Source organism: Chiloscyllium punctatum, chromosome 4 (genome assembly GCF_047496795.1).
Source record: "Chiloscyllium punctatum isolate Juve2018m chromosome 4, sChiPun1.3, whole genome shotgun sequence".
NCBI lineage: Eukaryota > Metazoa > Chordata > Chondrichthyes > Orectolobiformes > Hemiscylliidae > Chiloscyllium > Chiloscyllium punctatum.
Genome location: NC_092742.1, coordinates 50,006,079 through 50,119,114, shown reverse-complemented (window position 1 = coordinate 50,119,114; position 113,036 = coordinate 50,006,079). Strand labels below are relative to the sequence as shown.

The window sequence follows — 113,036 nt, the reverse complement described above, 5'->3', positions numbered from 1 at the left end:
AGCTCCAGTAACCAGGGTCAGACTGTAGCTCAGAGCCCCAGTAACCAGGGTCAGACTGTAGCTCAGAACCCAGGTAATCAGGCTCCAACTGTAGCTCTGAGCCCCAGTAATCAGGCTCCGACTGGAGCTCAGAGCCCCAGTAACCAGGCTCCGACTGTAGCTCAGAGCCCGGGTAACCAGGCTCAGACTGATGCTAACATCGCCGGTAATCAGGCTCAGACTGTAGGTGATCCTCCCTCTTGCCGTACACTTCAAGTTCTGTTTCGCCCGTCAGGATCAGTGGCGGTGTCCCCACCTCCCCCTGTCGGCGAATCGCGGCATTGAAGCTGCTTGTTCCCTGAGCATTGAGCTGCAAGCAATGTCAGAGAGACAGTGTCAGTTATCCCTTCAGCTTGCTGACTCCAGTTGCTGACACACTTTCCGAGTGTTTCCACCATTTACTGTTTCTGATTTCCAGCTGTCGCAGGGTTTTGCTTTGCTGATTTTGAAGAGGGTGCATATTGAGTCACAAGTGCAAGGTCAAAATGCAAATCTGTGCAGAGTGTGTTTAACGTTTCTCGGGTACGGCCTGAAATGCTACATATTTCCAACTTTGCATAATGATACTTGTTGCATCAAAGTGCACACAAGTTCAGCGGCTGTCTCACCCTGAGGTTGTTGCTCATCTCGGGAGGGCGTAGCTTTGTGAGCACTAGCTGATCTATTGGGCAATTCGACTGTTGTGTGTCTTCATATTACCAACCTGCAAAAACAGTCAGGCCGGAACCTTAAATGTAGGACCTACACAACAGGTTAGTCAACATCTCGGAAGGAAAAGACGAATATAGGTGAATGTATGATGCCTCCCACCAGTGTGTTGTAATGGATTACATTAGTTATACCTGTATTTTGATTTATTTTTCCACAAGTATCTATTTGATTGTTAAAAAGGTGAAAGTTAAAAATCCAGACTATGTAGTTATGTAAATAACTACAAAAGTATGATTCTCTCTGCAATTCTTGTGACTTCATTAACCCTAGTATAGATACATTTGTGTATTTACACTTCAAAACTGTTAAGGCAAACAGCCTACGTCTTACGTGCACAGGTTATGCAGCTGATGACAACTAAGGGTGATGTAAAAGCATTAAGGGAAAATGATTTTACACATGATGATTTTACACATCATATGCAATATGTAATATGCATTACCATTGAGACTAAAGTCTTAGAGTTTATTTGCATGTCTTAGGCCTACAAGGCACCACCAGTGACTAACTTCAGAATTGTATCACAAGAGACAATGGCTACTTTGTTCGACGTAATAAGTATAGTATACGGAGGTGTGTGTCCTCTATACATCTGAAGTTGTGGCATGTGCATGACCAACTTGTCATTGATGTCAATGGGTTTATACCATAGATGCCAATCTTCACCAAATTTGCTTCAGTCCCTGTGATATCAATAAACAGCTGAAGGCACTATGTAGTGTAAAGGTTACAGGCCCCAACAACAACCTGGCAATAATACTGAAGAGTTATCCTCCAAAACCTGCCATTCCCCCAGCCAATTTATTCTAGCGACATTGACTTGACAGTGGGGAAAAATGTCTAGGTATGACTGATATTCAAAAAGCAGGACAAATTCAGCTCGGCCAATTACGTTCCTAACAGTCAATTCTTGAACATTGCATGTTGTTGGAAGAGATATCAGTGCTATCAAGCTGGATTTAGAAAGAAATAACCTGCTTACTGATACTCATGGGAAGGATCTTCGAAACAAAACCTTTCTTCCCCTGCATCCTCACAGAAGTTGCCATCTCTGCTTCCTCCTTTTCATGCTTTGCTCATGACACCAAGTTGAACTACAAATACTGCTCTTTTACCACTGCAATGCGGTGTTATTTTTTGTCTTTCTGTGGTTCATATCCAAAGTCTTCAAGCAACTTAAACACTGCTTCTTCAAACCCACATAAACAAGCCAAAAACATTGTGTTTAGTCGGCCTATAAATAATCCCAGACCAGAGCATTTTTACAAATCCTTATCACTGGCTGGCAAACAATTATTGCCCATCCCTAGTTGCCCTTGAGAAGGTGGTGGTGAGCTACCTTCTTGCATTGCTGCAGTTCACATGCTGTCAGTAGACCCACAATGCTGATAGGGAAAGAATTCCAGGATCCTGACACAGCAGTAGTGAAGGAACAATGATATATTTCCAAGTCAGGATGGTGAGTGGCTTGGAGAGGAACTTGCAGGTAGTGGTGTTCCCATGTATTTGCTGCCCTTGTCCTTCAGATGGAAGTGGTTTTGGGTTTGAAAGGTGCTGTTTAAGAATCTTTGGTGAATTTCTACAGTGCATCTTGTAGATGCTGCTACTGAGCATCAGTGGTTGAGGGAGTGGATGTGTCACTAATCAAGTGGGCTGCTTTGTCATGGATTATGTCAAGCTTCTTGAGTGTTGATGGAGTTGCACCCTTTATTTTGTCTAAGCTATGAACTTGGTGGCTGGTGTCAGTTATTCATAAAGTCTGGTATTGGTTATTCAAACAAGATCGATAAAGGACCAGTGGGGCAACTTTGAGTGTCATTATGTATTTTCATTCTACTGTGTTGCAAATATGGCTAATATGATCTAGCTGTCTGTCTTCATGTCATAATACTGGAGCATTATAAAGCCACAGAGTGAACAAGCTGCTCAGTTTGCACAGTGAGTTCATTGTCGATTAAACATATTAGTTGGAAGAAAGGGCTGACTATTGAGTGAAAATATCAGCATAGCTAAGAAGGTCTCTGAAGGAGAAGTAGGATGACACATTTCCATACCAGATTACAAAACAGAGGTCTAAGTTATCAGGCCTTCATAATACAAAAGGGTTCAAGCCGCATACTTCTGTATTGCAAGTAACGCGGAGTGAATGCTTATCAATAAGTGCAATTATCTCAGCGTTCAGTGTCCTTGAAACCACATTCCTGAAACACATCCTTGTAGTTTCAGCACATGAGGTAGTTTATATCAGACTCTTCTGACTGTACCATTGCTGACAATGTAGAGCTTCACCCGATGAAGGAGCAGCGCTCCGAAAGCTTGTAATTTTAGATAAATCGGTTGGACTATAACTTGGTGTTGTGTGACTTCTGACTGTCCACCCCAGTCCAATACTGGCATCTTGATGTTATGGTAACAATATAGTGCTTTGTTATTTCAGAAGTGAATATGGAGGATATTCTCTGCACAGTGCTGGCCAGTTTTTAAAAATGTGTTCATCATATGTAGACTTTGGTGGCTGGGCCAACATTTCTTACCCATCTTTAACTAACCTGGAAATGGTAGGGGTGAGCTGCCATTGGGATATATGGACACCAACAGTGCTATTAAAATATCCAGGATTTTGATTCAGTGACGGAGAAAGAACAGGGGTATATTGGGATAGATTTCCAAGGCAGGGTAGTGTAGAGCTTGCAGCAGAGTTTGCAGGTGGTGGTGTTCCCTTGTATCTGCTGCCCTTGTCCTTCAAGATGGTAGAGGTCATACGTTTGGAAGCTACTGTCTAAGGAGCCTTGGTGAAGAATTGCAGTACGACTTGTTGATGGTACACACTGGTGGTATGAGTGTTGGAAGTGGTGGATGTGGTGTCAATTTAGCAGACTGCTTTGTCCTATATGGTATTGAGCTTCTTGAGTGCTGTTGGTGCTGCACTCATCCAGGTAAGAGTATTCTGCCACACTCTTGAGTTGTGCCTTGTAGATAATGAGAGACTAGCAGAAAGTGAGAACTGTAGATTCTGGAGATCAGAGTTGAAGAGTGTGATGCTGGAAAAGCACAGCAGGTCAGGCAGCATCCTTTTCCTGCTCCTCGGATGCTGTCTGACCTGCTGTGCTTTTCCAGCACCACTCTAATTTTGACTCAGATCTCCAACATCTGCAGTTCCCACTTGGCTAGTTCAGTTTCTGGTCCATGATAATCCTTGGGATGTTGATAATGGGTGGACTGCACAATGTTAATACCATTGAATGTCAAGGGATGATGATTGGATTCTTTTTCAGTGAAAATGGTCATTGCCTGGCATTTGTGTGTCAGAAAATGAGTCCAAGCCAGGATATTGCCCAGGTCTTGTTGCATATTGATGTGGATTGCTTCAGTATCTGAGGAAATATAAATTGTGTTGAACAGTGTGCAATCATTAACAAATGATTGGATGGCAAATGGAAGGAAGGTCATTGAAAAGAAGATTGAGAATGCAACACTACTGAGGATTTCTGTAGTAATAGGTTGGAGCTGAGATGATTGAGCTCCAAGAGCCAGAACCATTTTGTATTGCTAGATATGACTTCAACCAGTGGAAAGTTTCCCCCTATTTTCCATTGAGTGCAGTTTTGCCAGAGCAAAATGATGCTACAGTCAGTCAAATGCTGCCTTGGTATCAAGGACCGTCACTCTCACATTCGCGTTTGAATTCAGCTCTTTGTCCATATTTGGACCAAAGTTATGATGAGTTCAGGAGCCGGATAGCCTGGCAGAATGAAAATTGAGTGTCAGTGAGCAAGTCTAAAGGAATCAGAATAGCAGAATCTCAACGAATCTGTAAAATGAAGAATCTTGACATCAGCTATTCAACTACCAATTTCAACATTACTGTTAACCTCCACTGTAACGTTTGTCTACTGTCTGTGAGCAATGGGCTTGGAACTTCCTCAGGCCCAGATCCCTGATATTTTGAAGCAGCAGTGCGAACCATGAAGCCACCATGGCACTTTTACTGTCAGTCAAGAATCCCATTCTCAGGATATCAGTTACCTCCAGCATATTGGATTGAATAAGATAAGATGTTTAATTGACCTGTACCTAACCTAACTGAAAGATCCCAGTGGTAGCAATGACATCACGCATCCAAACTAAACATGTCTCATTCTTGTCTTGCATGAGGTGCACATAAGCAGGTCACCACTCAATTCCTAACAGAGCTGTGGGATGTGCCTATATCAGATGGGCCGCAGTAGTTCAAAACTGCAGCTTGTCATTTTCTCAATGGCATTTAGGTACAGGCAACAAATGCTGGCTGTGCAAACATGCATCCTGAATTTCATAAAAAGAAGTCCAAATACATTAAAAAATCCATTGTAGCTATGTTTTTATTTGGTCTTGTGTTAAATTTGCCTTTTTAATTTAGGCAAGTTGATTTAACGTGTACCTCCTTTCCTATTGTGTGCAACATTTTATCGAGCAAAATATTGAAGATCATTAATGTATTTGCGTCAGTTTGTGGTGTTGTTTGTAACCTTACACTCTGAAGTAACTTCAGAAATTATTTGCTCATTAATTTGTTGCTTTATATTGCTGGCATGTTATCTTGTACTTAGGAATTCTTGCTGTTCACTTTGGGATAATATACTGGAAACAATAATTTAATTCACATAAATTTCAAAACAATGTAGCAGATTGTAGGCTCCTGTTGCGTGTCTTCAAAGTTCAATGTCATTTCGCATTGCTTATCAACTGAGTCAAGTATAAAATTGTCCTTTGAACTTGTTAGCTTCAGGTAGTTAAGATTGTAGTTTAAGTTAGTAAATAACTGCTGTCTACTGGAGGTACTTCCAGTTTGGTTGTATTGAAATACTTGGTGAAAATAGTATGGTTGTTCTCGCATTTTTTAAAATTCCTGTGCAGGTTTGCTTTTAATACATTAAATGTTAAACTAGTATCCACGTTTTGGAAATTAAAAGTTGAGAACATTCAAATTACGAGCACATATGCTATTTGGCCCCTTGGCCTGATCATTCATTCTGTAAGGTTATGGTGATCCGATTGTGATCTTATCTTCACTTCTCTGCCTGTTCCCTCTAAAATTTGATTCGCTTGTTAATCAAAAATCTTCCTAACGCATCCTTCAAGTGATTCAATGATCAAGCCTCCCCTGGTTGTAAGGGAAGAGAATTCCAAACCCTGATGATCCTCTGAGAGAAGAAATTTCAACTCTATCTTAAATGTGAAACTCCTTATCTTAAAACTCTGCGCACTAGTCCCAGGTTTTTCCCCATGAAGGGAAACATTGTCTCAGCATCGACATTGTCAAGACCCTTTGGAATCTTATATGTTTCTTGAATTGCCACTTATTCTTCTAAATTCCAATGCTCAATCTCTCCACATAAGACTAAAATCCAATTCAAGGGAACCTTTCTGAATTGCTTCCAATTCTGTCTGTCTGATGAATAAGGTGATCAAAACTATACACAGTACTGCAGGTGTGGTCTCACTAATGTTAATTGTTACAGTAAGACTTCCCTAATTATATTTTTGACTTTAAAACACATACACAAAAATGTATTTGTAATTATAAGTGTTAGTATTAATGAAATTCATTTTGACAGTATACAATACAATATCAATGTTGAACCTTAATATGGCCCATAACACACTAATGATTAATTATCATGAGTTTTTAGCTGTGGATTTCCCTTCATTTCATGTCAATTTTAAGTATGTGTACCAAGATTTTTTCCTTTTTATTGTCAATGCAGGAGAACCTGCACTGGGAATTATATTTGTCAATTGTTTGTGAATTTGAAAATTACAGGTGAAAACCAGGTAAAGCCTTTGAAATCAATCTTGCACCTACTCATAAAGCCTTTGCTTTAACAATGGGGTTGCTTGGCTGTCACTTCAAGTTCTCAGTGATGCAACGATAGCTCATTATGCTCTTGAAAACTATGAAAACAATGGCATTTTGTAACATTTCCCAAGAGGATATTGACCTATTTCATTAATTTAAAGAGCAAATTAAGCACCTCATTTCTGTTGTTATTTCTCAATACCACAACAATGGTTGTTCATAAATGAGTACAATGATATTAGCTCGATTGTGTAATAGACAATAGATAATGAAGCAGAAGGATATTTTAACATAAAAATCTAATGTGTACTGATTTATGAAATGTAAGTTAGAGAAAACTTTACTAGAAGAGTAAGCTGGGTTGCAAAATGTTAAAGATGAGAAATCCGCACAAGCTTTCAGTAGTAAATATGGATCTGTTTTACAACTGCTTTACCAACCCCCACCAATACCTCTCCACTCATGCAATCCTGGTCTCTTGAACATCTTCAATTTCAATTGCACCAACCTTGGTGATTGGGGTGGGTGAGTAGGTGATGGTGTTGGCGGCAGATCTGTCTATCCCCTGAATGTCATGGGCATTATAGAAAAAGTTGAAAAAAATCAAGTGAGATTGGCAGTAATGAGATTCCCGATGTCAAGAACAAAAAGTCCCACTCTCCAACCAAATGTTGAACAGTGAGATGTGACTCTTGCTATTAAGTAGCAGAAGCCTATTTACATCCGTTTACATGCATTAACATCACATTATTAGTTGACCTCGCCTCCATGATGTGTAGTTTCCCTCCTTCCAGTCACCAGATAGAAAGTAGATGGCGACAGTTCCCAAAGTAAAAGTCCAAGCAGCTACCTGGTGACTCCAGATCCCCACTTGCTCCTCTAGTTTTCCATCTTGGATAGAAGTCTCCAACCTCTTAGGGCAGGGACCATCCGCATCCCCATCAAACATGGATCAGGATGTGTCTTTGGGATACTTGTTAGTGCTCACTAGTATCACCTACTTCAATTCTCACACCATCTCTGCCAATATCCTGTCTCCCCTGCCTTGTCTTACCTTGCCTATTTGCCATTTACACTTTGCTCCCTCAGTCAGAGCTTGATGATTCACAGTTTCCTGTCTTCACTTGCCTTATATTTCAGGTGCATATCCAGGCAACTTGTTGAGATTGTCAACAGTGACCAGTCAGGAAGGTAAACATGTTGCTGTACATCACTGCGCTACATCAATTTCACACCTACATCCTGTACTAGCAGCAAATGAGGGAAACACATTGTATGTGTATCCATCAAATGGCCACATCTCAAACTCTAAGGGGTAAAGTGCTCAGTCAATTCAGAGACACACCTTTTAGTCATTGTCTCCCAGTGCAATAAGTCAATGGCAATTTTCAGTATTGATCCAGGAGCTTTGGCTGTTTGGAACCACTAGAAGTCAAAGGAGGGTGTGATCAGAGACCACTGCTGCAGAAGGGAAGCTGGGGAACCCAATTGTTGGAATTGAAGGTAGCATGTTTGGATGCAGAGGGGATTCACAAGCACTGTACTGCAGGCTGGAAAGATCCTCTTTAATAGTCAGAGTAGCAAACACCTTCTAAAATTCCATAGCCATCACATGGTGCAGAAGCTGCTCACTTTACACCTTGGATCTTAAGATATCGTGTGGTGCTAAGGACAGCTAGCCTCTGTATCGTCATTTTTGTAATTACAGCTAGAAGGATGATTTTAGACACAGCTGATGATGAAAAGTGAATATTAAGTTCCAAATGTGAGAACATATTTACAACAAAGTATCATCATGACACCTATGTATCTTCAGAAGATCTTCTTCTTCTTCTCCTTCCCATTATGCCTCAGCCCAACTCTTGGCTCTGCAGCTGGCTGGATGGAGCATATTTTTTGTTCCTAACCCTAATCTAGTAAAGAAGCCACCATGGTGTCAGTATCTGAGCTGGTAGAGATTGCATGAGACAGATTTTCTGGTATTTCCTCTAAGGCATGCATGCTGTTCTTCCTCCGAGATGGTGGAGGGGCTGCCTAATGAGGATGAGTTTCAAGAGCGAATGTATCGTGGAAATGGGGCAAAGATTTGGACATGTTAAGAGTACATTCACAGAAGCAGAAATGGGAGAGCAGCATAGCAGTGGCAATGATTTGTAATTGATTTATGAGCCATTGAGGCATTACCACAGAAATGGTCACGGGGGTGGCATGTAGTAGTACTGTAGTTAGCACTGATGCCTCACATTACTGGTGACCCAGGTTCGATTCTGGCCTTGGGCAACTGTCTGTGTGGAGTTTGCACACTCCCCCCATGTCTGTATGGGTTTCCTCTGGGTGCTCCAGTTTCCTCCCACAATCCAAAAGATGAGCAGGTTAGGTGAATTGGCCATGCTAAGTTGCCCATAGTATTCAAGGATGTGTAGGTTAAGTGCATTAGTCTGGGGTAAATGTCGAGTGATTAGGTAGAAAAATGGGTTTGGGTGGGGTAATGTTTGGAGGGTTGGTGTGAACTTGTTGGGCCGAAGGGCCTGTTTCCACACTCTAGCAATTCTATTAAAAAAAAAGGATTCTAGATGTCACAGGCTAGGCCAGCAGCTTCTCTCCATGGAGGGTGAGGAGCTGAACATTGGGCATCCTCCATTCATCTTGGCTCTCTCTCCCCTATTGAGCGCTGTTTTCTCTCAGAGTGCGACAAAGCAAAGGATTGAGTGATATGGAAGTAGTTAGCACAGCAGCTGACAGTGGGTGCAGTGTCAGTGTGCTGTTGCAGGTAGGCAAAAGATGGTGGGCTGTCCCAACTGAGTGAGTAGGCAGCACAGAGAGCATGCAGTCGGGGGGAATTGTAAAGTGTAGGAGCGAGTAAGAAAGCTGTTGCAAGCAATAGTGAGAATGATCGACAATGTGCCTTGGTATGGGGTGTGTGCAGAAGAGATAGACTGACTGAGAGAGAGCAGCGAAGATTATTGACTTTTCTCCTACACTTCCGGTCATTCCTCTGGACTGTGGAAGGAACATTGAACTGAGTGGCAACATTGGACCAAGGTGTCAGGATCTGGTGTTATGGCCTCTTCAGATCCTGAGGGAAAAGAGGCCCTTGTCTGGTTCCACTCTCCCCACCAGAAACTCCAGGTTGCTGTAGGTAAAGCAAGGTACCAACTTTACTTTGTCAGCCAGGTCCTGGCAAACTGACATGAACTATACAGGCAGCTCCGGACTGACAGGACTTGACCTGGTGGACAACTGCATTTTAATTGTGGTCCTGTCGTTGGTGGTTATTTCCAGCATTTCCAGTTGTAGTGAGAGGGAATATAGGATGAGTCAGGAGCCATGGGGCGTGGTACATAGTTATTGAGATGGGTTTCATAAATTAGCATGGGAAATCTCACTAGGCTTCACAAAAAGAACCCCTTCAAGATACTTGACAAAATTACGACTTAGCCCATTTCTGTTAAAATTAAGCCAAATGTCTTCAACTGGCTAGGCCTTCAGCACTGGAGCTCTATTGTTAAACTTCCCGAACACTCCACCTCACTTTCCTCCTTTTACAACGCAACTCAAAACTTACCTCATTGATCGAGCTTTAAGACATGTCTTAGCATTTCCTTATGTGTCCAAATAAATTTGATACCATTCCTGTGAAGTGCCTTGGAATGTATATCAACTTTAGAGATGTTATATTAAAGGAAATTGCATTCATGTGTATATATTATATATGTCTTTTTCAATGCAAAGCCCTAATGCAGAACAAAAAGAAATAACTGAGGACTATCAAAGCAAAGCAATTGTAACCCTATTGCATTGTGCTTCTGGGTTTATTTCTATGACATTTATTTCTTAAGAAAAGTCTACATTATATATAATTTGAAATGCAATCCAGTTTGTAGATGCGAACAGACAATTGATTGTGATATTAATTAAGTATGTTGATGTGAGAAAATATGTACATACATGTCTGTTACATTTACTCTACTTTTAATTGGAAAATAGCTGCAGGCTCAGGAAACCTTACAGTGTGCTTCTGAGTGATTCACAAATAAATTATTTTAATAGGTTTGCAGTGAATTTAAGCATAATATGCAGTTTATGGTTTCTGTCCTTTCAAGAAGTTTGCTGAAGTTTTCTTACCACCAGCGTTCTTCAGATTGATAGTTGGCAGTATTGAAATTTATTTCTCAAGTTCCTGTTTCTGTTTTTCATTAGATCTGATGAGTTTATCTGTAAGCACCACACCAACGTTGAGAACAAACAGGAAATCTCTCACTGCAGCATTTCCCAATTGACCTGAGTTTAGGATTGTCTTCTACATAATCTTTGAACATACAATAGAGAGTTTGTCATTATTTTCAGAAATACAAAAGGAGCTCACTCGATGAATAATTGATGAACAAAGATGCAATAAGATTGACACAACACAAAATGCTTATCCATGAACCTAACTCCTGGCTTGACTCCTTCATCATGTTTCCATCTAGCTTTTGGAGATTATTTCATATTAGGTTTTATGAGATGAATAACTTCTCTGATAAGTGATTTCTCTCTGACCTGTTTTGATTTATTTAAGTATTTAATTACATCCTCTTAACTTGCATGGCTTACTGAGAATATGACGAGATGCAATGGTGTTACTCTATTGTGATTGTGATTGTGACTCCACTGGCCATGAATTCTGACCTGATGATCATAAAAATACGGTTGAGAAGAAGACCATTCTACTCATTTGGTGGCATTAGATGTTTCGAACTATAACCCATATAGCTCCATACAACAGCACTTTCCATTTATGACTCCAATTCTTATTCCAGTAAGTATGTATCTGATTCCTTTTGAATGCTGCAATTGAACTTGTTTCCTTCAGGTGATGGAGCCTGAGTCCGAAGCCCTTCATTGTATTAGAGGTCCTTCCACTGTCAAATCTACTTCTTCATGTGAAATCTTAACTCTGCCCATTTGTTATTAACTAGTGGAAACAGTTTTTATTTAGTCTATCAAGCCGTTCATAGTATTAAAACTCTATAAAAATCTTGTCTTAGTCACCTTTATTCTAAAGAGAAATCCAGTTTCTCCAGTTTATCCATGCATGTTTAATTCTTCAACCCTGCAATAATTCTTGCAAATCTCCTATATACTCTTCCTAAGTGCAGTTCCTAGAACTGGGCACAGTAATGTAATGAGAAACAAAATCAGACAGCCATGTAATTGATAACAATATGTTTTGTTGGTACACATTTCACAAAGCAAAGTCAGGGGTTTATTCACATGGTAGTGCCCTGTGAAACCATTAAACTTTGTTCCAACAGTGATTGGATAAATGGAGTTTGGATCTGAAATTACCTGTCACAAGGGTTAGAGTGAAACTCTTTGGAAATGCTGTACTTTGGTTTAGACCTTAACATTCATTTCACATTTTATATTTAGAATTGGTACAAAGCCATCCTCCACTGTCATCCAGCTGCAACCTGTAATTCAACTGGTTCCATTCCAATCTGTCTGGTCATAGTCAGGGAATCAGCTGCAATGGTTTCTCTTCCTGTTCTTGCACCATGACCTCTGGAGTTCTCAGGTGATTTTCATTTACTGCTGCTCCTCAGCGACCAGCAGAAAATGCATTGGTTTTGTACTGACAATACGCAGAATTGAATAGAATAGAATCAAAATTTATTGTCATGCGTATTTCTAAGTGAAAAATACAGTGGAAAGTATTAAAAGTTTTTTAAAAACCTATGTTAATGACAGAAGTTAATTAAGAAATGATGGAATAACCTGTAGATGTAGCTGGTACTAGACCGCCATTCCGGGATGAGACCATGAGAGGCCACTAGAATACTGGCCCACAGGGCTCTGCTGATGAAGACTACCATGCTGAGCCAAGCTGCCATACTGGACCACTGGAAGCTACCTCATTAGCTAGATGAAAGAAGCCTCTTGTTCCCCATGTGACACTCTTTCTGATAATGTAATCGACCCGCCATCCATCCCTTTCACCAATGCCTCCACTCCTTCAGCCACCTGGGCCTAGCTCTGGGCTTGGAGCCTTGGCCCAGCCTATGAGTCCAGGTCCTATCATCAGCTCTCTTGATGCATCTATATGTTACAATGCCTGTTCAACATCCATTTTGGTGAGATGATTGAGTTGACTCTTCAGAGGAAGAATAGCCATATCTTCCTCCAACCGGGCAGTTCAGAGGGCCACAGTGGGCCTTTAACTGAAATCACGTATCCAGGGGTGCAAGTCCCACTCAGTGAGAGCTGTCAGTCAGAGGCTGGAAGCACTCACACTTAGCAGCACTGAGAAGGCTATGGAATAACAACCAACATTATTATGAGGACCAAGAAAGGGCCTTGTTGGGTGGAGAGAGAGGGTTGGTCTTTGGGGTTAAAGGTCACTAGGAGAAGGAGCAGTGGGTTGGAAACAGGGCCCGAAGCCTAGCCCCCCAGTGGCCAGTCTAATCCCTCAATCATGTACAAGTTGGTGCAGATTGACCAAATGAGTCAATGTGAGTCAGCTAACTTTTATCCATCCATTAGCCACAACAAAGATTTTTAATTCCTTACAGTGTGCAGTTCCATCACACTTCATTTTTATTGAAGTATAAGTCAAAATTAAGGAGACACATATAACTCTTTTTTGAGTGAAAGGAAGTGATTTTCTTCCTTTGTTTATTACTTTATTGATTTGTAGATCACCTTTAAGTTTTCAGTGTATGGATATTTCTCTAACTCACTTTATCACTGGGACTGTTTTTCTAGAGACTGAGAGAATTAAAGAAAAAGAGAGCAAGGGAAAGCAAGCCAGTTCTGTTGTTACAAATCCATTTTCTTTTTCTCCCTCTGTTCAAAAGTTGTCATCTGAAATATAGATCCTCGTGTGTTCTCTGTCTGGCCTCATTGTTTTTTGCAAAGTGAATAATTTGAAGGTGACTCTTATCCACGTGTGAAACTTTCATAAAGATATACATAAAATAGGAGATATGGATTTGAGAGATTGGTTTCAGGCATTGTGATGATATGATAATTTCTGTTTGGACTGGGTGTTTTTATTAATAGTTTCATGAATTTAGCTCAATCTGGTCAGATGTCAACTGTGGCCACTTTAGGTCAGTGTTTTTCCAAATTAAAAAACTACTTTAGTCCATTAAAAGTTCCATGTCATAAAATTAGATGATATTGTACCACTATATCATAACAAGTTTGGCCACCTCTCAGCCTCTGATGATTCAGGGAAAATAGCCCCAGTCTATTTAGCCCTTCCCTCCACCTCAAACCCTCCAATCCTGGCAATATCCTTGTAAATCTTTTCTATGACCTTTCAAGTTTAACAGCATCTTTTCTATGGCAAGGGAAACCAGAATTTAATGTAGTATTCCAAAAGTGACCTAAACAATGTCCTGTACAGCTGAAACATGACATCCCACCTCCTATACTCAATGCACTGACCAGTAAAGGCAAGTGTACCAAGCGTCTTCTTCACTGCCCTATCTACCTGTGATTCCATTTCCAAGAAGCTATGAACCTGCACCCCAAAGTCTCTTTCTTCAATAACACTCCCCAGGACCCCATCATTAAGTGTATGAGTGCTCCTCTGATTTGACTTAACAAAATGCAACACCGCACATTTGTCTAAATTAAACTCCTTCTGCCACTCCTATTTCATATATGTGCCCAGTGATGTTATCACATATAACTGAAAAGGTTGTCAGTTTAAAGAAGTGTTTTATTCCACATTATTACAGAATTTCTAACTGTTCAGCTGATAGACATACATTTGTGACAATACATTGCCACCTAGTGCTGAGACTTCAATTTTACAAATGTTTGCTTTAGAACTTTCTGTAGGACCTATTTTGCAATGTAAAATCCTGAGAAATTATGGTGCCATTAAGATATTTTTGTCTTCACCAGAACTGCACCATGGTTAGATCTATTAATTTATACTGGTCAGAAAGCTTTGTGTGAAAGAGTTCAAGTAAACAACTCACTCATTTTAGTTCCCACATAATCTGTCACAGGTCTTATTTGGCAGATTATATCTTTCATGGTTTGGCCAGTTCAGAGCAATGATACTATTGTCAAGATTAGAGTGGTGCTGTAAAAGCACAGCAGGTCAGGCAGCATCGGAGAAGCAGGATAATCGATGTTTCGGGCAAGAGCCCTTTATCAAGAATGACCTCATTCCTGATGAAGGGCTCTTGCCTGAAACATCAATTTTCCTGCTCCTTGGATGCTGTCTGACCTGCTGTGTTTTTACAGCACCACTCTAATCTTGACTCTGATCTCCAGCATCTGCAGTCCTCACTTTTGCCCAGTGATACTATTGACCCTGTCTTGATGATGCATGTTAAAGCCATCCGTCAAGTGTACAGTCTATGTTCTTCTTTCCCTTGACCATTTTCTAAGTGGTATTCAACATCGGATTCATCTGAAACGGGGCATAGATGTTGATCAGCAAGTTTTAAAAAACATCTCATGGGGTAGAAACATCAATATGGAGAACTCCGAGGAAGTGAACACTCGCACCCAATTTCATAACATTGCTCTCCAGGTCTTTATTTCACATTCCATATGTTCTCAATTTGAATGTTTACTAAAAACTGTACAGTTGAAAATTATTGCAGATTGGTGCAGCAATTAAGTTAAGCTATCAAGTGAGCACCACACATTGACATCTTCAAATCATCCAAACAAATTTTTAATCACTGAATTCTGTACCTTGTAATCTTGCTCAATTCAGTCAACTGCAGCCAAAATGTTCTCGAGGTCATGGCTGCAGAATCAGCCTTATGGTTCTGATTTTATCATGATCTTGTGACTAGAACTGACTCTTTATTTTTAAGTAGGCGAAAGTGAGGACTGCAGATGCTGGAGGTTAGAGTCAAGAGTGTGGTGCTGGAAAAGCACAGCAGGTCAGGCAGCTTCTGAGGGGCAGGAAAATTGATGTTTTGGGCAAAAGCCCTTCATCAGAAATGAGGCTGTGAGCCTTGGGGGTGGAGAGATAAATGGGAGGGGGTGGGGCTGGGGGAAAGATAGCTGAGAGTGCGATAGGTGGACAGAGGTGGGGATAAAGGTGATAGGTTGGAGAGGAGGGTGGAGCAGATAGGTGGGAAGGAAGATGGACAGATGGGACAGGTCATGAGGACGATGCTGAGCTGGAAGTTGGAACTGGGGTAAGGTGGGAGGACGGGAAATGATGAAACTGGAGGGTATTCCCAATTCCTCCGCCTCTGCTGCATCTGTTCCCTGGAGGACCAGTTCCACCACAGAACAGACTAGATGGCCTCCTTCTTTAAAGACCGCAATTTCCCCTCCCACGTGGTTGATGATGCCCTCCAGCACATCTCATCCACTCCTGCACCTCTGCCCCTCAAACCCCACCCCTCCAACCGCAACAAGGACAGACCCCTGTCACCCCCCCCATTCCTCACCTACCATCTCACCAACCTCCAAATACATCACATCATCCTCTACCGTTTCAGCCACCTACAAACGGACCCTACCACTAGAAATATATTTCCCTCCCCTATCTGCTTTCCGTAAAGACCGTTCCCTCCGCCACTACCTGGTCAGGTCCATGCCCCCTAACAACCCACCCTCCCTTCCTGGCACCTTCCCAGCCACTGCAGGAATTGCAAAACCTGCACCCACACCTCCTCCTCCGCCCCCCCCCCCCCCCCCCCACTCCATCCAAGGCCCCAAAGGCCTTCCACATCCATCAAAGTTTCACCTGCACTTCCTCATATGTCATTTACTGTATCCATTGCTCCCAATGCGGTCTCTGCGGAGACAGGACACCTACTCATAGAGTGCTTCAGAGAACATCTCTGGGACACCCACACCAGTGAAGCCCACTGCTCTGTAGCCGAACACTTTAACTTCCCCTCCCACTCTGCTGAAGACAGGCAGGTCCTGGGCCTCCTCCATCGCCACTCCCTGACCACCCGACACCTGGAGGAAGAACGCCTCATCTTCCATCTCGGGACCCTCCAACCCCATGGCATCAATGTGGATTTCACCAGTTTCCTCATTTTCCCTCCCCCCACCTCATCTCAGCTCCAATCTTCTAGCTCAGCACCGCCCTCATGACCCGTCCCATCTGTTCATCTTCTTTCCCACATATCTGAAGAAAAGTTCATACTCAAAAAGTTAACTTTGTTTCTCTCTCCATTGATGCTGCCGAAAAGAGTTTCTCTAATATTCTCAGTGTTTGTTTTTGATTTCCAGCATCTGCAGTATTTTGCTTCTATAGGAGGAGAGTGCTGATTTGATTGTGAGACCATTTTAATACTCATTTAATGTTTGATGCTTGTGAGGAACAGAGAATTCCCACACTGTTTAAGTGAAACAGTTATTGGATGTTGGTTGAGTGGGGCTTTCTGGTTATTTCCTGTCTCTACCCCTAACCAGTATAATGGCAACTATTAAGTCCTGAGAATGGCTTCCATCACCAAGTGTATAATAATAATGATCTGCAACAAGTACAGCAGCACTAAAATATTTATTTTGTAATTCAGAAGTTCAAAAATAAAGTTCATTCTTTAACCTTGGCAATACCTGCCAGAATCCGTACAGATCAGCCATTTTGAGAACAGATTACTGCTGGTCTACATGTCGTGGTATTAAAGGCATTTGATTAGTGTATTCTGGAGATTCATTTGCACGAACCTGGCATCTGATGGAGTCATACAAAATTGTGGAAAAATCACAAATTTATTTGCAGTACATATTTGGAATAAAATAAGAGAGAAGGATTAATACCTATTCTTTCTCCATATTCAAGGCAAAGATAGATTTTTGAACAGTAAAGCAGTTAAGGGTTATCATGAGCAGGCGGGTAGTCAGAGCTGAGTCCACGAAAAGGTCAGCCATGATCTTACAGAGCAGGCTTGACAGGTCAGATGGCTCCTATTTCTTATATTCCCCACTTTGGGCAGATGATAATTGATCTTTAAAGAAGTTATCATGTGATGTTTGGGTACCAACCACTGATGGCCTGTGTTTGGGTTAGAGAACTGCCACCAATCATCCATCTTGTGCTTGTTTAAGAGGCAGTTTAATAGTCTGATGGAGGATGGACCACAAAAAAGTCTCAGTGGAAGACGTTATTGTTTGAGGTGACGAGGTAAGGTTTACAACATAACAGTAACTATATACAGTTTACAATAATTCTGAGACCACATTAACTATTACTCACTAGAGGTAGTAAGGACATTTGTAACTAACAGGAGATTGTACCAGATTCCAACTGTGTCTGTCTCATCAGCCCTTCCAAAACTCTTTCTTGTTTTTCAAGCCTATACTTTATTCATAAAAAATGTCTTTGTGTACATACATAGTCACAAATGCAGCTTGGTTCTGTATAATAGTATATCAAGGAAACAAACAAACGTTGGGGTTTGACTATGCAAACAATTCAGACATCTCTGTCTTGAGAACCAGACCAATCTCACTGCTCCACCCAGTGGCAGTGTTATATTTTGAGTGGGCGGTGCTTCATTTTAGGTCATAGATTAAACCTTTGCACATCCATTTTCTTGTATAGCAATAAGTGTCTGCTTACACCAAGCACCCAATATAAATTCTGACTGTGTATGCTCTCCTCTAATTTTTAAAAACTGGCAAACTCATTTAATTTTTATTTAATAAAGTTTTATTTAAGTTTCATTAAAAATTAAAAACCTTTGAAGCTTTTTTTCGCTTCACCGATATGTTTTTATTTTTGCTATTTTGCAGGGTTTGATCAGTTTTTACTCACTATTTCAATTTATTTCACGGATTTCTCTGCTACTTCACATGCTTCTGGGTGTCAGAAAACGCAACGAGCAGTTTAAAATCACACAATGACAACTCTATTGTCTTCATTATTCTGTCAGCTCTGCCATCTTGGATATTGAAATTACAGGGCAAAAGGGAAGGACAATGTACTGAATGTGAACAGCAATGTGTCAGGTTACTTTAAAACTTATCTTAAATCTCAAAGGATGTGCATAAACAACAATACAATTTACATGCTTTCACATTTAAGGAGGCTCCCTTTCTTGCCATAGAATCAGTACAATGTGGAAGCAGGCCATTTGGCCCATCAAGTCCAGAGCAACCCTCCAAAGACCATCACACCCAGACCCCCGCTGTAACCCTGCATTTCCCATGGCTAGTCCTCCTAACCTGCTATGGATAATTTAGCATGGCCAATCTACCTAACCTGCACATCTTTGGACTGTGGGAGGAAACCGGAGCACCCAGAAGAAACCCATGCAGATATGGGGAGAATGTGCAAATAGATGGTCACCCAAGGGTCTGGATGCACAACAGGCTTTCTATGATGGTACAGGTGGGAGGGATGCCAGTCAGTTCTGATGGCTGCTGGCAAGTTGTCCCAAGAATAACGTGTAGTAAGATGAGGTAATCGGAAGTGATTCATGCCTGTAGGGATATGAAATGTAATTAATGAGATGAGACTGGTGAGATACAGTGAGTGAACACACTAGACCTCATGATGACAATCTCTCTAAGAAACTCAGTACAAGTTGGACTTAGCCAAAAAAAACTGTAAGGTTCAGCCTCAGGGAACTTAGGCTTTTGACGTGTTTGTGTGAGGCTGGCACTGTGCTGATATGTGGAGTCAGCTTCTCAAGAAATTGAAATAGAACCTTTCTATTGATATGGCGGTTTGGGTTAGTATGGGGGACAATGAGGCAATTGTATTTGCAACATTTGGCCCTGCTGCTTCAGGATCCTTTTCTTTTCTTAAACTCTTGCTTCTCCAGATCTCTCTCTTATTTAAGCTCCTTTCAAAAGCCTCTATAGCATAGCTTTTGGTTACCTTTCCAATTGTTCCTACTAAGGCTCAGAAACACGTTTTGAATTTGTTTCTGAAGTACCTAGAAACATATTTTCTACAGTGAAACTGCTCTATCGATGTAAGTCGTTAGTTTACATAATTGTGTATGCATTTCAGAAGTCAGCTGTTGTTTCTAACTTGCTTTGGGATGTTCTGAGGTCATTAGAAGTTGCAGCTGACCATGAACACAAGTTGGTTGTTTTCTTTACATGGATTGGGAGCTGATATTTTTCTCTTTACCAGGAGGTGGCATGTTCAGAAAGCACACCGTGTTCTTGATAGAAATGATAAAAATAACAGCAGGTTGCTAAAGTAATTGTACAAATGTCAGAATTAAAAAAAACAAAATTGTTGGCAGTACACAGAAGACCATCCTGCATCTACAAAGAAAATGTACAATAAGCATTTTAGTTGTGTGCACTTCATGAGACTGAGGTCCATATGAAGCAGCTCTCACTGGCTGCGTTTTCCATCATTTACTGTCGTTTGGATAGAATTGTTGAGGAAAATGCTATCGATCATGCTTGGAACCATTGGATTCATTGGAACCATGCAGTAAATTGAAATGTGGTTCGCAGGGGGATTGAAGTGTTGACCCTGTTTCTGACTCTACCATTCATGCTAATACTTAGGAGGTATGGCCAAGTTTACTGTCGACATGTGCAAGGTGCTTTTAGAAAAAGGTCTTTTTAGGTTGGGAGTGATGTTCCCTTTAAAAGCTGTAAAGCATTTTTGAAATCCATGTGCTAGTCTGTGAATCTACTATATCATGATTTAAGTGAACGTGAATTTGCATATAACATGCAATTGAATTTTTTGAAGAAATTATTTCACTTGTGGGCAGAGGAAATGCAGTATATATGACAAAGTTGAACTTCGAAATGTGTTTGGTGAAACAACAATTTGCAAGGCTTACTTTCCGGGTACTTTTCATCTTACTTTAATGCCAATATTTGCCATTATAAATTGTAAAGTCAGTATTTCTCATTTGATTTTGCTGTTAACTTTCATGGTGTATTTACAGTATCTGTCAACATGGTGGCTCTGTGACAAAGTTTCCTCAAATGTAAGATGATTGCAACCTTGTTTCTAGGTGTTTTCCTCATCAGCCTGATCAGAGATAGAACTTGAACCTGATCTCCTGACTCTGAGGTAGGGACACTATCACTACATGACAAGAGTTTCCACACTTTGTGGCAGAATAGCAGCATTTATGTCCAGGGGTTTGTCTGCTTCCTTTCTTTTTTCTCTTTTTCTTTTACTTTTGCTTGTTCTTTTTTTGCCTTTTTGGGTGGGAGCTGTCCCCTCGCCAGAGTGTTGGCAGGGGCAGGAATGGTCCCTTCCTGGATGGTCAGCAGCAGTGGGAACGTTTCCTTCCTGGGGTTTGGCAGCGGTGGTAACTGTTCCTTCCTGAATGGTCGGCAGCAATGGGAACGGTTCCGCCCTGGATGGTCGGCAGCAATGGGAATGGTTCCTTCCTGGGGGTTTGGCAGCAATGAGAACAGTTCCTTCCTGGGTGTTTGGCAGTGGTGGGAACAGTTCCTTCCTGAATGGTCGGCAGCAGTGGGAACGGTTCCTTCCTGGGGGTTTGGCAGCGGTGGGAATGGTTCCTTCCTGGGGGTTTGGCAGTGGTGGGAACGGTTCCTTCCTGGGTGGTTGGCAGTGGTTGGAACGGTCCTTCCTGGGGGTTTGGCAGTGGTGGGAATGGTTCATTCCTGGGTGTTTGGCAGCAATGAGAGCTGTTTCTTTCTGGGCATTTGGCAGCGGTGGGAACGGTTCCTTCCTGGGTGGTTGGCAGTGGTTGGAATGGTCCTTCCTGTATTTTAAATAATTTAAAAATAGTATATTTAAAATAATTTTTAAAAATCTATAAATGTTCCTGTCTCTTATCATTCTCACCTCATCAGATGTGTACTTATCCCTAACATGAAGGCTGCACCGTGATCAGCTCACAGGCCTTATCAAATGTTAGTGGCTGTCAAACAGCCAATGAACATGCCCCCCTTTGGTCATAACTTGAGCAGACACTGAGTTGTGGGGAGGTGATGGTCTAGCGGTATTATTGCTGGACTGTTAATGTTCAGGGGACCTAGGGGCGAATCCCAGAACTACTTTTAAAAAACACACATGTGTGTGTGTATGCGAGTTGCATATAAGTATGGGGTGAATTTGCATTAGCAGAATTGTATTCGCAGGTATGTTCTATTTTTGCTCAAAAAGTGCACAACCTGCAGGCAGTCAATGCAAGCAGTCAATTCCTGTACTATATTTTATGAATTCCTACTTTGGAAATAGAACCAGTCTGTCTCAAGATTGGGATACAGACTCACTCAATGCTCACACCTTTAATACATTGTCTGAGCTGAGATGTCATCTTATTTTATAAAACCTTGTTATCTCAAAAATGTGACTTAAAAAAAGTTCTAGGATTTACATATTAATGAACCGAAACCTGTAACCCATTCTAAAAGATGAAAGACTTCACAGCTATCTAGGTTTGTTCAATATATCATTTTAGTTGCATGACACTGTGATCTTCCGTGATAAATTCTGTGTCTTGTGATCTTGCCCCACTAACACTCTGAAAGCTAGTACTTTCAAATAAACCTGTTGGACTGTAACCTGGTGTTGTGTGATTTTTAACTTTGTCCACCCCAGTCCAATACCGGCACCTCCACATTAATAAAATCTAATCAATTGTCATTAATCCCTTTCTTTTTGATTTGAAAATGCTCATGTGTGCAGCTATAATGGAGTGCATTGAGATTCATGATGGGACATAGATGGATGTTTTGAAAATGTACTTTGAGTACATTAAGACTTGTAATTCAGTACATCCATGGAATGATTTACTGGATTGTTGCAGTATGCTGTGTTTTCCACAGCACCACTACTCAGCATGACCAGCTGCAATGGGTGGGCTATCTTGTCCGCACATCTGACACAAGACTCTTGAGACAGGTGCTCTACTCTGGGCTCCATAATGGTAAGCAATCACTGCCTCCCCAAACAAAAGCAACATCCCCACCAATACATGGGATCTGCTTGCCCTGGAACACATAACCTGGGGAAGAAAAGTCCGCACAGGTGTCATCCTCTTTGGAGCACTGGAGTTACGTATAAGCATCAGAAAGAGCGTGCACAATTCAGAATATCCTACTTACCCCCACCCCAAAAAACTCTAACTACCTCAATCAAGGAGAGTCTTTGGCTACAGGGTTGGTATATTCAACTTTTGCAGAACCCATCCCCTAAGAATGAAAGCAAGTCATCTTTGACCCTAAGGGATTGCTAAACAAGGAAAAGAGAAGAACATTCAGTATGTTATGAAAGTGGGTCTTGTTAAAGGGAGCCAAGGCTGCCGATGAGTAACTGTGAATCAGATAGGTGATTGTTACTGCAGCCTAGAAACAAGACAAAATAGGTTGTGTTGAATGTCAGAGGACCAGAAAGTCTGAGTTTTCCTCCAATTGATAGGTGTGTCGTCAACACTGATGATAAATAGTGAAGGTTACCATAACAGCCACTTGATTTGAAATGTTATTGCTTTGGCTGCAAGCATATAAAACTGCTGTGAGGAAGGGAGGGTATGCACTCCAGTGGGGAATGTATGTTGCATAGGGAAATGCTATAGATTTGAAATATTTGCTTTTAAAAATAAGTTTAAGAAGTACTCTGTTTTAACAGCCCCCGGTTATAGAAGGTTTTCCACTTTTGATTGCTATTCAGTGATCCCTCCTGGAGGTGCATTAAGATTTATTATCCTGACCCCATTGTCAACCCCCTATGCTGATCCTTACAAATTTTTCCTGCAAAAATAATGTTTTCAAATTGTTTTTCTGTAGCTAGTGAAAGGAAGCAGGGTAGCGTAACACTCCTGGACAATCTTTCCTTTAAAAGATAACTACAAATTTGCTCTGGCTAGCAAAGGAGTGGTAACATCTGCAGTGAGTCTTTTCTGTTACATCTGAGGGAAGATCAGTGGGTCTGGATAAATCCAGTACCTGGTCCAAGCAATAATTCAAAATCACGCTAGAAAGAATGTCCCCTTTCCTGTATTATAACAAGGATAAGGATCTGGAAGAGATTAAAATAGGGTATTGACAACAGTTGCACACTATCTGTAGAAATCAATTCCACAGAGTTTACAGACTTTACATGTGTTGCCAAGCTTCTAAAGCCCACTTATATATGAAAAGGCTGAGTGTTCACAGAGGCTACTAAGGAATCATGACATGAAGTGATACACCTTACCTTAGAAGCATAGTAGCATTTGTTGCTGAGAGTGTGAACTCTCATGCAGCTGTTTCTTTTTAGGTAGCCTTAAATTATTTTTGTGGAAATACATAGTTGCAAGAAACATAATTAATTTTCATTTCCAGCAGACATCTCAATTTGTTAGTTTCTTCACCAAACTCTCAGAACAGTGAGAATCATCTAAATCTACAGTTTAGTTGTCGAGACAGGAGTGCAGAAAGACATTGTTGGTACATGCACTTTGAATACCTCTAGGTAAAAGCTCTGGTGGAAAATTAGAGGGATTTGGATGGCTTGTAATGCTTCACTGGGAGGAAGTGCTGCCTGTAGGTGCTGTTGTTTAATATTAGCCAGAGAGAGTAGTGGAAGCTGCTGGGATTTCAGGTCGATCCCGGAAAGGGGTCCATGGATCCAAATCCAGGTAAGTCCAGGGGTTTTGGGCTGGAGTTTTGTTGGGCAACTCAGAGAGCAGGAGAATAAGGGTCGAGTTTTAAATAATGCATGTGTGGGAATGAAGACAGGGTTTTATATTCTCAGCCAGTACCTGCACTGGGCAAGTGTCCCCCTCCAATGGTCTCATTGAGACGTACAAAATACTTAAAGGGATAATCAGGGTTGATCCAGATAAGTTGTTTCCCCTGATTGGGGAATCTAAAAACAGAGAGCACAATTTAAAAGGTTACTTAGGTTTGAGATGACCAGAAATTTCTCTATTCAAAGGGTTGTGAACCTTTGGAATTGTCTACCATAGTGAGGACTGTGAAAGCTCAGCCTTTGAGTATGTTTAAGGCAGAGATGGAGAGATTTCTGATTACCAGTGGTATACATGCTTATGGGCATAGAGTGAGTAAAAGGCAAATAAAAATGGTGCTTCATCAGTTGTGATCATATTGATCGATGGGCAGACTACACAGAATACTTGTGTTCTTATGTTCCTATGTTTCCAATGATAACACACTGTATCTTCCAGCCATTTAAAATAAAACAAAAAGTGTGCATCCGACACCATTTCGAGATTTTAGGTATTTAAATTTTACCATCTACCATGGTGTGATTCAAACCCATGAGTCCAGAACATTAGTTTTGGTTTCTGAATCACTAATCCAGTGACATCCCCTCTGCACCATCACCTCCCTACATCATGAAATGAAACTTTTAAAAAATCATGTGATTTTCATTTTTTGGATGTACAGGTATTATTATCAAATGGAAAATGTATAATGAAGAAGGCAAAAAAGGCAATTTGATTAAAAATAAATTGTGATTTGCTTGTTTCTTATTGAAGATAGTTACTTTGGCAACCCTATGTGCTCCTGGTGGGTAACTAACATCTTAATCAGTGAAGTGAGAAGATGGTATGAGAGCTGAGCAAATTTGCATTAAAGAACCATATTAACATTAAGACCTTCTGCATAATCACAGGATATAGAGAAGTTCTTTGTATTATTTCAGCCTTCACAGGTCAATCCTTTCTGCAATCTCCTCCCATCCACTATTCTTTCTTCACTGGGGTCCATATGCTATGCCATCACATGCAGCACTTTAAGAGAATCAATTTTTAAACATTAAAGCATTTAAGTTTGAAACAAAGGACTCCTGAAAATGTCAGGATATGCTGGTCTGAATGAAGAGGTATCGCAGTCAAAAAGTTCATAACCACTTTGTGGTGGGTTTGTAGATGGAGATGTGCATAAAATGTCATAGTTGGTGTGCCCACTATCTACTGATCTGGCCCTATCCCCACTGCAATTTTACCAATGGCAGGCTACTGAGTGGCCTACCTGCCAATGAGTGAACTGAGGCCAATTAATGCTCATTTAAGAGTCTCAGTCTGCCAGCCGATATTTAACCAGTGGCAGGAGAGGCCCAAGCCACTGTCCAACCCACAGGTTTTCATTTCCTAGTTCTGCAGAAGCAGCCCCTTTGCCAGGGTTGCCATGCCCCAGGCAATAACATTTCTAATTGCCTTTCACTTCCGTTCCTCGCTTTCATGGACTAGTTGCAATCTCAAAATTGGCTTGTGGCACAACTGGGACTGGCGAACTGGAGGCTATAGAAATAGGTTTTAATGTGTGTGTCTCAAAACAGAAAAGGTGAAGCAGAGGACTGGAGAGTTGTGGGGGAGTGAAGAATGGTGGTTAATTCATCCTTGTTGGGGACAGTCATTGACTGGTAATGTGTGGTTCAAATGTTACTGTATTACCAAAAACTGTTTTCATAACATAAGAAATGTAAATAGTAGATCTGTGTCCCTGAGACTTTTTGACCATTGATAAGGTAATAGTTAATCTTTGGCCCCAGCTCTGCTCTCTAATCCAATCCCATTATCCGCTCATTCCCATAGTTTCCAATCATTTATTGAGTTCACTCTTCAATGTTGTCCATAACTGAGCATCAACAATCCTTTGTGGTAGAAAATGTCAGGATATGCTGGTCTGAATGAAGAGGTATCGCAGTCAAAAATGACTGACTCATTATCCTGAAACTGTGCTTCATAAATTTAAGACTTATGACTGAGATGAACAAGATAACTGAGACAGGGTTTATTCCACTTCACTAATTGTATATTAGAAAGATGGAAACAGGAATTAAAGAGAAGTTTATGTCTAATTATTAAGAACTTGTATCCACCACTCTTGAGAAATCTGGTGTGTGCTTCAGATATACTAAATAACAATGTGCATTCATTATTTTTTGTTATAGTCTCAGTTCTTCTGTAGCAATCTGAATAATTTAGAAGTGAGTCATTGATCTTTATTGTAACACTTGTGTTCAACTTGAGTCTCGTTAACCATTTTGTTTACTTGAAATGATCTTTTGAACCTAGGAATTTCATTTTAAAATGTCCACAGGACCAGATGATTTCCAGGATAGGGTGTAAAAGAAGTGTTACGACATGGCAGTGAACCTTTCTGTTAATTAAACCAAACACCCAGAAAAGCTCGCCTCACCTCATAATCTTAAAGGTGTGAGTGACAGAGAACTCACAAATTCCACTATTTAAAGAAAAATAATATCAATGTATTCCTTAACTCTAAAAGTGAACATTAAACAACAACTATTCACAACTCTAAGCCCCCCTTTCTCTTAACTGCTTGTTATCTGCCTTCAACTCTATAACAATATACTTTTCCAATAAAAACCCATATTAAAGTTACATCAACTTAATTTCAAAACCCCCACACAGTGATTGTCCTCTCCGGTGTCCTCCTCCTTTTGGCTGAAGACCTGCCTAGGTTGTCTTCTGTCTTTTACTACAAAGGTGTTTCATATAAAAAGGATACTTTTGATCAAGAGTGTTTTTGAATGGTAGTCTTTCTTGATGGCAGTTACTCTCTGTCAATGACAGTTGCTCTGTCTGACTTTCAAAATGCACATTTTGTTATACCACAAACATCAGATCGTCTCATTGGTTCAATGTTGGCAAAAACAATAAATTCAAACTCTATTGGGTTTTAGTATCCTGGGGCATAATTTAAACTAATTGGTTAAATTCGAATTGTTGTCAAGACAGCAACCTACTCAGGTATCTATTTCACAGCCAAATGTTACATATTTTCAATTTTCCAATACAATCTGAGACTGCTAGCTAGTCTTATGATAGGTGCTTGCAAGGTGTCACTCTCTCTTAAAGATACAGTACCCATGCCTTCAACTTCATAACAGAAGTAGATAAGAACATTGCAGTGCTTTACAGAACTTTGCAGTGCTCTGAATGCTAGTGCTTCCAATTAAACCTGTTGGATTATAACCTGGTGTTGTGTGATTTTTAACTTAAGAATTACTGGGCCTCCTGATTAGTCCAATCCAAGCAGAGGAGTCACATTGTCAGCATATATCAGGGGAGGTGTGTAATGATGTCATGATGTGGTTACAGTGGGTTGCCCTTATCCTTCAGTATACAGCCTTGTAAGGCATCTGGACCCCCAAACACACCAGGTAGAGGAGAATGCACAAGGATGTAGGTGTTGTGGCAGCTGCCAGAGTAGTGGACACACATCTCCAGGAAGTCGTAACAATGATCACAGACTTACTGAAACATTAACCAAATGAATTCTGGATTAGTGGTGCTGGAAGAGCACAGCAGTTCAGGCAGCATCCAAGTAGCTTCGAAATCGATGTTTCAGGCAAAAGCCCTTCATCAGGAATAAAGGCAGTGAGCCTGAAGCGTAGAGGAGGGTGGGGGTGGGGAGAAAGTAGCATAGAGTACAATGGGTGAGTGGGGGAGGGGATGAAGGTGATAGGTTAGGGAGGAGAGGGTGGAGTGGATAGGTGGAAAAGGAGATAGGCAGGTAGGACAAGTCCGGACAAGTCATGGGGACAGTTACTGAGCTGGAAGTTTAGAACTAGGGTGAGGTGGGGGAAGGGGAAATGAGGAAACTGTTGAAGTCCACATTGATGCCCTGGGGTTGAAGTGTTCCGAGGCGCAAGATGAGGCATTCTTCCTCCAGGCGCCTGGTGGTGAGGGAGCAGCGGTGAAGGAGGCCCAGCTTTAACCACGTGGGAAGGGAAATTGCGGTTTCTAAAGAAGGAGGCCATCTGGTGTGTTCTGTGGTGGAACTGATTACACCTCTTCCCACCCTACCTCTTGCAAAAATGCCATCCCGTATTCCCAATTCCTCTGCCTCCGCCGGATCTGATCCCAGGAGGACCAGTTCCACCACAGAACACACCAGATGGCCTCCTTCTTTAGAGACCGCAATTTCCCTTCCCACGTGGTTAAAGATGCCCTCCAACGCATCTCATCTACATCCTGCACCTCCGCCCTCAGACCCCACCCCTCCAACCATAACAAGGACAGTACGCCCCTGGTGCTCACCTTCCACCCTCCAACCTTCAAATAAACCAAATCATCCGACAACATTTCCGCCACCTCCAAACAGACCCCACCACCAGGGATATATTTCCCTCGCCACCCCTTTCAGCCTTCCGCAAAGACCGTTCCCTCCGCGACTACCTGGTCAGGTCCATGCCCCCAAACAACCCACCCTCCAATCCTGGCACTTTCCCCTGCCACCGCAGGAACTGTAAAACCTGCGCCCACACCTCCTCCCTCACCTCTATCCAAGGCCCTAAAGGAGCCTTCCACATCCATCAAAGTTTTACTTGCACATCCACTAATATCATTTATTGTATCCGTTGCTCCTGATGTGGTCTCCTGTACATTGGGGAGACTGGGCACCTCCTAGCAGAGCGCTTTAGGGAACATCTCCAGGACACCCGCACCAATCAACCACACCGCCCTGTGGGCCAACATTTCAACTCCCCCTCCCACTCTGCCGAGGACATGGAGGTCCTGGGCCTCCTTCACCGCCGCTCCCTCACCACCAGACGCCTGGAGGAAGAACGCCTCATCTTGCGCCTCGGAACACTTCAACCCCAGGGCATCAATGTGGACTTCAACAGTTTCCTCATTTCCCCTTCCCCCACCTCACCCTAGTTCTAAACTTCCAGCTCAGTAACTGTCCCCATGACTTGTCCGGACTTGTCCTACCTGCCTATCTTCTTTTCCACCTATCCACTCCACCCTCTCCTCCCTGACCTATCACCTTCATCCCCTCCCCCTTTCACCCATTGTACTCTATGCTACTTTCTCCCCACCCCCCACCCTCCTCTAGCTTATCTCTCCAAGCTTCAGGCTCACTGCCTTTATTCCTGATGAAGGGCTTTTGCCCGAAACGTCGATTTCGAAGCTACTTGGATCCTGCCTGAACTGCTGTGCTCTTCCAGCACCACTAATCCAGAATCTGGTTTCCAGCATCTGCAGTCATTGTTTTTACCTCATTGATAGTAACCAAATGAAACCTCTTCCTGATGATGAATTATGCAGCATTGGTATATGGTCCTCTCATTGCCACATACAGTGAAGAAGAGCCCATTCAGCCTGTTGAATCTGCATAAACTTCTCTACATTTATCCCACTTTCCAGCACTGGATTTCATGTACTCATCCAATACTTTTTAAATGTTGTAAGTTTTCCTGCTTCAACAACCCTCCTCGGCAAGACATTCCCGACCCCCACTGGCTTCTGGGTGAAAAAAGGTTTCCTCAAATCCCTTCTAAACCTTCTGTCCTTCATTGTAAAATTATGCACCCTTGTTATAGACCCTTCAACTAAGAGGAGTAGCCAATTCCTATCATCTTGTTCATATCCCTGAAATTCTTATACATCTCAATGAGGTCTCTTTCAGCTTTTGCTACCTAGACAAAACAACCAAGCCTATCAGCTTCTCTTCAGAGCTAAACTGCTCCATCCCAGGCAACAACCTGCAAATCTCCTCTGCACCCCCTCCAGTGCAATCACATCTTTCCTATAATGTGGAGACCTGAACTGTACTCCAACAGTATAGTCAGAAGTGATATAACATGATTGTTCCATTCCCGTGTGACCCCGTGTTATAAGAAAATCGCGTAATAGCAGCACCATTTAAAATAATTGGGCCAGAATCACATTATAACCAATACAGGTAAGGAAAGTTTGCATTCCACAAATAATGATCTGAATTATTCAATTATGTTATAGCCAATTTGCGTTACAGGAGAACTGACTTACTCTAAATGTGACTCAACTAAAGTCTCCAACATAACTTCCCTGCCCTTCTAATCTATGTCATGAATGAAAAAAGCACATGTCCCATTGCTTTCTACCCTATTAACCTGTCCTCCTCTCTTCAGGGATCTGTGGATAAGCATTCCAATATCCTTCTGTTCCTCTGAGCTTCCTAGTATCTTGCCATTCATTAACTGCTCCCTTGGCTTGTTACTTCTTCCAAAGTTCATCACCTAATTTTTCCGGGTTAAATGCCATCTGCTGCTGATCTGCCCATCTGCCCAGACAGTCCATATCCACATAGGACCTTCTTCCTTACTGTTGATCATTTGGCTAATCCTCATGTCATCTGCAAACTTACTTATCAACTTCTCCCACATTTCTCATCTATGTCATTTATGAATATCAAACAATACGGAACCGAGCTCTGATCCCTCTGACCAGTGGCTTCCAGTCATACAACCAGCTTTGTACCATTGCTCTGACTCTTGCCACTAAGCTAATTTTGGATCCAACTTACCCAGTTATCCTGGATCCCATGTGCTTTTATCTTCTTTATCAGTGTGCCACATGGCACCTTGTTAAATGAAATCCATATCAACTACATCAAGTGCATCACCCTCATTTACACATCTGAACTCCTCCTCAAAATATTCTATCAAATTTGTTAGGCTTGACCTCCCTCTGACAAAGCTGAGGGCAGAGGGAAGGAGCCAGTTGCACAGAAGTTCAAAGCAGCTGTGAACTTCACCTGCACTGGGAGATGATGGCCTCTTACTCCTGCAGCCCTCAGGTCCCTCTCAGATTCTGGTAAAGCCCTGTCAGAGTGTCCTGGGACATACAGATTCAAGATGGCAGTGGAGTACCTTGGCTGCATGCGGGCTCTTTCTTTCTTTCTTTCTTTTTAGTTCTGCTCTTTATCTTTCAGTTTTTATTTTGTTTTCTTTCCTTGGGAGCCTTTTGCGGTGGGTTCGTCAGCGAAATCAGTGTGGCTGCTAGAGCAGGCCGTGCTTGGAATGGCGGCTCTCCCCAGTGATCAGAGTCAACAGTAGACACAGCTCCTTATGGCAACTAAGGTGGTGGCAGATTACAGGTTAAAGACAGGATTCTTTATTAGTCTGGAGGAACAGATGGATCTTGTGGTCCATGTCCTAGATCCCTGAAAGTTGCCACCCAAACTGATAGAGTTGTTAAGAAGGCGTATGGCATGTTGGCTTTCATTAGCAGGGGGGATTGAGTTTAAGAGCCGTGAGGTTATGCTGCAGCTCCATAGAGCCCTGGTTTGACCACACTTGGGATATTGTGTTCAGTTCTGGTTGTCTCATTACAGGAAGGATGTGGAAACTTTAGAGAGGGTGCAGAGGAGATTTACCAGGATGCTGCCTGGACCGGAGGGCATGTCATATGAAGTAGGGTTGAGGAAGCTAGGGCTTTTCTCATTGGAGTGCAGAAGGATGAGAGATGACTTGATAAAGGTGTACAAGACGATGAGAGGCATAGATAGAGTGGGTGGTCAGAGACAGAAATGGCAAACATGAGGAGGCATAATTTTAAGATGATTGGAGGAAGGTTTAGGGGAGATGTCAGGGGTAGGTTCTTTACACAAAGAGTGGTGGTTGCATGGAATGCTGGCAGTGGAAGTAGAGTCAGATACATTAGGGATATTTAAGCGACTCTTGGATAGGCACATGGAAGATAGTAAAATGTAGGGTATGTAGATTAGTTTGATCTTAGAGTAGGATAAAAGGTCAGCACAACATCGCGGGCTGAAGGACCTGTACAGTGTGTACTGTTTTATGTCCTATGTCCTCCTGGCATTTGGGGCTGGCGGTGGCAGCAGCAGCTAAGCTCCTCCAGCGCTCGGAGATGGTGGATATTTCAAGAATGGAGTGCCAACAAGGTGACATCTCAGACGATAGTGGGGCTCTTGATGTAATAGCGCAGTGGCCTCATCTTCCAGCAGAGCCTGAGACTCCTGGTTGTGGTAGGCCCAGAGCAGGAACTCCTGCCATTGGTGAGGCAGCGGCAGCATGGTATCCCCGGTGCTGGGAGTCCTGGCATCATTGAGGTGGCAGTGGTGCTGTGGACCAGTTGTGGAGTGAGTTCAGCACAGGACCTGGCATCAATCTCGGTGAGGTGGGCCCAACGGCGAAGCGATGGCGCCTAAAGAGTGGTGACTCCTACATTGGTGGGTCTGGTGAAGGCGGCTGTGAGGTGGTAGGGAGGAGTGACAGCACAAGTGTCATTAATGAGCCGACTCAGGACTCTCCATCAGTTCTATCTTTTATCCTTTTTATTCTTAAACTATTCAAAATGGCACCAGATTGTGGTGACTGTTGAAACTTTTCACTGCATTTACTGTATTATTCATGATAAAATAATTAAATCATTCACCCTTGGTTCATTCAGAGCCTGTGTTGACAATGCATCATGCTCCTGCCAGGAAATAGAGTCAGGGCTGAAAAGCACTTGGCCTCCTGTAGGCCCCATGCATTCTCAGGGCCCTGCAGCTATGACCTCTCCCTAGGCCAGATACTCCTCATGCTCTGCACCAGCCTACTGCTGCTCTCATGCTTACCATGGCACCTGGACCTTCTGGATTTGCTTCTGCCTTCTTGGACAGGCAGCCGCAGCAATCAACATCCCAACACTGGCTGGGCCCAGAGTTCTCAATGGAAATGACCTACATGGGGAGCATAAGGAGTGAAAGATGTTCTTAGATCTCAAAAGAGTCAGTGGTGATTATTGTTTTTGAGAGCTGAGGCACACTTGATTATACATTGAGACATGCTGCACCCCATGTGAGCGCCATGTGAATGAACCATGCCAGTTGTGTAACTAGCACATTTTGTCTTAACCCCTTCATGTTCCAGAGCGCCATCAACCAATCAACTTCTCACTGCATTCACAGACAATGACATGTGACACATGATCAAGCAATGGTGTGCTTCTCCCACTGCATGCTTGGAAGCTGTATGAATATTGGTTAACCTTTAGTGAGCATTGGCTTCTTTTAAAGTCATTACTGCTAACTTCAACATCATTGAGATGCCAAGTCTCAAATTGCAAGCACCATTGGCATGGTGCAATTAATCTATAACCAGTTTCTGACCTCTGAGCATCTTCTCTCTGCATACATCACAGATAGGCCATGAAATGCTTGAAAATTAAATATATTTGAGGTCTGCAAACAACTGCGTTATGTATTTGCTCCTTCAATATCCCACTGTCTCACAAACGTGGATCCCACACTCTCAACCATCAAACTGACAATCTGCCCACACTAGGTGTTGACCCAGCCAGTCACTCAGACCCCTATATGATGTTATTTTGGGATTAAAGTCTCACCTGAAAGGTGACAATCTGTGTAAAATATGCCTCAGTCATGGCAGATGATTATGAGTTATCTCATAATAGACAAGTTGGAATGAGAAGAAGGTCAATGAATAGCCAAGGTCAGACCTTACTGAGAAAGAAAGGGAACGTTCCTATGCTTTCAGGTTTTAAAGTCACCTGACTATGAAGGTTTTGCCAAAAGACTTGTTTCATCCTGTGGTTCAGAACCTGAAGTGGAATTCCTATCATTTTTCTCAAAATTATTCTTCGTAATTTCCTGAATGTAAGTGTTCAGTTTTGGCTTTATAGTTAAAATGGAAACATTTAAATCATTTTCGAATCATGTTTTATGTGAAAATAGTTACACGCCCTGTAATGTGTAATAATAACTCAAGGTTCATCTCCTATACTGACTGTGAATCATGCTGACCTATGTGTACTGCATTGTACCAACAGCAATGTGAGGTGATCACAGTATTGGAAGAAATGCCAGGTGGGTGAGCATTGATTCTTTGTGCTGCCCAAGTTGACATATCTGTCCCAGTTCTCCAGATCTTAAAATTAGAATCACAGACCTGACCAGAAGTCCTAAAATAGAAAGGAAAAAAAGGAAGGCCAACCACCAAAAAAAAACGTAGAGCTGGTAATTTGTATTGCTTACTTCCATTTTCCATAATTTTACTTATTACATTTAAATGACTCTGCTCTATGATTAGTGATTCGCATTCCTCCATAGAGATTCCTCTATGTTTCTTCCTCATCACCCGAGAAAGGCATATTAGTGAATGCTTTCTGTTCAAGGCAAGAGGAAATCAGCCTGTACAGCCAATGAGATCTTGGGATTGTCTTTGTGAATTGTGGCCCACAGCTGTCAATTTTAAAGACCCCTGTGATTACCTCTACTTCACAGAGATAACTACCTTCAATCTGTAATGAACAATGATGTAATCAAGATTGCTTTTGACCAGGATTATTCCACACAGTTGGACAGTTGCATAACTTTCACACATGGGGTACTATGATTACAGATGCCTCCAGCCTGTAATGTGTAAGTGCGTGATTAATGCAATTGCTGCCTCGCATTGCTCCCAAGTACATGTGGTCAGACAGAAAAACAAACACTCCTCCCACTCCAAGTACGGTGATTTTCCATTTTCCATTTCCATTGTGCATTTATCATTCAGTGATATTTGGAGGGCAATGTAGGTCACAGTGAGTCATACACATTGGTAATCAATGAAACTTCTCCCTATCCAACCTCCCTGCATCTTTATGTTCCTTTCATCCTTGCTTTCCCTATCAGTCTTATCAGTACTGAGCTTCCACACATGCCCACATCATGACTTCAGCTCCCAATGTTACCTCCATGTTGGCTCTGGTCCTTAGTCATTCCAACATGCTGCACCAACCTCTATTGCGGCAAGAGTGGTTATGACCATCAATGATCCCCTTCCCACAGTAACCCATGTCTTCCAATGCACTATTGCCTGCCCCGATAGGGGTTGAGTTTCCTCCCTTCACATGTAATGTCCCCTCTGTATCCAGAATGTTGCCTCTAATCCCCAGAATTGACTTCCCCAACTTCCCTACCACAGCAGTGACCCCTGTTATCTAAGCCCCTTGACTTTCAGTGGAGTGACACCTGGACTGACCATGGCCAACATCCTCTGACTGACTTAGGCAGACATCTGTGACTGATGAGTGACTGGACCCCTGACTCATCTCTGTGCAGGTCTGCACCTGACTTCTGACCTCCCATGAATCCCTGGACTGGATGCATTACATGTACTGGACTGATGGTGGCCCACTCCTGGGACTGTAGTCATTCTGATCTCTTGACCTGACTAAGCAGCCAACTGACAATATCCAAATCTGGACTGATCATGGACAATAGTCTTGACTTACTGTGCTAGGCTTTCCTGACTAAAGGCTGTCTCCCTTGGTGTGACTGAACACTCCTTCCCTTAGACTTGAGATACGGCCATTTGACTGAAGTACATATAATGTGTAGGCTACTGGCACATAGTGTAAGTTTGAGGTTATTGATCACTGCTGACAAACTTGACAAGCTGCCTGGCTTTGTGTCTCCACTAACAGGCCTGTTCCATCAAGACAGACATATTGTGAACCTTTAAGCACTGGCTGGCAAGGCAAGGCTAGGCAGAGGTAGTAAACACAAAGTGAATCAGCAGTAAGAGAATAAGTGAGGAGCTCTGAGATTCACCCTGGTTGAGTCCATAAGTTGGGTTCTTGTCCCTGCACACAATGTGTTCATACAGCAACATTGATATGTGCTGGTGTGTTCTAAAGTGCAACATTGAAGAGCAGAACTGTAGTGCAGTGGGTTGGTGATAGGTCATGACGTTGTGTTGAGGCTAGTATGTATCCGATGTCAACCTGCATGGATGAAAGGAGCAGGTGGTCACTGATCATGGAGTGTACTCTGAGACATTGGTGACTGGTGACCCAGATGGTAATGCATGGAAGCAAGTGGTAAGCTTGAGTCACCAGACTTGCACTGACTCTCGTGAAAGGGATTACCACTGTCTAGTTCCTAGCTGGACAGTGGGAGAATAGGAAACTACATATTAATGAGGCAGGATTAGGTAATAATAGCATGGAAATGCATGCAAATAGGCCTCTTGCCCCTCACTAATGAGATTTTAATCTTGCTGTTCAAAATTTAGTTGCAGAATCTGATCTGTGATTTTTAACATTGTGAATCAAATCTTTCCCAGCTCAGCATGATTTTCTAACTGACGCATCATTTCCCACATCGTTCAGGAGCTGGGGAGTTTCTACCCACTGTGTTGATAGAGTGGAAAGGAAAAGAATTTACACATACACTCCAACTCAACCTATTTTTTTCAGAAATGTGCCAAATACATCATGTTGCAAAGAACCACTGTGAATTGTCACTGTTATTGAAATGACATATAGAACTGAAGGAATTTATAATTTTGTTATTTATGTTTTGTTGTTGATAGTCTCCTGTCCTTCTGCAAGGGCTAACTATTATCAGCACTTCCCTTCCTCCTAAACGGTCTCAGATTTCTTATTTGATTTTAATGATGCCACCTAAGCCGACAGGAGTGAAGCCATCCAACTGACTTTATTGGCACAGCCTGGCACGATTACATTACATGAATCATTGAACATTGCTTGGCTTGTACTCCACTTATTGAGTCGACTAGCCTGTCTTGCATTTTATTCCCCTTCAATAAAACACAGTTGGATGAAATAAACATGATGGGAAACACAGTCCTTTGGGAACAATTACCTGATGAACTGTACGTTTTGGATCAGTACTTGGTGCTGCTGCATTCCAGCAGATGCACCTCACAATAAAAAATGAAAGAAAACACACTGTCTGTGATTATTCCTATAGGATTGTTTGATTTTTCCAATGCCAACTTAAATTGAAGGTAATGCTTTGTGTAACTCCAGCTGTGTCCCTGTTCAAATCTTCACTTTATTTGAAAAGATGACCGAACACGTGGAGGCATCCAAGTACTTGATGCCTCAGGTAGATGGTGCCACATTGTCTGAGCAAGAATTTGTTGAAATGAAGGTTCTTATGCACAGTAGGAAAAATACAAGTTTTTCACTAAGAAGGGTGTCACCCGCAACCTCTGTTGCCATATACTTGATGTGCTGCCAAGAGTCAGTATTAAACATAGAGAATGTGGAACCTATAAACTTAAAAGTTAGATATTGTTAGCAATATTTTTGATGCCCTGTCAATTCTTTAAATTCAATGTATGTTATAACGTGCAATTATAATTATTAAATATCTAATAGGAAATAAATAACAGTGAGACTACACTACCAGGATTCAAAAAGAGAGGTAATTCTATTCCAGTATAGGGTTGGGTCAATGTGCCTCTTAGTGGTTTCTGTTGCTGCTGCAGAAGTCTGCTGTTTCTTTCATAAATAATAGATCAGGCTAATTGCTGTTTCTTAAACAAAATGCCCTTTGATCAAAATTCACTGATGATCGAATACTTATCAACGAAATGTTGGACAGTGGTGGGGGGCACAAAAGAACAAAGCAATAAGTTTTAATTAATGAAGAAATATGATCATTGTATCATAGCACAAAGAAGCGATGCATGCAATAATAAAAGATAGCAAGTTTGAAGAGTGACAGCATGACCTAGGAAAGGGTGCTGAGAACATTTATTAGAATGGCATGGTGGTTGTGGGACTTTAGTTATATTTAGAGACTAAAGAGCTGGAACTGTTCTCTTTACAGCAGAAACCTTAAAGGGAATTTTAATATATGAGTTCAACTTCATGAAGAGCTATGAGGAATAAATAAAGAGAAACTATTTTCAGTGGCAAAAGGTCTATAACCAAAAGTTTAAAGTAATTGTTAAAATTATAATTGGCATGATTAGAGGGAAAATTAAGCAGATTTACAGACTATAATGCATAGCCTGAAGGGAGTGATGGAAGTAGATGTAGTAGCAGCCATTGAAGGGAATTGTTAAGTACTCATAACGTGAGCACTGACGGAGCTATGGGGAAAGATCAGGGAGTGGGATGAAGCGGATTGTTCTTTATGAGGGCTGACCCATGCACAATGGGCTGAATTGCCTCATTTTGTTCTATGTCAAGGAGGCAACTTAGGAGAATGACCATTATGATTAGGGGTGTGGAGCGGAGTGGGGGTGGGGGGGGGGAATGCGGGGGGAGGGGGGTCAAGTGCTGAGCATCAGTGTAAACTTGTAAACTGGTGGTGAAGATGATGAGTGCCAATGTGTGGCAGAGGATAGAAGTATAATTGCAAACTGAAAGATGAGGAAGGAAAGGAAGTAAACTCTCAGTTCAGAAGAAATCATATTGGACTTGAAATGTTAATTCTCTTTCTCTCTCCTCAGATGCTGCCAGACTTGCTGAGTTTCTCCAGCATTTTCTGTTTGGCAGAGGAGCATTGATTTATCAGCAGAAGGAAGGCAGTACATGATACTTAGCAGGAGGTTTTCTTGCTTATGTTTGACCTGATGCTGTGAGACTGCAATAGCACATCCCTTGTGACTATATATCTCCGTACCACCATCTCTGCTTGGTCTGTCTTGCTGGTGGTACAGGACATACTCAGGGAGGGTGATGGAGTTATCTGGGACATTGTGTACAAAATATGATTCCTTGACTCTGTTAGGTTGTTGTTTGACTACTCTGTGAGATAGCTTCCCCAATTCTGGACCTAGCTTCCAGATATCAGTCAGGAGAACTTTGCAGGTCTGACAGGGCCACAATTGCCAATTTCACTTTAATCAATGACATACAGTTACTTTCCTTTTTCCTTTTCAGTGGTTGATAAATTAAATGGCATACTGGGCAATTTCAGAGGGCAGTGGAGAGTCAATCACACTGCTGTGGTTCTTGGATCACATGTAGGCTAAACCAAGTAAAGATGCGAGGTTCCTTCTCAAAAGGATATTAGTGATTCAAATGGTATGTTTTGACAGTTGCTCATCATTAGACCTTTAATTCTAGACTTTTATTGAATTCAAATTTCACCATCTGCTGTGGTGTATTTCGAACCCAGGTCCTCAGGATATTATTGATCCAACCCAAATCTTTGGTCCGCTATGTAGATGACACCTTTATCATCACAAAATGGAACAAATTAGAAGAAACATGCAACACCCATCAACAATATCCTGAAAGGCATAAAATTCACAAAAGAGGAGAACGAGAACAAACTCCGATTCCTAGAGGCGGCAGTTGAACATACAGTTAACAGAGAGCTTCAAACCAGCGTCTACAGAAAAACAATAAACACAGATCAAAAACTTAATTTCAGAAACAATCATCTCAACGCCAACAAACAGAGCTGCATCAAGACATTATTTCAATGAGCTACATCACACTGCAATACCCAAGAACTACAAAAAGCAGAAGAAAAATATCTATTCAATGTTTTCAAGAAAAATGGGTACCCAATAAACACAATCTGCCAATTCCTCAGAAAAAAAACTCAAACAAGCAGACACAATGCAACCAAAACCTATAGCCACATTACCGTACATCAAAGACATACCAGGAATGACTTCCAGACTACTCAGACCCCTTGGCATCATGGTAGCCCACAAACCTACCAACACACTTAAACAGTGACCAATGAACCTAAAGGATCCATTAGATACTACCAGCAAAACTAACGTCATTTACAAGATACCATACAAGAATTGTAAAAAAAAACTACATTGGACAAACTAGCAGAAAACTTGCCACCAGGAAACATGATCACCAACTGGCCGCCAAAGGACATGACCCATTATCACGAATTTCTATACATTCAGACAAAAAAGGACACCACTTTGACTAGGACAACACACACATCCTAGGACAGGCATACAAAGACATACACAAGAATTCTTAGAGGTATGGCATTCTAACCAGAGCTCCATCAATAAATACGTCGATTTAGATCCTACCTACCATCCCTTAGAAGTGGGACATACCACCAGTGCTTCACAGGAGACTCTCACTGATGATGTTACCTAGTCATGGTGAAGAAATGTCTGAAAACAAACCTTCCAGCTCAGTAAGCTAACTTACATATTTATCATCAACCTGAGCTACAAATCTTCTCAAAAATTGTTAATATTATCTGAGTCGCTGGATTACTTGTCCAGAGACAATACCACTAATCAATCATTTCCCCTCAACTGTTACACAATTTTTATTATTAATTTGTTTAACTTTTAGAATAAATTATAAGAATTCAAATGGTTCAAAATGAAATAGGTTTTACTCTGTGTTGCTAGAATGGGACAGCGCCTGATCAGAGTGCACAATTGGCAAGTGGACAGATTCCCTTCTGGTTTGTGATCTCCTTATTTTTCATTTCACTGCCTGGGGGTGAGGGTGTAGAAGAAATGTACTTCAGTGCTCCAATCACATGAAAATAATGTGCAACTAGAACAAATATCTAACTGAGAACTAAATTAAATAGTCATAATCCAATCTTGCAAAAATATCATATGTGATCATGAGAAATTGCAGAAGTTAATTTTATCAGTGATCGTATAACAAATAGCATCATGCAGAAAGGCAGATAATGATAAATCATTTGAGTCACCCACTTAAGATGTTCTGTCCTGATATACTCATAAAAACATGGCAATATTTTTTAGTTTATTGCATAAGCTCTTGCAGTCATAAGACTTTTATTCTTAGCTTCCCCACCTAGTAGCCATAGCAACCAATCTAAATTGTGAAGCTGTAAATGCAGAAGAGGAGAGAATGAGCTTATATTGCATTGGAGCTTATTGATTTTGACTTATTGAAAACAAACTATGGTAATTATATTGCAATTTAAAATCTAGGATCAAAACATTTGTACAAATTTTTGTTTTATTTTAATAGTGATGCTTGGAAGTTTTTGAATTATTACCAAGATCAAATGTTGAGTCCATATTACAATCTGAGGTACATGCTTTTCCTTGATTGGTCATTACATATCATTCAGATCAGAATAATTTGCTTGATATGTACTCATGAATCTTGACTCAATATCCAGGCCTCCATCACCAGAGACTGGAGGTTGCATTACACACAACCTACCATATGCACTGCAGTTGAACACCATGTTTATGTCAACAGTACCTTGCTGTATTGCAATATCTAGCACTGAAAAGGTCAAGAAAGCAAATACCGGAAGGACGCTATCAGTCAGCAACACAGAGAGTGGACACTGGCAGAAATGTGGACTAAGTATTCATAATACTGCAGCAGACTCATGTAAGTAACACTATTCTATTAGATACTGAGGAGTTAGACACTGTTGGAAAAATGTAATTCTGCTGAGAGTACTGGCTGACTGTAGCTGTGCTGTGATCGCTAACAAAAACTGAAGTGGCTGGAAAAGCTCAGCAGGTTTGGCAGCAACTGTGGAGAGAAATCCAGAGTTAATGTTTCAGGTCTGGTGACCCTTCCTCAGAAGCTGTGATCTCTACCTCTTTTGTAAATGCCTGTCTAAGCAGTTTGTGGCAGCCCATTACACACATCAGTTGAAACATGGTGTCAGGAATGCTGCAGCTGAAAATGATCAGATTTTCAGAATTTACAGAACTAAAAGAAACAGTAATGAAGAAATAAAAAGAAAACAATCCGCAACTTTGAAATATCGGGTGAGTCAAATTGGCTGCATGTTTCCATTCTCAGCTGTTGTGGAAATGAAAGAAGATTATGAGACACAATTGAATTTTTCCACTCTCAATGGCATAACTACAAAATAGCAGCAGAATTAATTTAAAAACCTGATCATATAGGTTCCAGATATCAAGGTTCATGAAAGAGTGCCACAAACTATATTGTATTGGAAATTTCATTGAGGAGCAGAAAAACAGACTGCAGAAATTTTGAAAGTCTTGAACACATGATTTGAACCCCAAATTAATATTATATATGTTTAACATGAGAGCTTATAGAGAGATGGAGACCGTTGATGGATATGTGATATAACTGGCTGAATCTGTGAGTTTGCAAAGCTGAAAGATGATCTCATTAGAGGTAGGACTGTCTTCGACATTAGAGTTACAGATAGTAGACATTAAGCATAATCCATCCATCTCAGTTGAAGCAAGTCTAGAGCTTGGACTAGTAACTTGCAGTGTTTTATAAGTCACTAAACCATTGACTGCCAAACAGATCCTAAAAGATTATAAAGATATAGTTACTGGTCTCAGTTATCCTGAGGAATATCACCTTCAAGTAGATGAAAGACGGGTCTTGGAACAACTCTTATGCAGAGCAAGGACAACCAACAGAGTTTAGCGAAACTGAACAACTCTTCACTCAGATTGAGAAAGAATACCTGACTATTGTTTTTGCTTGAGATAGCTGTTTGGCAAAATGAAATGCGAAGGGAGTCTGACCACAGGCCCTTTAAAGCAGCTCCCTTGGACTGATTTGATCTGCTGCAAAGCATGTGTAAGAAATCTGTGTTGTTTTTAGGGATACCTGCTAGATGTGAAATGCAAATAAGGGACGTAGATGTACATATAAAATTAAGGCAATGTAGATGCTGCAAATCTGAAATAATGACAGAAATTTCTGGAGAGAAACAGTGTTAATGTTTTCAGTCTGGTATGAGTCTTCTTCAGAACTAGAATAATAGGCATACATGCCAGGTTCAAGATGAATTTGGAGTCTTGGGTTCAGTGATACATCAATCTGTTCAGGGGCTGTCACAGGAAATGTCAGGATAGGCCACTTGACCTGGGTTAGTCTGACTCCCATTGGAGGTGAGGAGCATCAGATTTAACAGTTGGATAAGACACTTGACTCCAAAATGTTCGGGCCAGTGCAGGGTGGGTTGGAGGGGGTTCCTCCTGGTAGTAGTGGGTGATGTGTTGGGTCTAGCATGGAGTGGGAGTTGGGTTGGGTCAAGGGGCAATTAAAAACCTGGTCATAGGTTTGTTGTCAGGCCTCAGTGGGTGGTATGGGGTTTGGAGGGAGCTGTAGTTGCTGGAGTCAGGAGCTCAGTTTAATAATTGCCCAGGACTCAGAGTAGGTTATTAATACTCAAATGTTTCCTCGGTTACTATTAAGTCTAACTGAAGTTTCCAACTCTTATGGGGATTTTTCAGAAGATTCCACTTGCAGGGGTGTTGTTTTCATTTCCTGGGATTCCACATCATCCAGATTACAGTTAGAGCCTACGCTGTTTCAGTTTCTCTCTGGCAATCAGAATAACTGATCATCTTGTCTCAGCTAAGTAAATGAATCGATGAAATGATATGGTTTGTTCTTTATTCTGTAACATTATGTAAAGATAAGTTGAATTAATTGAATTAAATGAGTTAAAGTATTACAATTGTTCTCTTTGTATACCACTATGAAACTAAGTCACTCAGTCATTTGAACCTGACCTCATAGAATCATAGAATCATGCAATGTAGAAGAGGCCCTTTGGCTCATCGCGTCTATACCATCATGTCACCAAGTGGTGCTCAGACTCCTTCAGAAAGATTGAAGACAGAGGATGTCAACAGATAACAAAGAGGTATTATAATTAAATTGCCAGACTACAGTATTGTGCAACCAGCTAAAAGACAGTCTGAGTCAGTTCTCATAAAATAAGGTGCTCACACCCTTTTCAGTGACTCTCGACACAAGAATGTGAATACAGCAGACTTGAATTTGAGACATTCACCGCCATTAGAGTTTCACCAACAAAGTTATTGAAAATGTATATGATCACTTGTGTAAAGAGCCAAGACAAAGTAATTTTGGAGTTTACAAATGCAGCCACTTGGAATTAACCCAGCTCGTGTCTGATTCACTGACCTATCAGGCAAACCTGTGACAGCTGTCTGCCTGAAAGTGTTAAGGAAGGATCATTGAAACAGAGTAAACGTATCATGACAGGATTTTGGCTCTTCTGTAGATACAGAGATGATGATACTATGTGGATCACAGACTGACACTGTAAACCATCTACAACCTCTTGGTTGTGATTAGGAAGGTACTGTGGTTCTTAAGCCAGCAGCAACATTTAGGTTCTTTACTGAAGCCAAATGCCGCAGGTGACCAAAGGCAATCACGTTACAGGGCAGATTCCACATTGCAGGTTCCCGGTGCAATCATTCAGGACCTTTGTTGTGCTGCAATACATATTTACATCTATGTATTCCTGACATTCACATTGACTAGCAATGGTACAAACTAATAAAAAGCATAAACTATAATAAAGAGCTGTAGATGCTGGAGTTCTGAAAACACAAGAACAGAAATTGCTGGAGAAACTTAGCAGGTCTGGCAGGATCTGTGGAGAGTAAACAGAGTTAACATTTCAAGTCCAGTGACCCTTCTTCAGAATGGGTAAAAACAAGGACTGCAGATGCTGGAAACCAGGTTCAATATTAGAGTGGTGCTGGAAAAGCACAGCAAGTCAGGCAGCATCTGAGGAGCAGGAAAATCGATATTTCAGACAAAAGCCCTTCATCAGGAATAGAGGCAGAGTGCCTGCAGGGTGGAGAGATAAATGAGAGGAGGGTGGGGGTGGGGAGAAAGTAGCATAGAGTACAGTAGGTGAATGGGGGTGGGATGAAGGTGATAGGTCAGAGAGGAGGGTGGAGTGAATAGGTGGAAAGAAAGATAGGCATGTAGGACAAGTCATGGGGACGGTGTTGAGCTGGAAGTTTGGAACTGGGGTGAGGTGGGGGGAAGGGGAAATGAGGAAACTGGTGAAGTCCACATTGATGCCCTGGGGTTGAAGTGTTCCGAGGTGGAAGATGAGGCGTTCTTCCTCCAGGCGTTGGGTGGTGAGGGAGCGGCGGTGAAGGAGGCCCAGGACCTCCATGTCCTCAGCTGAGTGGGAGGGGGAGGTGAAATGGTGGGCCACGGGGCGGTGTGGTTGATTGGTGCGGGTGTCCCAGAGATGTTCCCTAAAGCGCTCTGCTAGGAGGCGTCCAGTCTCCCCAATTTAGAGTAGACCGCATCGGGAGCAACGGATACAATAAATGATATTAGTGGATGTGCAAGTAAAACTTTGATGGATGTGGAAGGCTCCTTTGGGGCCTTGGATAGAGGTGAGGGAGGAGGTGTGGGCGCAGGTTTTACAGTTCCTGCGGTGGCAGGGGAAGATGCCAGGATGGGAGGGTGGGTTCTTAGGGGGTGTGGACCTGACCAGGTAGTCATGGAGGGAACGGTCTTTGCGGAAGGCGGAAAGGGGTGGGGAGGGAAGTATATCCCTGGTAGTGGGGTCTTTTTGGAGGTGGTGGAAATGTCGGCGGATGATTTGGTTTATGCGAAGGTTTGTAGGGTGGAAGGTGAGCACCAGAGGTGTTCTGTCCTTGTTACGGTTGGAGGGGTAGGGTCTGAGAGCGGAGGTGTGGGATGTGGACGAGATGCGTTGGAGGGCATCTTTAACCACGTGGGAAGGGAAATTGCGGTCTCGAAAGAAGGAGGCCATCTGGTGTGTTCTATGGTAGAACTGGTCCTCCTGGGAGCAGATACAGTGGAGGCGGAAGAATTGGGAATTTGGGATGGCATTTTTGCAGGAGGTAAGGTGGGAAGAGGTGTAATCCAGGTAGCTGTGGGAGTCGGTGGGTTTGTAAAAAATGTCGGTGTCAAGTCAGTCGTCATTAATGGAGATGGAGAGGTCCAGGAAGGGGAGGGAGGTGTCAGAGATGGTCCAGGTGAATTTAAGGTCAGGGTGGAATGTGTTGGTGAAGTTGATGAATTGCTCAACCTCCTCATGGGAGCACGAGGTGGCGCCAATGCAGTCATCAATGTCGCGGAGGAAGAGGTGGGAAGTGATGCCGGTGTAATTATGGAAGATGAACTGTTCTACGTAGCCAACAAAGAGACAGGCATAGTCCTACCTGCCTATCTCCTTTTCCACCTATCCACTCCACCTTCTCCTCCCTGACCTATCACCTTCATCCCCTCCCCCACTCACCTATTGTACTCTATGCTACTTTCTCTTCATCCCCACCCTCCTCTAGCTTCTCTCTCCAAGCTTCAGGCTCTCTGTCTTTATTCCTGATGAAGGGCTTTTGCCCGAAACGTCGATTTCGCTGCTTCTTGCTTTGAAGCTACTTGGATGCTGCCTGAACTGCTGTGCTCTTCCAGCACCACTAACACAGAATCTGGTTTCCAGCATCTGCAGTCATTGTTTTTACCCCATAAGGGTGCCCATGGCTACCCCTTTCATCTGGAGGAAGTGGGAGGATTCGAAGGAGAAAGTGTTAAGGGTGAGGACCAGTTCAGCCAAACAAATGAGAGTGTCTGTGGAAGGATACTGTTGGGGACGTCGGGAGAGGAAGAAACGGAGGGCTTAGAGGCCCTGGTCATGGCGGATGGAAGTGTAAAGGGATTGGATATCCATGGTGAAGATGAGGCGTTGGGGGCCGGGGAAACGAACAGTTCTGCAGACCTGCTGTTAGGGATCACACTTCGAGAGCTAGACCTCTCTCTGCTGCTGGGGAGAAGGCAGCCTCTGATGCTGTTAGTGTTTTTGCTAAGACCAGCAAGGTAGAGGTGTGTAAGCTGCACCCAGTCATGGTGGCGACTGGCAGCTGGCAAGTGCAGCTGAAGGTAATTAACATGTTGGAAAAGTGAAGTGACTTCCAATCAGTTGTCAAACCCTCAAAATACTCAATGAGATGGAGAGGTGTAAGCTTCCTCTTTCTGTCATTCTCAATAATCTGTTCTAGAATAGAATTTTTGTTCAGTAAACATCTGGACCTTTCTCCTTGGTGTGGTAAATCTGATGGCACAGAATGCCTTATGAAATAGAAAAGAGATTGCTTTCTCTCTGTAGCAGTTGCTGCTATAAAACTATCAGTCTCTGGTATCGCTGATCAGTCTGAGCTGGGTAGCTGGTTAACTGTACATTTCCCACTTCAGAAAGGCACCATTTAGCCAAGCATTTCCAACCAGTAAGAAAGTTTCTTTAAAAATCCTCTTGAAGCAGTGATCTGAATCACACCTTCTAAAAGAGGAAGTTGTGTCATTGAGATGTGTGACCTACAGTGAATCATCCACTGCAGGGATTGGTTAGCTCCATTTTGTTTTATTTCAAAAATATACTTTATTCATAAATGATTTGATGGTCTGTACATTGGATCATGCCATACATATGTCCATATTTACAAACACAGATTCGACTTTATCCTTGTCCTTTACAATCCTGTGCATTTTTCAATCTTGTATATATACATATATTTGGCTGAGGCATCAGCAGAGCCCAAAAAGACGTCTGTATGGGCCCCCTGTTCCTCTTTCGGCAGGCCGATCTTACACGGTGGTCTTTCCCCACCGCGCCTTGGCGGCAGCTGCCCCAAGCTTCAGCGCATCCCTCAACACGTAGTCTTGGACCTTGGAATGTGCCAGTCTGCAACACTCGGTCGGGGTCAACTCCTTCAGCTGGAAGATCAACAGGTTTCGGACCGCCCAGAGAGCGTCCTTCACCGAGTTGATGATCCTCCAGGCGCAGTTAATGTTCGTCTCGGTGTGAGTCCCGGGGAACAGGCCGTAGAGCACGGAGTCCCGCGTCACGGCGCTGCTCGGGACGAACCTCGACAAGCACCACTGCATTCCTCTCCAGACTTCCTCTGCATAGGCACATTCCAGAAGGAGGTGTGTGACAGTCTCGTCCCCCCCGCAGCCACTTCGAGGGCAGCGTGCGGTGCGGCAGAGAGTCCGGGCGTGCATAAAGGATCTCACAGGCAGAGCCCTTCTCACCACCAGCCAAGCCACGTCTTGGTGCTTGTTGGAAAGTTCTGGCGATGAGGCATTCTGCCAAATGGCTTTGACAGTCTGCTCAGGGAACCGCTCGACAGGATCCGCCCTCTCCTTTTCCCGAAGGGTCTCAAGGACGCTACGTGCTGACCACTTCCTGATGGACTTGTGGTCAAAGGTGTTTTTCCTCATAAATTTCTCCACGAAGGACAGGTGATACGGAATGGTCCAACTACTCAGAGCGTTCCACGGCAGCGAGGCCAGGCCCATCCTTCGCAACACCGGGGACAGGTAGAACCTCAGTACGTAGTGACACTTGGTGTTTGCGTACCGGGGATCCACGCACAGCTTGATGCAGCCACACACAAAGGTGGCCATCAGGGTGAGGGTGGCATTGGGCGTGTTTTTTCCCCCATTGCACCGGTCTTTGTACATAGAGTCTCTTCGGACCCGGTCCATCTTTGATCTCCAAATGAATTGGAAGATGGCCCGGGTGACTGCGGCGGCACAGGTCCTGGGGATAGGCCAGACCTGTGCCACATATAGCAATACTGAGAGTACCTCACACCTGATGACCAGGTTTTTTCCCGCGATGGAGAGCGACCGTTGCCCCCATCTGCCTAGTTTCTGTCTCATCTTCCTGATCCGCTCCTCCCAGGTCTTGGTGCACGCCCCAGCCCCCCCGAACCAAATACCCAGCACCTTCAGGTGGTCCGTCCTGACGGTGAAGGGGATAGAGGATTGGTCGGCCCAGTTCCCGAAGAGCATGGCCTCGCTCTTGCCTCGGTTTACCTTGGCCCCCGAGGCCCGTTCGAACTGGTCGCAGATGCACACGAGTCTGTGCACGGACAGCGGATCCGAGCAGAAAACAGCGACGTCATCCATGTACAGGGAGGCCTTAACCTGCAGGCCCCCGCTGCCAGGAATAGTCACCCCTCTCAGGCTCGCATCCTTCCTGATGGATTCGGCAAATGGCTCTATGCAACACACAAACAAGGCGGGTGAGAGGGGGCATCCCTGCCTGACTCCAGATCTTACAGGGAAGCTATCTGATTCCCACCCATTGATTGAGACTGCACTGACAATGTTGGTGTAGAGCAGTCTGATCCAATTTCCGATTCCCTCCCCAAAGCCCATTTTGGAGAGGACATCCCTCATATATGTATGCGATATCCTGTCAAAGGCTTTCTCCTGGTCCAGGCTGATGAGGCAGGTGTCCACCTCCCTGTCCTGCACGTAGGCGATCGTATCCCTGAGGAGTGCGAGACTCTCAGAGATCTTCCTGCCCGGTACAGCACAGGTTTGGTCCGGGTGGATCACCGATCCCAGAGCAGACCTGACCCGGTTGGCGATGACCTTTGACAAGATTTTGTAGTCTGCATTTAACAGTGAGATCGGTCTCCAATTTCTAATTTCCTCCCTCTCCCCCTTCTGCTTGTAGACGAGGGTGATGATGCCTTTCCTCATGGATTCACTCATGGTACCTGCCCGGAGCATACTGACATACACCTCCAGCAGGTCCTGGCCGATCAAGTCCCAAAGAGCGGAATAAACCTCGACCGGTAAGCCGTCGCTTCCGGGAGTTTTATTCTTTTCGAAGGACTCGAGGGCCTTGGTCAGTTCATCCAGAGATAGCGGCTGGTCCAGCCTCTCTCGTGTTCCGTCATCTAGGACCTCCGTGATAGAGGACAGGAACGACTGGGAGGCCGCGCTGTCGGTTGGCTTCGAGTCATACAGGCTGGCGTAGAAGGATTTGCTGATCCTCATGACGTCAGCCTGAGATGACGTTACCGAGCCATCTTCTTTCTTCAGGCTGCTGAGCACGGAGCTCTCTTTGTGCACCTTCTGGAAGAAGAAACGTGAGCACGTCTCGTCCTGCTCCACCGAGCGGACCCTGGACCGGAAGATTATCCTGGAGGCCTCCGAGGCAAAGAGCAAGGCTTGCTGGCCCTTCAACTCCTTGAGGTCCTCCGTGACATCGACCCCCATCGTCTGCAGCAGGAGCAGGTTCTGCATACTTTCCTGGAGCTGGGACAGTTTTCCCCGCCTCTCTCTCGCCTCCTGGACACCTTTGAGGATAAAGAACCTCTTGATGTTCCCTTTTACCGTTTCCCACCAGTCCGCTGGAGACTCAAAGAGGGGCTTCACGGTTCTCCAACCTGCGTAATCCCTCTTGAGCTCTTCGATGTTTCCCGGGGTCAACAGCTTAGTGTTCAGTTTCCACGTTCCCTTGCCCGCCCGCTGTTCGTCCTGTAGGTGACAGTCGGCCAGCAGGAGGCAGTGGTCAGAGAAGAACACCGGCTTGACGTCGGTGGATCTGACCGAGAGCGTTCGGGACACAAACAGGTAATCTATCCTTGAGCGGATAGACCCGTCTGCCCGTGACCAGGTGTATCTACGCTGCGCTCCATCTGCAGGGGTGCTGAAGACGTCGTGCAGCTTGGCGTCTTTGACCGTTTCCATCAGGGCCCTGGACGTAGCGTCCGGTTTACTGTCCCCCCCGCCGGATCGTCCATCTGCATCAATGATGCAGTTGAAGTCTCCGGCCAGAATGACCGGCCTGGACGTAGCCAGCAGCAGTGGAAGCTGCTGCAGGACGGCCAACCATTCACTCTTACCCACTGGGGCGTACACGTTGATTAGTCTCACGGGAGCGTTTCTGTATTTAACGTCCGCGACGAGGAGGCGCCCGCCCACCACCTCCTTAACCTCGGAGATGGTGAAGTTGCCTCCCCGCAACAGGATACCCAGGCCGGAGGCGCGGCTATCGTTGCCCCCCGACCACACTGACGGCCCGTGGGCCCACAAGCTCGACCATCTCCTGTAACTGCTGAGGTGCGGTATCCCACACTCCTGCAGAAACAGGATATCGGCTTTGACGTCGGCCAGGAAGGCCAGCGTTGAAACACATCGCGTAGCCGCTTTAATGCTACGCACATTTATGCTGGCAATTTTAAACCCCATTTTAACAGTTTACGGGGTTACCAGTGTCCATTTTCTTCTGGTCTTGCTCCAGTGGGGTAGCTGCGTGCATCCCCGTGGTGACAGCAAACTGCTGGACCTTCCCAGGGCTGAGGTAGTTGTCCGGCTCCACGCTGGAGTCATTTCCCCGCTCTGGTGTCATCGTGTCAGACCCAGGGTCCGCATCGCCCCATTCTCCACCTGACAGCAGGGCTGTCACTGGGACGCTGCTCCCAGTTCCCTGGAGCTGTGGGCCGGTGGGTACCCCTTGGTTCTCACCGGGTAGGGGGAGGCCTTCACCCACCCCCTCAGAGGGATCGTCTTTCCCTTCTTGGGCGGTGCTGCCCTCCTTTCTCTCCACGGCGCTCTGCCTCTTCCTCCGGAGGCGACCCTTCTTGCGCCCGTCCTCACCCTCGGAGGAGCTGCCTGTATCCTCCTCTTGGAGGTGTCTCTTCCCCCTTCGCTTGGTGGCTTTGGGGCCCTCGAGAGGTTTCCTTTTCCTGTTTTTAACGATAATCCACTGCTCTGCCTCCTTTGATCCCTCCTCTTCCATTTCCTCCGTCTGTCTTGCAGGAGCTTGGGTCGGCTGCTGCATCTCCCCGCTGTCTGCCGCCTGCTCCTCTACAACCTTTCCCTTCCTTCTGGGTGCCTCCAGGCACCGTTCCTTTGCTGATTCGCGGTACCTCGTTGGACTTTGTCAGTCCGCGGCTCGTGTTGCCACCTCCGGCCATCTGTGCGTAGGTGGCGGCTCCTCGTCTTGGGCAGGCCTTGTACATGTGGCCCGCCTCCCCGCACAGGTTGCAGCTCTTTTCCTCCCGACAGTCCTTAGTCAGGTGACCCTCCTGTTTGCAGTTCCTGCAGATGGTCACTTTGCAATCCACCGCCACGTGTCCCGACTTCCCGCAGGTTCGGCACACTTTGGGCTGCCCTGCATATGTCAGGTAGCCTCTGCTCCCTCCGATTGCGAAGCTCGAGGGTGGGTGGAGGATGTTCCCACTGTCATCGGCCCTCAAAGTTACCTTGACCTGCCTCTTACTGGTCCAGATCCCAAAGGGGTCGATCACATCGGTGGCTTCTCCCTCAACTTGGACATACCTTCCCAGGAAGGTCAGGACATCAGCCGCTGGAACGTAGGGGTTGTACATATGGATTGTAACAACCCGATTCCTCTGTGCAGGAAGCACACACAATGGGGTCGCCAACAAGATGGAAAACAGCGGCTCCCCTTCCTTCTCCTTGAAGACCTTCAGGAGCTGTTCGCACTGCTTCACACTCCTGAAGGTCACATCGAAGTAGCCTGCCCCAGGGAAATCCTGCAGGCAGTACACGTCTGCAGCTGCAAGGCCGCAACACTCCAGCAGAACTTTCTTCACCGTCCGATCCACCGGTGTGTGCTCCTCCACCTTCTTCACAGTCACCCTGACTGTGTTCCGAATGCCCTGGCCCGGGCGGCGAGTGGCTGCTGAGGCCATAGCTCAGAGGTTGGCTGGTCCCTGAATTGGCGTTAGGCCGAAGCCAGCATGAAGATCCACCAAGAGCAGGTCAGCACAACCAAACGATCCTCCAACGTCCAATCCCGATCCAGCGATGATCTCTTCACTAGCTCTGATGACTCGCAACTCGACACCTGTCCTGATAAGAACAGACACTTGATCTTGGCCAAGAAGCGATCGGTTAGCTCCATTGGATGGATGAAATGCAGAGTAAATACCAACAATACAGGTTCAATCCCTATACCAGCTGAGGGTCCAGTGGTCAACTTCTCCCCTCATCTGAGGCGTGGTGACTCTAAGGTTAAGCCATCACCAATCATCTATCTCTCGCTAATGACAGAGCAGGACTATAGAGAACTTACTTTACAAGCCCCTTCAATGTTGAAAGAGTAAGTTGCCAAAGTCTGGGACCTGAAAAGCCAAAGGTACAAACTCTGACCATTTACATATATGACTGTTGATTGGATTGGTCAACAACATAGATATAGCTGCAAAGAAACACATTGGAGTTATTTGGGTTGAACAGTCAAACACATATCAACCAAGGATAGCTATCATTTACAGCACAGAATCTGCCAGCTCTAAATCAACGTAAAAAGCATGCCTACATTGATTTAAAGACCCATGACAAAATCTTGCTGGAGACGGCAATGAGTTCCTTACCGACTTATGATCATGCTTTTTGGCCAGAGACCGCTAGTTTAAAATTCCAGCCTGAAAGTTGTATTAACAATCTATTCTTATTAATAGGTATTTATTCTGGATATCATTCCTTAGTCGTGATTTGAGGGACACATCACACCGTTGAAAGCTATTATTTCAGTGTATTATGTTGAGATGTTGAATTATTTGGGATTTTATCTTTCTTGGTGTGAAAGAATAAGTGGCTAGCAGAGTCAGGTACAGACTTACAGGCACCACTTACTGTAATTTGATGACACTCCAAGGCAGTGTGTGAGAGGGAAGAGAAGGGAGGTGACTCACATTTAGCTTCTGGTAATTTTTGATCAATTATAACGGGAAGGCTATTTCTATTAGGTGACACAGGGTGAGTTAAGGTTACAGAACCGTTGCTGCTGCTGGAAACATTGGCTGTGAGTTAAATGATCATTCTACCTTCTCCTTTGGCTGCCAGCCTGCTGGGTGCTCAGTTGCTCTCTCAAACTGGCTAGGACAGTTTTTGGAATTGCTCATCCACACAGCCATTGCTCAGCCATAAAGCAATCTAGTGCAACAAAAAAACAAAGTGATGGATCATATTTTCTCATGCCCAAAATATGGTTTCCTGTTGTGGAGAAGAAACAGGGAGATAATAAACCTTGTAAAACATTAACCTTTAATGATTCAGGAACGGTGGCTCAGTGGTTAGCACTGCTGCCTCACAGCATGAGGGTCCCAGATTTAATTCCTGCCTCAGGTGACTGCCTGTGTGGAGTTTGTACATTCTCCCTGTGTCAGCTTGGGTTTCCTCCCACAGTTCAAAGATGTGCGGGTCAGATGAATTGGCCATGCTAAATTGTCCATAGCGTTAGGTGCATTAATCGGAGGGAAATGGGTCTGGGTGGGTTACTCTTTGGAAGGTCGGTGTGGACTGGTTGGGCCAAAGGGCCTGTTCCCACACTGTAGAGAATCTAATCTAAATGCAAAATAATACTTTGAAAAGGACAGGCAAGGTCAGAATAGCAATGATGTACTTGTACAATAGGATGCTAAATTTTTAAAGTCCTCACTTACATTTAAAAATTGTCCACCGCGTCATTAGCTTTACAACTTTAATACAACACAATTTGTGGCATTGTCTGTGAGATAATGGAACCAAGAATAAAATAAAATCTATTTGCTAATCTCCTCTGTTTATCACACCAAATGAGGTGTGTCATTACTCTACTGTATTGTACTCTACTGAGAACTTGGAACATGTTTGTTAAAGAGAGTCAAAAGAAAAAATAGCATGAATTTCTTCATTCTCCTTCTCTGTTCTTTAATGTTCGTCCGTCTTCCTGTGTGCTTTTCTTTCCCTAAGATTTCCCTGCTGAGATATGGCAGGTGAAAATAACAAGTAACTTGGACATTAACTTGTCTTTAGCTATCTCAATGGTCTTTGCAACTTTTGCCAGGACGTAGCATACCATATTCTGGATTGGTGGTGCTGGAAAAGCACAGCAGTTCAGGCAGCATCCAAGGAGCAGTAAAATCGATGGTTCGGGCAAAAGCCCTTCATCAGGAATATAGGGAGAGTGCCTGAAGGGTGGAGAGGTCGACATTATGTCAGGTGTATTATCGCTTCAAACACTTACATTTTATGTTTGCATATGTGTGTATTTTTTCTGAAGAGAAAAGAATCTTTGAAAGTATTTGCATTGCTACCTAGACCGTTATATTTGGGTCCATAAATTAATGTTGGCAATGTTACCAGACCAATGCTAAACATTCGAATAATGGCAAAATACTGTGGATGCTGGAAATCTGAAACTAACACAGAGTATGCTGGAGAACTTCAGCCACTCTGGCAGCATCTGTAGAGAGAGAATCAGAGTTCACATTTTGAGTCCATATGACTCATCTTCAGAACTGAAAGGTGTTGGAAAATGTTTCTTTTCACTTATGACAGAGGCAGAGGCTGTGTACAAAAGGCAAAGAGGTAGTTAATGTTGAGAAAGAAGTAAACGATATAAAATGAGTGTAAGTTAAGGTGTGAAAGGGAGGGAATGGTTTCTCAAAATTAAGAGCAAAGTAAATAAGACACAAACAAGACAAGGCTGTGGGGTTGGTGAAAATGTGAAAAGAAACAGAGAACAGACATAATGAGGTCAGTTTTTGAAATTATTGAATTCAACGTTGAGACCTCAAGGCTGTTAAATGGCTAAATAGAAAATGAGGTGTTGTTTCTTTAACTTGTGCTGTGCTTCATTGGAACATTGCAGCAGGCCCAGGACAGAAATGTTAGCATGAAAGCAACGTAGTTTATTGACTTGGAAAGCAACTGGAAGATTAGGGTCATTCTTATGGAGAAAGCAGAGGTGTTCAGCAAAGTTACCACGGTGTCAGTATTCGGTCTTGTCAATGTAAAGGGGACCGCATTGTGAGCAATGAATGCAGTACACTAGATTGAGAAAAGTAATAGTAAAACACGGTTCTCCCAGAAAGTGAGTTTGGAGCTTTGGACAGTGAGGAGGGTGGCGGTGATTGGGCTTGCGTTACACCGTCTGCATTTACATGGGAGAGAGAGGAGTGTTCATAGTGGTGGAGGAGTCATAGAGTCATAGAGATGTACAGCATGGATACAGACCCTTCGGTCCAACCCGTCCATGCTGACCAGATATCCCAACCCAATCTAGTCCCACCTGCCAGCACCCGGCCCATATCCCTCCAAACCCTTCCTATTCATATACCCATCCAAATGCCTCTTAAATGTTGCAATTGTACCAGCCTCCACCACTTCCTCTGGCAGCTCATTCCATCCACGTACTACCCTCTGCGTGAAAAAGTAGCCCCTGAGGTCTCTTTTATATCTTTCCTCTCTCACCCTAAACCTATGCCCTCTAGTTCTGGACTCCCCGACCCCAGGGAAAAGACTTGGCCTATTTATCCTATCCATGCCCCTCATCATTTTGTAAACCTCTATAAGGTCACCCCTCAGCCTCCGACGCTCCAGGGAAAACAGCCCCAGCCTGTTCAGCCTCTCCCTGTAGCTCAGATCCTCCAACCCTGGCAACATCCTTGAAAATCTTTTCTGAACCCTTTCAGGTTCCACAACATCTTTCCGATAGGAAGGAGACCAGAATTGCATGCAATATTCCAACCAATGCCCTATACAGCCGCAACATGACCTCCCATGTACTCAATACTCTGACCAGTAAAGGAAAGCATACCAAACGCCTTCTTCATTATCCTATCTACCTGTGACTCCACTTTCAAGGAGCTATGAACCTGCACTCCAAGGTCTCTTTGTTCAGCAACACTCCCTAGGACCTTACCATAAAGTGTATAAGTCCTGCTAAGATTTGCTTTCCCAAAATGCAGGACCTCGCATTTATCTGAATTAAACTTCATCTCCCACTTCTCGGCCCATTGGCTCATTTGGTCCAGATCCTGTTGTAATCTGAGGTAGCCCTCTTTTCTGTCCACTACACCTCCAATTTTGGTGTCATCTGCAAACTTACTAACTGTACTTCTTATGCTCGCATCCAAATCATTTATCTAAATGACAAAACGTAGAGGACTCAGCACCGATCCTTGTGGCACTCCACTGGTCACAGACCTCCAGTCTGAAAAACAACTCTCCACCACCACCCTCTGTCTTCTACCTTTGAGGCAGTTCTGTATCCAAATGGCTAGTTCTCCCTGTATTCCGTGAGATCTAACCTTGCTAATCACTCTCCCATGGGAAACCTTGTTGAACGCCTTACTGAAGTCCATACGGATCACATCTACTGCTCTGCCCTTATCAATCTTCTTTGTTACTTCTTCAAAAAATTCAATCAAGTTTGTGAGACATGATTTCCCATGCACAAAGCTATGTTGACTATCTCTAATCAGTCCTTGCCTTTCCAAATACATGTACATCCTGTCCCTCAGGATTCCCTCCAACAACTTGCCCATCACTGAGGTCAGGCTCACCGGTCTATAGTTCCCTTGTCTTTACAGCCCTTCTTAAACAGTGGCACCACGTTTGCCAACCTCCAGTCTTCTGGCACCTCACCTGTGACTATCAATGATACAAATATCTCAGCAAGAGGCTCAGCAATCACTTCTCTAGCTTCCCACAGCGTTCTCGGGTACACCTGATCAGGTCCTGGGGATTAATCCACCTTTAATCATTTCAAGACATCCAGCACTTCCTCCTCTGTAATCTGGACATTTTGCAAGATTTCCCTACAGTCTATATCTTCGATATGTTTTTCTACAGTAAATACTGATGCAAAATATTCATTTAGTATCTCCCCCATTTTCTGTGGCTCCACACAAAGGCTGCCTTGCTGATCTTTGAGGGGCCCTATTCTCTCCCTAGTTACCCTTTTGTCCTTAATATATTTGTAAAAACCCTTTGGATTCTCCTTAATTCTATTTGCCAAAGCTATTTCATGTCCCCTTTTTGCCCTCCTGATTTCCCTCTTAAGTATACTCCTACTTCCTTTATACTCTTCTAAGGATTCACTCGATCTATCCTGTCCATACCTGACATATGCTTCCTTCTTTTTCTTAACTAAACTCTCAATTTCTTTAGTCATCCAGCATTCTCTATACCTACCAGTCTTCCCTTTCACCCTGACACGAATATACTTTCTCTTGATTCTTGTTATCTCATTTCTGAAGGCTTCCTTTTTTCCAGCCGTCCCTTTACCTGCGAAAATCTGCCTCCAATCAGCTTTCGAAAGTTCTTGCCTAATACCGTCAAAATTGGCCTTTCTCCAATTTAGAACTTCAACTTTTAGATCTGGTCTATCCTTTTCCATCACTATTTTAAAACAAATAGAATTATGGTCGCTGGCCCCAAAGTGCTCCCCCACTGATACCTCAGTCACCTGCCCTGCCTTATTTCCCAAGAGTAGGTCAAGATTTGCACCTTCTCGAGTAGGTACATCCACATACTGAATCTGAAAATTGTCTTGTACGCACTTAAGAAATTCCTCTCCGTCTAAACCTTTAACACAATGGCAGTCCCAGTCGATGTTTGGAAAGTTAAAATCCCCTACCATAACTACCCTATTATTCTCACAAATAGCTGAGATCTCCTTACAAGTTTGTTTCTCAATTTATAGGTGGTCTATAATACAATCCCAATAATGTGATCATCCCTTTCTTATTTCTCAGTTCCACCCAAATAACTTCCCTGGATGTATTTCCAGGAATATCCTCCCTCAGCACAGCTGTAATGCTATCCCTTATCAAAAATGCCACTCTCCCTCTTCTCTTGCCTCCCTTTCTATCCTTCCTGTAGCATTTATATCCTGGAACATTAAGCTGCCAGTCCTGCCCATCCCTGAGCCATGTTTCTATAATTACTATGATATCCCAGTCCCATGTTCCTAACCATGCCCTGAGTTCATCTGCCTTCCCTGTTAGGCCCCTTGCATTGGAATAAGTGCAGTTTAATTTATTAGTCCTACCTTGTCCCTGCCTGCCCTGACTGTTTGACTCTCTTCTGTTCTCAACTGTACCAGTCTCAGATTGTTCTCTTTCCTCACTATCTCCCTGGGTCCCACCCACCCCCTACCTTACTAGTTTAAATCCTCCTGAGCAGCTCTAGCAAATTTCCCTGCCAGTATATTAGTCCCCTTCCAATTTAAGTGTAATCTGTCCTTCTTGTAGAGGTCACTTCTACCCCAAAAGAGATTCCAATGATCCAAAAATGTGAATCTTTCTCTCATACACCAGCTCCTCAGCCATGCATTCATCTGCTCTGTCTTCTTATTCCTACCCTCACTAGCTCATCGCACTGGGAGTAATCCAGATATTACTACCCTTGAAGACCTCCTTTTAAAATTTCTGCCTAACTCTCTCCCTTCAGAATCTCAACATTTTCCCTTCCAATGTCGTTGGTTCCAATGTGGACAATGACCTCCTGCTGGCCCTCCTCCCCCAGTGAAAACGTTCTGCACCCTCTCTGAGACATCCTTGATCCTGGCACCAGGGAAACAACACACCATTCTGCTTTTTATCTGCTGGCCACAGAAACGTCTGTCTGTACCTTGGACTACAGAATCCCCTAACACAATTGATCTCTTGGAAGCCGATGTACCCCTCGTTGCATTAGAGCCAGTCTCAATACCAGAAACTTGGCTGTTCGTGCTATGTTCCCCGGAGAATCCATCATCCCCTACATTTTCCAAAACAACATCCCTGTTTTAAATGGGTATATCCACAAAAGACTCCTGCCCTACATGCTTACCTCTCTTACCCTTCCTGGAGTTAACCCATATATGTGACTCTATCTTAGACTTTCCCCTCTTCCTATAACTGCCATCCATCACATATTGTTGCTGTTGCAAATTCCTCATCGCTTCTATCTGTCTCTCCAACTGATCCACTCGATCTGATAAGATTCGCATTCAACAGCATTTATGGCAGATATAATCCGCAGTAACCCTTAAACTCTCTTTAAACTCCCACATCTGACAAGAAGTACATATCACTGCAAAGGCCATTTTTGCTCCTTCACAATCTACAGACTCAGAAAATAACAACATCTTATTCCTCTACAAAGCACTGCACCAGGTTAAATTAATAGCTTTGGCTTATATTTTAAGTTTAATCAAGAGACTTATCTCTAAAAAGATATAATCAAGAAAGAACCCACTGTACTCACTATTGCAGCCTTTCTCTTGGACAGACTTAAAACAACAATTAACTTATCTCATTCTGTGTTGTGAACTTCGCCCAAACCGGTTCCTCCAAGATTAGTTGTGAAATTCACTGTTTGTTAATTTTCCCAGATGCACTCCGATTTCCAGCGGCACATGTATTCAAAAACAACAAAGGCAGTAACTGTGCAGGTTCTCTCTCTCTCTCTCTCTGTCTCCTGCACTTGGACCAGGGTGTCACTGAAATGCTGACACTGGAAGAGTGGGGAAAGTGTGTTTGGTAGTGGTGGTCACTCACTTTCATTCCTTAATTTGTACCCATTTTGCATCTCTTGATTATTACCATTAACAACCCCTTTGACCTTTGCACTCAGCCTCTGTCTTTGTCAAAAGCATATTAAAAAAAAACACACTTCAATTCTGAAGAAGAACTATTATAACAGACTTGAAAGTTTAAATCTGCTTCTCTCTCTATTGATACTGCCAAACCTGCTGAGTTTCTCCAGCATTTTCTGTTTTTGTTTCAAATGCTGAACATATTCATCTAACATCTCTCAAGCATTATTCCATGTATAGTATGTAAATATTTCTTAGACAAAGTTCTCTAAATTGCATTCAGCTACATATTCTCATATTTTGTTGCACATCATATGATTCAAAGAACTATCTGGAACATTGTGACACAGGATTACAGACATTCTGCTTGAATCAGATGCTCATCTGACACCATATGGCTTTTGCTGGCATTTAGAGTCCAGCCATCCATCCACGACTGGGGTTTTCCTGTCCTGCTGAGACAGGATAATGACACGGACCACAGCCTGCATTCTACTGTTCAGTTAAGTGCCCCAATTTCCAACAATCATTGGGAGAGGGCAATTAGTTCAACTCAATGAACCAGATTAAAAATAATGTAATGTACAGCTATAATTTATTCAGTGAAAAAATCTACCATCTTCCCCACAGCTTGGAAGGGAAGTCCTGGTGATGAGCTTCTCATTCATCTGATGCCCTTACCCTTCTAGTTGGTTGAGGTTGTAGAGCTGTTGAAGGAGCCCAGATGAGTTGCTGCAAAGAAGCTCGCAGATGATACTGCTGCTGCTGCTGTAGATTGATGGTGAAGGAAGTGAATGGTGAACGTGATTAAAGAATTACTAATCAAACACATTGTTTTGTCCGAGATGGTGTTGAGATTCTTGTGCATGGAAGATGTTGAATGGATATTGTTGGGTTTTGTCACTATGTGAAAGCAATGATAATAGTAATTACAAACAGGAGTACGTTTTGGCCTTATGTAAAACTAGATGCTATTCAGTGGGCTCACCTCTGTCTATTGTTCGAGGAAGAGACTTATTCACTTGATTAAATATTGAGCAATGCTGTAAGCCTATACATACATATGAACACACACCAAAGCTCTGTAAACCAATATATTATTTATTTGTGTATTGTATCACTCACTTCTGGTAGTGTGCAATGAGATAATGTTTTGTCTCATGAATTGGCAACAAAGGAAATTGGTAGCCTATTAGAAGAACTGCACTAAGGGTATGAGAATAGGAAGACAGGATTGGTCAAGATGTATACTTTTGTCACAGTTTGTGTAGTAGTTTTTAAAAATCTAATATGAAGCTGTGTTGGAGAACTGTGTCCCATTCTTTCTGTGACCACAAGATAAGGGAACTGGAGGTGACCTCCTTCTTCAAGCATAACCTAAAAAGGCAGCTCAGGAGGAGCACATTTGTGAATAGCTTTGAATAGGACATTGATCTAATCAAAAACCAATTAAATGGATCAAAAACAAGTATTCAGAAAGAAAGTGCTGAAGAAACTCAGCAGGTTTGGCAACATCTGTAATGAGAGAAACAGCATTAATTTTTGAATATGATGTGACTCTTGAACTCAAAATATCAACACTTTCTCTTACCACAGATGTTACCAGACCAGCTGACTTTCTCCAGCACTTTCTGTTTTAATTTCAAATCTCCAATATCTATTGTATTTTGTTCTTAATTAAAATAAGTATTACAGTCACAGCAAGAGAAAGGGTATTAAAAATCCTTGAATTTAGGACTCTATGCTAAAATTGCCCCAGCAGATCTGTTGATGGATTGACCATCTATGCAGACCATTGTGTATGAGCCTTCTGAGCGACCAGTGGCATTGTGAGTATGTGCTAATGCTTAGTAATGTAATAAAGATGCATCATATAAAGTGGAATTGCTTCCAATTTGTTATGTGCCATTAGTATGTTCAGACCTAGGAATGGACATGTTTTACGATACCTAACTGAAGATTAAATTGTTTGTAGCTAATAGATATATAAGTTATCATGAAATATGATGTCATTTTTGTTCTGTAATAGTAAAATTATAGTTGCCCTCCAAGGATTAGGATAAAAGAAATTCACTAATGCATTGAATGACCTATATTAAATTAGTCAAAGTCAATTCACCACCCTAATCTGATCTAAACAACTTTCTAGATGGCTAGATGAATCACAAGATGTTTGAGAAATAACCATTTGTGAATAGAACCCAAAGAGGATTTTAAGGCAACATTTTAATTAGTTTCTCTTTGACAACCAAGTTGGCATAATCTGATTTATTATAATTATGTGGATGTAGAGAATTACTGGTGTTCTTTTGAGTGAGATTTAATTCTTCTTGGTATTTGTGGAAAATGTAACTGCTTAATTAAATCTTTATCATTTTAAAACCTTTTGGAGTGATTATTATTAGTTGTTTTTCTGCTGCCTGTTTCAAAGTTCCTTTGCAGGCCTACAATCAACCACATCCATTCAACTTCAGCTAATTTAAAAATCTGGAGACCAAGTCCTGCTCAGCCTTCATTTAAATTCTTCCTGTCCTATTTTGGTTCTGATTTTGCAAATTATCCAATTTAAAAATAATTCCTGTTTGTGCTGCAGCTTTGGTGAAGGACAGATGTTTCAGGCAGCTGCAGCAGCATTTCCTCATGGCCATTGTGGCTGCATCATCTTTGGCAGCATGGCCTAGGATTCCATTCATCTAGGTCGGTGGTGGCTTTGGCAATGAGCTGGTTTCGGACCATAATTCAACAGCATGGGATTTCTTGGGCGGCTTCTGCGACGTCTTCCGGCCCAACATCAGCCACAAAATAGGTCCTTGGAGATAGCCTCAAGATTCTGCCGAGTTGTGTGGCTCGTGATTCTAGTGGCTGGCATGGTTGGCCAGTTGCAGCGACAAGGTTGGTCCTTGGGGCGGCTTTTGCAGAATGTAGCAACCTGGTTGGTATTCCAGCAGCCCAGCATAGTCTTCTTCCGTGGAAGTTTCATTGGCTTTCTGCAGTTGTTTTGTCTTTTCCTGAACCCAGGAGCCTTGAATTGAACTAAGATGGATTTTGTCTTAATTTATTTTTTCTTATCTTTGCCTTCTGTTATTAATATAGGAATTGTGATTTGGTGACTTAAACACTTTTCACTATTCTTTTTGTGAAAAGTACAACAAATTACTATTCTATTCTAAAATGCCTGACCTTGAAACTAGATGAGTGCACTACTAGATTGAGTTGTACAGCTTTAATAATCAAAATATAATAAATAATAAGGGATTAATAATATATTTCATCTTCAAGGAAGCAAATTCTCATCCTCTTGCAATGAAGGTCAACGTTTGCTTTCCTAATTGCTTGCTGCACCAGCCTGTTACCATCTACATTTCCTAACATATTTTATACTGTCATAGAGTCTTACAGCACAAAACCAGATCCTTCAGCCCAACTTGTCCATGCCGACTAGCTTTCCAAAACTCATAGTCCCATTGCCTGCATTTGGCTCATATCCCTCTAAATCTTTCCTATCCATGTGCCTGTCGAAATGTCTTTCACATTTTGTAATTGTGCTCACCTCTACTACTTCCTCTGGCAGCTTGTTCCATAAATGCAGTACTCCAAATGTGGCCTTACCAATGTCTTGTACAGCCATAACATAATGTTCCAACTCCTGTACTCAATGCTCTGACCAATGAAGTCAAGCGTGCTAAATGCCTTTTTCACCATCCTGTCCACTTGTGATGCCACTTTCAAATCGCTATGTACCTGCACCCCTAGGTCTCTCTGTTTGACAACACTCCCCAGGGCCCTACCATTGTTTATTGAATTTAATTTCCACCATCAGTCATGGCAGGATTCAAACCCTGGTCCCCAGGACATTACTCAGGTCTTGAGATTAACAGTCCAACGATAATGACACTAGGCCATCAACTCCTCCTTCATACATCAGAGGGTAGTGAAACTGTAGATTTTATTTTATCACAGTGGTCTGAAGAGATTGTATCATTTAGTGTATTCGAGGCTGAGATAGATATTCAAAAGTAAAAGAGACATTTTTTTAAATATGGTGTTGAGATCAACCATGCTATCACTGAATGATGATACAGACCTGATGGGCAGAGTGGCCTGTTTCTGCTCCTTATGTTCTTATTGGCTGTCATCAGAAGTAAGGGGAAACAGGACCAGGAGAGCTATGTTCAGGGCCAATGTTGATGGTACCTTTCATGCCCCGATTCCTACCAACCAGAAACATGGTGGCAGCAGAGTGATGAACACCCTTATTTGTAAATTCCCTTCCAGGGTTACACATTATCCTAATTTGGAACTATGTCGCCCTTCCTGCACTATAGCTGGTCAAAATTCCCAAGATACATATTTACCTACCCCATGAATGGCAATGTTTCAAGAAGGCAATTCACAATCATCTTCTCCAGGACAATTAGGGATGAACAATTAACACTAGTATTGGCAATGATGCCCATCGAAAGAATAAAAAAAAACTGAATGATATTTAATCGACAATGAATGTAGAAGCTATTTAAAACATGGTCTATGTTTGCTAATTTATTCCAAGTGTTAATTTTATAATTTTCATTAAATTAGTCATATTCTAAAAAAGCATACAAAGGAATGTCAGAGAAGCGTTAAACAGCCATCTGTTAATATTGGTAACTAATGTCTAGGCTGTCATAACCATTGAAATTCTTAATTTCATACAAATACCATTATATTGTTCTATGAATTCCTTCATTAAGTACAACCTTATGTTTTATCCGACACTGTTCCATTTTAATTTATAGATCATATCTTTTCGAAACAAACAGCAGTGAAGGAGCCAGTGTGTTTTTACATGATGAGGCAAAGAATAGTAAATATGCATCCGATTCCATAATCATCAGTAAATATTCAAGTACTTGTTGCAAAAATTTAGATATTCCTTCTTTAAAACAGTAATGTTGCTCCTCTATGTTTAAATATTTGAGCTGTGATAGCACCAATTTGCAAGACAAAAACACATTTCAGCATTTCTCTCTGATATACATTTATGGTTTTGATTTTATTGGAATTGCACAGATGCCAAAACAACCATAAAGTAAATTTTGTTCCAGGGAGGATTAGTGAATAGACTGTCTATGTCACTTCCTCATAAATGGATGGTTTAAAATTATTAACCACTTGCCATCAAACAGTATCATTACAAGTAGGTTGTTAACTGTTTTGGATGGGGAGACATGTCAGCAGTTTTCATGAACCAGCTGTAGTGAAGCCAGGGTCCTATCTCAAAGTATAAAGTCATTTTTTGGAAAATGGCTTCCTGTCCTTGATTACCCTTGGTTGGGGAGCCCAGAAGTAGAGGGCAGAGGTTTTGGGTGAGAGGGAAAAGATTTACAAGGGACCTAAGTGTCAACTTGTTCACGCAAAGGGTGGTGTGTGTATGGAATGAGCTGCCAGAGGAAGAGGTGGAGGCTGGTACAATTACAACATTTAAAAGGCATCAGGATGGGTACACGGATGGGAGGGTTTAGAGGGATATGGGCCAAATGCTAACAAATGGGACAAGATTAATTTAGGATATCTAATTGGCATGGACGACTTAGACCAAAAGGTCTGTTTCCATGCTGTACATCTCTATGACTCTATGTACCAATAAGATAACATTTTAAAGCTACATTTGAAGAAAATTAATCCCCATAGTCTGCAAGTGCATGTCAACCTCATTCAAGGTTGGAGATTAGAGCTCTGACTATAACGAAGATGATGAAAATTGTTTTACATATTATTAAGAAATGGATTTTAATTTATCACTTCATCTGTGCCAAAGCTTATGTTAAACATCAGAATGTGCCACATTGTGCTAGCTTATAGGGCATTGCAAAATAGGAGATGTTGCCTGTCCCATGGTGGCCTGGCAGCAGCATTACAAAGAAAGGTGCCACTCGGCTTCAAGGTGTAGTATTGAGTGGTGAACTGTATTATGTGTGAACTGGAGCTGTATCATAATAACCTGATGGTGTTGATGAGTGACCAATGCCAGTCTTTGTAGAATGAGAGACGTGCGCAGCCACTTGCCATGAAGTATGCCCTAAGACATTACAGAATGCTGTCAAAGAGAGAGGTTTACAGGTGCAAGCTGGAGCCACCATGTACCTCATCAGACTTTCAGATTGAGAATTGTCACCATTTAGTTTCTCTCCACTGTCGAGAAAATAGCAAACTGCATATAAATGAGGTGAGATTAAGTACTAATGAGTTGTTAATGTGTGCAAATAGGCCTTTTGCCACTCACTAGCAAGATCTTCTCCTTTTAAATTTAGACTAGGTTAGATTCCCTTCAGTATGGAAACAGGCCATTTGGCCCAACAAGTCCACACTGACCCTCTGAAGAGTAACCCACCCAGACCCATTTCCCTCTGACTAATGCACCTAACACTATGGGCAATTTAGCATGGCCAATTCACCTAACCTACACATCTTTGGAGTGCAGGAGGAAACCGGAGTACCCAGAGGAAACCCGCGCAGACAAGGGGAGAATGTGCAAACTCCACACAGACGCCTGAGGCAGGAATCAAACATGAGGCTCTAGTATTGAGGCAGCAATGCTAACCACTGTGCCACCTTAAAACGTTGGGTGGAAAAGAAAACTTCTTTTCCGAAGGTAAAGCTCAAGATTAACTCAGTTAGCCAGGTGGCTGGTTTGCAATACAGCGTGATAGCAATAGTGTGGGCTCAGTTCCCACACCAGCTTGCCAAGAAGGGCTTTCCTTTTCAACCTCAACCTTTGCCTGCGGTCTGGTTGCTTTCAGCTTAAACCACCATTAGTTCTGTCTCTCTAATGACTGAGCAGCCCTACGGTGTTGTAGGACTATGGCAATTTAACCATGGGACTGCAAGGTGGCTCAATGGTTACCACCGCTGCCTCATAGCGCCAGGGACCTCAGTTTGATTCCACCCTCGGGCAACTGTCTGTTTGCACATTCTACCCATGTCTGCGTGTGTTTCCTCTGGGTGCTCTGGTTTCGTCCCACAGTCCAAATATATGTAGATTAGGTGGATTGGCCATGCTAAATTCCCCATAGTGTCCAAGGATGTGCATGCCTGGTTAATTAAACATGGGAAATGCAGGGTTACAGGGAAAGCGTAAGGGGTTGGGACTGGGTGGGATGCTGTTCAGAGGGTCAGTGTGAATTCAATGGGTTGAATGGTCTGCTTCCACACCATGGGGATTCTATCATTCTATGAAAGGGAGGTTAATTTTGGGATAGAACCTTCATCAGTTTTAATTTGTTTTGATTTGATTTAAACTGAAAAGATGAATGCATTAGTGAAGTTAAAAATAGAGAGAAAGAAGAGGAACACAAAAGCAGGTACTCCAAATACAGGCCAGGCTTATTTTGAGTTACCTAATGGATTTAAAACAGTCATTGAGGCACTGGAACATATTATACAACAAAATAAAGTGTAAATAGTTGAGAAAGACTGAGAGAAAGTAGATTAAGATAGGTGATTGTTGTTGTGGAACACCTAGCAGGGAGGAGGAAGATTTTTTTTGTTATTTGGCATCTTTCCCCATTTAAAAGCATGGTTTCATGACAAGCAAAAAACATGGTTGTTTGATTCTGCTGTTCCTTCACTAGTATCAGCATTGAATCAGGCAAATAAACAGATGTCCAAATATTAAGCAGTCTTTGCTATTAAAAATATAGGGTAGAATTTATTATGGGCTGAATGAGCTTTTGATGTGTTTATACTAGATTTTTGTGTATGATTTTGTTAAGCAGGTATTCATTGTGTGGAATGAAATATGAATGTGTTGATAGTTTTGACATTTACAATCAGAATTTATGTCTTTGTTTTTTAATAGGTTTTCTTATCAATGTACAAAGGAAAGTTATTATTTCTTATTTTTGTTAATAGTAGGTTGTAAATCTATCTGCAGTTTTTTATTAAAAGCTAAAGAAGAGTTCTGAGAGGTTGTGAAACCTTTAGGTTTAAACATCTCTATATCTTACAATGCCTATGTTCAGAAAAATGAGAAATAACATCAATTACTTCCCAATACAGAACTTACCTCCTTGTAGCTAGGGAAGAGAAAAAAAATGGTGCAAATTAGAACATGAGTGGTGACAAATATAATTTCCTGCTTTTTGCTTGTAAGGATGATATGGTTCCTTCAAAAAATGTACAATCATTAACTTGGAAAAATACATCAGTAATGCAGTCTTTCTGTCAAAAAACATAATTTTCTCAGTACTTGAGCTATAGGGTTGTGAGATATGGGAAACAATGGCTGAAGCACAGTGTTATTGAGATGATTGTGTACAAAAACCTTGAAATATTATTGTTGTGGATATATGTCAAAGAATAGTCCTTGAGTCCTGTGTTCAGTAACACAAATTAATCTTTATTTGGAGCTCCCTTACTGCATGTTTTGGAGAGGCCAGAGACCATTCCAAGTATGGCTTTCACATGAGCAACCATCTTGTACCACCTCTGGCCATGGGCTGCCCTCTCATGCAAACTTTTCAACAATCAATAGACTTGTTTGGATGAGTCTGGCTCCATCAACATTTGACGAACTTGACATGATGGAGGACAAGGTAGACAAGTAGGAGGCTGGGAGAACACAGCAAGCCAGGCAGCATCAGGAGGTGAAGAAGTCAACATTTTGGGCATAACCCTTCTTCAGGACTGGGGATGGGTGTAAGGGGAGCTGCAGATAAAGGGAATGTCGGGAGAAGGGTGGTGAGGTGGGGATAAGTGAGCACAGGTAGAGGGTACGACCTGGTTGGTTGATGGGAAGGGCGAACCCAGTAAGTAGCTGGAAGGAAGGTCAATGAGAGGAATGGAAGGGAGGAAGAGGGGTTCGAAGACAGTCAGGTGATGAGAAGGGAGATTATTTGAAATTAGAGAACTCAATATTGAGTCCTCCGGGTTGTAGGCTGTCTGGACGGAAGATGAGGTGTACACCTCCAATTTGCAATCTGATTCATTGTGGCAATGGAGGAGGGCCAAGGGCGAGCATACCGGAAAGGGAGTGGGAAGTGGAATTAAAATGGGTGGTAACTGGGAGGTCAGGTCAGCCCCTGTGGGCCCAACTGTTGTGCTCAGCAAAACGTTCCCTTAAGTTACGTTTGGTCTCCCCGCTGTAGAGAGGGCCACATTGGGAGCAGTGGATACAGTAAACTAGGTTGGAGCAGAGGCAGTCGAGGACAAAGCAGTCAGCTTGATTGACTTCACATCCACAAATATTCCCTCAATTAATCACCAATATACACTAGTAACAGGGGTATGTTCTACACTACACTTCATAAATTCACCAAGGTTCCTTAGCAGCACTTTCAATAGGGATTTTGTGATGCAGTAGTAGAGTCCCTACCCTGAGCCAGGATGCCCAGGTTCAAGTGCCACCTGTTTAGTGATGTCTAATATTATCTCTGAACTGGTTGATTAGGGAAAAACTGCAGCACTATCATCTCAAAGGGCAAGGGTATCATTACCACTTGCAAATTCCCCTCCAAGCTACCCACCTGACTTGGAAATATATCACTGTTCCTTTGTCACTGTCACTGGATCAAAATCCCAGACATCCCTCTGTAATGGTATTGGAGGTATACTTACACCAAATGGATGCAGGTCGAGAAGGCAGCTCACCATCATCTTCTCAAGTGCAACTAGGGATAGGTAATAAAGGCTGGCTCAGCCAAGGAAGTCCATATTTTCTGAAAGGATAAAACAAAACATAAAAGGTGTACACAAAGTATGTAATACAGGGAAAATGTTGTATTAAACCTCAGAGATATCACAAAGAGAAAAGTAAAAGATTGTTTATTTGTTGTATTTTAAAATCCTCCAAAGATTAATGCAGCTGACAATAATAACCATAGGCTTGAAATGAACAACAAGATAAGCAGTTTGGCAACTTTAAGTTGTCTAAATCTGACCTTCAAATGTAAGAAAATTATATATTCTAACAGTCATTACAGTAAATAAAGGTTCAGTAATAACAGCATGACTCCATTTCTTTGCAGATTACCGCAACTCTTTTGTAACCTGACTCTAACTTTCTTTACAGCATTATTGATTTCAGCTCTTTTGATACTTGAGCTTCATAGCCACTGTTGGTAGTAAGATAATTTCTCAAACTTCTTCCAGATGAATGAGAGCACAGCTCCAAAAGATATGGCCATTCTGTATAATTTAATTTTACCTTGAGATCCATATTTTAAAATTAAATTGTACTAATTAATTGAAAGGCAATATGAAGGCATGCCAGCTCTAAATAAATGGTGACAGATTTTTACGTTCTGTTTTTGCAGAGAACGCTCCCGGAGATAAATACAGAGTTTGTTAATAAGATACAATTCCAAAACAGAAGCAGAAAATAAAGGTCGGTGCATCTGTGAAGAGGACAGAGAAGCCAATATTTCATGTAATTTTACATAAAAATGTCCTTACAAGGATAGTTGAACAGTAATATTGTTCAACAAATAGTTGAACAGTATTAAAAAAGCAGCATGAAGGAATGGGATTTAAAAATAAATACATAAAACCAAATATATTTATAAATGTGGCAGATGAAAGGTCCTGAGTGGCCCATGATACAGACTTTCATCCAGGCTGCAAGGGTAAAACAAGAAGTCCTCTTCCCCAGAGACAGTAAGAGGAGACCAGGTCACCTGAGCAAGTGAAACTTGATCGGGATCGAACACAGCACTGTGGGGGTCAGTCTAACAGCATGGGTCAAGTGCTACAAACACACCAATGATCTTTCACAGTTTCCCAAGATGAGTATTCTGTACTTTTCATTTTGGGACATGCATGTGGAAACGTGAGAAAATCGGTGAGAACCAGTCAGGAAGTAGCATTTTGAGGCATGACCGACCCTCCAATGTCCCTTGGGAGTCGTCACATGGAGAAGGCACTTGTACGCCACCATCTTATGTATTGTGATGGTCTCCATGAGAAAACTGAACAATGCTGAAAGCCAACACAGACATGATGAATCAAACAGCTTCCTTCCATACCATATCAATTCCATGATTTCAGTTTTTGCAAAAAAAGACAACACTAGTATAAAATATGAGGGCAAGATAGAAAGGAATAGGAAACAGCAGTTGGAATGTTGCTGTATCATTGATGAAGCAGTGGTGTCAAATGAGAGTGTAAGTGAATGAGTGCAGCGGAATATGGATGTTTTGATATTCACTCGAGGCATAGTGGTCCTCTATCCACCATTAGACTCCTGGAGCTCCACAGGATCAGGGGAAGAAGATGGCTACATTGTTTAAATGTCACTGGACAATTAAATCAGAAGCTCAGGCTGATGCTGTGGGCAGAAACTTCCCAGTCCCAAACAATGTGGGCGTTAGCGAGAAAATTGTGAAAATAGGGTGAAACTGACAGTAATGAGATAATAATTAATGAATAATAATTAATGATTCTCCAAACAAGGGTTGATGGGTGAAACAAAATTCTTGTTTGTGAGTAGTGAGAGGTTTATTTTAATCCATTTGTATGAAGTAGCATGTTATTACATAATTCTGTCTAATTGATGTGCAGTTCCCATTCTCCCACTGATAGAATTCCAGACATGAAAGTCAGAGCAGGTACCCAGTGACTGCTGCTTGCTCCTCAAATCCTCCATCTTGGACAACAGTCTTCAACATCCCAAGGCAGCCTCCATGGTTCGCAACCACTATCTCCCACTGTCTGTGGACATTGACCAGCCCCTCTGAACCCTCATAACACGTCTCTGGTCCCTGGAAAATGGATGCCTTCCATGCTGCACTTTGTAGCACACCAGAACCTTTCATTGGAATGCTACTGCTGGGACTCTGTGTGCAGAGACAAGCGTCCAGCTCATGAGTTGGACTATGATATACTAAGGACTCCTATGTTGTTCTCCTACTGCTCACTCACATTACTGTGCTCACAGCCTCTCTGCCTTACCTTGCCTTTTTGCAATTTGCTGCCTCATTCAAATCTTAAAGGCCCACCGTCCTTCTGTCCTGTCTTGCTATTCAGCATAGATACAAAGCTCATGGCTTGGCACAGTTGTCAGTGGTCATCAATGTGGACGTGTTACTGCTTGGCACTGTCTATATCAGCCTCTCATCTGCAGTATGTGCCAGCAGCATACATTGCATTTGCTTCAACGAAATAGAGTCAGAGAGTCATATAGCATGGAAACAGGCCCTTCGGTCCAAATTGTCAATGCCGACCAGGTATCCTGAACTGAACTAGCCCCATTTGCTTGCGTTTAACCCTTTCCTGTTCATGTACCAGTAGTCTGCAGGCGAGTAAAAGGAGATAGTCTTCAGTCAAGGGGGTCCTTGAATTAAGGATATTGTCCTGTATCAGTTCAGGGGCTTGGACATGGTTAGCTGCTGGATGGTCAAGATTAGAGGGTCTGTATTACTATAGATCAGGAGTGGCCATTTCTGATAGATCTACTAAAGACAGGAGCAGAAGAAAGCTATTCGATCCCTTGAGCCTGCTCCATCATTCAATATGGCCATGACTGATTATTCAGCTCAATACCCTCATCCTCCCTTCCCTGATTATTCCTTGAAAGCCTTTCAGGTCCAGTGCAGCCAATCCAGGAAGTTGCAGGAAGCCAGCTGGGAAGTTTTAGAGATCTGTCAGGGATCTGCTCACTCCACAATCAAGGTGTGTTTCATTCCACACTCATATACATTGTAAGTATATACTGGAAATGGAAAATGGCTGTGACCATATCCAGATTGGGGAGAACAAGTGTTTTGCTTCTGCTTGAGGGCATGGGCTTTACTTGTGAGCAATGTAAGGCACCTCAAGGGGTATTTGCATTAATCTGGCTTTGTCATATTACACATTGAAGTTATCTGTATAATAGTCCCCTGTGTGTGAAAAGCATGCAGTGCCTTTCCCTGTATACAAATCCTGGTCACAGCAATCCTGGCCATTACAGATTGAAGGTAATCATGTCTGTGAAAACAGGTGACATAAAGAAACATCTGGGAGCCACTATTCACAAAGACAACGTAAGGTTTCATAGGCTGTCCAAAGGCACAGAGCTGATCTCCTTTCATCTTGAACTATGTATTTTCCAACATGCTGTTATATGCAATGCTGCCTTTCTTGCACGATGTTGGGGGTGGGGGAACACAATATCATTAATCATACAGCACTTACAAACTTTCACTATATTTACATGACCTGCCTTGTGCTGCATTTATCAGAACGTCCTTATGACAAATGTCCATTGAGAGGCATTCCATAGCTCTCCTTGTTGGGGTCTTTTATGTCCCATTGTATGAGTGAGTGTACCAAAGTTCCAAGGGCTGAATTCCGACAAGTATGGTTTGTGGGTGACAAGGACTACCCTCAGCATTCAAGACTGATGACTCTATTACACAACCTGTTGACTGATTCGAAGTGCAGATTCAATGCAGCCCAATATACAACCAGGACCATTGTGGAGAAGACATTAGGTTTATTGAAGATGAAGTGCTGTGACTTGGTTTGATCTGGGGAGGCCTTGTAATACAGTCGAGACAAAATGTGCCACATTGTGCTAACCTGCAGGGCTTTGCAAAATATAAACAGTCAAAAAGAGAATGTTATCAATGTTGAAGAGCTGAGAGGGCAGTAGTGGTCTTCCAAGAAGGAAGATGAGAACATTGGACATCAGGAAATATTACTTTCAAAATGATAGAGTGCTACAGTGTCAGTCGCAACAAGTCTGACAGAATTTAATTGATACCCAGTTCCAATAGATACAAACTGGGTGCAGTAATCACTCACTGAGTGTGGACTTGTTGTTGCTTGGAAGTTCCATTTGTTACCAAAGGCAAATACTTCTGTTTGTTTGATTTTTCTTCACATTTGCTGTTGTTGAATAAAACTGAAGGTTTTTCAACATTTGGAGAATTTCCAGTATGTAATCGAATAAGATATTAGTTTACATTGGGGTATTGGAGAAAGTATAGCATTCCCTTGGACAGGGCTGTAAAATAGAATAATGCTAAAGAAGGGTAACCTATGGCACTTGGTTCTTAAGAGGCAATAGAGACATGAATGCACACATTTTTGTGCAATGAAATCTTGGGCCTGCCACTTCTGCACCCTGAGAAGTGTTTCTTTTTGGTTGGCTTCCTGCTGTGTGCACAATGAAGAGCAACTCCTGCCTGGTACGAATTGACTGGGTGCATGGCTGGACTTTAAAAATGGTGCAGTGTTGGGAATCCCAGAATGCCTTTGCAGTAGTGAGTATTTCCACTTGTGGTAAGAGGGAGGATATGACAAGGGAGCCATAGAGATGTGTACAGAAGTAATGAGGTGAGTAGGGAAAATAGCCTCACTAGGGCTGATGGAACAGAACCCTCCATAAAACTTGCCAAAATTAACACGTAGCCAATTTCTGGTAAGATTCAGCTTACTGTTTCAATCCTACATGGCAGCTGATGCAATTTTAATTCAGTTAATACATGTGAAATATAATGTTGGTCTCAGAAATGGTGATCATGACAACTATCATTGACTGCAGTGAAAATTTGTCTGGTTAGCTAAAGTCCTTTGGTGAAGAAAATCTGGTGTCCTTACCTGGTCTGACCTATCTGTGAGACCAGATCCATATCAATGCAGTTGCCTCTTAACTGTCCTTTGAAATGGCCTAACAAGCTAATCAGTTAAAGGGCAATTAAGGACTGGCAATAAATGCTGGTGTTGCCAGTGATACCCACATCTCCATGAAAGATTAATTAAACAAAATAGTAGGGACAATTTGAAAGACATAATGAGAAGTCCTCAACACTTCAATCTGTCTGTTCTCTCATAAAGGTCTGGGTCAGGTTGGAAATCAGAACCAGAGAGAATGAGGGACAACAAGCTCCCTCTGAGGAGGAGCAGATTTACACTGTCACATCATTCGCTCATACCCTTCAGCAGAAAAACCCATGGTCATGGAGGTGTGCACCATGACCTAGACTCTCTCATCACCTTGTCCTTGAGCTCAATGTTGCAAGGATGCAAAAACACCGTGAGTCTTCATCAGGTCTTTAGCTTTCTAAGGTCAGCAGGGAGACACAAGTGTGCCTAATAAGGAGAAGGACCAACTGCTACAACATCTGTGGGCTCCTCTCAGGGTGATCTAAGTGTGGATAGCAGCTCCTCAGCCCCTAGTGACACCATTGCCTCACATTGCTGTAAGCACAGAGAAGGCTGTTGCACAGACAGAACAACCGCGCAGCTTGCCTGGGCCTTACAGACCTGAGACAACCTGGGGACAGCTAAATTCATTCTAAATTCATTCTAGGCTAAGCTCTATACCCAAACTCCAGTACAGAAGGCAAAGTTTGTTCTGCCGTGCAGTAAAAGGTTAATGTGACATTATTACGTCTCTTTTCAATTCTCCCTGCACTTTCGGACTTTGTTTACAACCTGGCTTAATGAAAGGATGAAATGAATGAACTTTGCTGCACCAGGTCAATCCTAAGTCTGACCAGTGTATGATGTACACTTGGGTGCTGCATGACAGGGTACAAAATGAAGGGGTCACAGTATATTGCTATGGTTGCAGCAGGTAGTAGAGGTCATGTGAAGCTTCTTTGGATAAGCATGTCCCACGTTGTCCTTATGTATACTCATAGGGTCCTGACACGAGATCTTTATCATGAACCCCCTCATCTGCAGCCTACTCTATATCTTCTTCAGAGACCATAAGATCATGAGACATAGGAGCAGGGTTAGACCATTCAGCCCATTAAATCTGCTGTGCCATTCAATGAGTTAAGAATTGATCTGATTAATCCTTAATTCATTTTCCTGTGTTCTGCTCATAACCCTTAAATCCCTTACTGATAAAACAAAAATTCTGTTTATCTCAGCCTTGAATATACTTATCAGAGGAGGAATTGCTATTCCAGATATGCTTATTGTTCAATACCTCCCCACTTTTCAGTACCAGATTGAACTGTGCCCAGCAGATCATCATAACACAAAAGTCAAGACATGCTAAAAGGCCTCACTGGATCATTTAAGAGATCTGAAAGCTTGTTGCCTGCTGATGGTCACTCAGGTTGTACCACTCCTCTGGCTGCTCACTAGGAGCCTTAATGGCCATTCAGCACCCTGCACTCAGGGTGATCCAGTGAGGAGGCCCAAACCGATGAAGCTGTAGAAGTATACATAATCACTGGTCAGTCCCTTGATGCGCAGATGCTGCACAGGATTTGGAATCCCATACATTTTCCCAACAGAATTCTGTAAGGTTGAGAGCTGTGCTGATCTTCACGTCAACTGACATTGGATGTCCACCAAATCCCTTAGATATCAATTGATCCCACCATATGATGTAACAATCAGAATTGGCTTCTCAGGTGACATTGCCCCACCTCTGAGGGTGGTTGAGCCTTGGACAGTAGGCCCTCTCATGCTTGAAGAATGGAATTGGTTTTCTCTGACATTCTTCTCTATCTGAGGCTGGCCCGCTGAGTTGGCCCTGAGTTGCTGATGTCCTGCTGCCTGTGCTTGGAACTCCCTGGCATGCTGTTGCTCCTTCTAGTCAATGGGAGCTCTGAAACCAGGCTGTATGAGACCACTCTCCTTGTGCAAGACCTTCTGCCTCTTTCTCTCACAGTTCTTTTCAATAAATGTCACTGATTCCTTGGCACATTCCTACCTCCCACCTCTGTGTTGCTCCACGTTATCAGGAAGAGCACACTGGATGTCTCAATGCCCAGAAGGTAAAACACAGTAAAACTGGTCTGATTTGTCCTGTATACTTCAAAATAGAACTCCAGTAAATCTGTATGTTCATGTCCAAACATTGTTGTGATTTTCAATTTTTAAAATTGTGTCTTTTACAGTAACTCTTCAGGGAGTGTAACACAGGAATAAGTAAAATGCAGCAAACATCTTTCTGAGAAACAATTGATAAACTACTGATCTAAACGACAGGAGCAGTGTTCCATGTATACTAGAAACTTTTGTCACCACAGTGAGAGGATGTTGTAAATTCTATTATTAGTTTGACAGCTTCCTATTCTCATTTCCTCTTCTGACTACTTATGGAAAGTGGCAACGTATGCAACTCACGTTTGTTTTTCACTACTTTGTTGAAGGATCTTAGCTTGAAAATTGCACTTCAGTGTGGAAGCATGCCAGGTCAGCAAGGAAAACGTGATTTAATTTCAATATTTGTATTTCTCAGACTGAAGTGCATACACCATTAACTCTCTTCTTTTTAGGTGTTTTCTTCTGTGAGCTGCAGCTACTGTGATGGGAGAAGGAAGAAGTGCCAGAATGCCTTGAGAGGCTGAACAGATGACAGAAATCACATGGCAACTTGACTCAATCAAGCATTTTTGATGGTCACAAAGCATTGTTAAAAGATCTTGTTGAGAAAGGACATTGATTCAAAATATCGTATTCTGACAACTCCAGTAGAGCCCTTGATATCCAACACTTACTGTTCCAGTTTTAAATTAGTCATAATGTTGTTTGACATTTCCTGACTGTATACTACTTTTCTCCCTTATATTTTATGCTGTCTTAACCTGTTGAGAGTGGGAGTTAGTGTGTAATTTTTTTTACTCTGTCATGGAAGATGTGTGCCATTAGCTAGGCCAGCATTTGTTGCCCATCGATAATTGCTTTGCCACTAAGTTAATTGCTCAGCCATTTCTGAAGTAAATTAAGAGGCAACCATATTACTGTAGATTCCAGAGTCACATATAAGCCAGTCCATAGAGTCATTGAGACATACAGTATGGAAACAGACCCTTCAGTCCAATGTGTCCATGCTGATCAGATATCCCAACCCATTCTAGTCCCACCTGCCAGCACCCGGCCCATATCCCTCCAAGCCCTTCCTATTCATATATCCACCCAGATGCCTTTTAAATGTTGCAATTGTACTAGTCTCTACCACTTCCTCTGGCAGCTCATTCCATACCAGGTAAGGATTGCAGATTCTTTCCCTTAAGGACAGTAGTGTGCCAGATGAGTTTTATTACAACAATCACTGTGGTTTCACAGTTAGCATTAACATGACAATCTTTAAATTCCAGTTTTTGTAAATTGAATTTAAATTATACCAGCTACCATCTTGATGTTTGAACCCAAGTGCCAGATCATTAACCTGCTTTCTCTAGATTACCAGTCCAGTGATGGTCTCGCTATGTCACCATTTCACAGTTTACTGAAAAGAGAGTGCTGATTGTGAATGCTGTGAAGGGAAGAAGGAAGATGCGCGTGCGTTTTTGTAATGAAAATGAGAGGTGATGTCGTCTTGTGTTGGGTGGTGAGGGTCATGTTTAGGGAGCAGGCAATTGTGAAATTGAGAAGAAGAGGGCTGTTGGCCTGTTGTCAAATGTTGTTTACAAAGACGGCAAAAGGAAGATGGCACTCGTCATCTCTAACACTGTTGAGATTATTGAAGATGATTTGGAGGTGCTGGTGTTGGACTGGGGTGTACAAAGTTACAAATCACACAAACACCAAGTTTATTGGGAAGCACTAGCTTTTGGAGCACTGCTTCTTCATCAGGTGGTTGAATTATTTCTTGCACTGCATCCAGGTCCTTGGGGTGACAAAGTGAATTACCACAGATGCTGGAGATCTGAAATGGAAACAGCAAGTGCTGGGGAAACTCAGCAGGTCTGGCAGCATTCATGGAGACAAAAACAGAGTCAATGTTTTGAGTCCAATAATTGTTCTTTGGAAAGGACAGTATTGGGAGTAATGCTCCTGAAGATGAGAATTTCTCTTTCTTTGCTTAGTGTGCTTGGTCTTTTGAAGTCTTTCTCCCATTGACTAGAGACCATCATTCCCTCTAAGCCATGTGGATTTTTAGTTACTCCGATTAGTGTATCAACAATACCTTTCTTAATGTGAATTCTGACTTCAGACAGAAGTCTACGCAGAAGAAAATCAAATTAGAGGGAATATAATTAGAGGCAGCTTCTTAAGCCACTTGGCTTTTCCAGCATTACCTACAGAAAAAACCCAGAGACATGAAAACGTTCCTGTGATTCAAATTAAATTCTCTTTTACTCAGTCCAAATGAAGCAGAAGAGAATACAATTTTACTTTAAGAGGGGAACTATTATTTTAAAACAGCCTCTGGCTGAACTGTGGGAAATTTGGAACCTTGTTAGTGGGAGGTATCCACATTGTGCTAAGGAAGAATGGAGTCATGATGTTGCAGAGATTTAAAGTATCTCGGATCTGTTTTCTGGCTCAGCACACGAATTCCTAATTCACAACACCTTTTGTTCACCATAACCTGCTCAGAGGTAAAGTCTGGGCCAACATTTCAGACAACAAGGTTCTGTTTAATTTTCAATCTCAGGAAGAAAGTTCTATTTGAGAACATATAAATGAGATAATCGTACGGCCGTTACTCCTTTGGTGAATTGTGATGATTGCTGGAAGATTCCTGGTAATACACTAACTGGTAGAAAGTCAAATGTTTGACACTCAAAAGATTCATTTGTTGAAAACTGAGAGTTCTGGATTTTCAGAATTCATTTTAATACATCGATTTTATCATGTGAAGCAGGCTAGAATTTTCACTTAAATGCATTAAATATAATGCACTATGAATGGGTTGCCAGCTATGTGTCAGAAACCATCAGCCTGGAGCAAATGAAGAATGAATCAGCGACTGCATGCCAGCGTCCAATTTAGTAATGGCTTATAAAATTGAAGATTTATCTGGAATAGAAGTCTAAGGGGAAGCTTAAATTAAAGAAAAGACTTCAGGAATGATAACAATATGACATTATCTCTGATAATCACTTTCCTTTGTTTTTCAATGGATTCCAAACAATTTTGAAGCATTTAAAGATTTCTTTAGAATTAAAATCCCTACAGTGTGGAAACAGGCCCTTCAGCCCAACAAGTCCACACCGACCCTCTAAAGAGTAACCCCAGACCCATTCCATAACCTATCCTTTAGGCAAATTAGCATGGCCAGTTCATCTAACCTGGATATTTTAGGATTGTGGGAGGAAATCAGAATATCTGGAGGAAACCCATGCAGACATGGGACAAATGTGCAAACTCCATACAGACAGTCACCTGAGGCTGGAATCAAATCTGGATTCCTGGTACTGTGAGGCAACAGCGCTAACCACTGAGCCACCTGTAAATTTAGAATCAAAGGAACTATTCAATGCAGATAGAGGCCAACTGGCCCATCCCAAATTCAGCATCCCATCCAGACCTAACCCATCTGCCTAGCCCACGTTTCCCATAGCTAATCCAACTAAGCTTGCACAACCCTGGACACTACAGGGCAATTTAGCATGGCCAATCCAGCTAATCTGCACATCTTTGCAGTGTGGATCACCTGGAGTAAACCCACAGAGCAACAGGGAGAATGTCTGTGTAGAGTTTGCACAATCGCCCCAGGCTGGAATTGAACCAAGTCTTTGGTGCTGTGAGGTATCAGTGTCAACTACTGAGCCACTGTTTGTATATGATTAATCCCATCAATTATGGGATGTTAGAAATATCAAAGAGGATTGTCTGCATGATAAAAGTAGCTAAAAGAGATGCAATTTTAACCTGTACTGGAGATGTTTGATTTTAAAACATGGTCTTGGAAACAAGCTATAAATTAAAATCCTTCAGTAGCTTGCTGTCTTTATTTTTCACTTCCTTTCCAGTGTTGCACATTAACAGAAATAACTATTGAATTTCCTCAGTTTGTTGTGTGTAATTGATTGCAAGAACTTCATACTGGATGAACTTTATCTTTGGCAGATAGAATTATAGCATCCCTGCAGTGTGTAAACAGGCCATTTGGCCCAACAAGTCCATACCGACCCTCCAAAGAGTATCCCACCCAGACCCACTCCCCTATCCTATTACTCTACATTTCTCTGACTAATGTACCTACCCTGCACATCCCTGAACACCATGGGCAACTTAGCATGGCCAATTCACCCTAACCTGCACATCTTTAGACTGTGGGAGGAAACCGGATGACCCGGAGGAGAACATGCAGACTCCACACAGACAGTTGCCCAAGGCTGGGATTGAACCCGGGTCTTTGGTGCTGTGAGCCACCTTGCCACCCCTTAATGGATGAACCTTGTTCAGCCAAATCATGTGTCATGCAACAATATGATACCTTATTTCATATACCTCTGTAATGCAACAATTAAAGGAGTTTAATAGCTGCCAAATGCATGAGGCGATCCTCAGGCTATTAAGGATTCCTTAAATGTACAATTTCTTTCTATTAGTTTTCTTATTGAAAACTCAAGGTGAAGTTCTATAAGCAAGGTGAAATTAGTGAAAGAAGAGACGAGATAATCAGAATGTTATGATTAGGTAATGGAAGGCTTGGATAGTAAATGATTTGAGCCTAGGAATTCCAAGCAAGCATTAAGTTAAATTGCCATACAATGGGTTTTAATTATTTATTGAGCATTAACTGTTGACAAAAACAACAGGAGAATTCTCCTGATTAGTTCAAATAGTCCGATGTAATTTCTTATGTCCAACTGAAGGAAATATTGCCTCTGAGCACTCAGAGGTTATTGCTCAGTGCAATAGGCATGCACCACATTGATCTCTGGTTGTGCAAGTTGCTGATGTAGTGATGGTAACAAAATCAGACAGATGATTAGATTAGATTAGATTAGATTAGATTACTTACAGTGTGGAAACAGGCCCTTCGGCCCAACAAGTCCACACCGCCCCGCCGAAGCGCAACCCACCCATACCCCTACATTTACCCCTTACCTAACACTACTGACAATTTAGCATGGCCAATTCACCTGACCTGCACATCTTTGGACTGTGGGAGGAAACCGGAGCACCCGGAGGAAACCCACGCAGACACGGGGAGAATGTGCAAACACCACACAGTCAGTCGCCTGATGAAAATACATACTTTGATTGGGATTGTTAATCTGGTCCAATCTGGGAGGGGAAGGGGAAGAGTGTTTCCCCGTCCAACTCTATTTTGATTTAATCCCTATCCTCACATTTTTGATCACACAGCATTGCCCTTTGATGTGAAGGGCCACTGCTTGTCACTACTCACTTGGGTGTTTTCCCCCCTTCTGGAGAAATTGGATCAGTGTGTGACTGTGACTCTGTGTGTGAGCACGTGCAAGGACTCTCCCTGTTGCTGCTTGGGGCCTGCCTCACTGCTGCTGCCTGGGACTTGCTTGGGGACCCTCCCCAGCAGGCCTGCCCCCACCACTGCTGTGACTGAGGAACTGCCCAGAACTTGCCAGAGGCCTGCTCTCCACTGCCACTGCCTGGGACTCGCCTTGGGGGCCCTCCCCAACAGGTCTGCCCCCCCCCACTGCTGCGACCAAGGGCCTGCCCGGGACTTGCCAGATGCCTGCCTCCACTGCTGCTGCTGCTTGAGGCCTGCCTCCACCGCCGCTGCCTGGGACTCTCCTTGGGCCCCTCCCTACAACCTCCACCAATACTGCTGCCTGGGACTTGCTTTGGGGACCCTCCCCAACAGGCCTGCCCCCACCACTGCTGCAACCAAGGAACTGCCCAGGACTTGCCAGAGGCCTGCCTCCAGTGCTGCTGTTGCCTGAGGCCTGCCTCCACCTCTGCTGCTTGGGACTCGCCTTGGGCCCCTCCCTACAACCTCCACCACCACTACTGCTACTGCTGCCTGGGACTCAATTTTGGGGCTGCCTGGGATTTGCCTTGGGGACCCTCCCCAACAGGTCTGCCCCCCACCACTGTGACCGAGGGCCCACCTGGGACTCGCCTGAGGCCTGCCTCCACCGCTGTTGTTACCTGAGGCCGGTCTCCACAGTCACTGCCTGGGACTCTCCCCACAACCTCCACCACTGCTGCTGCCAGAGGCCCAACTCCACGTCCAGCAGCAGAGTATTGCGAGCCCGAAGGTCACGGGGCCCAGCCGCACCTACGCCGGGGTAGCCGCTGCCTTAGGCTCGGCTGTCCCAGCCCTGGCTGTGACGTCCACACCCTTCAGGCACCTAACCAAATGCCTGGGGGTAAAGGCCTATCCCCACCCCAATATAACCATCGAGGCCTGCAGCAAGGCCATGGCTAGTGTAGTCGGCCCACTGGCCATCGTCGCTGCGGCCCGAATGTACCGGAAGACCGTCTTTTTCCTTAAGACCGAGCAGGCGGTCCACCTGGCCGTGGAGAGGGGGCTCACTGTGGGCGGGACACATTTGCCCGTCGACCCTTTGGAGGTTACGGCCCAGAGGGTCGGGATCTCCAACGTCCCACCCTTCATTGCCAGCGAGCTTCTTCTTCCCCACCTCACCACCTTGGGGGAAATCCGGTCAGGGATCCAATAGCTCCTGCTCGGTCTTAAGGACCCTGCCCTCCGACACGTATACTCCTTCCGACGCCAGGTGTTTATTTGCCTCGCCCGGGAGGAGGTCACAGAAGGGCTCATTCACCCTCCTCCATGAGGGCGCGGCCTACCGCACCTTCTGGACGGCGGACGGCGTGCGGTGCCACCTGTGCCACGAGTTGGGGCATATAAGAAAAAACTGCCCCACCCAGAAAGCTGCCCAGCCTACGCCAATGGCTGATGGTGGCGCCACCGCACCCACTCCCCCTCCCCCCCTCCCACTCCCCCTCCCCCCCACTCCCACTCCCCCCCACTCCCACTCCCCCCCACTCCCACTCCCCCCCACTCCCACTCCCCCCCACTCCCACTCCCACTCCCCCCCACTCCCACTCCCCCCCACTCCCACTCCCACTCCCCCCCACTCCCACTCCCCCCCACTCCCACTCCCCCCCACTCCCACTCCCACTCCCCCCCACTCCCACTCCCCCCCACTCCCACTCCCCCCCCACTCCCACTCCCCCCCCACTCCCACTCCCCCCCACTCCCACTCCCCCCCACTCCCCCACTCCCCCACTCCCCCAAAGTCAACACTACAAGCCCCTGCACTGGAGGCTAAGCCGGAGGTATCCAATACTCCAGCCTCCGGTAAGGAGGGGGGGTGAGCGTCCAGCCGGCCAGAAGGCGCTGAAGAAGACGCGATGCGTCAGGCCGGCCCATGGGGAGACCACCCTATCCCCTTCCCCGACACCTAACCTATGACATGCCCCGCCCCGGCACGACAATGCCCCTGCGGCCGTGTCAGCGTCACCCCGACGCGGGAACCCTGACCCCCAAACCCGTACCTGACCCTGACCCCACATCAACCCCACCCTGATAAAGAAACCCCTGGGGCTGCAATACCTGGCCCCAACCCAACCCAGACACACCCTGGCACGAACCTGGGGGTAGCGACCGGGCCCTGGAGAGGGAACTGGGCCCCATCCCCGCCTGCCGTCACCTGATAAACCAGGGGTGTGGCAGGAAGTGACACAGCTGACTCTCCCTACCCTGGTCACGCCCCCTGTCTTCCCCCAGCCAATCGTATTCTGTATGGGGGGAGGGCCTCAGGCCCCATGACCACCAAGGCGGACGGGGAGGGAAAGGCCCATAAACTCCCCCCTGTCTCTCTGGGGAAGAGGGGCTGGCCCTTGGAGGGGAGAGATACACCAGCAGTGTGCTGATGGCGCTGCCCCTCTCCAGGGGACGAGCCAACGGTGCTCCTCAACTGTCCTGCACTGTGGCCCGACCTGCCCAAACCCCCAGGGGCTACAGCAGGGCTTCATGCTGCCTCGACTCCTCTGGCCCCTGGGGGGGGACTTAAACAACCATGAAGGCCGCGGTGCGGGCAACGACGGAGGGCCCTTTACTGGGTCGCCGAGCGGCGGAGGGGAGGAAGGTGTTATCCTCGCTCCTCCCTCCTCCCTCCTCCCTCCCAGACTGTTTTTCCGGGGGCCTTGGCCCTGGGGGATGACCTTTTCCTGGGGAATGATCTTTTCCCTGAGGAGCCAGGCGTCCCGGTGTCGGAAGAGGAGCGGGTCCCCGAGCCTCTGCCGCCTGACGACCCGAACTCGGGGCGTTCTGGGATGGGGTGTGCCGAGGAAGGTACTGCCGGTGACCCTGGGGGTGGGGTCGCCGGGGGTTCGAGGCCGGTTGGTGGTACCAGACCAGCCCCCATCTTCTCGGTGGGGGAGGGGTTGGCGACCGAGGGTGACCTCCCGGAGGCGGGTTCGGGATCGGTGGCGGACACCGGGGACAACGCGGACTCTGTCTGCAGTGAGATTTTCGAGTCCCAGGTGCCCCCCACCGATCTCCCCCTCATTCCCCCTCGAGGAACTCTGGGAATTTGTCGAAGACACTCGGGGTCGCCGGGATAGAGCCCAACTGGCGCTCAACCGCTGGAGCTCTTTTGAGAGAGTTTATTGGGTCGGCCAACGCTGCTCGCCAGGCACCTGGGCTCGACATCAACAGGCGAAAGCGAGTCAAGAACTTCCTGGGGGCACTCCTGGTGAGGGCGAGGGACTCCTGTGCCCCTCCCTCGTCCACCCAGTAATTGGTTTTTATCTGTACTGGTGGTGGTTGCACAATGCTTCCGACATGGAGACGACTATAGCCAGCCTCAACATCAACGGCAGCAGGGAGTCACAGCGCAGATTCCAGACCCTCTCGGTCCTTCGGGACGGGAGGTATGCGGTGTGCTTCCTGCAAGAAACCCACTCTACCCCAGGAGACGAAGCCACCTGGCTCCTGGAGTGGCGAGGGGGTGGGGTCTACATGAGTCATCTCACCCGCAGATCTGGTGGGGTGGCTATCCTGTTGGCCCCGCATTTTCAGCCAGAGATCTTGGGGGTCAGGGAGCCTGTGCCAGGCCGTTTGCTTCACCTGACAGTTTGGCTGAGGGGCGCGGTGCTTCATTTGGTGATCGTCTACGCTCCCCTGGCCGGGCCGAGGCAAGCGAGCTTCTTTGAAGAAGTGTCCGCTCATCTCACTTCCATCGACTAGAACCAGTGCGTCATCCTCGGGCGATTTTAACTGCGTCCTCGAGGGCAGGGACCACGGCGGTGCCCGCACTGGCTGGGCATCGGGGAAGAGGTTGGGGGACTTGGTCAAGTCCTTCGACCTGGTGGACGTCTGGCGGAATCTCCATCCCGACTCCATCGCCTTCACCTTCGTGAGGCCTGGGGTTGGAGCGTCCAGAATCGACCGCCTGTACGTTTCGCGGGCGTACGCCTCCTGTTTTCCGAAGGCCTCCACGCGGCAGGTGTCATGCACGGACCATCACCTGGTGTGGGCGGAACTCCTTCCGTTCGGCGGCAGGCTCGGCTCCGCGTACTGGCCCTTTAACAACCTGCTGCTGGAGGACGAGCGGTTCTGGGACTCGTTTCGTCGTTTCTGGGCCGGCTGGAGAAGGAAGCGGGGAAGCTTCCCCTCCCTGAGGCTATGGTGGGACGTGGGCGAGGCTCACGTCCGCGTCTTCCGTCAGGAGTACGCGAGGGGATCGACCAAGAGGCAGAAATCCAGGATCGGGGAGTTGGAGAGGGAGATGCTCGACCTGGAGTCACGCCTCAGTCAGCCCGGTGCGGGCCCGGCCCTGCGCGGGGCGTACTAAGAGAAAAGGCCGCGCTCCGGGACCTGCAGCTCGTCGGGGCTCGGGGCACGTACGTGAGGTCGCGGATCCAGCTCCTCCAGGACCTGGACCACGGCTCCCTCCTCTTCTACTCGCTGGAAAAAAGGCTTGGCACCCGTCAGCAGCTCCTTGTGCTGCTGGCCGACGACGGGTCCCTCGTCTCGGATCCGGAGGGGATCAGGGCCCACGTCCGAAACTATTACACGGCTCTGTTTTCTCCGGATCCGTCCAGCGAGGATACTCGCAGAGTTCTGTGGAGGACCTGCCGCAGCTCGGCCCGGAGGACGCCGGAAGGCTCGACGCTCCCGTCACTTTAGAGGAGCTGACCGGTGCCCTCGACTGGCTCTCGAGGGGCAAAACCCCGGGGCTAGACGGGCTGACTGTGGAGTTCTTCAGGGCATTCTGGACGTCCTGGGGAGCGACTACGCACAGATCCTGGGGGAGTGTCTATATGCCCGACAGCTGCCCCTTTCTTGGCGCAGGGTGGTCATCGTCCTGCTGCCAAAGAAGGGGGACCTTCGTTCCTTAAAGAACTGACGTCCGGTCTCCCTCCTCAGCACGGACTACAAAATCTTCGCCAGGGTGTTGTCTTCTCGCCTGGCTTCCGTGCTGGCCCACATGATTCACCCGGACCAGTCCTACACGGTCCCGGGCCGGAGGATACACGACAACGTCCACCTAGTCTGGGACCTGATCCATTTCTGTCGACGGGCTGGTCTGCCGAGCGCCTTCCTGTCTCTCGACTAGGAGAAGGCGTTCGACAGGGTCGATCACGAGTACCTGCTTGGGACTCTGCAGGAATTAGGGTTCGGGACGCAGTTCGTCGCCCGGATCCGAATTTTGTATGCCGCCGCCGCGTGTCTGGTTAAAGTTAACGGGTCCCTGACGGCGCCCCTTCGCTTCGGGAGAGGAGTGCGTCAAGGCTGCCCCCTGTCCGGCCAGCTGTATACCCTGTGCGTGGAGCCTTTCCTGCGCCTCTTGCGGAGGAGGTTGTCGGGGCTGGTTCTGCGCGGCGCGGGCACGGGGGTGGTCCTCTCGGCCTACGTCGACGACATGCTCCTCACTTTCACCGACCCGGCTGACCTGGGGAGGATGCGCGAGTGCCAGGCCGTGTACTCTGCGGCGTCTTCCACCAGGATCAACTGGGCCAAGTGTTCCGGACTACTGGTCGGCCCGTGGCGGGTGGACTCTCTGCCGGAGGAGTTACGGGGGTTCAGCTGGAGTACCACCCATCTCCTCTACCTGGGGGTCTACCTCAGCCCGGCTGAGGAATCCTGGCCGGCCAACTGGCAGGAGCTGGAGGCCAAAGTCTCGGCTCGCCTGGGCCGCTGGACAGGACTGCTCCGAGTGCTATCTTACAGGAGTCGAGTGCTGGTCATAAACCAGCTGGTGGCCGCCATGCTGTGGTACCGGCTGGTCACTTTGGTCCCTCCTCCTGGCTTTGTCGCTGACATCCAGAGAACGTTGGTCGACTTCTTCTGGGACAAAAAGATGCACTGGGTCGCCGCGCAGGTTCTGAGTCTCCCTATCGAGGAGGGCGGTCAGTCGCTGGTGTGCGTCCGCACCCAGGTCGCGACGTTCCGCCTTCAGACCTTGCGGCGATACCTTTACGTCGAGCCTCCTCCTAGGTGGTGCGCCCTGGCGACGTATTTTTTCCGCCAGGTGCGTAACCTCAACTACGACACGCAGCTCCTGTTCGTCGACCGTGACGGCTTGGAGGTCTCCCTCAAGGTGCTGCCTGTCTTTTACCAGGACCTGATCACTGTCTGGAACATGGTCGAATCGCGTCGCGCCTACCCTCCGGCTGGAGTAGCGGCTGTCGTCAGGGAGCCGTTGCTCAGGAATCCGCACCTCCGTACTCGCGGGTTCGAGTGGCTGTCGGAGGGGAGGGCCGTGGCGGCGAGGGCGACCAGGGTCGGGGACGTGCTGGGTGCCGGGGGCCTGGGCTGGACGCTGCCGCAGGACATAGCTAGCAGGGCAGCGGTAGACATCCGGTACGTGGCCACCGCCATCCGACGCCTTAAAACGGCGGTGCTCGGACCCGACGTAGTGCACCGGTTGGAGGACGCTCAGGTGTGCGGTGGGATCCCGTCCGCGCTCACCCCGGCCCGGACGGAATTTCACATTGGCCCCAAGGTCCCGTACTTCCCGCGGGAGCCTGTGCCCCACAACCTGAGCCGCCTCCGGAATTTTAATTTTGTTGCTTTTAGGGACATAAAAAGGAGGGCCCTGTATCGACTGCTGCTGCACACCGTCCACCTCTTCTCCCTCATCCACCGTCCGGACACGCCTTGGCGTGCCCATTTGCCACCGGGCGGCGGAGATCCCCAGTGGAGGGCTCTCTACGCGGGAGTCCTCCCCCTTTCTCTCGGGGATCTGGGGTGGAGGGTGCTGCACGCAGCAGTCCCCTGCAACCGCAGGTTGCGGTGGTTCACGGACTCCCAGCCCAACTGCTTGTTCTGTGGCGCTGTGGAGTCCGTGGACCATGTATATATTGGGTGTGGGCATTTGCATTCCCTTTTTGATTTCCTCAAAAACCTTCTCCTCTGTTTCTGGCTGCACTTCAGTCCCACGCTCCTGATCTTCGGGCACCCGGTACGGAGGAGGGAGGGCAGGTCCGAGGACCTCCTCGTGGGTCTGCTCCTGGGCCTGGCCAAACTGGCCATCAACAGGTCCAGGCAGCGGGCCGTGGAGGGGGTCGTTAGGGCCGACTGCCTGCCCCTCTTCCGGGGTTACGTTAGAGCCCGGGTGTCCTTGGAGAAGGAGCACGCGGTGTCCACCGACACCCTGGAGTCGTTCAGGGAGAGGTGGGCGCCGCAGGGAGTGGAGTGCATCATTTCCCCCTCCAACTCTATTTTGATTTAGTCCCTACCCTCCCCTTCACTGTTTTGCTCACACAGCATTGCCCTTTGGTTTGAAGGGCAGTGCTTGTCACTGGCCACTCGGGTGTTTTCCTATCTTCCTGGTGGTGGAAAATTGAATAAAGATTCGTACACTTTGTGTCTTTTCACTGTGTCTCACACCTGCACACACACACACTATGGGAAAAAAAAAAGGAGTAGCGGCTGTCGTCAGGGAGCCGTTTACTCAGGAATCTGCACCTCCGTACGCATGGGTTCGAGTGGCTGTCGGAGGGGAGGGCCGTGGCAGCGAGGGTGACCTGGGTCGGGGACGTGCTGTGTGCCGAGGGCCTGGGCTGGACGCTGCCGCCGGACATAGCTAGCAGGGCAGCGGTAGACGTCCGGTATGTGGCCACCGCCATCGGACACCTTAAAATGGCGGTGCTCGGACCCGACGTAGTGCACCAGTTGGAGGACGATCAGCAATTTTAATTTGTTCCTTTCCAGGGGGTAAAAAGGCGGGCCCTATATAGATTGCTGCTGCACACCGTCCACCTCTTCTCCCTCATCCACCGTCCGGACACTCCTTGGCGTGCCCATTTGCCACCGGGCGGTGGAGATCCCCAGTGGAGGGCTCTCTACGTGGGAGTCCTCCCCCCCGTCCGTTTTCTGCCCCCCCCCTTTCTCTCTGGGATCTGGGGTGGAGGGTGCTGCACGCAGCAGTCCCCCGCAACCGCAGATTGCGATGGTTCACGAACTCCCAGCCCAAATGCTTGTTCTGTGGTGCTGTGGAGTCCGTGGATCACGTGTATATTGGGTGTGGGCGTTTGCACTCCCTTTTTTTTCTGAAAAACCTCCTCCTCTGCTTTTGGTTGCACTTCAGTCCCACGCTCCTGATCTTCGGGCACCCGGTACGGAGGAGGGAGGGCAGGTCTGAAAACCTCCTCGTGGGTCTGCTCCTGGGCCTGGCCAAACTGGCCATCAACAGGTCCAGGCAGCGGGCCGTGGAGGGGGTTGTTAGGGCCAACTGCCTGCCCCTCTTCCGGGGTTACGTTAGAGCCCGGGTGTCCTTGGAGAAGGAGCACGCGGTGTCCACCAACACCCTGGAGTTGTTCAGGGAGAGATGGGCACCACAGGGAATGGAGTGCATTATTTCCCCGTCCAACTCTATTTTGATTTAATCCCTGCCCTCCCCTTCACTGTTTGATCACACAGCATTGCCCTTAGGTTAAAAGAACAGGAGTGTCCCCTCTGAGAAGGGCACTGCTTGTCACTGGCCACTCAGGTGTTCCTTTTCTTCTTGGTAGTGGAATATAAATAAAGAATTACACCCTTGTTGTTTTTCACTGTGTCCCACACCTGCACACGTGACATGGGTGTGGGGGAAAATGAGCACTACTGCTGTCAGGCGGTAGTGTGGGGGGGAGGAAAGAAAATTAAAAAACAAGAACATCAGGAGTTCAGTTCACTCTGAAAGAAAGAAGAAAAAAACGAACAGGAGTGTTGACTTGCTGGGCTGTGAGGGTGGGGGCAGTTCTGTATTCTATGCACTGTTTCTTATCTAATTGGACTGTCTTGTATGTATTTGTTACTGCTACATTTATGATGTCTGAAAGTGGGATTTGAGGTTTGTCCTCATTTCCCTGAAAACCGGTTGAACGGTGAGGTTTGGGGTCTAGCTTTGCAACCCCTCTCCCTTGTAAACTGTTGTTTCTCTGGATGCAGCTGTGTGGCATGGTGGCTCAGTGGTCAGCACTGCTGCCTCACAGCACTAGGGTTCCAGCTTTGATTCTAGCCTCAGGTGACTGTCTGTGTGGAGTTTGCACATTTTCCCTGTGTCTGTGTGGGCTTTCTCCAGGTACTCCATTTTCTTCCCACAGTCCAAAGATGTGCCAGTTAGGTGAATTGACTATGCTAAATTGTCCATCGTATTAGGTGCATTAGCCAAAGGGAAATAGATCTGGGTGGGTTACTCTTTGGCGTGTCGGTGTGGACTGGTTGGGCCGAAGGGTGTGTTTCCACACTGTAGGGAATCTAATCTAATAGTTGCAGGATGGAGCTGTTAATGTTAATTGTTTGTAAACTGTACTGCTTAATAAAATTTAAAAAGCAGTGTCAGGGATGGACTGTCCTAGATGTGCCCGGAAGGTGTGTCAGGGCAGTCCGCAGGCTAGATGGTACATAGGGGCAGACCTACAGCCAGATAGCTAGTAGGCTGTCCTCAGTGCTGTCACCCTGGGTGGGTACCGGGGCGAGGTGGCCTGAAGAGCCATTAGGGAAGCTGGAAGATGGGCAGGCCATCTGATCACTGTCATTCTGGGGTGGGGGGGGTAACAGGATGGGATATCCTAGAGGTGGTTAGAAGGTGTGTCAAGCAGGCCAAGAGCCAGAAGGGACGTGGGGCAGATCGAGAGCTGGAAAGGGCGTAGGGGTGGGCTGCCTTATAGTGGCTGGAAGATGGGAGGGATTGTCAATGATATATGCACTGTTTTATTGTTTGATTTATCAGACTGTCTGTATGTGATTGTATTTACTGTCTACTTCTTAATTGATGTAAGGTGGGATTTGAGGTTTGTCCTCATTTCCCTGTGAACTGATTGTATGGTGGGGTTTGGGGTGTGGCTTTCCGGCCCCTTTCCCCTGTAAGTTGCTGTTTCTTGTATACAGCTGAATGTTTGTTTTTTTTGAGAAAGGGCAATGCTGTGTGCTCAAAAAGGTGAAGGGGAGGGTAGGGACTTCGATAGCATTTTATTTTTTTTTGACAAGCAGTGGCCCTTCACATCAAAATTTTTTTTTTTCAATTTAACCCCCACACTACCACCTAAGTGCGGTAGTGCCTATTTTTTTTCCCCAGCACCCATGGTGTGTGTGTGTGTGCAGGTGTAAAACACAGTGAAAGACACAAAGTGCATGAATCTTTATTCAATTTCCACCACCAGGAAGATATGAAAAACACCCGAGTGGCCAGTGACAAGCACTGCCCTTCAAACCACAGGGCAATGCTGTGTGAGCAAAACAGTGAAGGGGAACAGCTGAATGTTAACTGTTTGTTTGTAATTTGTACTGGTTAATAAAATAAAAGGAAAGAAATGAACTGGAGTGTCTAGTTTAAAAAAAAGAACAGGAGTGTCAGACATCCTGTTCACTCTGACACTGAGGGAGCTGGATTAGTGTCTAGGACTCTCAAATTTATGTCAGGGAGGGGACTGACTGACTCTGCGCTGACTGTCCAGATTCTGGAGTAGAGTGGTGCTGGAAAAGCACAGCAGTCCAGGCAGCATCTGAGGAGCAGGAAAATCAACGTTTTGGGCAAAAGCCCTTCATCAGGAATACAGGCAGAGTGCCTGAAGGGTGGAGAGATAAATGAGAGGAGGGTGGGGGTGGGGAGAAAGTAGCAGAGAGTACAATAGGTGAGTGGGGGTGGGGATGAAGGTGATAGGTCAGGGAGGAGGGTGGGTGAAGGTAGCAAAGAGTACAATCGGTGAATGGGTGTGGGATGAAGGTGATAGATCAGGGAGGAGGGTGGAGTGGATATGTGGAAACGAAGATAGGCTGGTAGGACACGTCATGGGGACAGTGCTGAATGGAAGGTTGGAACTGGGGTGGGGGAAGAGGAAATGACGAAACTGGCGAAGTCCACATTGATGCCCTGGGGTTGAAGTGTTCCGAGGCAGAAGATGAGGCGTTCTTCCTCCAGGCGTCTGGTGGTGAGGGAGCGGCGGTGAAGGAGGCCCAGAGCCTCCATGTCCTCGGCTGAGTGGGAGGGGGAGTTGAAATGTTGGGACACAGGGCGGTGTGGTTGATTGGTGCGGGTGTCCCAGAGGTGTTCCCTAAAGCGCTCTGCTAGGAGGTGCCCAGTCTCCCCAATGTAGAGGAGACCACATTGGGAGCAACGGATACAATAAATTATATTGGTGGATGTGCAGGTAAAACTTCTGATGGATGTGGAAGGCTCCTTTAGGGCCTTGGATGGAGGTGAGGAAGGAGGTGTGGGCGCAGGTTTTGCAATTCCTGCGGTGGCAGGGGAGGGTGCTAGGACAGGAGGGTGGGTTGTTGAGGGGCGTGGACCTGATCAAGTAGTCACGGAGGGAACGGTCTTTGCAGAAGGCGGAAAGGGGTGGGGAGGGAAATATATCCCTGGTGGTGGGGTCCATTTGGAGGTGGTGGAAATGTCGTTGGATGATTTGGTTTATGCGAAGGTTGGTAGGGTGAAAGTTGAGGACCAAAGGGGTTCTGTCCTTGTTGGAGGGGTGGGCTCTGAGGGCGGAGGTGCGGGATGTGGATGAGATGCATTGGAGGGCATCTTTAACCACGTGGGAAAGGAAATTGTGGTCTCTAAAGAAGGAGGCCATCTGGTGTGTTCTGTGGGGGAAATGGTCCTCCTGGGAGCAGATACAGTGGAGGCAGAGGAATTGGGAATACGGGATGGCATTTTTGCAGGAGGTAGTGTGGGAAGAGATGTAATCCAGGTAGCTGAGGGAGTTGGTGGGTTTGTAAAAAATGTCAGTGTCAAGTGGGTCGTCATTAATGGAGATGGAGAGGTCCAGGAAGGGGAGGGAGGTGTCAGAGATGGTCCAGGTAAGTTTAAGGTCAGGGTGGAATGTGTTGGTGAAGTTGATGAATTGCTCAACCTCCTCGCGGGAGCACGAGGTGGCGCCAATGCAGTCATCAATGTAGCGAAGGAAGAGGTGGGGAGTGGTGCCAGTATAATTACGGAAGATGGACTGTTCTACGTAGCCAATAAAGAGACAGGCATAGCTGGGGCCCATACAGGTGCCCATGGCTACCCCTTTGGCCCGGAAGAAGTGGGAGGATTCAAAGGAGAAATTGTTAAGGATGAGGACCAGTTCAGCCAAACGAATGAGTGTCGGTGGAAGGGTACTGTTGGGGATGTCAGGAGAGGAAGAAACAGAGGGCTTGGAGGCCCAAATCCAGTGTGCACTGCTCCTGTTGGTTTCTGTTTCCAGAAGAAACGTGATTCCTGAGCTGACTGAATTATATAGCCAGTATTCTTTTTTTTTAGTGAGAACTGGCTTTTAATTTGGCTGATTTCAATAGTCAATGTGTTATAGGTGTAACTCAGTTCTCATTAGGGGACTGTTGTTTCACTGGCTCGTTACAGCCTATATGTTACTCTTTTCTCCTTTATTTTGAGAAAAGGACTATGTTGATTTTGTGGCAGGGCTTAGCCCTTGCACTCTGGAGTTCTTTGTTTTTTTTAAATGTTTTTCAATATTTTTGGTGTTTGGACTGAGCCCTTGAGAGGAATAACATTTTTCCAGATGAACTGATCCAGTATTGGTCGGCCTGGCCCTTTGTGGGTGACTAGGCCTCTGTAAAGACTGAACACCCATGTGTGTGTGTGTGTGTGTGTGTGTGTGTGTGCACGCTAGGAGGTGAGCAATTGCTGCATCCTGGAGTGGACTAAACACCTGTGAGTTATTTGCACCTCTACAATGTTCCTGTGAGTGGGCCTGGTCCTTTGGGTGTATTAGGACTCTCTGGAGAGTGAATACCTACGTGCGTATTTTGGACTCTGCCTTCGAGAGTGGACCAAACCCCTGTGAGTTAACTGCAGCTTCATAATGTACTGATTCCTGTAAGTGGGCCTGGTTCTCTACGGAGGGGCCAGGCCTCTCTCAAGACTGAACACCTGTGTGTGTGAGAGTGTGCTGCAGGGTGTGCATTTGCTACCTTTGGGTGTGGACTCTGCCTTGGTGCTGGAAACTGTGTTGTGAGGATTTTGTGAATTCTTTTAATGTGGGTTTTGTAATTAACTGTTTGAGAGCAGGCTAGTCAGTGTGTGGGGTAACTGGGAGCTGGAGGGTCGATGACCTCCCTGAGGGAAAACAGGCGGGACTGGGGGTGTCTGTTAGTATGCAGGCTGGCTGTGGGCTAGGCAGACAGTGTGCCTGTAGGAAAGCTGGCCAGGGGAGGGGCAGCCAATTCGTGGGCTGACCAGGGATGGAAGCATTGATGACTGGTCTGGAGGAATGTGGGCTGGGAGGAGACTGTCAGTACATGGTGTGGGCAGGGCCAGGCAACTGATAGCATCTTCGCAGGAAAGCCGGTATAGTGCAGGGCGGCCAGTATGTGGGGAGGCTGAGCCAGGTGGCCTATGACCAGGGGGAGGACCAGTCAGTATGCAGGGAGGCTGGAGCCGGACAGCTAATGGCTGGTCTGTAGGACCACTAGCCAGGACGTATGATCAGTCAGTATACAGGGCGACCAGGTGCTAGAAGGCCAACGGTGTAACTGTAGGAAGGTAGGTCAGGGTGGTTTGGTTAGTACATGGTGTGACCAGGAGCCGGTGACCAACAACTGTGCCAGAGGAAAGCGGGCCTGGGGAGTGTCTGTCAGTACACAGGGTGGCTGGAGACCAGAAGGCCAACAACCAGCTTGTAGGAAAGTGGCCTGGGGTAGTCTGGTCAGTACGTGGGGTGACTGGGAGCTGGGTGGTCAATAACCAGCCTGGAGGAAAGCAGGCCTGGAGACCGGAAGGCTGACAACCGTCCTGCAGTAAGGCGAGCCAAGGACGGTCTGATCAGTATGTGGTGTGAACTAGTGTCAGGTGTCTTTTTTTTAACAGCTATATTGGGTCTGTGTTCTACGCACTGTTCCTTATTGGATTACACTGTCTTGCCTGTGTTTGTTACTGTTATCTTTGTGATAAATGGAAGTGGGATTTGAGGTTTGTCCTCATCTCCCTGAAAACTAGTTGAGCGGTGAGGTTTGGGGTTTGGCTTTATTGCCCTTTCCCCTGCATGTAGTGGTTTCTGTAAACTGCTGCTTTCTGTTTATTGTTAACTATATTTTGTACGGTTTAATAAAATTTAAAAAAAAACAGAAATGTCAGACATATTCACCCTGAGAGCTGGATCTGAGGAAACTGGGTCAGCGTCAAGGACTCTCGACATTGGTGATGGGATTCCAGCTTCTGTGGAGTTATTTCTGCTACCAGACATGACTGTTTTATTGAGCTATGTTTCTTGATTAAACTCAAAATATAAGCCATAACTATTAATTTAACCTGGAGCAGTATTTTGTAGAGGAATAAACCAGTGCTATTTTCTGGGTCTGCAGATTGCAAGAAGCAAAAATGGTCCTGAGTGATATACTCTTCTTGTTGGATGTGGGAGGTTAGGGAGAGTTTACAGATTACTGAGGATTATATCTGCAATAAATGCTGTTGGTTGCGAATCCTATCAGATCGAATGGATCGGTTGGAGAGGCAGTTAGAGGCAATGAGGAATTTACAAGAGCAACGGGATGTGATGGATGGCAGTAATAGGAAGGGAGAAAAGTTGCAGATACCTTTCCTGGAGTTGACCCATCTATGTGACTGTAAGAGAGGTAGGCAGGTAGTGCATGAATCTTTTGTGGCTATCCCCATTTCAAACAAGTATGATGTTTTGAAAAATGTAGGGGGTGATGGATACTCAGGAGTACATAGCATGAACAGCCACGTTTCTGGTATTGAGACTGACTCTAATATAATGAGAGGTACGTCAGGTTCCATTCGATCGATTGTGCTAGGGGACTCTCAATTCCGAGGTACACACAGACGTTTCTGTGACCAGCAGCGAAAAATCAGAATGGTGTGTTGCTTCCCTGGCGCCAGGATCAAGGATGCCTCAGAGAGGGTGCAGAACATTTTCAAGGGGGAGAGGGACCAGCAGGGGGTCATGTACACATTGAAACCAATGACACAGGAAGGAGAAAGGTTGAGATTCTAAATGGAGATTACAGAGAGTTAGGCAGGGATTTAAAAAGGAGGTCCTCGAGAATACTAATATCTGGATTACTCCCAGTGCTACAAGCTAGTAAGGGCAGGAACAGGAGGATAGATCAGATGAATGCATGGCTGAGGAGCTGGTGTACGGAAGAAGGATTCACATTTTTGGATTATTGAAAGCTGTTTTGAGGTAGAAGTTACCTGTACAAGAAGGAAGGATTGCACTTAAATTGGATGGGGACTAATATACTGGCAGGAGGAGTTGCTAGAGCTGCTCGGGAGGATTTAAACTAGTAAGGTGGGGGGGTGGGACCCAGGGAGATAGTGAGGAAAGAGATCAATCTGAGACTGGTACAGCTGAGAACAAAGGTGAGTCAAACAGTCAGGGTAGACAGGGACAAAGCAGAGAACAAGGTAGGATTGATAAATTAGACTGCATTTATTTCAATGCAAGAGGCCTAACAGGGAAGGCAGATGAACTCAGAGCATGGTTAGGAACATGGGACTGGGATATCATAGCAATTACAGAAACATGGCTCAGGGATGGACAGGACTGGCAGCTTAATGTTCCAGGATACAAATACTATAGGAAGAACAGAAAGGGATTCTGGATTAGTGGTGCTGGAAGAGCACAGCAGTTCAGGCAGCATCCAAGTAGCTTCGAAATCGACGTTTCGGGAAAAAGTCCTTCGTCAGGACAGAAAGGGAGGCAAGAGAGGAGGGAGAGTAGAGTTTTTGATAAGGGATAGCATTACAGCTGTAGTTAGGAAGGATATTCCCGGAAATACATCCAGGGAAGTTATTTGGGTGGAACTGAGAAATAAGAAAGCAATGATCACCTTTATTGGGATTGTATTATAGACCCCCCCCAATAGTCAGAGGGAAATTGACAAACAAATTTGTAAGGAGATCTCAGCTATCTCTAAGAATAATAGGGTGGTTATGGTAGGGGATTTTAACTTTCCAAACATAGACTGGGATTGCCTTAGCATTAAGGGTTTAGATGGAGAGGAATTTGTTAAGTGTGTACAAGAAAAAAATTCTGATTCAGTATGTGGATGTACCTACGAGGGAAGGTGCAAATCTGGACCTACTCTTGGAAAATAAGGCAGGGCAGGTGACTGAGGTGTCATGGGGGAGAACTTTGGGGCCAGCGACCATAATTCTATTAGTTTTCAAATAGTGATGGAAAAGGATAGACCAGATCTAAAAGTTAAAGTTCTAAATTGGAGGAAGGTCAATTTTGATAGCATTAGGCAAGAACTTTCAAAAGCCGATTAGGGGCAGATGTTCACAGGAAAAGGGACATTCTGGAAAATAAGAAGCCCTCAGAAATGAGATAACGAGAGTCCAGAGAAAGTATATTCCTGTCAGGGTGAAAGAAAAGGCTGGTAGGTATGGGGAATGCTGGGTGACTAAAGAAATTTGAGGTTTTGGTTAAGAAAAAGCATATGGTCAGATATAGACAGGATAGATTGAGTGAATCCTTAGAGTATAGAGACAGTAGGAGTATACTTAAGAGGGAAATCAGGAGGACAAAAAGAGGACATGAGATAGCTTTGGCAAATAGAGTTAAGGAGAATCCAAAGGGTTTTTATAAATACGTTAAGGACAAAAGAGTAACTAGGGAGAGAATAAGGCCCCTCAAAGATCAGCAAGGTGGCCTTTGTGTGGAGCTGCAGGAGATGGGGGGGATACTAAATGAGTATTTTTCATCAGTATTTACTGTGGAAAAGGCTATGGAAGATATAGACTGTAGGGAAATAAATGGTGACACCTTGCAAAATGTCCAGATTACAGAGGACAAAGTGCTGGATGTCTTGAAATGGTTAAAGGTGGATAAATCCCCAGGACCTGATCAGGTGTACCCTAGAACTCTGTGGGAAGCTGGAGAAGTGATTGCTGGGCCTCTTACTGAGATATTTGTATCATTGATAGTCACAGGTGGGGTGCCGGAAGACTGGAGGTTGGCATAAGTGGTGCCGCTGTTTAAGAAGGGCGGTAAAGACAAGCCAGGGAACTATAGACCGGTGAGCCTGACCTCAGTGGTGGGCAAGTTGTTGGAGGGAATCCTGAGGGACAGGATGTACATGTATTTGGAAAGGCAAGGACTGAATAGGGATAGTCAACATGGTTTTTTGCATGGGAAATCATGTCTCACAAACTTGAGTTTTTTGAAGATGTAACACAGAGGATTGGTGAAAGCAGAGCAGTACATGTGATCAGTAAGGCATTCGACAAAGTTCCCCATGGGAGACTGGTTAGCAAGGTTAGATCTCACGGTGAACAGGGAGAACTCACCATTTGGATACAGAACCTGCTCAAAGCTAGAAGACAAGGTGGTGAAGGGTTGTTTTTTCAGGCTGCAGGCCTGTGACCAGTGGAGTGCCACAAGAATCGATGCTGGGTCCACTGCTTTTTGTCATTTATATGAATGATTTGGATGTGAGCATAAGAGGTATAGTTAGTAAGTTTGATGATGACACCAAAATTGGTGGTGTAGTGGACTGCGAAGACGGTTACCTCGAATTACAAACAGGATCTGGACCAGATGGGCCAATGGGCTGAGAAGTGGCAGATGGAGTTTAATTTAGATAAATGTGAGGTGCTGCATTTTGGGAAAGCAAATCTTAGCAGGACTTATACACTTAGTGGTAAGGTCCTAGGCAGTGTTGCTCAACAAAGAGATCTTGGAGTGTAGGATCATAGCTCCTTGAAAGTGGAGTCGCAGGTAGATAGGATAGTGAAGAAGGCGTTTGGTATGCTTTCCTTTATTGGTCAGAGTATTGAGTACAGGAGTTCAGAGCTCATGCTGAGGCTTTACAGGACATTGATAGCCCACTGTTGGAATATTGCATGCAATTCTGGTCTCCTTCCTGTCGGAAGGATGTTTTGCAACTTGAAAGGGTTTAGAAAAGATTTACAAGGATGTTGCCAGGGCTTGAGGATTTGGGCTATAGGGAGAGGCTGAACAGGCTGGGGCTGTTTTCCCTGAAGCGTTGGAGTCTGAGGGGTGACCTTATAGAGGTTTACAAAATCATGAGGGGCATGGATAGGATAAATAGACAAAGTCTCTTCCCTGAGGTGGGGGAGTCCAGAACTAGAGGGGAAAAGTATACAAGAGACCTTCGAGGTAATCTTTTCATGCAGAGGCTGGTATGTGTATGGAATGAGCTGCCAGAGGATGTGGTGGAGGCTAGTACATAGCAACATTTAAAAGGCTTCTGGATGGGTATATGAATAAGAAGAGTTTGGAGGGATATGGGCCAGGTGCTCGCAGGCGGGACTAGATTGGATTAGGACATCTGGTCGACATGGACAGGTTGGACTGAAGGGTCTGTTTCTGTGCTGTACATCTCTATGACTATGACTCTTTGACTAACTTTTGAGGCAGGAAAAGTTAGAGGGAATGTAGGCAAAGGGTCCAAACAGGTCCAACATGTCATCTGAGGGAAAGTCTCCGGTGACTGTCATTGATTATATTACCTAGTCATGGTGACGAAACACCTGAAAACAAACCTTCCAGCTCATTGAGCTAACTTACATACTAGTCAGCAATCTGAGCTACAAATCTTCTCAGGCAGATCTATTTTTAAATTAATTGCAGATTACCAAATAACATCAAATTTGGACATTTGCCAAGAAAACTTGTAATTTCAAACCTGTGTTCCCTCCATGTTTTATTATATTTTCTAAAGAGCCTGATCAGAGATGTTATTGCTTGCCTCTGAAGGACTTGAACCTCTGCCTCCAAGCTCAAAGACAACAACACTACCATTGTGCTGCCAAAGCCTCTCCCTACATGCCTTACTTGCAAATGATGGCAATGAACACACTATTAAATCCTTACAGGTTTAGCCAGCTGGGTGTTGGTAGATTATATGAATCAATAACAGGTTTGACAACATCAAAGCACTGCATTGTGATGATTTGGTCTTTGCTTGCATTGTTGCAGTTCTGGTGACAGCATTTCATTTTCCCTTTGCTGGCATAATATTACTTTAATGGGATGAAGACTTTAGGTCTAACATCATTGTGTAGAGAATGAGCTTCCTAATGCCTCAAAACTATCCTTTTAAAGCCAACTTTTAGCCTTCTTTCTGATGCAAAATGGTGGCAGAGTAGGACACTGCAGCTGGAACTCCTCTGCTTCAGCAGTTCCTTTTCTTTCTGCAGATGTTTTTCCTCCCCTCACCTGACTCCCACACCGCACCCCCCCCCCCCCCCCCCCCCCCCCCCCCCACAACTGTTAACATCTTAACCTTACCTGGAGGGAATGGAGAATGGAGGCAAGTCAGAGTTCAGCTTGGCGTGAGACATGAGTTGGACACCATGCTGTGTAGGAGGTGAGACGCAAGCTGGAGCCTGCTGTGGGAGGCAGTCTGAGTCCACGCCAGTCTGGGAAGCGAGACATGAAGGCGAGTCCTGGGCCAGAGGCCAGTGTGTGGAGGCAGCGAGACCTTGAGTTCTGAAACCCAGTGGGTATAGACTCAGTGAAAAGGACTACGATTTGAATACTTTTTAAAAGATACTTACTATTCTTATTCTAGACTTTGAGTAATTCAAGTACTTTTTCAATCTTTATATTGCTATGCTAGACTTTTGTTTTACTCTTTCAATTCTGTAACAAACACTTAAAGTATCTGTACCTAAGATGGTGCCAAAGTGGTGACATTACAAACCTTTCACTGCACTCATTCGAGTACATGTGACAATAAAGACTACTCTAAAGGCTATCGTATTCTTTGTAATCTCTTCTTAACAATGCTGTATAGTTTCTAAAATGGACACTATCAGCAACTGAGAAATGTTTTAAGAAGTTTCTTTAAGTGTCAGAATGTGAAAAAAGGTAAGAAAACAAAATTAAAGTTGAAATTCAAATTGAGAGAAAATAGGAGTGAATACAGAATCGGTGGAAAACAGGATGACAAGGTAAACATAGTTCTTTAAATGCAAAGTGAATTCTAAATCATTTGAAGTCAGTTCTGTTTGCTAGTTTTTGCTAATGTAATAGTTATCATAATAGTAGACATATTTTGAAATATCTTCATATAGTCATGTCTCTGTTCCCTCATGATTCCCTACCTTAGATCCTTGTGCTGCTGTCCCTTATTCTAATTTATCATTGGTCACCTGTTCATGTTCCTGTCCTTTCAAATTTTCTCTAAACCTCTCTGCCTTTGGTTTGTAAACTCTGGTTAGATGTCTTCATGGAGGTTTCATCACATGACCTTCTGCTGCCTGTCACCCTAACACCATTGGTTACCTGGCAAACATTCTCATGGTCCACTGCCATCCTATATCAATGATAAGCTATAAGTCTCTTCACTATCCATTAGATGATCATTGATGCTCAGTAACACAATGTTTTTGCCATCTTTTATGACTAGCAATGTGTAAAGAAAATGAGAGTCAGACTTTCTTAATAACCTTCTCATTTTTCTCTTGTGCTGTTGACAGCAATATGCAAGGAATTGCTCCTTTGGTTCTGAAAACTTCAGCATCATCCATTTGCTGTGTACTTAGACGCTCAATTCCTCAGCTGTCTAGGGGAAAAAAAAGGTGCCGACAAAACTCAGTAGGTCGAGCAGCATCTGTGGAGAGAGAGAAATAGAGTTAACGTTTCAAGTCTAATGTAATCTTTTTCAGGATTGACTTAGCTGTTTCTTTACTTCTCTGTCCTCACCTACTTTTTTTTACTTCACGTGTTCTGTCTCTTTTAACACTGAATGCATTAATTGCTCTTTCTGTGCAGAAATACAAATTATTTCATAAGAGACCTCACCTTTTTATTTTTGGACTACAGACTAAAAAAAGGACATTGCTTTTAAAAGGGGATAGTGTACAAAGAGTACAAATTTCCCTTGGAAATTTCAAGGGAAAAAAACAAGTGAAGTCAATTGATATTTATGAGGAAACATTACTTTCTGGGGGACACTGAGTATGAATGAACTGTACTATTGGGGTGAGAAGGGCTCAACATAGTAATAACCATTTTGATTGATCAGCTGCAACTTAACACAAACTCTGAGGTAATTGTAAACTGAGAAGCGAAGGACATTGGCTGCATTGATATGTCTTGCTGCCAAGCTACTGTCTTCAATTCTCTGTCAGTAAAGGTGGCAAACTGCATTCAGTGACATAAAAAGAAAAAATTCTAAAATGCAAAGGAAAAAATATTCTGGGTCCAATCAGTTAACTAGTGAACTGAAGACTGATCATTAATGTGCAGATAAAAAAACTGACATTATCAAAGAACTGAAACCAACCCATCCAGTTTTTGGTGATTTGGATTTGCCAGACAAAACTGTTTCCCTTTTTATCTCTATTCACAATATTTCTGCGTTGTCTGTTTCTCTTTGTAAGGATTTTTAAAAGATGTAACTTTAAGCTGTATGGGCATAAATTAGTCATTCATTTTTCATTTTTCCTATCATTGGTTAAGAAGATCAATTTGGTTATAATAAATTTCATTACTTGTTAATGACACAAAGCTGATGTGTATTTCTTTTAACCTGAATCTGACAGTCATATAAATTTGGTAATTTAATTTTTTTACATGTGTGGTAATTCTCGGAATAATGGGGCTTGATATCAGCAGACTGTCCCAAGTCAGTGGTGACAATATATTAATGAGCATTATTTTCATCTTCAGAAATGGAAGTGAAAGTGCTCAGAACCAGTTGCTACTAAGAAAGCCAGCCTCTCAAATCAAATAACATTCCAATTTTGTCAGTGGCTTGATTTTATAATTTAGTAACACTGACATACAACAGGCTGCTCTTTCTGCTCTCTCACTTGGTGCTGTCTAATGCCATTCATTCAGTAATTGAATGCACCTCTAATGAACCCTGCAAAGGACTTTCAAACCAGAAAATAAACATATGCTCACAATTTACTCAACAATCTCCGGAATAAATGGCAAACTAGCACATGGTCAATGTAAATCTTATTGACTTAACTCCCATGACTAAGTCTAAAATACATTCGATTGTGTAGCAGCGAGTTTGTTAAGCAAAATTACTGACATTATTATCTATTCTTGGAGGTTTACGTCAGCTGCTTTGAATGTCCCCTTGGCTACAGGCATCGGTGCTGTGTCCTAGCTGCCCAGAAGACTTTAACTTGTTCAGGTGCCCACATTGGCAGTGCCTGCTACTGCCACTCGCGTACTGTTTCGGTGGTTGTGGAGTACACTACCTGATGAAGGTGCAGCACTCCAAAAGCTAGTGGTTCCAATGAAACCTGTTGGCCTATAATTTGGTGTTGTGTGATTTTTAACCATTTAACATGGGATCACTTTCCCAGCCTCATGAAATGTAAACCCAGTGCCCTGCTTTCCTCCAGCCAAGCCTCCTGTACCTCACAAGGCCAGGTCAAGAGAGGCATTTTATTCCTTAAACCCATGAGCGGAACACACAGTAATGATGGCTAATCGGCCCTGCTCTGTTTTACACGCCCAGGCCTCATTTCCCCTCAAAGCAGCAGCCAACTCTCTTCCAGGAGCCCAGGTTTTTGTTTTGTTTCCATTTTAAGATTGCCAATTCTGGGCACAATCCCAAAGATTTGGATATATGACCTCTGACCTCCAAGCGCACACCCTGTGAAACAGGGTGTTCCCTCCCAGTTGGAGAACACTTCAGTGGTCCGGGGCATTCGGTCTCGGACCTTCAGGTAACCATCCTCCAAGGCGGACTTCGGGACAGGCAGCAGCGAGAAGTGGTTGAGCAGAGGCTGATAGCTAAATTCATTACCCATAGGGAGGGCCTCAACCGGGACCTTGGGTTCATGTCACGTTACAGGTGACCACCATCGCACGACACACACACAGATATTCCTAAACACACACACACACACATACAGAGACCCTCCTATACACGCACACACAGACACTCACACACTCCTACAGACACACTTCCACACTCTCACATGCACCCTCTCACAGACTTAGACCCCTTTACACTCTCACACACACATATACACTCTCTCTCACAGACACTCACAACCTTCCCATCCCAGACACACACACATACACACTCACACATGCACCCTTTCATAGACTTTGACCCCTTTACACTCACAACCACAGGCACACTCTCACTCACAAACACAAGTGGACACGCACACATACACATGTACATTTGTGGGGTGAATTTGCACTTGCAGAGTTACATTGTACTTTGTTCAAAAACTGCATGAACCCATGTAAGACTCTGTTAACTCTTTTTTTCGATTAAAATCAGTCTAAGTATTTTGGCACAGGCAATGGGGACTAACACCTTCAACACATTATCTGGGCTGACAGCAATTGTTAAAGTTAACCTGAGAATGTAACTTTTAAAAGAAGTTTTGTTATTTACATATGAAAGAAATGAAACTAACATGGTCATTCTAACAGATGAGAGACTTAACAAACAATTGAGATATTTTTCAATGTATAATTTCAGTTACATAACACTGTAAACTTTTGCTATAAATTCTGTGCTTTATAATTGTGCACTCCACAACCACCTGATGAAAGAGCAGTGCTCCGAAAGCTGGTGCTTCTAATTAAACCTGTTGGACTATAACCTGATGTTGTGTGATTTTTAATCCTGTGAAACAACTCATTCTCCAAATCTCTGTGAGTTCTCTAACAAAGTAGCCATGATCTAAATAGTTGCCATTTAAAAATGTTGGTTTTCGACAGCATGTGCAGAGATTCTGTTTTCAAATAAAACATTTTTTGGATGATCCAGCCTCCCATGTTTCGTGAAATTTCTTCCACAGGATCAGAAATTATGTAAGGGATTTTCCAAATTTTCATTCTAAATGCAACCTGGACCAGATGGGGACTGGGATGTCTCCCAGTTTAACGTAATGTTCCTAGTTTTTTTCTAATAATCTTAGATCTCAGCCTCTCGGACCCCTCTCCGATTACAGTCTGAAAACATTAGTTTCTTTTTTTCATTCTGTGCCCAGATCTGAGGTTTCCAAGTGATCAAACCTGTTCATTTCCAGCTACGGGTGAGGTTCTCTGCTGTAGTCTGACCAAAGCACACCCCAGCCCCAGCCCCCTCCAATTTATCTCAGCCCCCCCCCCCCGGCCCACAAGTCACATTCCGGATGAAGGGCTTATGCCCGAACCGTTGATTCTCCTGCTGCTCGGATGCTCCTGACCTGCTGTGCTTTTCCAGTACCACACTCTGAACTCAGAGCGCGATATAGCTTGAACACACCTCCCTCGGCTTGTTACATTCTTGCTGATGTCTGCTCTGCAATGTTTGGACATCTTCTGTCTTTAATTGACCAAAACCTGTCCAGGACCCTTTCAGAAAACATACGTCCCGCTGCCTTCAATGGAGTTAGATATTTAACTGCGGTACAGTTAATTATGTTGGAAATCTAATTAAAGTTTAATATATCTTCTCAGGCACACTTGCCGCCCCGCCCCCCCCCCCAAAAAAAGTCGATCCGTTCAATGAAATGATTTAACGGCATTTTCTTCTGATTTTAAGTTTTCGATGAGTAGGATTGAGTCTCCCTGAAGGCTCTGCAAGTTGTAGATGGTTGTAATTAATCTATTCAGGGATCAAGGCTCACCTCTGGACCAGGTCGGACTTGAACTCGGGCCTCCTGGGTTGGGGCAGGGACGCTACCACTGCATTACAGTAGCCCTTATTTGGAGCGTGTATATTCATTACTTTATTGCTATATAATTACATTTGACTCCCTTTTTTTTGTTCATGTTAAATCTGAATTTTCGTTCTCGTTTCTTCCAATCTATTTCAAAATCTCAAAGTCTAAATTATGACCATTGTTACAGTTCATTATGACCAGATGTGGTAGTCAGAAACAAACCCATATTATTTGAAACTAACAAAGCTGTCACTTTGCAACAGACACGCATTGTGCAACTTCGTGATGTTGCTCACTAGAATTAAACAACATTCAGTGAAACATGTTTTTATCCAGTAATAATCTATTTGTCAGACTTTTAGTTCATTAATTCCCTACGAAGTCAATGGATTCGTTACCACTGCCCTGCAGCTTAATACTACCCTGATAAAGGGTACAGGGGGATTTTAAAACTGTGTTTTTGTTGTATATAATTATCTGAAATATTCCATCTTTCTACTGACTAATACTTTACCATAGTACCATTGTACCATTGTAACTATACACTGAAAGCGCGCTTCCTTATCCAGATTTTTTTAGTTTGACTGGATATGTTTTACACTTTGACACTGCTTTTACTTAGAAAAATAAAACCTTTCACTACATTTCAATGAAGGGCAAGCGCAAAACTCTGGCGGGATCCATGCAACCGCAAAGCTGATCAAAAGTGTTTTTTTAATGTGCTTTCATTTCACTGTGTATGCTTCAGGCCAATTCAAATCCAACAACCTGCTCTAAAAACTCTGCTTCCAGCCTGACAGCTGTGGCAATAGCAGCTGACACAATGCCCAACATGCTAAATCGATCAACAACATTCCAAATAAAACAACATACATTCTAAAAGGTAAGAAATTCTCTATTTCTCCCCAATGTTAATGGATCCTGTAATAAGTTTTAGGAACTCGATCCATATCTTCACAATAACATAATCAGTTCTTCTGTGAGCCACGTCTTTTGTTTTAAATAGTACGATACTTTTGTTTGCGATACATATTGCTTACAGACACTAACGAAGATAACTCAAAAGCGTAAATCTACACACCTTTTGGTTATATCAATACATCTGTGTGTACATTTCGACTCATAGATCTGAGACCTGACATTCTACAGCTATAATCAGAGTAGAACAGAACTGTCTGAATTTACAATTAAGCGTTAATAATCTCACAAATACGTTCAAACGAACGGAAATTATTGCATTCCCATTGCACATTTGAGTTATGACACTTATTATGGTACAAACAAAGTTTATGAAGCTTTTGACAACGACAGTTACTAAAATGCCCAATTTAATGTTAATTGTTCACGGTCAAGGAAATTGGAAAGCCTAATAGCCAAAACAAATATTTTAGTCATTAATTAAAATCATTTAAAACTTAATAAGTTTACTTTCCTGTTACCGCTTGTCTATTTCACTTCATAATTTTTAGCCAGAACAGCTTCAAAAATCGTGGTGCAACTGGGGGGGGGGGGGGGGGGGGTTATTGATATATGACCGTCATGCAAGGAACACTGCACCGTTTCATGTCCTTCTTCTAGGAGGGTCCAACCAGGCAGACAGGTTTCGCAAAGTCACAGCTTCTTTCGAAAAGGTATTTTAAAGCTGAAATTTGGCTATCAGCAAATCTCCGAGTTCTGCAAAACATTTTCACTTAACGGACAATGCCACTAATCGGAACAATTGCCCTTGAACAGATTCGATTTCTGCTCACCCTACACTGACCTAATCGTGCTGCAGTTCACTCCCGGCTGAAATTTCCACAGTTTCATTTCGTTCATTTATAAGCCTGCAGTCTTGTATCTGATTGTAAATTTCATTCAACAGTCCTTCCTTTTATTTTCCTACATAAACAGCTATTTGGTTTGCTTCACTCGACCATAATCATTGAGTTTCCTATTCATCAATCTATTCCCTCCTGGTTTGTGAAATTTTCAAATTCTAATTTGTGTTTTTGTGGTCTGTAATGTTTGGAGGCGATTTACCTTCTACAAATTAACACAACTCCCTCATCGTACCTGTTCTTTTAAACAAGAAATAATCGGTGCACAATTATGCTTCCACGATGCTTTTGGTTTAAAAGAAATATTGTCATGGCTGCCCCATCACATATTAATGTACCGGGCTGCATTAGGCTAAGCTGCACTCACTTATTCTCACAGACAAATGTATGATACATATTTGTCAGATACATTTAGTTATCGGATCGCGGCGAGGTTAAACGAGACGTCTATCAAGTGTCACGTTAAGTTGGACATGTGATGTGTTCTTTTGAAAACTTCCTGAATTTTAAAGTTATACTGCGATCAACAGTAGAATGTAAAAAGAGACCCATTATATATGATGGGATAAACTCGCAACTCCTGATCAGAATAGACTGGAAATGCTACTTTCAAAAGCAATGCATCGTGCTAAACCAAACCCTTAATCATCAAGGAGAGTTCAAATACAAAACGGTTTGCACTGAAGACAATAAATTATCCTAATCAATACAAATCCTGAGTGTAAATTATTTCCTTTACTTATCAATCAGTGCATGATGAGCAGCTTTAGTGCACTATCCTATTTGATAGGTAGTTTGACTGATCTCTGCAATGACTTGGCCGCCTTAATCCGCAGTTTTGATCAAATTGGGCATAATGGATTCCTGAGCTGACCTGGATCATTTGCCTACTGTCTAGGTACCCGTATTCAGTGATGCAGGCATCCTGGACCGTGTGTCAGCATCTTCAGTTCTGACTGGCAGTGAGATGCTGCGCTTCGACGCGACCAGCTAACCTCTCGCCGGGGAAGATTGTTTGCCTAGCTCCAGGCTCGTTTGCCGGACTGAGGACCATTTGTTCGGGGCTACTCGAAGACCTCCAAGATGTGCGACTGTTTTCATCTACCCTTCCCAAACTGGCGAGGGGATCCAGCCAGTGGTGGGCTTCTTATTTACACTTTGTAGCCTGGTGCTGATGCTTTGATTTGCTTTTGCTGTGCTCTGGATTCGCTGCCCCCTGTTCCCTGCAGCTTTAGGGCGCGGTCAATGTGTGCATGAGCCAGACCGTGCAGCAAAAGGATCAAATGGAAATAAACATTGCAATCTACCCCTATTCGCTGCTTGTGTTATGGCTGATGCATTGCAGAATTATTTTGTATAAATATCAGTGTTATGCAGGTGTTTTACAATAACCGAATAATATGTTTGATATCTGCATGCTTGCTTATGTTCACATGTAATCTGTTAGTATCGAAAATACTGTTCTAGTGACTTGTTTGGGTGTGAGCATCTCTTAAACCCACAGCCCAAGTTTTTTTTTTGCTCAGCAGGCGCTGGAGTTAGGTGTACAATAGAAACTGTAACATATTTCAAATAACCCTGGGCCAAGCCCTGAGTAGAATGTACTTTTTAAGCAGTCTCGAACCAGTTGAGGCGGATTTGGTGCAGGTTGCACAGCCTTTAACTGGAATGGCCGGCGGCACTCACCAAGCGCTCTTTAAACGTGTGCCTTGAACTGGATGGTACACTCAGAGAGACTGAAATGACACATTTGGCGAGGGTTCATTGAAAACAAAAACTGTAGCAATATGCTGAAAGTAAGTGAGCTGGCTGTTGGAGTTATCTCAGGCTGGAAAATCAATGGAACCGAACTGACTTAACGCTCATCCCAAAGCATGCTCTCACTCTTATGTTGCACCCACTCCCTTTTCCGACCATGGTCCGCTCGCCTACAGTCTTTCACTGTGAAACTGTGGTGGAAAAGGCGGAACCAAGACTACATCTGGTGCAGTGATTAGCCACTAATCGCCGCGCGAAAACCTGCACATCTTTAATGCTAGTTTTTTTTGTGAAATCAGATCAAATTTGAGTAGCGTACTTTTTGGCTGGTGGCTTATGAAAGTGTCGGCTCTCAGCTGATTTTACCGGTCCAATGTGAAAAGTGTCCCGGGTTTGTGAAAATCCTAGTAGACATGCAAGAACAATGCAAAAGTACCCACAGTTTAGCATTAATGACCACCCTGGCACTGACACGGCAACCTCGAGAATTATAAAGACAGTTGAGTGCAAGGAAATAAAATGTCAGCTGTACGAATAATGCTATGATTTATATGGAACATCTATTACACTCCAGTCTTTGTTCAGAGTTCATATCAGTTGGATTTTAAATTTAGCATGAAAATTCTTGCCTACAGTTGTTTGACTTCGTTAGATTGCCTGCATTGAGACACGCCCAAGTCAGCTCGAATCGGTAGTGTTCAGAAAGCATCACTCCATTATGACAGCGGTTGAAAAACCGTCAGTATACAGAGGTGACTTCACTCATCTTCACTTTGGATGATTGTTTCATAAGAAGAAATAAATAGCATGGCTAAACCAAGGACCACAGTTTGTAGAATCAATGGAGCAGAATGCTAGCCTCAGCAAACTATATATTTACCTTTGCATGTTTAAAGGAACTTGGATTTACCCCATAAGTACTTGTCCACTTGAAATTCCCCTATTATTTCACTAGTATCATTTACAGATTCATTTTTAGTGTTAACATTTCTGCTAAAATAGTGTATAGAGGAATTTCATGCAGATGTGTGGTGTTCATATGTCAGTATTGCTTGGCATAATTGCTAAATCATTGAGTGATATCAAATGTGTATTGCAGCACTCCCATGATACATTTTGCAAGTTTCCCCCTACAGTAGCCAGAATTTGCAGCTGTTATAACTTGAAAGCACATTTATTCAACAAAATTTGATTTGAGCTGCTAGTGCTAGACCTTGTAGTTGAACATAACCCATGACTGACTGATTTAGTGGCACACAGTGCTAAAGGCGGAAAACTGTCCCATTAGTCTGACCTTGTCATTATTCATTTTTTTTAAAAAAAAAGTTATCCCTATTAAAAAGAAATAAAGGAAATAAATCCAATAGGAAATGCATGAATTCCAGTAGCAATGAGCAACTTCATAGAATTACAATTATTTATAACATTCTCCTCAATCATGTAATTATAACGATGAAGATGTTTGAAGAAGTCTGGTGGCATTGTAATTCTCTAGTAAACAAAACATTTTAAAAGAGTACCAGATTTAATTATTAGGGTATCTCAGAAAATAACAGATTTTAAGGTACTGTTTTAATAATGTTATTTCAAGACAAGATTGACATACCAGAGTTTCTGTCAATTTTGGATATATTTCAGATTCTCGTGAATGTTAAGGTGGAAAAGCCATTGCTCCTCTGTCAGTCAAACTACAACAAGTTTATTCTTGTGATTTTCCTGGTCGAGTCTCTGATCATTTGTGAGATGCATATTTAATGTTCATAGTGTTGCTGAAAGGGAGCGAGACCTAACAAATGATGAATCTCAAGGATTGTGGGATGACAGGTTCTAAATGTTATTGCAGGTAATTAATATTGTGAGACTCTGCATTTCATTGAGGTAAAATTGAGACTTATTTCCTCACATTATTCTTAAATGTCCAGTTCCAGTGGTCTAGTGGAGGCCAAAAGGCATGTTGTCTGATTACTTGTTTGGCTAGGAAATAGTGCAGAAAATGGGAAAACAGACAAGGTGTGGATTTGGGATGGGATATGAATTAAATCAAATGACATGATTTTCAGTGTGTTCTACTTAATGTAATTTTATTTTTTAGCTCCTTAACTTCTCACACAATAAATGTCAAAGTACTACAGGCTGGAAGGCCAAGCTAATGGTTTATAGAATGACTTAGGGGACAAATAATTAGAATCTGAAATGTTCTTGTTGAGAAAGAAGTAAGTTTTTTGCAATTTAATGTATTTTTGCAAGTTGCACACCCCTGAGGCAATAAAACACTATATGTGAGGAGTGCACATTTATTGTTGATCTTTAAGCATGATATTATTCACACTTTGTTGTGTGATTTTCCACCAGCAGTAACATTTGCTAATGAATTTAGCTTAGGTTTTACTAGCTGTTAAGTACCCAAAATGAAATGAAAACAACATATGGACATTGTAACTTTGATTTAGACACAGAATTTTATTTTAGAGAAGGAAAGAAAGGACGTTGACCAAACCACATAATCAAAGCATTCAAGGACAATGGAATGGAGGACACAGCATAAGACAAAAGTTGCTGAAGTTCATACTTAAGGTCAATGTGAAAAGACATCTGAGATCTGAAAGGTCAAATAGAATACATCAACCTGCATGAATGCTTGAATTTGGGATAGTTTCATTCTAGAGTCGCAATATAGCCTGAAGCCAACTTACCATGGAGATATGAAATTTGAGTCTACTCTCTACCTGTTCCCAAGCTTTTCTAACATCAAATAGAAAATTATTAATTTTCCTTCAGCTGTGTTTTGGCAGCTCCTTGTCTGGTTCTTAATCTATAGTTTTACGTACCAGCTGCATTTTAAAATATATGTTAATGTAGCAGTAAATAATCCTCTGGAAGGGCTAATTAAGATAATGAGTGGATGTAGATGGTTGAATTAAACAAGCAAAGCAACTGCTGATCTTTGAAATTTGTTTTGCCTCAAAG

At 44.2% G+C, this 113,036-nt stretch overlaps 1 long non-coding RNA gene across 1 annotated transcript; it reads right to left on the bottom strand.

Moving 5' to 3' along the window:
• Positions 1–19,981: 19,981 nt before the first annotated feature.
• Positions 19,982–109,513, bottom strand: LOC140476285 (uncharacterized). The gene is made up of 5 exons (XR_011960442.1): positions 109,307–109,513; positions 102,304–102,467; positions 101,141–101,341; positions 69,458–69,558; positions 19,982–21,237 (listed from the first exon to the last, which is right to left on the bottom strand). It is a non-coding gene; the product is annotated as an uncharacterized lncRNA (long non-coding RNA).
• Positions 109,514–113,036: the final 3,523 nt, after the last annotated feature.